This window comes from Saccopteryx leptura, chromosome 13 (genome assembly GCF_036850995.1).
Source record: "Saccopteryx leptura isolate mSacLep1 chromosome 13, mSacLep1_pri_phased_curated, whole genome shotgun sequence".
NCBI lineage: Eukaryota > Metazoa > Chordata > Mammalia > Chiroptera > Emballonuridae > Saccopteryx > Saccopteryx leptura.
In genome coordinates this window covers 39156233-39272422 of record NC_089515.1, presented here as the reverse complement: position 1 = coordinate 39272422, position 116190 = coordinate 39156233, and the positions used below count along the sequence as shown (strand labels likewise).

The 116190-nt window shown below is 49.1% G+C and overlaps 3 protein-coding genes, 1 long non-coding RNA gene and 1 other non-coding gene across 11 annotated transcripts; 2 read left to right on the top strand and 3 right to left on the bottom strand.

Moving 5' to 3' along the window:
• Positions 1 to 4139: 4139 nt before the first annotated feature.
• WHAMM (WASP homolog associated with actin, golgi membranes and microtubules) lies at positions 4140 to 28666 on the bottom strand. Its single transcript, XM_066355746.1, has 10 exons — positions 28105 to 28666; positions 26146 to 26319; positions 21794 to 21944; positions 20241 to 20410; positions 17647 to 17812; positions 14761 to 14948; positions 14040 to 14126; positions 13465 to 13560; positions 7785 to 8451; positions 4140 to 4972 (listed from the first exon to the last, which is right to left on the bottom strand). Exons 1-10 carry the CDS (start codon positions 28663 to 28665, stop codon positions 4662 to 4664), a joined length of 2571 nt encoding a protein of 856 aa, XP_066211843.1. The 5' UTR covers position 28666; the 3' UTR covers positions 4140 to 4661.
• Positions 28667 to 29210: 544 nt separating this feature from the next.
• FSD2 (fibronectin type III and SPRY domain containing 2) lies at positions 29211 to 59654 on the top strand. 3 transcript variants are annotated; one of them, XM_066355748.1, is made up of 14 exons: positions 29211 to 29260; positions 29669 to 30103; positions 32575 to 32775; positions 37627 to 38325; positions 38464 to 38559; positions 40444 to 40678; positions 44270 to 44410; positions 46170 to 46325; positions 48477 to 48611; positions 49317 to 49467; positions 50227 to 50360; positions 53481 to 53613; positions 55904 to 56080; positions 58727 to 59654. In XM_066355748.1, the coding sequence occupies exons 4-14, from the start codon at positions 37705 to 37707 to the stop codon at positions 58977 to 58979; spliced, it is 2232 nt and encodes a 743-aa protein (XP_066211845.1). In that variant the 5' UTR covers positions 29211 to 29260; positions 29669 to 30103; positions 32575 to 32775; positions 37627 to 37704; the 3' UTR covers positions 58980 to 59654. The 3 variants fall into 3 exon arrangements, with proteins under 3 accessions (XP_066211845.1, XP_066211847.1, XP_066211844.1); XM_066355750.1 differs by lacking the exons at positions 29211 to 29260; positions 29669 to 30103; positions 32575 to 32775 and adding exons at positions 33869 to 34014; positions 42490 to 42512 and having other exon boundaries at positions 40444 to 40674; positions 44289 to 44410; XM_066355747.1 differs by lacking the exons at positions 29211 to 29260; positions 29669 to 30103; positions 32575 to 32775 and adding an exon at positions 33869 to 34014.
• Positions 59655 to 60650: 996 nt separating this feature from the next.
• On the top strand, positions 60651 to 104656 carry AP3B2 (adaptor related protein complex 3 subunit beta 2). Of its 4 annotated transcripts, none has more exons than XM_066355764.1 (30): positions 60651 to 60732; positions 65116 to 65336; positions 69976 to 70032; positions 71321 to 71476; positions 72676 to 73597; positions 82979 to 83054; positions 83474 to 83548; positions 83853 to 83948; positions 86495 to 86655; positions 86918 to 86984; positions 87084 to 87266; positions 87378 to 87661; positions 87888 to 87942; positions 88251 to 88322; positions 90871 to 90933; positions 91267 to 91399; positions 91683 to 91792; positions 92565 to 92741; positions 96858 to 97044; positions 98201 to 98319; positions 98785 to 98893; positions 99230 to 99353; positions 99671 to 99854; positions 99978 to 100038; positions 100350 to 100456; positions 100647 to 100875; positions 101626 to 101710; positions 101939 to 102036; positions 103982 to 104120; positions 104219 to 104656. In XM_066355764.1, exons 5-30 carry the CDS (start codon positions 73485 to 73487, stop codon positions 104367 to 104369), a joined length of 3258 nt encoding a protein of 1085 aa, XP_066211861.1. In that variant the 5' UTR covers positions 60651 to 60732; positions 65116 to 65336; positions 69976 to 70032; positions 71321 to 71476; positions 72676 to 73484; the 3' UTR covers positions 104370 to 104656. The 4 variants fall into 4 exon arrangements, with proteins under 4 accessions (XP_066211861.1, XP_066211860.1, XP_066211859.1 ...); XM_066355763.1 differs by lacking the exons at positions 60651 to 60732; positions 65116 to 65336 and adding an exon at positions 65966 to 66054 and having other exon boundaries at positions 72676 to 72782; positions 72873 to 73597; XM_066355762.1 differs by lacking the exons at positions 60651 to 60732; positions 65116 to 65336 and adding an exon at positions 65966 to 66054 and having other exon boundaries at positions 72676 to 72937; positions 73385 to 73597.
• Positions 60922 to 65025, bottom strand: LOC136385023 (uncharacterized). Of its 2 annotated transcripts, XR_010747682.1 has the most exons (3): positions 63446 to 63550; positions 63177 to 63328; positions 60922 to 61227 (listed from the first exon to the last, which is right to left on the bottom strand). It is a non-coding gene; the product is annotated as an uncharacterized lncRNA (long non-coding RNA). The 2 variants fall into 2 exon arrangements; XR_010747681.1 differs by having other exon boundaries at positions 63177 to 65025.
• Positions 62082 to 62208, bottom strand: LOC136385182 (small Cajal body-specific RNA 15). The gene has a single exon (XR_010747783.1). It is a non-coding gene; the product is annotated as a small Cajal body-specific RNA 15 (non-coding RNA).
• Positions 104657 to 116190: the final 11534 nt, after the last annotated feature.

Sequence of the window (116190 nt, the reverse complement as noted above, 5' to 3'; positions counted from 1 at the left end):
TTCTGAGGACCTAACAAATTGTTAATTGTAATAAATACTCCCAGGAAACTCCAAATGAAGATATATTCTCTAAAGGGAACAAAATTCAATCTATATATACTAATTTGATCTTATTAATTACAATATTATGGACATTGAATTTTTACTTGAGTCATTAAAGACTAAGGAAAGTATGTTCACCTCCCACTACTATTGTATTTCTGTTTATTCCTTTTGTGTTTCTGCAGTCTTTACTTTATGTGTTTCAGTATGATGTTACTTGGCAAATTCTCTTTTTATATTTAAGAGAAAGTGTTTTTTTTTTCCTTTAAAGACTTGCATATCTTTACCTGCTTTTGTTGTTTGTCAAAATACATAGTTCAAATGTTTGTGTCTCTTTTTAAGTCAACAAAAATCTTTCAGAAGCCATTCTGTCTTAAGAAGATATTTTGAAAGCTCTCAGTCTCCCCAAGGATAGGTTGACATTCTTCAGGGCCATGAGCAAAGACGGCACTGTGGGTGGAGTCACACACACATGCCTTGGGAAGAGAAAGAAGGGTTTTGAGTATGTCACATTCCCGACTCCTGCTTTGGGCCTGCCCCATGCTCAGGTAAGCTTAGGGTTCACCTGCCCTTCAGCTGGTCACATTCTGCCTCCTTAGGGCTGATACAAAGACTCTTCTCAACCCAAGAGCCATTGTTCTAATGTGGGCTCGTCTTCCAAGCAGAGAGCAGCAGAGAGTGTATGCTCGTGTTCCTGGCTCTTGAGGGAAAAGCTAATCTCAGAGACTCCTTCTACCAGAATAGAGTTTTCCAGAGATGTCTGAACGAATAATTCACATGGTAGAGTCTGTGCTGGGCAGAAGACCAACTTTTCCCAAACACATGTAGGAGGTGTGACTCATCCCACCGCTCAGGGGTGAAAGAAATATGGTCTTCTCTGTTTTTCCTTCATTCAAGTTCATAGTTCATATCTATTTTGAGCCTCCATTCTACCAGGCTTATGCCTGATAGATTTAAATTTCAGTCAATTTTGGAACCCCCTTTTCTCCAGATATAAGTCTTCAAAGGTTCTTGGGAGCTTATATATTCCCAAGGTGTCAGGGGGAAGAGGGGTTGTGTCTGCTGAGATGGCTCCTGCCCCGCCTCCGCCTGCTGTAACTCTCCACAAGCATGCTCACATGCTTGGGGTACAAGAATCACTCGGGTGTGTGCAACTCTCAGGAGGCTGTCGTGGGCCCCCTCGGCAGCCACCCGATTGACAGCAAGGGGTTGGATAGAGGGTGATTTAACTTGCTTCTTGCATAGTGTCTTGTGCGTCTCCTCTCTCCAGCACTGCCCCTGCCTCTTCTCACTCCAGGATCTCCTCGGCTCCTGGTTCCTCTTACGTAAAGCGCCAGAGGCCTCTTCCTGAAGCTTGGGCCAGATCGGGTTGCGGCCCTATCTCTCCATCTCTCCCGTCCTTCAGCCCCACCTCCGCGAGGCCAGACCAGTTGCCTCCCCAGACCTGCCCTTGCCTGGCAGTCTCATTTCTCTGTGCTCTTCCTGCTCCTGCCTTTGCCACGACCTGAAATCCTTTCCCTGCTCCAGTCTCATTCCTCTTCTTAGGCCTAAATTGAAGGCCTTGCCTTCAGGATTAAAATCAGTGACACCCAGGGGACCTCTCTCGTGCTTCCAACATAGCTCTTTTCACACTCACAGCATTAACCTGTGGGTTCATCTCACAAATATTTCTTGAGCACCTTTATGCCCAGGCCCTGGGAACACAAAAGTGCAAAGACACAGATGTCCACAAATCTATTACCTTCCGGTGGAGAGGCGAGACGGTATGTTGCAGGTGCGAATGGGACTCAGCTGATGGGCCTTTATTTGTCCCCTTAAGCAGGGTCTTTACAGGTGGCCAGTAACAGGGGCCTGAGCTCACCCCAGGTCCCTCTGAAGACCTGTGAGATCTCAGGCTTCAGGACTCATGGCCTTGGGAGGAACCCGCAGTGATTCTAAGTACCCCCGCCTTGCTCCTCCTGTAATGCAGCCCTCCACTGCCTGTCTGACTGTGTGTGATGTTTTTCGAAGGATGGTCTGCGTGCCAGCTGTCTGGGGCTGCCAGCCGCCTCAGAGAAACCTCCTGGATTCGGGCCAGGAGTCTAGGCCAGTATGCAGTCTAATAGCCTCCTTTTGCTTGACAGGATGATGGCTCCTCAAAGATGTCTACCCCCTTATCCCTGAAATCTGTGAATATGTTCCCTTACATAGCAAACGGGCCCTTGGCTATGTGATTAAGGTTACGGACCTTCAGATGGGGAGACTATCCTGGGTTATCTGGGGGCCCAATCTAATGACATGAGTTCTTAAAAGTACTGAACCTTTCCTGGCCGGGGTCAGAAAGCGATACAATGGAATAGTCAGAGAGATGTCATGTTGCTGGCTTTGAGGATAGAGAAAGGGGCCACAAGCCAAGGCAATCAGGCAGGCTCTACAAACTGGAAAAGGCAAGAAAATAGTTTCTCCCCTAGATCCTTCAGAAAGGAATGCAGCCCTGCCGACTCCTTAATATTAGCCCAGTGAGACCCACGTCAACCTCGGACCTATAGAAAGGCAAGATAATAAACTGGTTTGTTAATGTAGCAATAGAAAACCAGTACACTCCTCAGATGAGTTTACATACCTAAGATATGGGAACCTGTGCTGTAAAAATTCACTACACTACATGGTTTATATGACAGGAGGTTAGTAATCTGACACCTGTTGGCTCTAGCTCCTGCTTCTACCTGCTTCTTCCCTAATTCACCTTCTGGAGAGGGAAGGAGTCAGATGGCCCAGCTCCTTGCTTTGTACTTCAGGACGATTGATACAATCGTCAGTATGGATTGGCTATCCTAGTTGTTTTTCCCACAGGGCCAGTCCCAGGGCATAAAACTGGCTATGGTGGCTGTCCCTGTAGCCAAGGCTGGGGGAGCAGCGTGCCTGGGGTCCAAGGGAAAGTGGTCATGTAGGAGAAGGGGACAAGGGAGACTTGGTAGAGGGGGGAGTGAAGGGGCCTCATGAGACTGAGGGGTGGTGTGGATTTGCTGGGACCTGGAGGCAGAGGGCTGAGGGCATCCCGGGCACTTATCTTAAGTCAGCAGGGCTGTCGCTGGTTCAAAACCCTGGGGAAAGGGAAGGGGCCGCTAAGGCCAGCAGCCAGCTCTCGGTGGGTCCGCTGTGCTAGGTGCCACAGGCTGGAGAGCGGGGAAGAACTCTGGGGAGGCGAGTCAATGGGCAGCACCATGGAGGGTGGGTCAGAGCCGGACAACAGGAGACAGACTGTCCCCTCTCCTTGGCTTAGATTCCCTGAGGCTCAAGTCTGGACTGACTTGAAGGAAGCTAGAAAAAGTGGGAAACGGGAAAAACGAGGGAGAAAAAGTTACAGTAAGGGAGAGGGTTTTTTTGTTTTTTGAGAGAGGAGAGACATGAGAAGCATCAACTCATAGTTGTGGCACTTTGTCGATTGCTTCTCATATGTGCCTTGACCGGTGGGGCTCACACTGAGCCAGTGACCTTGGGCTCAAGCCAGCAACAGCAATCATGTTGATCCCATGCTTAAGCTGGTGACCTTGTGCTCAAGCTACTGGCAAAATCGGGGTTACTATCCACTGCACCCCCACTGGTCAGGCAAAAGCAAGAGGTTTTGATGTACATTGACACTACTGGGCCAGGAGGTTTGAGAGAGAGACCTCCCTTTTGAAAAGGGTCCTTTTTCTCGTCTTTAGCAGAGCTTAGGAAGCAAAATCTGAAAAATGTCCATGCCTGAATGAGCTCACCGGTGTCTCAAAATACTGAATTTACAATAATTAAAGTCCAGCCAAGTTCTGATTTTCTATTTTTAAAAATTATCATGTTCGCTCCAGAGAAATATTTTGGGGCTAAGCTTGGCTAGTCTGTGGTGGGGAAGGAGGCTGGTGCACGGCCACCTCAGCTGCCTCTGGGGTTTGGAACTGAAGCCCCACGGAAGCCCCGCCTGGCCGGAGCGAGGGATGTGAGGTTAGTGGGGACACTTTGGGCAACTAGAGCGATGTGTGTTCTGCCTATTGGTCCCTCCCCCTTTCCTAATTTTAACACACAGGGAAGGCTGGGCTTTTCGTAAGAGTTCATATTTCCATTTTCTCGGAGTGACACTGATACACTAGCAACAGTTCTTTATTATGAGTTTATATAGAGTGCTTGATACATAAAATACATTTCATTTAAAATAATTTCTGAATGTAAGCAATTTATTCTAGTTATTGCTAAAATAGTATTCACAGTCAAATTTTAAGTGTGAGGAAACCACTATTGCACACACAGGACACAGTCAGTAGTCTAAGAGTGCTGTTTACCATATGCCATTGCAGTGTAAACGGTTTTCAGAATAAGGGAATGATTCTAGAACATCCATGGTGAAAAATAAATACTATTCTCTCAGGTGAGCAGTACTTACTGGGGTTCTTAGATCCCACATACAGTTAGGTGTCTGCAAGGCACCACCCCTGTACTTCCGTGAAGAGCCACATTAAACAACAGCTCCAGTATCACACACGCCCTGCTGAGCTCCTGGGCGTCCTGTGGCCAGTCTACCCTGTGCACATACTTTTCAAGAACAGGCTTTGGGCTCCCGTGGCTCCATTCCGGCACATTGTGCAGCGTCCTTGGCCTTGCAGAAGAGCTCAGTAGCCCCACTCGCCAGGGCCAGCCTCCTCCTCCTCCTCCTCCTCCTCCTCCTCCGAGTCAGCCGACACTCGCTTGATTCTCTGGAGCGCAGCCCTGATGCTCCTCTCCAGGTCGTTCGTTGGTTTACTGCTAGGGCCCGGGCGCGGGCCCAGGCCGGGGTCAACTTTCTTCAGTTTGACGCCCTGCCGTATGGCAGCCAGAATGTGCTCATTCACCGAGGTGCGGGGCGGTGCCGAAGCAGACACCTCTACCTTCTGGAGCGGGCTTCTGTCCCGTCTCAGGGACGCCAACACTTCATCCATAGACCCTGAAATGGAGTAAACAGAGCAGGTACTACCAAGAAGCCATACTGTCTCCCCCTGAGATGCCAGGATGTTTTTGTATTAAAGGTATTAAGTCACACATCCATTAACGCCGTGACTTAACAAATGACCATCATTCCATTAAACAGATGTTTTGATTATCTGTGAGAAAGGTCAACCTTAAGTTCCCTGTGTGAATCCAGAATGATTCAGTCACTAAAATTCTATCTTGAGCGCTTATATTCCATCACTTCTCTAACCCACAGCAACCCACAGGCAGTCGTGCACACCTTTTGTTCGAAGTGGATGTTGTGATACTCTCGTGTGATCCTCAAGAGTGTCATGGATGACTGGGGTGTAAATATCTGACCCTATGTGCGTGATTAGATACCTCTACAATTACATCCTCTCCATTTCCCTTCCAACTTAAAAAAATCTATTTAAAAATGTATCTTGCTGTATTTCTGTAACTTCAGTCTTGGAGATTAGTCAGTGATGACTGAGTCAGTGTGACAGTGAAGCGAGGAGGTTTCCACACAAGAAAAGGCAGAAAGTAAAACTAATCAGAAGCTCAATGAAGCTGGAGGGGGCGGCACGGGCGCCTCTCTGTACACAGTGCCTTTAATCCACCCACGCTGCCCTGAGCTAGCTCTGTACAGCTCTGTTCCTGAGGGTGTGACGGGCTGTCAAAATACAAATTAGATCAGTTTCGAAGCCTGGGTGAGTAGAAGCTATTTTTTCCTCTGGCACCTTGAGACCTCTGAGCAGAAAAAATCTTTGACTACCAGCTGGAGAGGGGCATGACGTGGCCACTAATTTAGACATCTTCCCGAGAAGGCTTCAAGGTGAACAGTCATTTCCAGCTCAGAACTGAAGGCCATGCGATGGCTACAAAGTACTCCTCTTTGGACTTAAACCTGTAACTTTTTACTACAATACTCTTCTATGAGTAAGAAGACGAGTTTTATAGCCAAGGGCATTTTCCAGTGCTAGTTTTCTTGTGTGTGTGTGTGTGTGTGTGTGTGTGTGAGAGAGAGAGAGAGAGAGACAGAGACAGAGACAGAGACACAGAGAGAGACAAAGAGGATAGGGACAGACAGATAGGAAGGGAAGGAGATGAGAAGCTTTCTCATATGTGCCTCGATGGGGGAGGGTGCAGCACAGCGAGTGACCCCTTGCTCAAGCCAGCAACCATGGGGTCATATCTATGATCCCACGTGCAAGCCGGTGACCTTGAGGTTTCAAAACTGGATCCTGTGTCCCAATCCAATGCTCTATCCACTGCGCCACCGCCTGGTCAGGCAGTTCTCTTATTCTTTTTGGTGCAATGAGGCAGTGTGCGGGAGCTGACTAGGACTTCCCCACACCATGTGCACTGGCCCCAGGCTGGAATGAAGCACCCACGAGGACCTGCCCTCATCCAAACTCCAGGGTTGGCACCAGCACATAGGCTGCCCCTTCCTCCATTTAAACAATGTTGTTGCAAACCCCATGGTGGGGCCATTTAGTCTCCACCTGATAGCATGGACTTTTTCATTTGTACCTGGTTCTAGGTATAGTGACAACCTGAACTCAGAATGATCAGAATATTCAATTATACAGGATCAGGAACTCGAATATTTCTATCATTCATGTCACCTATCACAGTACCTGTGCATGTTCCAGGCAGAGGCGCTCAAGTTGTCTCTTGAAAACAAATGTACACAGCATTTTGCTAGGATTTATCTAATGCACACAGCATTAGGCTGTGAGTCTCAGCAGATTTAAGCCAGTGTCCTCAGTAGTCAATGTCTAAACCTTAATTAGAATTACAGGTTAGAACTGTAGCCCTCAAATGTATTCAGGTGTCCTCTGTTGGCAAATGTAAAAAGGGGTCCACAATTTTTTTTAACAACTTCATTTTAGAAAGATTTCCACAGGACGGTTTCTCAGTCTTGTGGTCAGTCTGCAAGAGCCTTCCATATTCTTACTAATATTCTTTTACAATAATCCCCAACCAATCTTCTACTTTGGATGCAACAAGTGAGTGAGTTCTGTCAAGGACTCTGAGATGCAACAGTAGGTGTAATTCAAAGCAACACTGAATAAGATGGTAGAATTCAAACACATACTGAAATCTTAAGAAACCTGAAATAGGTTGATTCTTTAAGTCTCAGAGATCCCAAGTCATGTGTCCATTAAATGTATAGAAATGGTTTGTTCATGATGAGGTACCATATTTTTCGCTCCATAAGACACACGGGCATTTTCCCCTCCACTTTTGGGGGGGGAAAGTGCATCTTATGGAGCGAAAAATATGGTATTTTATTAAATATTTTAACACACCATTTGGTTCAGAATATTTTTTTTCTTATTTTCCCCCTTAAAACCCTAAGTGTGTCTTATGGTCAGGTGCGTCTTATGGAGTAAAAAATACGGTAACTGTTTTTTTTGTTTTGTTAGGAGAGAGGAAGAGAAAGAGAGACTGAGAGAGAGAAGGGGTGGGAGGAGCGGGAAGCATGAACTCATAGTAGTACTTCTCGCATGAGCCTTGGCTATGCGAGGCAAGCCTGGGTTTCACAGCAGGGACCTCGGCACTCCAGGCCAACACACTACCACTTGCCACCACAGGCCAGGCAAGATGAGGTAACATTTATCAAATGGAATTATGCTGTGATAACTTTGCAAAGACGAAGGAATATTTAAGGCAGCAAGTACTGGAATATTTTAAGATTCCAGAGAATTCTGAAAAAGACTGACTTAAAGATGATGGCTTCTAGAGCTAGAATGCTCAACTCAACAACCCCGACGCACTGGTGCAGAGTTCCTGCAGATTACCTGGGCACTTAAAACTGCCTGAGGAACCACACGGTCTTTCAGCAGGTGATTTACACACTAGAGGAAGTGGCTGATCATCTGGTTCCGAAGTCCTGACGTGTGAATTCCGATGCTTTGCAGATTGAAAAGAAAAAGACGAAGCAGGGGGGAATGGTGAAGCTGGTGGGGGTGGGGGTGGGGGCGGAGGCGGAGGAGGAGGAGGAGGAGGAGGAGGAGGTGGAGGCGGAGGAGGAGGAGGAGGAGGAGGAGGTGGAGGTGGAGGAGGAGGTGGAGGAGAAGAAAGAGGAGGAAGCGGAGGAGGAGGAGGGGGAGGAGGAAGAGAAGAAAGAGGAGGAGGAGGAGAAGGAGGAGGAGGAGGAGGAGGAGCCAGGAGGGGAGGAGGTGGTGGGGGGCGGGGCGGTGACGGCTCTTTGCTGGATTTGGATGTTTGGTCACCACCTTGAGCAAAAGTCTGGACAGGGATGTTTCCAGGACGGTCTTGAAACTCAGGGGTTTGCATGTTACTGACTTCAGATAAGGGAGCACTTCTGGTCTTCCTGGAGGACGGATGGATTACTGCCTTCCTCTGAGCAGTCCGCAAGGAGGTCTGCCGGGGAGGTCCGCCTGGCAGGTTTGGACCATCAGGTTCTGAGCAAGGGGTCCTTGGTGCTGGCCTACCTGGGCATCTCTGAAAGTAGAAAACTGTTGTGAGAAACTTGTCACAAATGCAAACCATCAAAATGCTGGAGTTTTCATAAACAGTGAACACTGAAGAGTTCAGTGCGTGGACTGTCCTGGGTCACAGAGCGGCTCCTTTCCACTTTGTGTGGCCACCCCTGCTACTCAGCCTATTAAAGAATCACATTCATAGCCTTTCATATCATACTTTGTAATGAAACAGATATGGAAGGATACATATAAAAACAGACATAATGGGCCCTGGCCGGTTGGCTCAGCGGTAGAGCGTCGGCCTGGTGTGCGGGGGGACCCGGGTTTGATTCCCGGCCAGGGCACATAGGAGAAGCGCCCATTTGCTTCTCCACCCCCCCCCCCTCCTTCCTCTCTGTCTCTCTCTTCCCCTCCCGCAGCGAAGGCTCCATTGGAGCAAAGATGGCCCGGGCGCTGGGGATGGCTCCTTGGCCTCTGCCCCAGGCGCTAGAGTGGCTCTGGTCGCGGCAGAGCGACCCCCCGGAGGGGCAGAGCATCGCCCCCTGGTGGGCAGAGCGTCGCCCCTGGTGGGCGTGCCGGGTGGATCCCGGTCGGGCGCATGCGGGAGTCTGTCTGACTGTCTCTCCCCGTCTCCAACTTCAGAAAAATACAAACAAAAAACAAAAAAAAAAACCCAGACATAATGTTTTTAGTATGAAAAATCAGAAACAAATTTGAATAGAAAGTTAGCTGAAAAAATTTAATGGTGAATTAATTTAAAACATTAGGCAGACATAAAAAATCATAAGTAGGTCAGTCAGTGAAACATCTTGATAATAAACAATTTCTCCGGGCTCCACAAGTGTCACATATCACATGGTTTCATTTCCGGTCTTTGTGCCCTTCCCTCATTCCAAATGTGCTCAAATTGGCTTTGTCCCCTTCAACAGAGGCACCTCTCAGTACACATGGCATTCTCTCATTCTGCAAAGGATGCTGTTCTTTCTAAACTCAGGAGTTTTTCTGTGCTTCCTTCCTCCCAAGGGATTCGCATTAAACTCAAGGAAACGAAATTCTCAAGGTTCTTTTCCCTATATTTAAATCACACACATACACACTCTACTTCCTACCACCCTCTGTGTAAGTGTATTTTTGAACCAAAAAACCTATAACTTAAACCAATTTGAGGTCAACTTCTTAATTTTTTTTTTTGACATAGACAGAGTCAGAGAGAGGAACAGATAGGGACAGACAGACAAGAAGGGAGAGAGATGAGAAGCATCAATTCTTCGTTACAGCACCTTAGTTGTTCACCAATTGCTTTCTCATATGTGCCTTGACGAGGGTGGGGGTTTGGCTACAGCACAGTGAGTGACTACTTACTCAAGCTCGAGCCAGCAACCTCTGGGCGCAAGCCAGTAACCATGGGGTCATGTCTATGATCCCACGCTCAAACCAGCGACCCTGCGCTCAAACCGGATAAGCTTGTGCTCAAGCCAAATAAGCCCACACTCAAGCCGCAACCTCAGGGTTTTGACCTGGGTCCTCCGCGTCCCAGTCAGATGCTCTATCCACTGTGCCACTGCCTGGTCAGGCTTAATTTTTTTTAAGTCATTCTTCCAGTTTGCTGAGAGCCTGGATGGCCTGAATGTGTCGCCTTACATTTGTCTAACCTCCCACCTTCATAGCCTCTCTACTTGAAAGCTGATCACTGATCTGTCTGATTCAGGGCTAAAGGGCTGAACTTACGTTTCCGGAATCCCTTCCTCCACATGAATGCTGTTCCACTAATCACCCTCTGGTGACAGCCAGCTATGCTCCAGCTCCTCGCTCTACGTTCTGCTGTGTTCATGAAGCTCCAAGTCAGTGCACCTTCCTAATTCCATTCCACACAGGCCCCCATCCAGAATCTCTGCAGGTGGGTCTGGGCATCAGTACCTTTCAGAAGCTCCCGGGTGCCTCTGATATGCTGCCCAGGTTGGAGAGTCCCTGTGGTGGCTCAGGAGTTAGCAGCCCTACCTCGGTATAACCTGGAGCTAAGCCATGGCACCACTCTCTGAGCCCTGGTTACTCATCTGCAAAATGGTGAGGATTGGACCTTACAAGGTCATTTTAAAAACTAAATAAGAATGTAAGCATCTAGCACTGTGCTGGGGATACGGGAGGCACTTGGTAACGGTCCGAGTAGTAAGTGTTTCAGAAAAAGATGAAGTGTCACTCTAGGGGCCCTGCTTTCCTAGAGGGTATCACACAGCACAACTTCAGTACCTTATTCCACAGGCGTCCCTGGGGTAGGCTGTTTCTCTTTGGATACAACAGTAAACTTGGGTCTTTATGAAACTGCATGTGGGGATGTGTGATGAGAAAAGGTTTATGTTTTATATTCAACAAGTTTAATGTTCCTTTTTTTTTTTGGTATTTTTCTGAAGTTATAAGCAGGAAGACCATCAGACAGACTCCCACATGCGCCTGACCAGGATCCACCCGGTATGCCCACCAGGGGGTGATGTTCTGCCCATCTGAAGTGTTGCTCCGTTGAAGATGGAGCCATTCTAGCACCTGATGCGGAGGCCATGGAGCCATCCTCAGCACCTGGGTCAACTTTTGCTCCAATGGAGCCTTGGCTGCAGGAGGGGAAGAGATAGAGAAGAAGGAGAGGGGGAAGGGTGGAGAAGCAGATGGGCGGTTCTCCTGTGTGCCCTGACTGGGAATCAAACCCTGGACTTCCACACACCAGGCCAACGCTCTACTGCTGAGCCAACCAGCTAGGGCGTTTAATGTTACTTTTAAATATTTACTTAAAAAACAAAAAAGCCGCCTGACCAGGTGGTGGCGCAGTGGATAGAGCATCAGACTGGGATGTGGAAGGACCCAGGTTCAAGACCACAAGGTCGCCAGCTTGAGTGCAGGCTCATCTGGTTTGAGCAAAAGCTCACTAGCTTGGACCCAAGGTCGCTGACTCGAGCAAGGGGTTCTCGGTCTGCTGAAGGCCCGCGGTCAAGGCACATATGAGAAAGCAATCAATGAACTAAGGCAGGGGTCCCCAAACTACGGCCCGCAGGCCACATGCGGCCCCCTTAGGCCATTTATCCGGCCCCCGCTGCACTTCTGGAAGGGTACCTCTTTCATTGGTGGTCAGTGAGAGGAGCATAGTTCCCATTGAAATATTGGTCAGTTTGTTGATTTAAATTTACTTGTTCTTTATTTTAAATATTGTATTTGTTCCCGTTTTGGTTTTTTACTTTAAAATAAGATATGATGTGCAGTGTGCATAGGAATTTGTTCATAGTTTTTTTTATAGTCCGGCCCTCCAACGGTCTGAGGGACAGTGAACTGGCCCCCTGTGTAAAAAGTTTGGGGACCCCTGAACTAAGGTGTTGCCATGAAAAACTGATGATTGATGCTTCTCATCTCTCTCCATTCCTATCTGTCTGTCCCTGTCTATCCTTCTGTCTCTGTTAAAATAAATAAATAAATAAATAAATAAATAAATAAATAAATAAAAAATAAAGTAAAATAAAAAAGCCTAGTCACCTTTTGAAAAAATTATTGCCCTGGCCGGTTGGCTCAGCGGTAGAGTGTCGGCCTAGCGTGCGGAGGACCCGGGTTCGATTCCCGGACAGGGCACATAGGAGAAGCGCCCATTTGCTTCTCCACCCCTCCGCCGCGCCTTCCTCTCTGTCTCTCTCATCCCCTCCCGCAGCGAAGGCTCCATTGGAGCAAAGATGGTCCGGGCGCTGGGGATGGCTCCTTGGCCTCTGCCCCAGGGCTAGAGTGGCTCTGGTCGCAACATGGCGACGCCCAGGATGGTCGCAACATGGCGACGCCCAGGATGGGCAGAGCATCGCCCCCTGGTGGGCAAAGCGTCGCCCCCTGGTGGGGGTGCCGGGTGGATCCCGATCGGGCGCATGCGGGAGTCTGTCTGACTGTCTCTCCTCGTTTCCAGCTTCAGAAAAATGCAAAAAAAAAAAAAAATTACTGATTTTAGAGAGAGAAGAAGGAAGAGGGTGGGAGAGAGAAACATCAATCTGTTACTGTATGTGCCTTGACCGAGGATCACACTGGCAACCTTACCCTATCAGGACAATACTCTAACCAATAGAGCTATCTGGCTAGGGCAACCTATTCACTTTTTTTTAGTGAGAGGAGGGGAGGCAGAGACAGACACCTGCATGTGCCCTGACCAGGATCCACCTGGCAACCCCACTAGGAGACGATGCTCTGCCCATTTGGGGCCCTGGCTCCATTGCAACTGGAGCTATTTTTTAGTGCCTAAGGCGGAGGCCATGGAGCCATCCTCAGTGCCCGGGGCCAACTCGCTCTAATTGAGCCATGGCTGCAGGAGGGGAGGAGAAGAAAGAGAAAGAGAAAGAGAGAAAGAGAGAGAAGCGAGAGGGGAGGGGTAGAGCAGATGGATGCTCCTCCTGTGTGCCCTAACCAGGAATTGAACCTGGGGACATCCACACACTAGGCAGACGCTCTACCACTGAGCCAACCAGCCAGGACAGAACCTATTCACTTTTAATAGAGCACTTAACTAGATTTACGTCACAAAGTTTCCTCGATTGCATTTTAAAGAATTATTTATTACAAAGGAGGAAAAAGCCAGCAAAAGTTGAGGGCGATTTAACTATTTTCAGTTTTCCCTGCTGGTGGACACCATGGTAGGCAAAGCTAGCACCATTCAGGAGGGGAGAGCGGTAGCAATGTCAAAACATCTCGATATTCTAATACTTTTGGTGCCCTGGTCAGATGGCTTAGCTGGTTAGAGCATCATCCCAAAGCACAGAGGTTGCTGGTTTGATTCCTTGTGTTGGCACCAACAGGAACAGATCAAAGTTCCTGTCTCTCTTTCTCCCTTCCTCTCTAAAATCAATAAAAAAAACATTAAGGTATTTTTGGCTTTTATCTATATACTAAAAATAATGGCATCTGAAAAACATTTTGTGTTCCAAATTATCTGTGCAGAGTGCTTCACACTTTTCTCCACGACAGGTGATCTTGATTTATTTCTCCAGAAAATGCCGGCAAGGCACTTAGTTCTGGAACTTACCTCTTTAAATGCTCTCAATCGCTGCAGTGTCTTTTGGCGTTCCTGGTTTATCCACTCTTTTCTCTTTTGCTCCTCTTCTTTGATCTTGTCTCTTTTCTACATTTAAACAAATATATATTTGTAAATTCCTTAAAATAAAAGTGTTAAGAGAGAAAGAAGCCAACATTATCACTTTCCCCTGATACCACCATATCTGTGGGCACCCCCCCCCCATATCTGCAGGTGTCCTTACCACCACCACCATGTCTGTGGGCCTCCCCCCACCACCACCACCATGTCTGTGGGCCTCCCCCCCCCCCACCACCATGTCTGTGGGCCTCCCCCCCACCACCACCACCATGTCTGTGGGCCTCCCCCCCCCACCACCACCATGTCTGTGGGCCTCCCCCCCCCCACCACCACCATGTCTGTGGGCCTCCCCCCCAACCACTACCATGCCTGTGGGCCTGGGCTACAGTCTCCCCCAGATCAAGGCTAACAGCTGTAGGTGCAGGGCAGTTGAACTCCAATGTCCACAAAGTTAAACCAGTGTGTCACATTATACAAATCTAAAATATTTTTCTTTAACTACTCACCATCTGAATACTATGGTGCTGATGAAAATATCTTATACTTTCTTCAGCCTGTTGCAAACGGAGCCGATGATTTTCTTTACATTGATCCTGATGAATAATAAAAATCACCTACATGTTTTTTACTATTACCATGGACTATACCATAAAAGGTTAAAAGAAAACAGCATTGCAGCCTGACTAGGCAGTGGCACAGTGGATAGAGTATAAGTCTGGGAAACAGAGGACTCAGGTTCAAAACCCTGAGGTCGGCCCTGGCCGGTTGGCTCGGTGGTGTAGCGTCGGCCTGGTGTTCGGAAGTCCCGGGTTCGATTCCCGGCCAGGGCACACAGCAGAAGCGCCCATCTGCTTCTCCACCCCTCCCTCTCTCTTTCCTCTCTGTCTCTCTCTTCCCCTCCCGCAGCCGAGGCTCCATTGGAGCAAAAGATGGCCCGGGCGCTGGGGATGGCTCTATGGCCTCTGCCCCAGGCGCTAGAGTGGCTCTGGTCGCAACAGAGTGACGCCCCAGATGGGCAGAGCATCACCCCCTGGTGGGCATGCCGGGTGGATTCCAGTCAGGCGCTTGCGGGAGTCTGTTTGACTGCCTCCCCGTTTCCAGCTTCAGAAAAATACAACAATAAAAAAAAAGGTACAAGCCTATTCATGAAACATAAATAAGGTTCTTTATGTTTCATGAAAGCAGAAATGTCTGGAGGGAAAGCAAGCAAGCTGCCTCAGCTCCTACCTTCCGGTTCCTGAGAGAGGCTCTCCTGGCACAGATCCGGCCCCGCTTACACTCCAGCTGCTGACACTGCCGGCTGAGCTCTCTCATTTCCAAATTCTTAGCGTCCTGCAGTCCCATTACGTGATTAATGCCTTTAAGTTCCTCAGGATTTTCACATGGATCATAATAGACAACTTCATCCTGTTTATCTAAAGAAAAATTTACTGATTTTTAAAAGGCATGTTTTATTATAAAAAATAATGCATAAAAATTGTTTTAATGTAAGAAAAGTAAAATCACATGTAAGACCACCTCCTATCTCCCCCCACACAACTTCCATAGCAACACATATCAATAAACAGCTCTAAGAAAACATTTTCCATGTGATGAAAATATGATTTTAATGGCAACACAGTATTCTCTAATTTAAACCTCTGTTGTTAGAAGGTTCCATTATTATCAATTTTACCATGATGAACATCTCTGAATATAGATCTTTGTGTACATTTTTTAGTTCTTCCTTAGCAGATGAATATTTAAGACTCATGATAAGCATAGTCAAATTGCCCTCCAGAAGGGCAACTTACATTCTACCAGCAGTATATTATTAAGATGCCTTAATAATAAATAACTTTGATTACATATTTCTTTAAAAAATGTAACAAATTCAAGCCCTACAAAAGTACATAAAATAGTGAAATTTTCTTTCCTTTTCTGAACCTTTGGAATCCCAACTCGGAAGAAAACATGAACAATTTGGCATGCATCCTTCCCAATTAACTTTTTTTTTAAATAAGATTTTTCCTAAATGTGTAAAATGCTTATAATCTGAAACTATTATAAAGATTTTTAATACCTAGGATTAAATTAAATGTTCAGGATCTGCATGAAAAAAATTATCAAACTTGGAGGAATTTTAGGGAGAAAAAGACTTAAGTAAATGAAGAGACATACCATGGTCTTGGATGGGAAGACTCAAAATTGCAAAGATGACAATTCTTCCCAAATTAATCTCTAGTTTTAAGCACCATCCCAATAAAAATTCTTAGTGTTTTGTTTTGAACTTGTCAAAATGATTCTAAAGTTCATCTGGAAGAATAAAGGAAAATAGTCAGAAAACTTGTGTAACAGTAGAGTAATAGGGAGGTATATGCTTTACCAAAACGTACCTCCAAGATACAACAGGAAGAGTCTGGTCCAGTACCAGAGGCCACTCACAAATCAATGGAAGAAAATAACTAATAAATAGATCAAAATAAACATAATAATTCTGGATATGAGACAGGTAGCAAGTCAAAGCAGTAGGAAAAAATGTTTTCAAAATCAGATTGGGACAGTTAACAACTTGGGGAGAAACATTAGATTCTTACCCCACATCAAAATAAATTTTGTCAGGATTAAAGAACTAAATATCCTTTTAAAAAGAATAAAAACACTAAAAGAAAAAGTGAAGTGAAATATCGACACAAAGGAGGACTTTGCCAGGCATACTACTAAAATCAGAAACCATAGAGTTCTTATCAGGTGTAACACCAAAAGCAGAAAGATGAACACATATCACTTCATAAAAATTAAACAGTCTGCAAGGCAAAAAAAGAGCAAACAAAAGGGAGAATTTATTTGCAACATATGACAAATAATAAGAGTAATATCCATCATATGTAAAGGAAACATTCCAAAGAAAAATGGGCAAAGGCCATGAATAAGCACTTAAAAAATATACAAGTAGCCAGTAAATGTACAAAATTGCATTCAACATCACCTGTAACTGGAATAACTGAAAATTGGAAGATGCCTTTTCTATCAAGTAGCAAGAAATTAAAAGAATGGTGAAAGTAGGAGGAAACATATTTTCATAAGTTGCTGATGGGAGTGTCATTTTGTACAACCTATCTAGAGGGCGATTATATAGTATAAAATTTAGAAATTAGAAAATAACAGAGGTGAGGAAAAATGTATAGCAAATGACTGTTGTATAGTTTTAACACATTTGTCAAATGTAAATTTTACATTGTTCTCGACCCAGTGATTCCCTCTTTAGAAATTTATTCCAAGGAAATAATCTGTCCTATACACAAACATGTTTAAAGGATGGTTCTTCACTACATTGCTGTTCACAACAGTGAAAACTGAAAATCAGTCAGTATATCCATATAATGGAATACTGTGCAGCCATTAAAATTTGAAGATTTTATTACTTACTGAAATGGAATGATGGTTGTTATATATTAAAGAAAAAAGAGGATACTGAACAGTATAGTTTTAGTTTAAAAGTTGCTATTTGCCCTGGCCAATTGGCTCAGTGGTAGAGTGTCAGCCCGGCATATGGATGTCTCGTGTTCAGTTCCCGGTCAGGGCACACAGGAGAAGTGACCATCTGCTTCTCCATCACTCCCCTTCCCCCTTTATCTCTCCCTCTCTCTTCTCCTCCTGCAGCCATGGCTTGGTTGGTTCAAGTGCATCGGCCCCAAGCACTGAGGATAGCTTGGTGGAGCCTCAGCCTCAGGCACTAAAAATAGCTCAGTTGTGAGCATGGTCCCAGATAGGGGTTGCCAACTGGATCCCGGTCAGGGTGCATATGGAAATCTGTCTCTCTAGCTCCCCCTCTCACTTGGAAAAAAAGAAAAAAAAAGTTGATATTTATATACATCAGGCTACAAAACTAATCAGCAAATTGTTATCACTAAGTATCTCTAGCTGATGGAACTGGGGTAATAAAAGTTTATCTTTCTTTACTTTGCTATGTTTCATAGTAATATATTATTTGAATCATAAAAATACTGAAGGGAAACTTTAGAAAATTTCAGTAGATATTTTAGACGATTTATAAAAAGAAATTGATTATATAATCTGTATTTCCTTGAATGTATAAACATTTTAATGTAAATAACTAAATATAAATTTTACCTTTTATAAGTCTTTTAATAGAGTCCAACTGTGTAGTAAGTAGTAATTCTTCATATTTTAATATCTCGAATTTAACCTCATATAGTTCTAACTGAACTTCATAGTACTGTATTTCTAGTTCATCTACAACGGCTATATTTTTTTCTTGTTCTGGAAGATCTTCCATCTGGTTTTCATGAAAAAAAAAAGAGTAAATTAAAATATTTACTATATTGAAAGCAAACTTTAGAAGCAGTTGAGCTATATTCTATTCTTTGCCGAGTACCAAATATAAAAAAGCAAATTGAGAGGAAACATTCTTCCATTTCATTTAATAAAACAAAAATGCCCCACTGAACATTATTTTTCTTTCTCTTCCAAGTGAAAGGAAGGGAGATAGAGAGCCAGACTTCCATAAGCGCCCAGACCGGCTTCCACCTGGCAACCCCTTTTGGGGCCAATACTCTGCCCATCTGGGGCCATGCTCACAAACGAGCTATTTCTGGTGCCTTAGGTGGAGGCTCCACAGAGCCGTCCTCAGCGCCTGGGGCCAATGCACTCAAACCAATCGAGCCATGGCTGTGAGAAGAGAAGACAGAGAGAAAGAGAGAGAGAGAGAGAGAGAAAGAGAGAGAGAGGGAAAGAGAGAAAAGGGAAGAGGAGAAGCAGATGGTTGCTTCTCCTGTGTGCCCTGACTAGGGACTGAAACCAGGACATCCACACACTGGGCTGATGCTCTACCACTGAACCAGCTGGCCAAGGCCCCATTCAACATTTTTACAAATACTTTATCTCATCCTTTAAACATATGAAAACATTTAGGTTTTGAGAAAAATAAATAGCAATAAGGTCTTTACAGAGTTTTCTGCTTTAAAGTCATAGCACTACAGGGAGAAATTCAGTGACTGTGGTCCTAGAATGAAGCACCTCTGTATTCTAAGGTTGTACTGAAAATATTGCTCGGTTGACTTTAAATTATTTTACCTACTTCAGCACTGAGCTCAATGTTATTGTCAAGTGAATCCTAAAATATAATATTTCATTGGTTGATTATTGTATGTGCCCTGACCAGGGATCAAACCCACACCCTTGGCCCTGGCCGGTTGGCTCAGCGGTAGAGCGTCGGCCTGGCGTGCGGGGGACCCGGGTTCGATTCCCGGCCAGGGCACATAGGAGAGGCGCCCAATTGCTTCTCCACCCCCACCCCCTCCTTCCTCTCTGTCTCTCTCTTCCCCTCCCGCAGCCAAGGCTCCATTGGAGCAAAGATGGCCCGGGCGCTGGGGATGGCTCCTTGGCCTCTGCCCCAAGCGCTAGAGTGGCTCTGGTCGCGGCAGAGCGACGCCCCGGAGGGGCAGAGCATCGCCCCCTGGTGGGCAGAGCGTCTCCCCTGGTGGGCGTGCCGGGTGGATCCTGGTCGGGCGCATGCGGGAGTCTGTCTGACTGTCTCTCCCCGTTTCCAGCTTCAGAAAAATACAAAAAAAAACCAAAAACCCCATACCCTTGGTGTATCAAGTCAACACTCTAACAAACTGAGCTACCTAGGCAAGGATAAAATATATTTCAAAACCATCTTGAGCAAAGGGAAACTTTATGGCTAACCTTCCCTAATCTTGAAATTCTCATTTACTAGAAGATGGTGTTGAAATAAGAAAGGAAGCTCTTTAACAATGGCTGGAGGCCTGGCCCATTGGCTCAGTGATAGAGCGTCAACCCAGCATGTGGAAGTCCCAGGTTCGATTCCCAGTCAGGACACACAGCAGAAGTGACCATCTGCTTCTCCATCCCTCCCCTTCCCCTTTCTCTCTTTCTCTCTCTCTCTCTCTCTCACTCTCTTCCTGCCTCATACCCATGGCTCCATTGGTTCGAGTGCACTGGTCCCAGGTGTTGAGGATGGCTCTATGGAGCCTCCACCTCAGGCACTAAAAATAGCTTGGTTGCGAGCATGGCCTCAGGTGGGTAGAGCATCAGCCCCAGATGGGAGTTGCTGGATGGATTCTGGTGGGTGTGCATGTGAGAGCCTGTTTCTCTATCTCCCCGCCTCTCACTTAACCCTTTGAGTAATGAGTTTTTTTCATGCTTGCTGACCTCCGGGAGTTTTTTTTTCAAAAAAATGAAATTAGGCCTGACCTGTGGTGATGCAGTGGATAAAGTGACAACCTGGAAATGCTGAGGTTGCCGGTTCAAAACCCTGGGCTTGCCTGGTCAAGGCACATATGGGAGTTGATGCTTCCAGCTCCTCCCCCCTTCTCTCTCTCTCTCTATAATGAATAAAATCTTTAAAAAAAAAATTAAAAATTAAAAAAAAGAAATAAAAATAAATTATTTTTTTAAATGAAATTAGTTCCAGTTACAGTTTTATTAACTTAAAATCATGTTTGATAACCAATATATGGAAACAAAAAGAACATACATTGCCTTTTTTTAATGTTGCCTTATACATGAACAGTCATACTCTGGATGGTCAGGAGACACGAGGACATACATGAACGTTTGTACGACTCAAAGGGTTAAAATAAAAAGAATAAGTAAATAAAATTAAAAAACAATGGCTGGAAGGAAAGATATCTAAAATCAAAGTCTATTTCTAAACCTAAGGCACCTTAATCTTGTCTTACCTTTCCCTGGACTTCAGCTCTTCTGTGATTTAAACACAACTCTTTGGCTCTCATGAGCTGCAGGGTCTCTCGGGCTAACATCAGCTTGAGTCTTTCTAACCTGGGAGCTGCTGTGGCCCAGGCAGCCTGGCCAAACCTCTTCCCATCCTGATCCATTTGTTTCTGCATCCCTGTCAGATTACAGTGAATAAAATAAAACTTAATTACAGTTCATTAGAGTGAAAAATTTAACCTGAGCTAATTCTTTGTTTATTGCCTCCCATATTGCTTGCAAAACATTCTTTTAAAAAGAAAATTTATTTTAATGACTTTTTTGTTACCACACAATATGTGATCCTTGGTATAAAATGATACTTGATTTTTAAGAAAAGAGAAAATGATCATGAATCTCCCCTACTTAAAACTGTTTCTTACATTTCAGTGCATATACTTTTAGACCGTTTCTACATCTAGCTAGACAGACAAGGTTATATAGATAGTTTGACCAAAAAAACAAACAAACACACCCACAAGATCATCAGTCTTCTTTACAGAGTGGACAAAAGTAGGTTTACAGTTCTTCATATGAAAAATAATACAATAGTCTATAAATAATAATACAAGAATAAACTGTTTTATGTACTCATAACTGTAAACCTACTTTGCCCCTGTATATCTTGTTTATTCCACTCACTTTCTCATGGAACTCTTGCCATGCATTAAAACCAGAAACTCATGCTTAGTAGCTGTATGGTATTCTGGCCCATGAATGTACTGTGATTTAACAAACTGATTAACAGACAGTAAGTTTTTTCCTCTTTGGAACTACCATCAACAATGATTTAAGTTGAGACAAACGTCCTTTACCTAGCCCACAAGGCCCCTCATGGTGTCTCCTGTGGCCTTGCCCACACTCTCTCATCCCACGCTCTCCACACTGTTCAGCCCTGGAACAGGTCAAGGTTCCTCACACTTGCCAAGCTTCCTCAAGCCAGAGGGCCTTTGTCAATGCAATTCCTTCACCTGAAACAATGTTCTCTCATGGTTTTGCTCTCTCAAATTCCACTTACCCTTCAGATATCAGGAAAACTGCCACTTCTCAGATGCCCTCACTGACCACTCTAAACGAGCCTAATTTTTTTCTCAGGGTCTCAAAGGCCCGTGTTTATCTTCTTCGGGTAGCTTGTTGACACTGCCATATCCCCATGAATCTGGATGAACGTGGAATTAGAAGACTTTTCTCCCCCCAGCAGGCTGGGCAGGGTCTATTTATGCTTTTCCTTATACTGAATCCTAAGGACCTAGTACCTGGCACTAAAGAGACACTCAAATGTGTGTTTTTTTTAAGACTGTTTTTTTAATGTTTATTTATTAACTTTAGAGAGAGAAAGGAAGAAAGCAGGAGAGGGACAGGAACATTTGTTCCTGTATGCGCCCTAACCAGGGATCAAACTGGTAACCACTGCACTTTCACAAGATGCTGTAACCAACTGAGCTATCCAGCCAGGGCTCAAATGTATTTTGAATAAAAATGAAAATTACATGTATCTTAGTGCAGCATTTTAATTTATTACCTGCTAATGCTTTTACTGTTTCTTTAAAATAATTCACTGTAATATCTTGAATAGAGACTATAGCTTCTTCAGCCTGTCTGGTCCAGTCTTGGGCTTCCTTCTGCAGGGCCACTATCCGTTTAGGACCCAGATCATCCTCAGCCAAGGATTTCTATAAAAAGAGCAGAAAGTGGCACAAGTAAGAAAGAATAGTAATGTACAACGAATAAGAAGTTGAAAGAAAATTGGTCACATGGATTATGTTTTTTCTTTCTTTTTATTTAATGTTTATTTTATTGATTTTAGAGAGAGAGGAAGGGAGAGAGAGAGACAGGGACATCAAAATCTGCGCCTGTATGTGCCCTAACTGGGGATCGTACTGGCAACCTGTGTGCTTTGGGACGATGCTCTAACCAATTGAGCTATTCAGCCAGGGCTACATGGACTATTTCAACCATTTTTTAAAAAAATATATTTTTAGCCTGACTGGGTGGTGGCACAGTGAATAGAGCGTCGAACTGCGACATGGAGGATCCAGGTTCGAAACCCCAAGGTTGCTGGCTTGAGCACAGGCTCATCAGCCTTGAGAAAAGGCCCATCAACTTGAGCACAGGATCATAGGCATGACCCCATGGTCACTGGCTTGAGCCCAAAGGTTGCTGGCTTGAGCAAGGGGTCACTCACTCTGCTCTAGCCCCCCACCCCTGTCAAGGCACATTTAAGAAAGCAATCATTGGGCCCTAGCCGATTGGCTCAGCGGTAGAGCGTTGGCCTGGCGTGCGGGAGACCCGGGTTCGATTCCCGGCCAGGGCACATAGGGGAAGCGCCCATTTGCTTCTCCACCCCCTCCCCTCCTTCCTCTCTGTCTCTCTCTTCCCCTCCCGCAGCCAAGGCTCCATTGGAGCAAAGATGGCCCGGGCGCTGGGGATGGCTCCTTGGCCTCTGCCCCAGGCGCTAGAGTGGCTCTGGTCACGGCAGAGCGACCCCCCGGAGGGGCAGAGCGTCGCCCCCTGGTGGGCGTGCCGGGTGGATCCCGGTCAGGTGCATGAGGGAGTCTGTCTGACTGTCTCCCCGTTTCCAGCTTCCGAAAAATACAAAAAAAAAAAAAAAAGAAAGAAAGAAAGCAATCATTGAACAACTAAGGCGCCGCAACAAAGAATTGATGCTTTTTATTTCTCTCCTTTCTTGTCTGTCTGTCCCTATCTGTCCCTCTCTCTGTCTCTGTAAAAAAATATTTATATATATATTATTAATACATACATATATTTATATATATTGAATTTATTGATCTTAGACATGAAGGGAGAGAAACAGAAACATCAATCTGTTCCTGTAAGTGCCCTGACCAGGGATTGAACCCGCAACCTTTATATAACCAACTGAGCTATCCCGCCAGGGCTCAACCACTTTTATTGTTATTACTTAGTCAATAACGTTTCATGAACTCAGCAATTCCTTACTGAGAATGAATAAGGCTCTAAGTTGGGTACCACCTGGAAGACAAAGGGTACTCTAGGGCAGTGGTCCCCAACCTTTTTTGGGCCACGGACCGGTTTAATGTCAGAAAATATTTTCACGGACAGGCCTTTAGGGTGTTAGGGTGAGATGGATAAATGTATCACGTGACCGAGACAAGTGTCAAGAGTGAGTCTTAGACGGATGTAACAGAGGGAATCTGGTCATTTAAAAAAAATAAAACATTGTTCAGACTTAAATATAAATAAAATGGAAATAATGTAAGTTATTTATTCTTTCTCTGCGGACCGGTACCAAATGGCCCACGGACGGCTACCGGTCCGTGGCCCAGGGATTGGGGACCACTGCTCTAGGCCATAAAGGAAAAAAAGCCCAACAAACCCTACTTTTACTTTGCATTACTAGGGTGACTTTTTCTAGAAAAAAATGCTGTCAAGCTATGTTTCTCTATTAATAATACACAATTGTTTAAATGAGATCTGTGTTGTTAAGCCTTCAACATGGGGCCTTATACACAGCACTCAAGTGTTAGCTGTTGCTATGGTTTCTTTTAGGGACATGAAGCTTTTCAATATGATGATTCTTTTCTGAAAGGAAAAAATAATACAATAACCCAAAAGATAAAATCTACACATTTATGATTATGACCTGTACTGTGTCATCCAGTATCCAGTTCTTCTGCAAAGCTCGTAATAGAAGAAATATATTCAGATAAGCCATCAGAGAAATGTAAATCAAAACTACAATGCCCTTCATATGCACTCAGATGGCTATAATCAAAAAGACAATAACAAGTATTGGCAATGATGTAGACAAATTGGAACCCTCATTTACTGCTGTTGGGAATGTAAAATGGGGCTTTTCCCTGTGGTAAACAGTCTGGCAGGTCATTTCCAAGGTTAAGTATAGAGTTACCATATGACCTAGCAATTCCACTCCTAGGTAAATGAAAACACGTGTCCACATAGAAACTTATACACAAACATTCGTAACAGCATTGTTCAGAATAGCCAAAAAGTGGAAACAACCCAAAAGTTCATCAACTGCTAAAAGGATTAAGTAAAATGTGCTATGTCTTTATAGTGAATATTATTTGACAGTACAAAGAAATGAAGTTCAGATATATACTACAACATGGATGGACCTTGATAACATTATGCTACGTGAAAGGGGCCAGACACAAAGGACCACATATTGTATGGTTCCATAGAATGAAATGTCCAGAGCAGGGAAATCTAGAGGCAGAAAGTAGCCAGGTAGTTGCCTAGGGTTGGGGGAAACTGGGGAGTGACTGCTAATGGGTTCGGAGTTTCTTTTTGGAGTGATGAAAATGTCCTGGAATTTGATAGTGGTGACAGCTGCACAACTCTGAATATACTAAAACCCACTGGATTGTGCACTTCAGATGAACTGTACGGTCTGTGAATTATATCTCAATAAAGCTGTTATTTAAAGAAAGAAAAAATATATATACAGGAAATAAAGATTATACAAATAGACTTGAAATAATGAACAGACAACTTTCTCCACATGTTAGAGTGACATGAATTTCATCAAAACATGGTGTCATTTTTACAGTACAGTAGCTTGGTACAGGTCGCAAGTGCAAGTATGGAAGGATGACCAAGTGCAGGAGACAGAGATCAAGAGATCACTCTGATAATAAGCCCTGGCAGGTTGGCTCAGTGGTAGTGTTGGCCCGGTGTGTGGATGTCCAGGTTCAATTCCCGGTCAAGGCACACAGGAGAAGCACCTATCTGCTTCTGTACCCCTCCCCTTCTCGCCTCTTTCTCTCTCTCTCTCTCTCTCTCTCTCTCTCCCTCCCTCTCTCTCCCCCTCCCGCAGCTATGGCTCTATTGGAGTGAGCTGGCCTCTAGCACTGAGGATGGCTCCATGGCCTCTGCCTCAAGTGCTAAGAAGAGCTCGGTTGCTGAGCTACAGAACAACACCCCAGATGGGCAGAGCATCGCCCCCTAGTGGGCTTGCCAATGGAGGATCCCAGTAGGGGAGTATGCGGGAGCCTGTCTCTCCTGTCTCCCCTCCTTTCAATGAATAAAGAAAGAAAAAAAGAAAGAAAAGGATGGGAAGGGAAGAGAACAAACAAACAAGAGTAATGACAGCATTTACTAAAGGTTAAATTACTGAATTAAAATCCAGGGCCTTGCTACTTAGTTTCATGTTATTTCTGAGAACTTTGCATGTGTCCTTAGAGGTGGAAAATGAGCTATTAAATAAGCAGCACATCAAAAACAAGTCATCAGCAAAGAAAATGTTTAACATGTGAAAATCTCCAGATATCTGAATGAATTAAGATGACCTATGTAAAATGTCTTCATTTATTATTATTTTTTTTCTTTCTTTCTGAAGCTGAAAACGGGGAGAGACAGTCAGACAGACTCCTGCATGTGCCCAACTGGGATCCACCCGGCACATCCACCAGGGGCAACGCTCTGCCCACCAGGGGGCGATGCTCTGCCCCTCCGGGGCGTCGCTCTGCCATGACCAGAGCCACTCTAGTGCCTAGGGCAGAGGCCAAGGAGCCATCCCCAGCGCCCGGGCCATCTTTGCTCCAATGGAGCCTTGGCTGCGGGAGGGGAAGAGAGAGACAGAGAGGAAGGAGGGGGGGGGTGAGGGGTGGAGAAGCAAATGGGCGCTTCTCCTATGTGCCCTGGCCGGGAATCGAACCCGGGTCCCCCGCACACCAGGCCAACGCTTTACTGCTGAGCCAACCGGCCAGGGCCTTTACATCATTTTTAAAAAATAACTTATCAACAGTCTCATCTAAATAAGGGTGAACCTAACACACCAACCAAGATTGAGTCTTAAATGTGACTAAAGAAATAGTAATATGTGACAGATAGTAAATCAGATAAAGTAAAAACATAAAGAAAACATACCAAAATATCAAGCTTACATGAAGTTGCAATTTCTCGCATATCTCTAAATGGCTGCAGTAAATACTGGAAGAACTTGGTTGCCACGGTAATAAATTCCTGGTAGGCTTCATCTTCTTTGCCATAAACTTCCATTAATGCTACCATAGTGTTGGCTTTTTCGTGCCCTTGAAGAATCTGGAAGGCAAAAAGTAAATAAAGCTCAAGTATGGACATTATTTGTAAGATCACACTAGTCCTGGCCAGTTTGATCAGTGGATTGGGGGGGGGGGGGGGAGTGCCACCCTGCAAACATCACCAGTTCAATCCCTGATCAGGGGACACATGAGAAGCCACCATATGCCTCTCCTCCTGTACCCCTTTTCTCTCTCCCCTTCTCACAGCCAGAAGCTCCACTGGTTCCAGCTTAGGCCCCAGTCGACCGTTGGCCTCAGGCGCTGAGGATAGCTTGGTTGAATCGAGCATCGGCCGCAGATGGGGCTTGCCAGGTGGATCCCTTTCTGGGAGCTCATGGGAGTCCCTCTCAGTGTCTCCCCACCTCTCTTTTTTTTTTAAAAAAAAATCACACCGGCCCTGGCCGGTTGGCTCAGCGGTAGAGCGTCGGCCTGGCGAGCGGGGGACCCGGGTTCGATTCCCGGCCAGGGCACATAGGAGAAGCGCCCATTTTGCTTCTCCACCCCCCCCTTCCTCTCTGTCTCTCTCTTCCCCACCCGCAGCCAAGGCGCCATTGGAGCAAAGATGGCCCGGGCGCTGGGGATGGCTCCTTGGCCTCTGCCCCAGGCGCTAGAGTGGCTCTGGTCGCGGCAGAGCGACACCCCGAAGGGGCAGAGCATCGCCCCCTGGTGGGCAGAGCGTCGCCCCTGGTGGGCGTTCCCGGTGGATCCCGGTCGGGCGCATGCGGGAGTCTGTCTGACTGTCTCTCCCTGTTTCTAGCTTCAGAAAAATACAAAAAAAAAAAAAAAAATCACACCAAAAAAACAAAACTAAACCAGGAGAAAGTTCAAAATATTATCTCGCCCTGGCCGGTTGGCTCAGCGGTAGAGCGTCGGCCTAGCGTGCGGAGGACCCGGGTTCGATTCCCGGCCAGGGCACACAGGAGAAGCGCCCATTTGCTTCTCCACCCCTCCGCCGCACTTTCCTCTCTGTCTCTCTCTTCCCCTCCCGCAGCCAAGGCTCCATTGGAGCAAAGATGGCCCGGGCGCTGGGGATGGCTCTGTGGCTTCTGCCTCAGGCGCTAGAGTGGCTCTGGTCGCAACATGGCGACGCCCAGGATGGGCAGATTATCGCCCCCTGGTGGGCAGAGCGTAGCCCCTGGTGGGCGTGCCGGGTGGATCCCGGTCAGGCGCATGCGGGAGTCTGTCTGACTGTCTCTCCCCGTTTCTAGCTTCAGAAAAATGAAAAAAAAAAAAAAAAAAAAAATCAAAATATTATCTCAACTGTGTACAAAGTACTCAGAGGAAAGGACTAAAAGACTCATCAAATATTAGATAGTGGATGTTTCTTCATCAGTTTTCTGAGATAAAGGTTTGTGATGCTGTACTCCTTTTTAAATTCTCATGAAAACATTACAGAGGTACCTCCAAATACTTCTCCAGTGTGCAGACTCTCAGCTCCCAGGTTAATAGTGCCACCAAGCCCCCAGCAGAGCAGACTCGTTTTAGAGTCACAATGGCGGCTCTAGTCTCTTCAGAGCGCTTCTTCTCACACAGGGTGTAAAATAAACGGCGGTCTGATTTAACTTAACACGTCGTCTCTCTGCGCCTCCCGCACGCCCTCCGCAGCATCCCCCTGGCTGCTCCCGGCAGGCGAAGGGCACCTGTGACCCTGCGTCCCCTTCTCCACGTCAGCCCCTGAACTTGCTTCTCCGCGGCCGGGGTCGCGTGGAAGACTTCCCCCCTCCCCCCTTTCGCCCTTGTCCCTTCTGATGGCCCAGGGACACTAAACGGGGTCGAGAAGGAGTACCTGGCACAACCGCGCGGCGGCTTCGTCCCTCCGCGCGCGCAGGGCGCGCTCCCGGAAGGCGCGCGGGCTCTCGCAGTCGGGCGCGCCGCCGTCGGCCGGAAGCAGCGCATCACGCACGGCCGCGCCGCCGCAGCCGTCGGCCGCCAAGCCCAGGTAGCGCTCCAGCCGCGAGCAAAGTTCCTGCATCGCCGACTCCCCCGGGTCCGGGCGCGCCGGCCACACGAACGCCCACAGGCCCCAGGAGCCCCTGCCCGCCTCCAGCTCCGGTGGCAGCGGCGGGAAGCAGCGCTCCAGCGGCGGCCACAGCGCCGCCAGCTGTCGGTGCGCGCCACGGAGCTCGGCGGCCGAGAGCAGACCGGCCCAACTGGGCGGAGACCCCGGCCGGCTGCCCTCGCGCCGCCGCCGCCGCTGCGCCGTGCGGTCGTGACAGGTCACCGCGAATTTGCCCTCCGCGTCGTTCCAGGCCACGAGAAACCGTAGCTGGTGCCGTTCGGCCTCGGCGAACAAGTCTTCGCGGACCGGCACCCAGCCTTCCAGGCTGTCGGGCTGCTCGTCCTCCATGGTGCCAGCGGTCAGCGGCCCGGCTTCCTCACAGATTCGGCCTCAGAACCGCGGCCCCGCGACATATTTCGCTGGACGGTCAGCGCGTCGGCGTCCCAGCCCCTCCTGCACTTCCGATTGGCTATGTGAGGGGAGGTTTCCAGCGGCGTCTGGGATTGGTCGGATGTCAGAGGAGGGTCCGCGACAACCAATGAAAAGGCCGGAGTTGTGCCTGGGACCCGGCCTTCGGAGTCAATCGGTGTTGCAAAACGTCTGGAGCCCGGAAATCCCCAATCGTGCCTCACCTTTATCCCTTTTTTCGACCTGAAAAGGGTATTTGTCACATGAATGAGTTACTGTGAACCCATAAGAACCAGGCCGCCAGCTGATTCCGTCTTTTGCGTTAGGGTTCCAGTAAATTCATGGTTCCTGCTCCCAAGGAAGGTACAGACTTCCTGGAGAGACAAAACATTCAATTAAACGTAAGAGTTATTATTTATTGAGCGCCAAAGCACTGGGTACGAGCCACAAATTTATTGTTACCAATTCAACAGAAGTTTATAAACGGTCTGCTGTGTGCATGTTTGGGGGTGGGGCAGAAAGGGCATCCAAAAAGGTACCTCTGTCTTTTTTTTTTTTTTTTCTTTTTTTCTGAAGCTGGAAACAGGGAGAGACAGTCAGACAGACTCCCGCAGGCGCCCGACCGGGATCCACCCGGCACGCCTACCATGGGGCGACGCTCTGCCCACCAGGGGGCGATGCTCTGCCCATCCTGGGCGTCGCTATATTGCGACCAGAGCCACTCTAGCGCCTGAGGCAGAGGCCACAGAGCCATCCCCAGCGCCCGGGCCATCTTTGCTCCAATGGAGCCTTGGCTGCGGGAGGGGAAGAGAGAGACAGAGAGGAAAGCGCAGCAGAGGGGTGGAGAAGCAGATGGGCGCTTCTCCTGTGTGCCCTGGCCGGGAATCGAACCCGGGTCCTCCACACGCTAGGCTGACGCACTACCGCTGAGCCAACCGGCCAGGGCCCTCTGTCTTTAAAGCATTATTTAAATAAACCTATGTGCTGGCCTCATCACTTTGGAAACAAGGAAACTGAGACCCAGAAAAGAAACTTCTGGCAAGATGCATAGACATTCCAACTAAAGACTACTGAAGACCTGTTTCAGAAGTCGAGAAATGTAGTTTGTGTGTGAAGATGGAGTGTGGGGTGGAGCTGGCCTGTTCATGCAACATGGAACAGGAAGCCCTGGCCTCTGCTCAGTCTGTACCTGTCAGCTCCCACCCTGTGCGTGCACCGAGAGAGGTATAGGGGTGGGGAGGTCCTAGGGAGCCATGTTTGGAAGCCTTCACCGAAACAAGGCTTGGGAGGGCTTCATTCAGGAACCAGTGAAGCAGCACGTGAAGGTTTTGAGCTGGGACAGCCTGGAATCAGATTTGCACTTGCTGTTATGCCCAAGGTAAACCACATCAAAAACAAAGCAGGATCAGGCTGACGCTATGGTTAGGACATGTCTTCCTCCTGAAGATGATCCCAAGACCTCTAGGTCTGAATTTACCTCTGTCTGAAGATTCTCCCCGCTCCCTTTATGCTTGTGTGGAACTATGGACCTTGAACTCAGAATTGCTGCTCTTGCTGTCATCCAGTCCTCCTGGAGAAAGAACCTTTTAGCTGAAGTGGTTTATTTTCCCTCAGACTATTTTTTAATATATTACTTTAGCTAATTCTTTGTTTAAATATTCTTATAGTATATCCTTTTACTTATATATATATATTATTTTTTTCTTCTAGTAATTTTTCTAATTTATTTGCTTTTTCAAAATGAAACTAGCAGGCTTTGTACTTATAAAATTTATATTTTGTGTGTGAGAGAGGGAGATGTTTGTATATTCTTAGAAAAAAATTTGGGAAAATATACAACTCTAATAATTGTTGTTACCAGGACACACGACTGGTTTATACTCACTTTATGATTCTTTTGTAGTATTCGCTTATTTCTAGGCCAAAGACCATAGGTTATTTTATAATAAAAAAGATTTTTAAAACTTAATAAAAGGTACATATAATTTTTTTTTGGTACATATAATTATTATGAAAATGATACTGTCAAAGCTATAAAGAAGCAAAATAATTCAAAAGAAATAAACCCAGCTCTCACACACACATACATGATTATTTTGTAATGATATTTTGCATACTCTTTTTTTACTTAGAAATATATTGTGGAGGCCCTGGCCAGTTGGCTCAGTGGTAGAGCGTCGGCCTGGTGTGCAGAAGTCCCGGGTTTGATTCCCGGCCAGGGCACACAGGAGAGGCGCCCATCTGCTTCTCCACCCCTCCCCCTCTCCTACCTCTCTGTCTCTCTCTTCCCCTCCCGCAGCCGAGGCTCCATTGGAGCAAAGATGGCCCGGGCGCTGGGGATGGCTCCTTGGCCTCTGCCCCAGGCACTAGAGTGGCTCTGGTCGCAACAGAGTGACGCCCCAGAGGGGCAGAGCATCGCCCCCTGGTGGGCGTGCCGGGTGGATCCCAGTCGGGCACATGCGGGAGTCTGTCTGACTGCCTCCCCGTTTCCAGCTTCAGAAAAATACAAAAAAAAAGAAAGAAAAGAAATATATTGTGGGCGTTTTCCACATTTAAAAAAATTGGCACCTACATTATTGTTCTTAATACTTGCCAATATTGAATTGACTATTGTGATTTTTTTAGGAATGCCCCATGATATACATAGATTTATTTTAGTTTTCTGCCAGTATAAACAATACTGTGACGAACATTCTTATACAGACACCTTTGCGTGGTTTTTGTTTAATTTTCTTTTTTTTTGGCTTTTGATATTTTATTTTGCTTCTGAATTTTTATTTCATAGATGACTTGCAGTAATGCCATTATTATTATTATCTTTATTCAGTGAGATGAAAGGAGGCAGAGACAGACTACCCCAAGAGCCCTGACCGGGATCCACCTGACAAGCCCACTAGGGCACAATGCTCTGCCCATCTGGGGTGTTGCTCCCTTGCTCAGCAACTGAGCTCTTCTTAGTGCCTGAGACAGAGGCCATCCTCATTACCCAGGGCCAACCAGCTCCAATCAAGCCATGGCTGCAGGAGGAGAAGAGAGAGAGAGGAGCGAGAGGGGGAGGGGAGGAGAAGCAGATGGGCACTTTCCCTTTGTGCCCTGATTGGGAATCAAACCCAGGACATCCACATGCTGGGCCAACACTACTACTGAGCCGACCAGCCAGGGCCATAATGGTATTTTTTATATTTTATTTTTTTAATTTTTCTGAAGTGAGAAGCAGAGATGCAACGAAACAGACTCCCGCATGTGCCCAACTGGGATCCCCGCCAAGCCCGCTAGAGGGTGATGCTCTGCCCATCAGGGGCATTGCTCCGTTGTAACTGGAGCCATTCTAGCACCTGAGGCTGAGGTCATGGAGCCATCCTCAGCGCGCAGGCCAACTTTGCTCTAATGGAGCCTTGGCTGCGGGAGGGGAAGAAAGTGATAGAGAGAAAGGAGAGGGGGAAGGGTGGAGAAGCAGGTGGGTGCTTCTCCTGTGTGTCCTGGTTGGGAATTGAACCCGGGATTTCCATACACTGGGCTGACGCTCTACCACTGAGCCAACCAGTCACGGCCTGTAATGGTATTTTTTAAATGAGATTTTGGCTGAGGCCCCAAAAAACAATAGATGTAAAATTCTGAGATCGAATCACTACATGCATACTTTTAAAGGAAATGGTCCAGAACCTGATTCTTGCTCTCAGCTAATTGAAGAAAATAAAAAGGGATCAGAATCAAGAGACTGGTGGAGGTATTCTCTGGAGAGAGCTGTTGTTGGGCGGGGGGAAGGGCTGGAAGTGCCACTCTCTACCTGTAAGCTCATTGAGGACCCTTCAAAGAGATTTTTCTGAGAGCTTGCTGTTTTTCCTGCAGGTGGGTCAATGGTAGCCTGTGGCTGGAGGACTGGCTGTTTCAGGAGCAGAGCTAAGGAAAGGCTGCACTGGGACGTCTGCATCCCAAAGGTTTCCTGGACCAAGGATGGGGCCTGCTTCCCAAGATCCAGATGTGGAGCAGCAGGAAGCCAGAGCCAGCAAGGAGTCATGTAGATTCTGCCCGAGAAAGCCAGCTGCATGGGTGAGGAGACCTCATTTGAGGTGCAGTCCATGAGGGCTTAAGGGAGGTGTGCAAGGGAGCCCTGGAACAAAGGGTTTCTCAGCCTGGTTGTGGGAACTTGAGGGAAAGGGTCTGCATAATGGGAAACTCCAGAGAAGTACAGAGGCTCCTAGGGAGAAGCAGAGATTGAGGGCTCAAGCATCTGCCAGCCCCTGAGAGCCTGCAGCTGCACCAACTGTGATACCAGCTCAGACAGGAGCCGTCTTACCATCTTAGCACCTCTGCCCTGGCCTCCACACCAGCCGCGCAGGGAGGAGGTGTGGCGAGAAGAGGCCACCTCCTTCCTCTTTCCTGGGGCTAATTTCCAGCTAAAAAAGGCCCAAGCTGTGGAGGGGAGAAGATTTTGATGCTAGCTAAACTCAGTGTGACCTTTTGATTAATATATTGAATTGTACATTTAATTACTAAACTGACACTAGGTCTTCAAGTATCCCTAGGACTGAGTGTGACCTAAGAGGAAGCAGAAAATCATGTGTCTGCTTGATTTTTATCTAGAGTAGGGAATAAGTCCCACTGTGAGTAGACATTAAAGGAATAGTGGGAAGAAAAATTAAATTTCTTTTTTTTTAAGAGAGACAGATAGATTTTGTTGTTTGACTCATTCATGCCGTCATTGGTTGATTCCTGTTTGAGCCCTGACCAGGGATTGAGTCGCAACCTCTGCATGTTGGGACAATGCTTCAATGAACTGAGCTATCCTTTGGATTGCCTTTAGAGTTGTGCTTGTTCAAAACACTGGCTAAAAGACCCTCAGCTGAGATGGAAGGTGCACAACATGAGGGCCCTCAGAAGTGCTCTTTCTCCGCATGGCTTCCCTCCTCCTCCAGGCCTCTATATATGAACAGCCGTCTTAGTCCCTCAGTGGAACAGGTATCAAATCTCCATAGTAAGATGTAACTCAGGGGACAGTATGTGACCTCTCCTGGTGACACTTGAGCAGAAGTGTCAGGACAGCCTGGGCAAGTCTATATTTGGGCTTTCACTCATAGCAGGCCTGTTGCTATTTGCAGCCCGGGCCCAGCTCGGGTTTCCATCGCCTGTGCTGCCCTGTTGCAGAACTCTGTGTAACACAGGCAGGGGAAGCCCGCAAGCACGCAGAGGTCACCGGGCAGGAAAGCCTGCCGAACCAGGGTGCAGTTTTCTAGCACTTACCACGGCCTCACCGTTAACTGAAGAGTTCATGGACCCTTAAATTAGCAGGCAAGTTTTTGGATAGTAATATTGTAACGCTAATTGTATTATTGAAATCCATTAACTCAATGCCGCAGTGTTAAAACAGTATCTTTATGTGGAAAGAGATAGCATCATAAACTGCAGATATTGTAAGTGACAGTAAACAGTGTGAATGTTTTCTGTTCCTTCTTGTAGCAGGGATTCCCTTCACTGAATGTGGTATTGGTATAGGCTGTGAAAGCCTCTGATACTGGTGATTCTTTTTCATTTTAGAGAGGAGAGAGAAAGGGAGAGAGGGAGACAGAGGGCGAGAGAGAGGAGAGAGAGACAGAGAGAGAAGGTGGGGAGGAGCTGGAAGCATCAACTCCCATATGTGCCTTGACCAGGCAAGCCCAGGGTTTCGAACCGGCGACCTCAGCATTTCCAGGTCTACACTTTGTCCACTGCGCCACCACAGGTCAGGCCGGTACTGGTGATTCTTGACATTTATCTTAAGGTATTTTTAGTGCAGGGACGCATTTGCTAGAACAGTTTGGAACCCTAAATGCAATTGCTGACAAAGCATAATTCCATGCTTTGGTTCAAATACTAAAAACCAGAATTGTCATCATTTTCCACTTGTTATGCATGCCCCCTACTCCTGTAGAAAGTTGTCAGACTTGGACAGTACCTGTAAAGCTGATTTGGACCATTCTGTGTAACAGTACAGCTAACATTTTCAAGCAGATTTCTTTGTGGCTGGGGAATTGCTCAGGTGTACATGGCTGAGCTTCTAAAATGATGTGCAAAACTGTGCCCTTATGGGCTCACTTTTCAGGAGAGAATTCACAGCTTTCAGTGGATTCTTAGGGGCATCCCTAATGCAAAAAAGGTTAAAAAACATTTGGGAGAACTTTCCTCTTTTTTTTCCATTTTAATTTTTTTTTAAGTTAGTGGAGGGGAAATAGAGAGACAGACTCCCACATGTGCCTTGACTGGGAACCTCCACCTGGCAACCATGTCTGGGGCCAATACTCGACTCAACCAAGCTATCCTCAGCTCCTGAGGCCAATGCCTGAGGTCCCCCCCAGGTCAAGGCACATATGAGAGAGCAATCAATGAACAACTAAAGTGCTGCAACTATGAGTTGATGCTTCTCATCTCTCTCCCTGTCTTTTCCTGTCTGTCCTTGCTTCTCTTTTTAAGTTAGTGGAAGGGAGATAGAGAGACAGACTCCAACATGTGCCTTGACTGGCAACCTCCACCTGGCAACCATGTCTGGGGCCAATACTCAACTCAACCAAGCTATCCTCAGTGCCTGAGGCCAATGCTCAGACCAACTGAGTTATCCTCAGCACCCAGAGCTGACAATTGAACCAATTGAGCCACTGGCTGTGGGAGGGGAAGAGGGAGAGAAAGGGAAAAGGGAGGGGAAGAAAAGTAGATGGTCACTTCTCACGTGTGCCCTGACCAGGGATCAAACCTGGGATGTCTTCACACCAAGCCAACACTCCCTCCACTGAGCCAACCAGCCAGAAAAGAACTTTTCTAATTAAAGCACAGGGACACATTTTCCATATAAAACTTGCAAGTCTTTTTATTTTATTTCTTTTTTTTTAGAAAGAGAGAGGCAAACAGGAAGGAAGAGAGAAGCATCAACTCATAGTTACAGCATTTTTAGTTGGGAATAGTTTAATAATACTAGTTTATTATTTTTAAGAATTAGGTTTACCACAACTTTTTTTTTTTTAAGTAAGAGAAAGTAGGAAAGAGAAGCGGGGGCAGACAGGAACAGATAGGGAGAGAGATGAGAAGCATCAACTCATAGTTGCAGCATCTTAGTTGTTCATTGATTGCTTTATCATATGTGCCTTGACCTGGGGGGACCTCCAGCAGAGCCAGTGACCCCTTGCTCAAGCCAGAAACCTTGGGCTTCATGCAAGTGACCTTTGAGCTCAAGCCAGCAACCATGGGGTCATCTCTATGATCCCATGCTCAAGCTGGCAAACCCGTACTCAAGCTAGTGAGCCTGTGCTCAAACCGGTGACCTCAGGGTTTCAAACCTGGGTCCTCAGCGTCCCAGGCCGATGCTCTACCCACTGTACCACTACCTGGCAGGCTTTACCACAACTTTTTAAAAAGGGGCCTTAGAAACTTGATTATGATAATGGTTGTGTAACTTGGGGTATTTAGTAAAAATTATTGAATTGTGTACTTAAAACAGGTGACTTGTATGGAATGTAAGTTACATTTCAGTAAAGTTATTTTAAAAACATATTAGGGAATAAGATAAGCCTCTCACATAATTGCTAGTTTTATGTAGGATTATGTTGTTGATAAAGTATTTGTGCAGGTTAATTACCATGGTACAACAATTGTGGTAGATGAAAATTTAGGTCATTATCTGGATATATACTGTACCTGTTTGTGACTTATGCAGTTAAATGGAAAAGAAAAAGTCTGCTTCTCTAAACAAAAAAAGGTCATTCTTTTTATGTGGAAGAATCAGTGATCTTAAAATTTTTTTGCTTGTGACTTAGAACATTTATGTGATCTAAAAATTCTCTAAGCCTTGGCTGTATAACTCAGTCAGTTCACTGTCCCGATAAGCAAAGGCTGTCAGTTCGATTCCCTGTCAGGGCACATACAGAAACAGGTTGATGTTTCTGTCTGTCACTCTCTCTCCTTTCCTCACTCTCTAAAATTCAATCAATATATTTTAAAAAGTAAAATAAAATAAAAATTCTCCGGTAGAAAGCAAACCTTTCTTTACATGAGGTTCATAGTGAAACCACATCTGAGCTGCTCAGATTATTTTTAAAAATTGTGAATGAGCCCTGGCCAGTAGGCTCAGCAGATAGAACATCTGCCCAGCGTGCTGACATCTTGGGGTTTTTTTTTTTGTTTTTTTTTTTATTTTTTTTGTTTTTTTTTGTATTTTTCTGAAGCTGGAAACGGGGAGAGACAGTCAGACAGACTCCCGCATGCGCCCGACCGGGATCCACCCGGCACGCCCACCAGGGGCGACGCTCTGCCCCTCTGGGGGGGGTGCTCTGCCCCTCTGGGGTGTCGCTCTGCCGCGACCAGAGCCACTCTAGCGCCTGGGGCAGAGGCCAAGGAGCCATCCCCAGCGCCCGGGCCATCTTTGCTCCGATGGAGCCTTGGCTGCGGGAGGGGAAGAGAGAGACAGAGAGGAAGGAGGGGGGAGGGGTGGAGAAGCAGATGGGTGCTTCTCCTGTGTGCCCTGGCCGGGAATCGAACCCGGGTCCCCCGCACGCCAGGCCGACGCTCTACCGCTGAGCCAACCGGCCAGGGCCGACATCTTGGGTTTGATCCCTGGTCAGAGCACAGATAAGAAGCAACCATCTGTTTGTCTCCTCCTCCCTCTTCCTCTTCTCTCTCTCTTCCCCTCCCACAGCCAGTGGCTTAATTGGTCTGAGCATTGGCCCCAGGCACTGAGAATAGCTTGGTTGATTCAAGCATTGGCCCAAGACAGGGTTTACCAGGTGGATCCTGGTTGTGGCGCATGTGGAAATCTATCTCTCTTTCTCCCCTCTTCTCGTTTTAAAAAAATTGTGTATGAGTTGAGCCCAATCTAACGACCATCTCTTGCAATGACCTTATAAGAAACAGAGTTTTTTTCCTCTTTCTCTGTTCTAGGTCCCAGAATATTCACTATTAACTGTCCAGGAAGGATCCTTCTAGTGCAAACATGCTGCCAAGGCTTCCAGAGTGACAATGGAGGAGGAAACTGGGGAGGGGCCAGTGCTGGACAGGACTACTGCCCCCAAAGACTTCCACTTTTATCCCCTGGACCTGTATGACTCTGCAGACAGACTGCAGATCTTCCCGAAAGAAAGCAGTCGGATGAGAAGAGAAGGTGTCCAAACTGAAATGACCAGTGAGCCAAGAGGGGCAGCAAAAGGTAAGCCTCCAAGAGACCTGGAAGAAGAAGTGGATGAACTTGTCCATTTATATGGACTGGAAGATGATGACGAATTAGGGGATGAGTTCATTAATGAAAACACACCCAGAATAGAGGTTTCAGAATATCCCCCTTACATGGAGCAGAGAGACTGGCAACTTCGTGGAGAGGTAGCTGAGGCTGAAGACCTGGACTTTGGAGGGTGGGGCTCAGCAGGCCAGTGCCAGGACCTGCGGGAGGCCTACAGGTACACACATGGTCGTGCCAGTGAGGAGTATGAGTGCTATGTTATCCCAGAAGAGGAGGACGAGGAAGAAGCTGCTGATGTCTTCTGTGTCACTTGCAAAACTCCAATAAGAGCAGTGCAGAATGTTTTGGATGAACACAAAGAGCATGAGGTGACCCCACTCAATAAAGCTCTGGAAAGTGCCAGGGTAAGTAGGCATCCTTAGTTCTTCTTTCTCTTCATACTGCATCTGCATCTCAAGTAATTAGGCAGGAAATAAATCTCAAATGCTTCTGCAAAAAGAGACAAAGGATATATCATTAATGTCTTGCGATCTCTTTGCTAGGATGAAATTCACAAAAACATGTACAAATTGGAAAAGCAGATTATTGACATGGAAAACTTTGCCAGTCACTTAGAGGAGGTCTTCATTACTGTGGAGGTAAGAGCACGCAGATGAGTCCATCAGACACTTGTGCTTCTCGATCAGTGTCTAGGGCAGCAGTTCTGTCCTATATAAGTTAGGGAATTTATTTTCTTAGAACGTGTGGTATCACTATTGCCTCCCATCCCTCCCCCTGCCTTCCCACAGCACCCTGGGCATCCCCCACAGAAGTATAAGCTCTCGGCGGGGACATTGTGTCTTCTGCATCTTTCTATCCCCAGTCCAACTACAGGGCAGGACTCTTTCATGGGTCAACCTTGACAAGGCTTTGTGAGACCCCCCTCCTGTCATTGACTAGTGTTCCTTTCCTCAGTTGTTATCTATTTCTCATAAAATTAGTAAGTTTCTGCCTGACCAGTGGTGGTGCAGTGGATAGAGCATCGACCTAAGACGCTGAGGTCCCAGGTTCAAAACCCCAAGGTCACCAGCTTAAGGACATGGCTGCTGGCTTGAGTCCAAGATTGCCGGCTTAAGCAAGCGGTCGTGGCTCGGCTGGAAGTCCCCCCCACCCCGGTCAAGGCCATATGAGAAGCAATCAGTGGACAACTAAAGTGCCGCAACTATAAGTTGATGCTTCTCACCTCTCTCCCTTCCTGTCTGTCTGCCTGTCCCCTGCCCTCTCTCTCTCTCTTACAAAAAAAAAAAAAGTTAGTAAGTTTCTGTGTCTGTCCCCACACACATCACAGATCCCTGGGTGTGCCCAGTAGGTATGCAGTAGACCACTGTAATGCCATGCAGACGAATAGACCACGACTGAAGACCTGGGGAGTTCCTTTCTTTCCTCCTTTCATATAGATGTTCTACTTCTGTTAATGTCACCTTAAACTGAACCAGCAGGAGCATCTTATGGGAATTAACTAAATTCCCGGTTCCTTTCCTTGAAGCTAGACCTTCTTCACCCCTAATCTTAAAAGGAAGGAGAGCTACTGTGCTAATCCCCTAGGGAAGGTACAGAGAAGGGACAAGCCCTTCCCCTTAAAAGCACAAGATGGTGGTAGGAGGGGTAAGAGATTAATAGGAGGACAAAACTCCCTATACTCTGAACAGCCAGCTCGCTGTCAGGTCAAAATACCTTCACCTCAGAGGGGACTCTGAGCTCCTTCCTTTATATTCATCACTGGGGAGGCACTAGCACTTTTCCCTCTCTTCTGCCATTCAGAGCAAGTCTCCACATAGTAGGTGCTCAATACTCTCTTATTTGGAAATGTCACTGTTATCTGATGAGGATGACATTAGTCAGGACCTGCAGAGCTCTCCTGGGGACCAGCAGTTGATATGCTCCAGTCAATATTTCTCAGCCATTGTGCTCCAGGATCAGCACTGTCATAACCCTCCCTCTGCCTTCCTGCCTTTTCTCATCTGTTGGCACTATCTGGCCACAAACCTTATTCTCTTTGTTCTTCATCTTTCTCTTAGTTGCCAGGAAGATCTGTGTGGTCCTAGTATTTGTGTAACCCAAGCACCAGGGAGTAGAGGTGAGGATCATGAGATGTTGAGAGCTCAGGTGGGAATCTCCCAGGGCAAACATCTCCATGTTAAGGTCCAAGTTTCCAGTGGCAGACTGACTTATCACTGATGATCACTTTGGCTGTTTGTCATGGTGATGAGAGGTGCCAAACGGAGGTGATCTGAGAGTGAAAAGAAGGATGGCAAAATGGTGCCAGGGAGAGAGCAGTGCTTTTTGTTAGGGTTATCCCTGGGTTCTAGCTGGAGACTCTGGGTCCCAGCTCCCCTGCGTACACCCCAGCATCCTGGAAAAAGATGAGAAGACGATGGGAGGAACTGAAACATTTCTGGTAAGTACATTTCCATGCCCCAAATGACTCTGTAGTTGACACACCACATGCACTGAAATGATGGCCAAGGTCCACTTTCTTGCAGGAGAATTTTGGAAGACAAGAACAAAACTTTGAGTCCCATTACAATGACATCTTGGAAACACTCGCTCAAAAATATGAAGAAAAAATACAAGCCTTAGGGGAGAAAAAGAAAGAGAAGCTGGAAGCCTTGTATGGACAACTCGTCAGCTGTGGCGAGAACCTGGATGCCTGTAAAGAACTAATGGAAACAGTAGAAGAGATCTGTCATGAAGAAAAGGTTGACTTCCTAAAGGTCAGTCAGGAAGTGAAATAATGAATGGAAGTGACAGTTAGGGCCGGAGTAGGTTAGATTGTCCCCTCTCTGCCTGGAGGTGTTGGAATTGACTTGTATAGTCGCACCCATTTGATTCCACGGATGTTCATGACAGTGGGGTTACGGCCCACTAGTGGCCAGGCAGGCTCACACATAGCTGGCCCTTTCCCTCCACCATCGCTCAGGTAACACCAGAGTCTGTTTCTCTCTCCTGGTTGCCAGAAATGTGTCTCCTATTTCCTCTTCCTGGAGCTGAACGAAAAGGGCTCTGAGTTTTCTTGCCATCTAGGATGGCCTCTTGGAACTCTGGGAGAAGGCTGTCTGGGTTAAAAAGTCACATCCAGTTTCCTGGTTACAAATCTTACCTCGTAAACTGAGACATGCAAAAAAATCCATTTCTGGCCCTGGCCAGTTGGCTCAGTGGCAGAGCACCAGCCCAGCATGTAGAAGTCCCAGGTTCAATTCCTGTCCAGGGCACACAGGAGAAGCACCCATCTGCTTCTCCACCCTTCCCCCTCTCCTTTCTCTTTATCTCTCTCTTCCCCTCCTGCAGCCAAGGCTCCATTGGAGCAAAGTTGGCCCAGGCACTAAGGATGGCTCCATGGCCTCTGCCTCAGGTGCTAGAATGGCTCTGGTTGCAACAGAGCAATGCCCCAGATAGGCAGAGTATTGCCCCCTAGTGGGCTTGCTGGGTGGATACTGGTCTGGTGCATGTAGGAGTCTGTCTCTCTGCCTCCCCACTTCTCACTTCAGAAAAAATACAAAAAAAAAAAATCAATTTCTAGGCCCTGGCTGGTTTGCGCAGTGGATAGAACCTCGGGCTAACTTGTGGACGTCCCGGGCTTGATCCCTGGTCAGGACACACATGAGAAGTGACCATCTGCTTCTCTTTCCCTCCCTCCCCCCCCCCCTTTCTCTCTCTCTCCTCCTCTTGCAGCCAGTAGCTCAGTTGGTTCAAGCATCTGCCCCAGGTGCTGAGGATGGCTTAGTTGATTCAAGCATCGGTCCTAGACAGGGTTGCCAGATGGATCCCGGTAGGGGTGCACGCAGGAGTTTGTCTTACTATCTTCCATCCTCTCACTTAAAAAAAAAAATCTATTTCTGAACTTCCTTGAAATCTAATTAAATCTGAGCCAAGTCTCCTTTTTTTACAAGGCCCCACTGGAATATGGGGCAGTGTGGTGTACAGAATGTGAGGGAGGGTCCTTCAGCCTCTGGAGCTCCTTCCTGATTGTCACATGTGGCCTCCACACTGACCAGGCTCATCATGGTCCCTCAAAGCCCACAGTGCCTCCTTCCAGCCATGCTTGGGGCAAGGGACCAGTGACTGAAGCTGGTAGCAAGTTGGCAGACCCTTCTAGAGGCCTCTGTGTTAGAACTAGTGGCCCCTCGTCCCACCATCCTGCTGTGTCTGGAGACATAATCCACAAGGTAGAGAGAGTGATAAACATAATGGTGAGAAATTGGAGACGCTCAAACTGTCCAGTGATAGAATAACAGTTGGGTGATCGATGGAGTTCAGTTCCCATTCAATGACCTGTTCTGCAGTCTTTAAAATTGATGGTCCAAACACCATCTGTAAGGTGGAAACTGCTTTTGTAGTGCTAATGAGAGAAAGTCTATGGAAGAAACTGCACAGGCTACATTACAGTGGTTTGGTTAGAGTGTGCGATATGGTTGACTTGTTTCTTTTTACTAATTTCCAAGTGTTTGAATATGTTTATATTGTTAATGTAGTTCAAAAAATTATTTCCAAAATCAATTGAATGCTGTCTCCTTTTCTCCTCCTTTCAGGATGCTGTGACAATGGCTGACAGGTAACACTTCTGTTCTCATGTGTATTTTCTTCTGTTCCCTCACCTCTAGAAGTCCAAGGAGGCTCAGTTCCACTTGGTTGTGTACTCTGAGTTTCAGCTTTTGTGTGCCCCTAAGATTAGCAGTGGCTTCAGAACAACAGTGGGGGGTCACAAGGATCCTCTGGACTGAATCTCAGAATCCCAGGGCTGGAAGGGGGCATGTGGTGAGGCCCAGCCAGGGATCCGTAGTCCAATCTCCTGCACAAGCCCCTCACTTCACAAAGAAGGGCTGAGATCCAGAGAGAGTCCCCAGTGTTCCCACCGGTGCCAGGACCCAGACTATGCACTGCAGAAGCACACACGTCATGGTCAGACAGGAGGTCAAGTCCTGCTACCCCCATGACTTTTGATGTCCAACAAGTCTAGGACCCACCTTTCTTTTTTTGCTTGTTTTTGTTTGTTTGCTTGTTATAGCAGGAGACAGGAGAGAGAGAGAGAGAGAGAGAGAGAGAGAGAGAGACAGAAAGGGACAGACAGACAGGAAGGGGAGAGATGAGAAGCATCAACTCATAGTTACAGCACCTTAGTTGTTCATTGATTGCTTTCTTATTGCCTTGACTGGGGGGACTCCAGCTGAGCCAGTGACCTCTTGCTTAAGCCAGCAACCTTGGGCTCAAACCAGCAACCTTGGGGTCATGTCTGTGATCCCATGCTCAAGCCAGCAACCCTGTACTCAAGCTGCTGAGCTCATGTTCAAGCCAGATGAGCCCGCACTAAAGCCGGCGACCTTGGGGTTTCGAACCTGGGTTCTCAGTGTCCCAGGCTGACGCTCTATCCACTGCACCACTGCCTGGTTAGGCCTTCTTTGTCTACAAACAGAGATTGTTTTGTGGGAGTTAACTAAAAGTATCTGTAAAGCAACATGAACACTGAAGCTTAATAATGGAAGAGTTAAAAACATGGGTGCTGGCGCCCTGGCCGGTTGGCTCAGCGGTAGAGCGTCGGCCTAGCGTGCAGAGGACCCGGGTTCGATTCCCGGCCAGGGCACATAGGAGAAATGCCCATTGCTTCTCCACCCCTCTGCCGCGCCTTCCTCTCTGTCTCTCTCTTCCCCTCCCGCAGCCAAGGCTCCATTGGAGCAAAGATGGCCCGGGCGCTGGGGATGGCTCTGTGGCCTCTGCCCCAGGCGCTAGAGTGGCTCTGGTCACAACATGGCCACGCCCAGGATGGGCAGAGCATCGCCCCCTGGTGGGCAGAGTATAGCCCCATGGTGGGCGTGCCGGGTGGATCCCGGTCGGGCGCATGCGGGAGTCTGTCTGACTGTCTCTCCCTGTTTCCAGCTTCAGAAAAATGCAAAAAAAAAACAACAAAAAAACCATGGGTGCTGGCAAAAGACAGACCTGGTTTCAAATTCTACCCCTGCCACTTACAAAGCCTGTGACTGCCAGGAGCAGGCCCAGAGCCTGGGTCCACAGTCAGTAAGCGGAGGGCATTTTGCCCTGTGGGGAAGAATCCCCAGGGAGTCTGCACATCTTGGTCTGGGGTAGGGGGGCAGGGAAGGGGTCTTCCAGAAGGTGTAGATCTAGAGCCTGTTGGTGCATGCCTCCCCACTCCAGCTCTTGACCTGACCCCACCCTCCCTCTTGCCTCTAACGCACAGACCAGCCCAGCCATCCCCACTGGTGACTTCCTGGGTTAGAGCAAAGCCGTCTTCATGTGTTACTAGTGACCCACCACAGTAAAGAGACCCTAAAGAGGATGCCTCTCCATTCTTATTAGTGTCTCTTTATACCATCAGACTCCGAAAATTCCTGGAAACAAAAACAGACGTGGAAATCTCTGCACAGCCTGCCCTGGAAGACCAGACCTTGGACTTCTCTGATGTGGAGCAGCTGCTGGGCTCCATCAACACCATCCCAGGTGCCCACCTCCCCCGGTGCCGATGTCATAGCACAGTCCGGTTTTCCTGAGCAGATGGCTAGAGAAATCATAAAGATTTAGAAATGTATTTTCCCTCGTCACTTCATGTTTTTGTCTTTATGGCTTGTAAGGGTGGGAACAGAGGTTGACCTCCCTGGGTAAGTCCCACCCTCACTCTCCAGCATGCCAACACCTGGCTCAGGGAAGCCTTGAAATATTTTCTGTTTGTAGCTTGCCCTGCTGCATAAACACCTGCTCTCTCGTGTAATTTACACCAAACAAGAAGCCCGAATTTTATTTCCTTAATCAGCATAGTGCTTAAGAGATGAGCTTTGGAATCCTATGGAGTTGGCAAGAATCCCACATTTGCTACTTCCTTGCTGTGTGACCTGGCCATCTTACCTAACCTCCCTGAGCCTTGGTTAACTTGTTTATAAAATGGATGTGATAATGACTCATGGGGACAGAGTGAGAATTAAATAAGGTACTTTATGTGCATGTCACATAGTGCCAGGGAGTTCTCAAAAATATAACTGTGATTACATGTGTGTGTGTGTGTGTGATATTACTTATTTCTGAGAATAATGCTGAATTCAGCTTTTATGATGGTTCACCTTCCCTTCCTTACCAACACCCAGCAACATTGTGAACAATGTTGTATATATCTTTCTAGGCCTTTCTTTTATGTAGAATTTTTTTTTTAAGCAAGGGAGATAGAGGCAGACAAACAGGAAGGGACATAGATAGGAAGCATCAATTCACAATTCGTAGTTGTGGCACTGTAGTTGTTCATTGATTGCTTCTCTTACATGCCTTGACTGGAGGCTCCAACCGAGTCAGTGACCCCTTGCTCAAGCCAATGACCTTGGGCTCAAGCTAGTGACCATGGGATCATGTTAATGATCCCACGATCAGTCTGGCAACCCTGTGCTCAAGCTGGTGACGCCATGCTTAAGCCAGTGACCTCAGGGTTTCGAACCTGGGATCTTAGTGTCCCAGATCGATGTTCTATCTACTGTGCTACCACCAGTCAGGCTATACAGGTTTTTTTAAAGATAAACAATGGAATCATTCTTCTTTGTAGTCTACTTCTTTTTTTTAAGGAAAATGTTTTATTATTTTTTTAATTGAACTTATTAGGGTGATACTGGTTAACAAAATTATACAGGCTTTAGGTGCACAATTCTACAACACATCTTCTGTACATTGTATTGTGTGTTCACCCCCCATGTAATCTAATTTTCTTAGCAAAGCGATTATGATGCATATTTTTTCACAGTGATCAATTTTTCTACAACATGGTTTTTAAAAGTCCATGTTTATTTAATTCTCAGTTGTTGGATGTCCCTAGGTTTTTTCATCACCATAAACTGTACCAGAATGAATCTTGGGGGCCATTCTTAGACTCCCTGGAGGCACCAGTACTGGGGTCCTGGCTGTCCTGCCCCTTCAGATGGTATGAAAGGGTCAGAGGACCCATTCCTAGGACAGGACACGCAAACCACATGTCAGCCTAAGTGTCTGTCACCAGCCCCTCCTCCCGAAGCTTGTGTGGATTTGTCAGGCCTATTGGCCATGGCCTGCAGGTTTCTGGTCGGGAGGTTTGTCCTCCCATCCTTATCCACTCTGGGCTGCCTCATCCGTTTCCTTGGCCCATGGGTGTACTAGGGGATCGGTGGTCCTATGCAAGGGCCGCCCCCTCCCATTACCTCTACTTAAGACCCCTCGTTGGTGTTTGTATTCCTCCCTTCTTTTCTAGCTCCTTCTGCCCCAGTGATAAACCCACAGGCCCCCAACTCAGCCACGGGTTCCTCGGTCCGCGTGTGCTGGAGCTTATACTCTGATGACACTGTGGAGAGCTACCAGCTTTCCTGTCGGCCGGTGCAGGACGGCACACCTGGGAAGAACCAAGCAGGTGAGTCTCTGCTGGGAACACAGCCACGCCCCAGAGTGGCGGAAGCCCCTCTGAGACTGGGCCTGCCTTCCTGGCAGTTGGGAAAGTGGGGATGTGATGAATTTACACACCCCACTCCTCAGAGCTGTTGTCATCTGGGGAACTACCCAGAGGATGTGATGTTGGCAGTTGAGCAAGGGAGAAAGGGCTGGAAAGGCAGGTTGAGACCTTACTAGGGGGGACCGTGAGACCAGGCTGAAGTGTCTAGAGTGTATCTGCACTGTCAGGTCAGTGTTGTCCTTGGGACGAGTCTGGCTGCGCTACATGCAGGATGGGGGGTGATGCTCCTCCGTGAGGAGGCCCAGCTGAGCTGGTGCGTTCTGGCAGGTCCTGGCATGGGAGGGCAGGCTGGCCCTCAGAGCAGCCCTGCATTGGGAGAAATTGCATAGTTTGCAGACCCCCAAGAGGGGGAGGACAGCTGCTGATCTGATTCACATTCTAGACTGAGCCAGCCCCTGGGCGTGATCTCCACCGTGGGGACTCTTGACCCAGCCTCTTCCCAAGGAAGTGGGACTGACTGGTGTGAGGTGAGGGTTGGAGAAGCTGCCTCCCCTGTAACCTCTCCCCCCTGTAATAGACAAGCCTTTTTCCTGCTGAGAGCGGAGGGTCAGGCAACAGAGGAGCCCCAGCTGAGCATGTGAAGGAATTGGATCAGGGCCAACCTGGCAGGAACTGTCCTGCGTGCACGGGGTCAGAGTAAGAATGCTGGAAAGGGACTTAGAGATTTCCATTTTATGGGTAAGGAAACTGAGACACAGAGAGAAATGAACTGTCATGGAGACATGAGTTATGGCAGTACCAGGGTGAGAGTCAAGTCTCCAGGCTCCCTGCCCAGAGTTCTGGTCATTGTACCAGATCATGCAGGTGGGAGGTTTTGAGTGCTGAGGGGAGGATGTTTTTTCTGCTCAGGGACCAGGAAAGGAGTGGAATCCTTGAGAAAAGTCTGAGTGAGTCTGAGCAATGATGAGGTAAATGTGGTCAGAATAAGGACTAAAAAGGTTATGCAGGGGAAAAGTGAGATTTAAAAAGGTAGATTGGGGGCCCTGGCCATTTGGCTCAGTGGTAGAACATTGGCCTGGCATGTGGAAATCCCAGGTTTGATTCCTGGTCAGGTCACAGAGGAGAAGCGGCCATCTGCTTCTCCACCCCTCCTCTTCCCCTTCTCTCTCTTTCTTTTCTCCTCCCGCAGCCATGGCTCAAATGGTTTGAGCAAGTTTGCCCTGGGTGCTGAGGTGGCTCCATGGTCTCGCCTCAGGCACTGAAATACCTTGGTTGCTGAGCAATGGAGCAGCGGCCCCAGATGGGCAGAGCATTGCCCTATAGGGGGCTTGCCGGTGGATCCTGGTGGGGGCACATGCGGGAGTCTGTCTCTCAGCTTCCCCACCTCTCACTTAATTTAAATAAAATAAATACATAGAAAAGGGAGGTTGGGGACCAAGTCAGATCTGATTAACCACAGTTGATGTCATGAATGAACCCCCTGTTAGCACCCTCTGCAGACAAACAGAAGCCATTGTGTTAGGGCTGTGTCATGACAATCTAAGATCTTTTAAGTGGACCACTTTGTTGTAAAGGAACTGATATGATGGGTTAATAAGTTCTTACTACCTTGCAGGAGTCTGGGGAGGTCTAGGTGTGGCAGTTAGCTTTTGCTGCATAGCAACACCTCTCATACACTGATATACCACTTTGGCTTAAAATGACAAACATTGATTACTTCTCACAATTCTGTATATTAACTGGACAGCTCTTCTGGTCTGGGCCAGCTTGGATAGAGCTGGATGGTCTAGGACATCTTCGCTTCTGTATCTCGGGGCCCAGCTATGATGGCTGGGTTGACTTAGGTGGCTGGGGCCTCTGTCCATGTGGCCTCATCCTCCAGGAAGTGGGTCCGGGTTTGTTCACATGGAACATGCTATGAACCAGCACTTCCCAAGCCTCTGCCGGTATCATGTTTGTTATTGTCCCATTGGCCAAAGCAAGTCACACAGCAAAGGGTATGTGTACAGGGATGGGAGGAATTGGTAGCCTCTCTTGTAATTTACTTGTAATCTACAATGGAGATTCAGCACAATGAATGAGGAACTACTTGGCCTATTTCTTTTTTTCCAGAGTTTACAATGACTGTCAAAGAAACATACTGCTCAGTGAGAAACCTTGTGCCAAATACCCAGTATGAATTTTGGGTCACAGCTCAGAACAGGACTGGTGTCAGCCCCGCCAGTGAGTGTGCCGTGTACATGACAGGTAATGGAGCCACTCATTCTGCAGCAGACAGGAGTCACGGCTTCTTGATGCGGCCGGGATCTTGATTTCATGTGGATAGACAGGAATAGCTGTATTTTTTTTTCTTTTATTTAACACACCAAATCTACATGCCTGATATATCAGGGACATTTTCTCATAGCTGATCTCAAAATGTCAAAAAGAACTGCTTCTCAGTCACAGGACAACTGTCCTCTAGTCCAGGGACACCTGAAAGGGATTCCCAGGTGTCTTTGTCCAATCAGCCAGCCACTGTAACAGCAAACTGCAGACCAGGCAGCTTCCAGACAGCAGACACTTCTCTCTCACAGTCGGGAGGGCGGGACGTCCAAGGTGCCTGCAGATGAGTGTCCAGTGAGCGCCCTTCCTGGTCCACGGGCAGCAGTCTTTTTGCTGTGTCCCGCATGGAGGCAGGGGGTACAGGAGCTCTGGGTTCTCTGCTATAAATCACCTCCCCCCTCATGACCCAGTCACCCCCTGCAAAGTCTCCAGGTGCCATCACATTGGGGACGAGGTTTCAACATATGAATTTGGGGGACAACGCATCAAATCTGTGGCACCTGGTTTGCTTTTTATTGCCCTGAATGTGTTTTGTGGAAAGAGTGATTGTGATATTGTCCACGCTCTGAGTGAAATGGCTGAATATGAACAGATGGTTTTCCACCTCTCACTTTCCCCTGTGTTTAGCACCTTCTCCTCCCGTTATAAAGAGCAAAGAGGTCAGGAGCTGCGAGGAGGCAGTGCTGATTTGCTGGGAGTCTGGGAACCTGAACCCTGTGGACTCGTACACGGTGGAGCTGACCCAGGCAGAAACGCCGGGGGCCTCAGGCCTGACTGAGTGAGTCATGAGGGGCATTCGCTGGGCGTGAAAGGCCTTACCCCTGGCATGGGCGGCTCAGGAAATGCATGGTATCTGCAAAGGGGGTCCGAATTTGTGACCCACAGAAACCTAAATTTTAGGTTGCTTAGTTTTTGTGAGAAGTAGCAGGAATGCTATTACTGGTGGTGAATGATGAGTGAACAGTAAGTGAATAAACGGTTAAACCTCAAGTTTGCTTTTTTAGCCCAAAAGTTTACCCCTCAGTTATTCAACAAGTATTGAGGGCTCAGATGGTACCAGGGCCTGTGCCTGGGCTTGGATGAATGAGACAGACAAATTTCCTGTCCTAAAGGAGCTGACAGCCAAGTGGGGAGAACAGATAAGATACAAGAAAACAAGCAAATACATAAGATGTACTCTGAAGGAAAAGGAAATGGTGTAAAACAGGAGTAGCGGGGGGGGGGGGGGGGGGGGGCTGCTCTGGATAGAGCGGGTATTTAAACTGAGACCTGAACAGGTAAGAAGGATTGAATTCTGAGAACAGTGGGTGCAGGGGTGCTCCTGGGGGGGGGGGCAGCTGCATGGCTGACATGCAGGAGGAACTGAAAACCCACCCCTGGCTGGAGTGGGGAGGAGAGAGGGAGAACAGCATGAGGCAGTGTACAGAAAACAGTGTCCGTGCTAGAAGGCAATGTGGGAAACACGGACGCCCCCTGGTTGGAAAGGGAGGCCTGGTGCTTGGGCCCGCAGTGACTGCGGCTCTGCTTCCTTGCCCAGGTCTGTGGTGGGCATCCCCACCTGCGAGTCCCTGGTGCAGCTGCAGCCCCGGCAGACCTACTCGATCTACGTACGTGCCCTCAACGTGGGGGGCCCCAGCGCAAGAAGTGAGCCCACCACAGTCCACACCACAGGTCTGTGCCCCAGGCCACACACCCTCTGAGACCCACAGTGGCCACTGTGTGGCAGAGCCAGTGCTGCTAGGACTTCATTGGAAAGTACATGTTCATAGACAAACACATGGAAAGGCAGGCTGGGAAGTCGCCCAGAGGAGATCCAAGCCCCGTACCCTCATTTTACAGATAGGGAGATTGAAGGCCTGAGTCACACAGCAGCTTTTGCCTAAGAAATCATTAGAACTCCTAGTTTTTCTCCACACCCGTCAGGTGGACTAGGGGCTTGTCACACTGAACCTGGGTGACCAGACACCGCCTATCTCACAGCCTGAACACCAGCCCTGGGGCCTGGTCTGTGAAATTCCACGAAGATCCATTTGCTATAGCACATATGCCTGTTCCTGCCATCAGCCCAAGTGTCTCCCACCCACAGGCCCAACTCAGACCTGGCCACCCGCCTGCTCCCAGGCCCTCTCTGGCCCTGGTGGATGCCCGCATCCCCAAGTCCAGCTTCTCCCCACTTCTCACTTGCCATCATCATGTCATGGAATTGTCACATCTCATGTCCAAGTCTTGAGTCAGCAGGGACATTACTGGAAACATTTTGTCCATCTCCTGCTCTGCACAGTGCTGCTGTGGCTCTGTGCTCTAATATTTGCCGAGATGCACTGAAGCCAGGTGGCTCTTCCCAGCCATCCCAGGGCAAGTCCGGCTTGGGCTGGCTGGGAGGGTCATGTGCAGGTAGGAAGCAGAAGTAAGGAGCTGGGCCCAGGGCTCAGAGCACAGTGTTTGCTCGACAGGATCCATCACTGACAGACCCTGTGTCATTATGACTTTATTTTCAGTGTCAGGAAGGGAGGTCTGTGATTAGTCTCCACTTATATTTCTTCCATACAGATAGGAAATCAAATTAAGTGGCCACCTAAGGTGAGAGGTGTTAGTGCTGGGATCAGGGCTCAGTATTTTCATTTGTGCTGGGGTCCACCTTTGCTCAGCTGGCACTTGTGCTTGTGCCGAGTTGGTGTTTTGTAATGTCAAATTCTGGGTGTTTCAGTAAAAGAGAACAGTGTGAACGATACAGCCAGCTCTTGATCACACAGTTGTCTTTGAATTTGTTTGTTCACATAATTTTCTAAGACTACCTTTGTGAAAAACTCAAAAAGAACATGAATCAGCAAAAAACATATATTCAAAAATGGTCCCTGTTTTAGACTAGGCAGCAGGCAGTAAGGACACATGTGTGAGTTGCAAGTTGGGAAGCTGCCTGCTTCTCTACAGTCAGCTCAGATGGCAAATGACATTTCCGGCAGCATCGAATTGTAAAAATAACTGCGAACATCTTTGTAGTGATGCTTGAACTAGAATTTGAGAGAATGGGAAGTGGTAGAATGAGAACTTAAGAATCTGGCTAGGCCATGAACAGTTGGCTCAGTGGTAGAACATTGGCCCAGCGTATGGGAGTCTTGGGTTTGATTCCTGGCCAGGGCACACAGGAGAATTGACCATCTGCTTCTCCACCCCCCCCTTCCTCTCCCACAGACAAGGCTCCATTTGAGCAAGTTGGCCCTGGGTACTGAGGATGGTTCCATAGCCTTGCCTCAGGCACTGAAATAGCTTGGTTGCTGAGCAACAGAGCAGTGGCCCCAAATGGGTTGAGCATCACCCTGTAGGGAGCTTGCTGGGTGGATCCTGGTTGGGGTGCATGCAGAAATCTGTCTTTCTGCCTCCTGCCTCTAAGTAAAAGAAATAAAAGTCTGGCTAAGAGATAGTAGTGGAGAATAAGTGTGACTTGCCCTGGAAGGGATGGGAGTAGCCACCTGGCTTCAGTGCACCCTGCAAAGCTCAGAACCCAGAGCCACAGCAGAGCTGGGACAGCAGGTGGTATATATACTGCTCACAAAAATTAGGGGATATTTCAAAATGAATATGAACTGATAAAAAAAGAAGCATTTGTTTTTTCTATTAAACAAGAACATCAGAAAAGTAAATGACAAGTCAAAGAAAGTTGTTCAGTTATGCAGATGAGATACAAAACCAACTTTTATTTCATTGGTGAAATGCACTATACAAAAGGCTGAAAGTACTGAAATATCTGCACGTTCCCTGATCCCCTAATTTTTGTAATGTTCCTAAATAGTGTATTTTTTTTACTAAGTAATTTTTTTTATTAAATCTATTCTGTACCACTTTTTGATGAGCTTTGTTTTAACCATAACTTGGTGATGACTGTACATAATCTCTCTCCTTCCTTCAATCCAACTGTTCTAATTGAAAGTTGGATGTTGAATTTTGTTAACCTTTGTCAAATTGACCATTAATAGTTCCCCCACTTTCTGTTAGAAAGCCTGCCCACATGCTATATTTGCAGCCTCCCAGTGAAATGCACAGCCTTTCGAATCAGAGGGGCTTGGGGTGCAAATGTGAGTTCTAGCATTTGCCAGCTGATTTCTTTTTTTTTTTTTTTTTTTTGTATTTTTCTGAAGCTGGAAACAGGGAGAGATAGTCAGACAGACTCCCACATGCGCCCAACCAGGATCCACCCGGCACGCCCACCAGGGGGGGCGAGGCTCTGCCCACCAGGGGGCGATGCTCTGCCCCTCCGGGCGTCACTCTGCCCCGACCAGAGCCACTCTAGCGCCTGGGGCAGAGGCCAAGGAGCCATCCCCAGCGCCCAGGCCATCTTTGCTCCAATGGAGCCTTGGCTGTGGGAGGGGAAGAGAGAGACAGAGAGGGAGGAGAGGGGGAGGGGTGGAGAAGCAGATGGGCGCTTCTCCTGTGTGCCCTGGCCGGGAATCGAACCCGGGACTTCTGCATGCCAGGCCTACGCTCTACCGCTGAGCCAACCGGCCAGGGCATGCCAGCTGATTTCTTAACCACCCTTCCCTCAGTTTTCACATCTGTGAATGGAAATAATAACACGTGTTTCCAGGGGTACTTGTGAGGACTGAATGGGATAAGACCAGTACCCACACACTGCCATCCCCCGTAGCATGAGGGTTATCTCGTGTGGTCCAGGCTGACAGTAATATTCAGGAAGCTAAGTCGGCGACGTGCGGTGCTCCCTGTGCCCACGTGGCGGTGACGCTGAGAAAGGAGTGACTGGCTGCTGATCGCCTCCCTGGGTTTGCTCTCCTACAGGCAGCTACTTCCGCCTGAATGAGCACACCAGCCACCCCTGGCTGACCATTTCTGAAGATGGGCTGACAGCTGTGCGAAGTGAGAGGAGAACCCCGGCAAGGGAGCCACTCCCCAGCAACACCCGCTTTACCAGGTAGGTACTTGACCCATCTCACTAGAGCATTCTGTGAATCTCCCTAATGTACACTGTTATTCAGGTAAAATTGAATGACAGAGGCGGCGTTGAAGGGGGGAAACATTCCAGAAATAAATGAGGGGATAGGGGCCTGGTGGTGAGGAGAGGCTGGTGTGGGCAGAAGAGGCCTGTTGTGCCCTCTGAGGTCCAGCTGTGGGACCGGAGGAGTCAGACCACCAAGCTATGGCGTGAGGGTCATGTTGTCAGGCCGTGGGAGAAAGAAACGGGACCCCTGATACTTAGCCCAGTGCTCTTCCTCCCACACTCTGAAACCTTATTTAAATACTCCCAATGAAGAGCTAGCCGTGCAGTGAGCCCACGCAGAGTTGCTGGGGGACATGGTGACTGTGCGAACGTGTGATGTGAGGGAGGGGCGGTCCACCCGAGATGGCTCTGTCTAGACCTGGAGCTATTTCTAGAGCTTGTACTCAGCTAATGTTGAAATGATTGATTTGTTTATACCTTACTTCTTTCCAAAGACTTAAAGTAAGGGGCAAATACAACTACCGAATAGAAAAATCAAAGCATAGAAGAAAATGAAGGCCTGACCAGGCAGTGGTACAGTGGATAGAGCATCGGACTGGGATGCTGAAGTCCCAGGTTCAAAGCCCCGAGGTCGCCGGCTTGAGTGCAGACTTATCCACTTGTGCATGGACTCACCAGCTTGAGCATGGGGTTGCTGGCTTGAGCGTGGGATCATAGACATGACCCCATGGTCACCGGCTTCAGCCCAAAGGTCACTGGCTTGAAGCCCAAGGTCGCTGGCTTGAGCAAGGGGTCTCTGCTCGACTATAGCCCATACCCCCCCCCATCCTTGATCAAGGCACATATGAGAAAGCAATCAATGAACAACTAAGGTGCCGCAACAAAGAATTGATGTTTCTCATCTCTCTCCCTTCCTGTCTGTCACTGTCTGTCCCTCTCTCTTTTCTCTCACTAAAAAAAAAAAAAGAAAGAAAGAAAGAAAGAAAGAAAAGAAAAGAAAGAAAATGAAGGACATGGTTTAATTTAAGGGCTAATTTCATTTTTTCTTTTTATTAAGTGGGAGGCAGGAAGACAGAAAGACAGACTCCTGTGTGTGCCCTGACTGGGATCCACCCGGCAAGCCCATTAAGAGGCGATGCTCTGCCCATCTGGGGCCACTGCTTTATTGCTTAGCAACCAAGCTATTTTAGTGCCTGAGGCGAGGCCATGGAGCCATCCTCAGCACCCTGGGCCAACTTGCTCGATCATTCAAGCCATGCTGCAGGAGGGGGAGAGAGAGAGAGAGGAAAGGGGGAGAGATAGGGGTGGAGAAGCAGATGGGCACTTCTGTGTGCCCTGACTGGGAATTGAACCTGGAACATCTAGATGCCAGGCCACTCTACCACTGAGCCAACCAGCCAGGGCCCTAATTTCATTTTCATGATTAAACATTAAATGTGGCTTAGCTTCCCAGTAGTCATGACAAAAATAGGTCTTGGTGGGTGATTTTGGGAGCCAGGAGAATCTTCTAAGGAAGAAAAGTAGCTCCCCTATGGGGGCTGGAATGTCCATGGATGGAAACCGCATCCAGCCTGGGTCCTAGACTGTCCCGACAGCGTTCTTCCTCTGACACTGACTCCCTGCGGGCCTTTTTACTGCACATGTGTTAAGCATTGGCTATATGTGTTAGCGTGGAATAGAACTGCACATGGCACAGTGGAAATCGACCTCAGCTTTCTCCGCCTCTGCCTGTTTAACCTAGGGTTGGGGGGCATGGAGAGGAGTAGGAGCAACGAAGGTCTTGCCTGTGTTTAAAAACAAGAGTTCAACTGAATAAATGTTAAAGATCTTACTGGCTTTCTTCAACAATTCCTGAACTGGGCAGCATCCCATCCAGCAGATAGAAAGGAGTCCTGAGGAGCTATGCAAAATGAGACTGTGGTTCCCTTGACTCTTAGGTTCTGTGAGGTTTCAGTCCCTTTTTTTTAATGAACAAGTGAACTGAACCTTTAGTTTTGTAACCAAAAAGCCCAATCATTAAAAAAAAAAAAAAAAGGCGAACAGCCTTTTCTGTTGGTTTCTCCTCTCCCATCACCAGCAATGTAATAACCTAATCTCTAGCATCAGTCAGGTGAGCTTGGGGAATTCAAGGTGTACAGGTGAGGTGTTCACAACAACCTCCACTTGTGTAGACTCACCTACTGAATGACCCCAAGTTGCCGTCACACCTGCACTGTCAGGTGTGCGTCACCCCAAGTCACCTGTTTCCCCTTTCTCAAACCAGGTGTGTTGCTGTCATGGGAAACCTCATTCCAGTCCGAGGGCGCCACTACTGGGAGGTGGAAGTGGATGAGCGTTTGGACTACACGGTGGGTGTGGCCTTTGAAGATGTCCCTAAACAGGAAGACCTGGGAGCAAACTGCTGGTCCTGGTGCATGAGGCACATGTGGGTGTCCCCAAGGTAAAGTACAGTTTGGAGACCCAAGAGTAACATTTGCTTTTGAAAGAACAGAGGGAGAGGTTTTCACTAGCAATAATGAAGGCCTACACTGTGTGTTAGAAAATATTCTAAGATATCTCAGGACTTGTTTCCAGGCCCTCCCCCTGGTGTCCAGCTGAGAAGGGAAAGAGCAGCTTTGGGTACTTTTCTTCCACATAGAAACAGTTGACATGCACGGAGAGCTTACTATGTGCCAAGCACTGCTCTACACTTTTACAAGAACTCTTGTTTACTTCTCACAAGCGTATCATCCCCTTTTATTTTTATTTTTTTTATTTTTTTTTATTTTTTTTCATTTTTCTGAAGCTGGAAACAGGGAGAGACAGTCAGACAGACTCCTGCATGCGCCCGACCGGGATCCACCCGGCACGCCCACCATGGGGCGACGCTCTGCCCACCAGGGGGCGATGCTCTGCCCATCCTGGGCGTCGCCATATTGCGACCAGAGCCACTCTAGCGCCTGAGGCAGAGGCCACAGAGCCATCCCCAGCGCCCGGGCCATCTTTGCTCCAATGGAGCCTTGGCTGCGGGAGGGTAAGAGAGAGACAGAGAGGAAAGCGCGGCGGAGGGGTGGAGAAGCAAATGGGCGCTTCTCCTATGTGCCCTGGCCGGGAATCGAACCCGGGTCCTCCGCACGCTAGGCCGACGCTCTACCGCTGAGCCAACCGGCCAGGGCCTCATCCCCTTTTAAATAAGAAAGCTAAGCCTCACAGCAGTTAGATGTCCCACCCAATACAGATTCAGAGCTTGGACTCAAACTCAGGCGATCTGGCTCCAGAGATGGCATTCTTCACCACTGAACAACTGGTTTTCATTTCTGCTTAGCTTCAGTGTTATGAAATGAATACAGTTTGATTTCAAGTCCCAAGTCCATCTTTTTAAGTAAATGTGGTCAGAGGCTTAACGGATATGGCTCACTGGTTTGCTTCTGCAGCTAAGCACTGTCCTTGATATGGGGTAGCTCCATAAAGCTGGGAAATTCCCAGAAGGCCCAGGGCAAGGGACATTTTCAGACTTAGAAGGCCATGGTTGCAACCTCCCTTCATCTCAAAAATTGCCCCAAAATTTCACTATACCACTTTCCCAGCACCCTGGTACTGTGGCTCCTCTGGCCCTCGCTGGCCTGCTGAATCCTATTAATGCTTCATCCAGTGTTCTGTGCCCATGAGCCGCCATCGTAGTTAAGCATTACTTGTCATGCTCCACTGTAAGTGGGAAGACCAGCGTTCCCTGTAGATATTTATAGACTATAGTGAACTCTATTGAACTTCAGAGCCAGGAGAACACAGGAAAATACTTTGCACTGAGTCAAATACTTATTAGGAGATTCTGCCTGAATTAAGACTAGACATCAGTTTTCTCTCCTAGAGAGGTAAGGACAAAGGGCAGAGAAAAAAGAGGGATGTATAAAGGAAGAGTAGGCATCTGTGTGTAGAGGGCAAGGAGGTTAGAAGACAGAGCAGGGTAGGAACATAAGATTAAAATCCTTTATTACAAAGGATTTTGAACCTCAAAATCCAAAATTTTAAAACACATGCTGGCCCTGGCAGTGGTTCAGTGGATAAAGTGTCGGCCTGGCATATGGACATACAGGGTTCAATTCCCAGTCCGGGCACACAGGAGAAGCAACCATTTGCTTCTCCCACCTCCCTCTTCTCTTTCTCTCCAATAGCCAGTGGCTCGATTGGCTCAACCGTGGCCTCGGGCGCTGAGGATAGCTTGGTTGGTCTGAGCTCGACAGCTTCAGGCACTAAAAATAACTCAGTACTCAAACGCTGGCCCCAGGTCAGGGTTGCCAGGTAGATCCCGGTCTAGATCCCAGTCGGGGCACATGCAGGGGTCTACCTTGCTATCTCCCCTCCTCTCACCTAAAACAAAACAAAACAAAAACGTGCCATATCTGTACAAATTTGGATGCAATATGGGTTTATAATACTGTACCTAAGTTTCTTAGGTTAAAAGCAAGTTTAAAAGTATACTTTTCTTGGCCCTGGCCGGTTGGCTCAGTTGTAGAGCGTCGGCCTGGCGTGCAGAAGTCCCGGGTTCAATTCCCGGCCAGGGCACACAGGAGATGCGCCCATCTGCTTCTCCACCCCTCCCCCTCTCCTTCCTCTCTGTCTCTCTCTTCCCCTCCTGCAGCCCAGCCGAGGCTCCATTGGAGCAAGGATGGCCCGGGTGCTGGGGATGGCTCTGTGGCCTCTGCCTCAGGCGCTGGAGTGGCTCTGGTCGCAACAGAGCGACGCCCCGGAGGGGCAGAGCATCGCCCCCTGGTGGGCAGAGTGTCGCCCCCTGGTGGACGTGCCGGGTGGATCCCAGTCGGGCGCATGCAGGAGTCAGTCTGACTGTCTCTACCCGTTTCCAGCTTCAGAAAAATACAAAAAAAAAAAAAAAAAAAAAAAAGATATTAAAAAAAAAAAGTATACTTTTCTTAGGACAAATTTTAGGAAAGACATAAAGAGAATAGTTATAGAAATGGCCTGTTACTTTGCTAGTCAATAACAAAAAAATAACAATCACAGTAATATGTGAATAAAACGACAAAATTTTCTGTAAATAGTCCATCTACAAAATTTCTGAAAATCTGTTATGTCAACATTTAATTTTCAGGCATAAGTACGAATTTCTACATAACAAGATGACTCCAGATATAAGAATAACAGTTCCCCCTAAGAAGATTGGCATTCTGTTAGACTATGAAAATTCAAACCTGTCATTTTTCAACGTGGACATTTCTCAGCATCTATACACATTTAGCTGTCAGCTTCACCAATTTGTGCATCCCTGTTTTTCTTTGGAAAAGCCTGGGTGTCTAAAGATACACAATGGCATCTCAATGCCAAAGCACGTCACTTTCTACTAGACATTCTGACGCCCAGCTGTTTTCTGTACCTGCCCCTCCCTCCTCTCAGCCACTCATGCATTGGCATCCAAGCACCATGCAGCCAGCACAACTATGGCTCAAGTTATCATGTGGCACACTGGTGTGCTGGCACTCACTTCACCTACTCTGGGTTTTGTCTTGGGCACTGCTACCTATGCGATGCTTTTAGCCATTTCCAGGCCTGGCTGTAAAACAAGGGCCCAGACTAAAGGAATTCAGAGATTCCTCAGCTTGTCAATTGTGCTGGTCTCTGTGTACATGCAAAGTAGGATCTCCGAGGTCTAGAGCTTGGGGAAGGGGGCAGACGCATGCATGTCAGTGGCTACAGCAGCCCCAGCACACTCAGGACATTTCTTTAGTCAGCCGAGAAGGCAGGAGTCTGTCCATAGAGAACCGGAAGCCACGTGTCCTCCCCTCCTGTTTTTCCAGTAGTTAGTGACACTCTGATGAGGTTTCTCCCAGTACATACTCTTTATGACACCCTGTTGCTCCTTCATAGTACTCACCCCATTCTAATTTTGAAACAACCTCTGTGCCGGATTCCATGAAGGCAGGGACAGTGTGTCTTGTTCATCCCTCAGTCCCCAAGCGTTAACACAGAAGGGCGTACACCAAATCTGTTGAATAAACGAGTATTTTGCTCATCCAACCACTGCTCTTTGGTCTCTCTCTGCTCTCCATGTGAGGGATAGCAGGGCTCTTTCAAAACTTAGCCAAGGACCTGCATGCAGGTGAAGCTGGATGGGAGGCAGTGAAGGAGCGGGCGGGCACCTGTGGCTCGAGGGCAAGATTGGAGAAGATGGAACACTACATACACTACACACTTCCCGTGTCACATGCCTGCACAGGAATGCGGTACTTTCACTGTGTGTGTGTGTTGGGGGGTGGAGGGGAGATAGATGAGGGAAAAATAGGAAACATTAGTTGTAACTGATTCTAGCAATGTCCTGTAATATAAAGAGAACCAAACTTGAAATCAAACCTGGGATTGATTGCTACTTTGTAGCTACTTCGCCTCCTAACCCTAGAAAAGTCACCTTACCTTCCAGAGCTTCCATTTCTTATTCAACAAAGAGGAAAATAATGCGTTCTTGTCTCAGGATTGGGAGGTTCCATGACAAATGTGAGTGCATAGCAGTGTTTGGCATATAGCAAATGTACCACGATTTCTTAAAAGAGTATCAGCCCACCGAAGTGCAAAGCTGAGCCCAGTGGCAGGGGTGGTCTGCAGCCAGCGGCTTTGGGGCATCCTGCCTCACTGCTCTCACGCCATTCTATGGCCTCGGTCTCCAGCCCCACTGACTGCGTTTCTGGGTCTCCATACAGTTCAAGTTTCCAGTCACACAGCATTTTAAAGCTTATGAGTCAAGATGCAGAGTAAATGACTCCATTTGTGAGTCTCAAAGGCAATTTAGTTTTGTGCCACACCGGATGCTCTCCGAACAGTCCCTCCTCTCATCGCTTAAGGTTTTATTACCTGAACAATCTTTCACTTTAAAACTTTCATGTTTTCCAGTACATTCAAAGTCTGATACAATAAACACCTCTCATCTCCTGTCTCAAAACTCTGCCTCTTGTTATAAACCGAAGCTCAGACTCCTGAATTAACAACTCTCCTTAACAACCTTACAGCATGTTGCACACACGTGTGCACGTGCGCCTGTCCTGCTAAGCTGGATCACTACCCTGAACGTGGAAGGTACAGCCCATGAAAGCACAGAGATGCTTCAAGGTCAGAACAATTACAGTACATGTATGTGTATACTGAAACATGGTCTCAGCTACTGCAGTGGAAACAATGGAGTAGAAAGTCGGGTATCACAGATAAGGCAGGTTTCAATTCAGTGTTCTCATAGGCTTTATGGCGTACTTACATACAGTATGAACATGAACAAAATGGATAAAAACTTGATGCCTAAAAGGTTTTAGAAAAGTTTTATTTGACCAAGAAAAAAGCCATCTAGAAGTGGCTTTGACATTTAAAATCCACTTACCATTAATTTAAAGAAGGCAAATGACCAATTTCAAGCATCACAATTATTTACCATAAAGAATTTTTGTTTAAACTGTTTCTCATCTTCTACAAGAAGAAAAGTCTAGAACAGAAGCAAACAAAACTTTTGTTTTTTGTAAAATATTGTGATTCCTTAAAATACCATAATCTGCTGGAACTAAATAAACTTGAACAAGGGACAGGATTTACCTCAAGGCCATGTTCACCTGCAATCTGTTAAAAAAACAAAACAAAAAAAGCTTTTTAAAGCCAGACCACTGTAGCCACAATCTCTGACACTGAGCAGTTAAGACATCAAAATCTGTTCTTGTCTTGGCTTCATAACTCCTGAGCAGTTATTAACATAAGCGTTGGCTTCCGTCAACAAAAGGGAAAGAGAATATGTGATTTAAAAAAAGCACAAAATCTTAGTATAAACTAAAACTGATTTAGTAATTCAGAATACCCAGAATTTTTTTTTCCCTAAAGTTGATAAACAGTGGCTAGACAATCAGTAAGCCTCTTCTAGAATACCCAGAATTTAAGGCACGCTTATTATATGGGATTGGATGGACTTGTTATATAAAATGACACTGGTTTCTGGTATAATTAATTTGCCTTTTATTTGGAAAATATGTTTAATAATGATTTCCTGCTGGTTCAAACAATGATACGAAATTACTTGTCCACATCCCATTAAATATTTCTGAAGCACATGTTTGGTAATCATAGAAGCAGAGCAACTGCATGGGCAATGAGGTTTTTAGTACTGCTCATCCTCCAAAATTTGTTAAAATCCTAACATGGCTCACACACTGACAGGTACCCCCAGCACAGTCCTCCACAATGTGGCCTCAAGTGAGACTATGTGGGTCTCTGATTAGGGAGGTTTAACTACCTGGACTCACTGAAGACTGCACCAGAAAGTCCTCTCCTCTCTCTTAAACAACGTCTCTGATTTCTGGTTACCTTCCTGTCAGCACACACAGTAAGATTCTTATTGGTTCATCCTGTCTTTCTTTACTCTTTCTAATCTATAAATTTACCACTGCTAATCTCTATAGTTAAGACAATGGAAAGTGCCTAATTCTTGTTGGTAGATAAGTAGATCTTGAATTTATTTTTCAAACAAGACCTGTTCTATCTACCTTTTAATTTAGGAGGCTAAAAACAGAGTCAGCTTGACTTCAAGGACTCTATTTTCTTAGTCTCCAGAAGAACATGACCAAATCCTAGGGTGTTAAGATATTAAGGGAATGATAATTTATTATTTTCAAGCTTTAAAAGATCTGAACTCTTACATATGCTTGCTTCACTGCAATCAATGTGTAATGAATCAAAATGCAAGGTAAGAGTTTAGGATTTGAAGATTCCAGCCAGTCAGCATGTTTCCTTTTTTTTTTTTTTATTTATTTATTCATTTTAGAGAGGAGAGAGAGAGACAGAGAGAGACAGAGAGGAGAGAGAGACAGGGGGGAGGAGCTGGAAGCATCAACTCCCATATATGCCTTGACCAGGCAAGCCCAGGGTTTCGAACCGGCGACCTCAGCATTTCCAGGTCGACGCTTTATCCACTGTGTCACCACAGGTCAGTCAGCATGTTTTCTTAATAGTATAAACTTGGATTCTAATCTTGCTGTGTCTCATGTTCAGTCCTAAGCCTAGGTGTGGGTCTTTCCTTTGAAAGGAGCTTAGAATATGCCTTTAAATTCAGATAGACTGGACTGGAGGTAAGAATGGAATCTATTCACTGGGAAAGCACCCACTGAACAAAACTGAGGTTTCCCTGGTGTGCTTTTTAACAAAGTAGGAAGTTAATTTTTAGAGATGGATTTACTGAGCATATATACATTACTTCTTGGTAAACCTGTCCTACCATTCTGCCATGAGAAAGAGTCCTACCTTCGGACTTCCTTTCATATCCCATCCCGTTAAGGGAGAGAGACAGGGAGAGAGAAGGAAAATAAGAGAAGCACTATCCAAAAGTTAAGAGCAGAACTCTGGAGAAAGGTGTCCCCACTTTCTTGTGTACAATGTACTGTTTAGAAACCAGCTACAGATCCCTAGGCACCTAGAACGGACTTCCTTCCTTGTCTACTTAATTCCTATAGACCTCAACATCACTTCTTGGAAGAACTGCCTAATTCCTCCCTCTCCCAGGTAAGTTAAGTGCACATACTCACCTCTTTTAGTATACTTAAGTGGCTACACTGCAGCCATTGACCTGTGTCAACTTCACTTGACTGTAAGCAAATCACAGACAGGAATTGTGCCTTCATAATCTCTGATCAGAATGTGGAAACAACAGTGATCTGTTTTCAAAGAGTTCATATACCTGAAAAAAGATATCAAATTGTCTTTCAAAATTTAAAAAGCCTCTTCATTAGAAAGCAAAGCAGCTTTCAGATTTGTTTGGGAACAGGAGGTTAAAAATATGGTTGAATGGCCTGACCTGTGGTGGTGCAGTGGATCAAGCGTCGACCTGGAATGCTGAGGTCGCTGGTTCGAAACCCTGCACTTGTCTAGTCAAGGCACATATGGGAGTTGATGCTTCCTGATCCCCCTCCCTTTCTCTCTCTCTCTCTCTCTCTCTCTCTCTCTTTCACTCTCTCTCCTCTCTAAAATAAATATATATATAAAAAATTTTTAATTAAAACAATATATGGTTGAATGATTCTCAACCTTTCTTCCATTCAAGTACAAGTGAGAGATAGCTGTCTGTGTCCTTTGTGCCTGGAATGATACAGGAAAATAGAAGACTGTGTTTGTTATTGCATTTTTAAGGTAATACTTCTGCTCATGCCACAATCACTTGCAACAGCAATCATCTATCTACATCACCTAAAATTTCTTTGAAATATTTGCATACAGTAGTTGTTCAAATATGGTCCTTGTGAGGGGCCCTGAGATCCCTCAAAGGCTTAGTCAGGTCAAAACTATTTTCATAATAATACAAAGACATTATTTTCCCCTTTCACAATTATTCCATGAAGGTACAGCACTGTTCAACCAAAGGCTACATGACATGCAAGGACATTCATCACTGACAACTAATAGTGCATTGCTTGTATTTAAAACATTTCTCAATTTTTACTTCCATCACAAAAATATTGATATGTATTTATATAGCCCATATAAACAAATTCTTTGAAATCCTGAGTCATTTTAAGGGAGGTCCTGAGACCAAAACATTTGAAAAATAGTTTATACAGGGCAGTGGTCCCCAACCTTTTTTGGGCTACGGACCGGTTTAATGTCAGAAAATATTTTCATGGACCAGCCTTTAGGGTGGGGCGGATAAATGTATCACGTGACCGAGACAAGCGTCAAGAGTGAGTCTTAGACGGATGTAACAGAGAATCTGGTCATTTTTAAAAAATAAAACATCGTTCAGACTTAAATATAAATAAAACAGAAATAATGTAAGTTATTTATTCTTTCTCTGCCGGCCGGTACCAAATGGCCCACGGACCGGTACAGGTCCGCGGCCCGGGGGTTGGGGACCACTGATATAGGGTATTCATGACTCTTTTACAATGAAAATCCAGTTGAATGAGTACTTCAATAGTAAGATTTCCTCTATATGATGCTAAGTTTTTCAAAATTTGCTAACGTATGGTAACTTTCTAGACCTCTAGGCTAGCTCACGTCCTACAAGACATTTCCATTTAATGTGAGAAAGATGACAGAGGTAATGCACAATACATTTAAACGCATAAGCACCAAATGCAGCATTACTTAAGACAGGCAAGAACTGCAGTGTATTCTACAGCAGCCTAACTGGGCTTGGGAGGAATTTACAAGCTCTTGATAGGTGGTTTCTGATTCAGATGGTGTTTCTGGGTAACTGTTTCTACAGGTTGTTACAGCAAATATTCACAGTAAGTGCTCAGATAATAAAGAGCTCGTCTTCCAGGATAAGCACATACCTATGAACCCCAGGTTCTTCTGTGTAAAGGTATGTAACAGTTAATCAAAGTTCCATCTTCACATTCTGTTACTCCACATATGTTGCTGGATAGAGAAGGAGAGAAGTGACATCACTTGTTTCCATCCAGAGTATCTAAAATGTAAACAAATAACATTCTAACTCCTCACATATGCTGACTTTGCCTTTGACAGAGTCACGTGAGCTGCATTGGTAAATCACCATCGTCTTCACTCCTCAATCCTCGCAAAGGGTGAATTGTTGAGCAATCCAAAGTAACAGTATGCTGTGGAAAAAAGAATTCTAGGCAGGAAGTGGAGACATCACGCTTCTAGTTCCGGCTCTCACTAACAAGCTGTGTGACTTCCAGCCTGTCGACTCGCACGTTTCAGTTTAAACTGAACCAAGGCGGACGGTAAGTGGCTCTTCATGCCTCTGACACCAAATAACTTTCTTTGCTGAAAGATTCAAGAAGCTTCAACATAAACAACAGTGTGTGTTTCCAAACTAATGCAACAGACGCTGATGCCTCGAGGAGTCACCGATTCAGAATATCTGGGTTCTTGGGTTCCCTCACGTTACATCCCTTACCCGACATAGGATATTACCGATATAAAGCTCATCTATTGAACTTTTAAAATTAAACTTTACTCTGTGTATTTTTCCCTTCTACATCTATCCCCACCACTGCTCCGTGCTCGTTTTCCAGACAAAGTCGAGAAAGCTTAGCACGAGTTAGGATGAGACCTAAATCGCTGGTGGCGCCGACTCTTCGACAGATACTCAGGCCCCTCCCCTAAACCCGACCCCATCCCCTAAAACCCGACCCGCCAGCCTGCCTGTCTAGTAGGACGCTGCTGTCACCCGCCCCACCAAATGGCTAGAGATCGGCCTTACTCTACACCACAGTCACAGTAAGCACTCCAGTGTCTGATCTCCACTGCAAGTACTCATTCCGGCGAAAAAGAGCCCTTTCCGATTTCCAGGGCGTGGGAGGAAGTCCCGCCTCCGCAAACAGCGTGACGTAAGGGACTGCGTCACGCGCCGGCTCAGAACCGGTGACGCGACCGCGCTCCCTCTGAGGCGATCCAGTGGACCCATGGGGTTCGAGTGTAGGGACCAGTGGACAGGAGGTAATTGCTGCTGGATGTGAGGACTGAAGAGAGAGCCGCGATCCTTTCAGCGGGTCAAGGAGAGCGGCTTGGAGACTCCATCGCCTCAAAAGCTCCCTCCTCTCGGGCGACCTCCCCTCCACTGCCCTTGTTTCTTTGCTCCGCCTGCCACTTGTATTTCGATTCTCTCCGCCTATTATTTATCTCTGTAGCCCCACATCTTGCGGTAAGAGTGGCTACCACTTACTGACATTGGCTGCGCATCCTATCAGCAGGCGCCCCTGAGCACCGGGCTGTTCTGGACTCCTGCTGGCGGCTCACTCATTTGTTTACCGAGGAAGGGACCGAGTGCCTGCATAGCCCTCCGCTCCATGTGGGTCTAGGAACGCACATTAGAAATTAGACTCCATGTTTTAGTTCCCTAAAGCTGCCATAACGAACTCCCACAAGCCGGGTGGCATATTTGTCCTCTCACAGGTCTTGAGGCTAGAAATTCGAAAAGAAAGTGTGAGCAGGGTCGTGCTTCCTTTGAAACTGGGTAAATCCCTTCCTTGCCTCTTCCTATCTTCCAGTGGTTTCCAGCAATCGTTGGCGTTCTTTGGCTTGCAGCTACTTCCCCAAGTCTCAACTCTGTTCTATCACTCTGTGTTTCCGTCCTTAAAAAGGACACTGGTCCTCTTGGATCACGGGCCCATTCGACTCCAGTATTACCTGGTCTTAACTAATTACATCTGTAGTGACCCTATTTCCAGGTAAAGTCACATTCTGTCCTTCGGAGAAGGACAGGAATTTGGGGTGGGGTGACACTGCCCCACCCAGTACAGCTGTTAAGAGCTTAAGAAATAAGCAAGACAACAACCGACAAATAATTGTAGTGTAAAGTGAATTGAAATGTGTTGTGGACCGTAAATGGCAAAAAGCCATTGTTAGATTCCAAGCTTAGCAAAAGGCTAAGTTCTCCCCCCTTCACCTCCATATTGGCTATGATGCTGAGTATTTGCACCCACTCCACTTGCTTCCTTGGGTTGCTGGAAGCAATATACATGCCCTTTCTCTGACTCTTTGTTTTCCGATGTTGGTAGATTTCACTAATGCATCCTATTTTATGCCTTGGGAATGTTCCTGTTTTATTTATGCCTTGGGAGAGTTCCTGTCTTAGCCTTGGATATGCAACTTTGTATCAGGGTCTTTGATTTGCATAAGGCTATATAATAAAGCGAACTGGGGCTATGGGGCACTCGGATACTACCAGGCATGTTGAAGAGTCCTCCGTCCTGTCCCGGTTTTTTTGTTTTTTTTTGTATTTTTCTGAAGCTGGAAATGGGGAGAGACAGTCAGACAGACTCCCGCATGCGCCCGACCGGGATCCACCCGGCATGCCCACCAGGGGGCGACGCTCTGCCCACCAGGGGGCAATGCTCTGCCCCTCCCGGGCGTCTCTCTGTTGCGACCAGAGCCACTCTAGCGCCTGGGGCAGAGGCCAAGGAGCCATCCCCAGCGCCCGGGCCATCTTTGCTCCAATGGAGCCTCACTGCAGGAGGGGAAGAGAGACAGAGAGGAAGGAGAGGGGGAGGGGTGGAGAAGCAGGTGGGCGCTTCTCCTGTGTGTCCTGGCTGGGAATCGAACCCGGGACTTCTGCACGCCAGGCCGACGCCCTACCACTGAGCCAACCGGCCAGGGCCCCGTCCCGTTTTGATAAGTGTGTTTCCTTAATTCCGCACCATTATTAGGAGCCGCGCTGGTCCGCGGCAGAAACGTAATTCAATTGGATCTAAGAAGTTCTCATGGACATTTGGAATATTCCCTTGATAGGCAGGTAGGCAGACAAACATCAAAGACAAAGAAGCATAGGTTGAAAGTAGTTAAAGCAGGAAAGATCTAAAGTGTTATGGAGTCTAGGCTCCATAAAATGAGGAGAAAATCATTAAGCAGTGAAGTTGTGCTTTAAAGATTAATTAGAAGCTTGAGCCAAACCTACCTTCTGTTATGTATTCCAGTTTAAGAAATCTTAAGTCCTATGGTGTCTCTGCTCATGCTGTCCTGTCCTTTATTCCTAGAATTTGGCCATCAAGCCACATGATTTTGACATCAATTTTTCTGTCATGGAAGCTGTACCATATATATTGATAGCGTGGGGTGGAGGGATGAGTCCAACTTGTTTTATAACGTTAACATCCCCTTAATACCAAAATCTAACAAAAATAGCACAAGAGAAGAACTAGACACAAAACTCCCATAGATACAAAGCTCTAAAATAAAAGATTAAATTCAACCATGCATTCTAGCTGGAACAAGAAAGCATTGATCCCAGCAATGATTTAACATTAGAACATCTGTTCATGTTAATCATTGTATTAGTAGTTTAGAGATTTTAAAACTAGATGGTCATTTCAACTGATAAAATATTTTCTGAAGAAGTTCAGTATCTAATTTAAAAGAAAAACAGCAAAATGGGATTAGATAAATAGCAACTTGATAAAAGGCAGAAATGAATATACTGAACAAAAGATGTACAGTACTTTTATGGGAAATATGAAATATTATCAAGACATCAAAAACTCAAGTAAATGTAGATTTCTGTCCCAGGATGGGAAAATCCAGTGTTTTAAAGATAGCACTTTATCACAGATTAATAAAAAGTTTTGATATGGTGCCTATTAAAACACTGATAGCATTTACTAATAACTATTGGGTCATAGTATTATTATTCTTTTGATACACTCGAGTGCCATTTATTGATATTTTATTTAGAATGTTTGTGTTATTCCTGGCCAGGGCACACAAGAGAAGCACCCATCTGCTTCTCCACCCCTCCCCCTCTCCTTCCTCTCTGTCTCTCTCTTCCCCTCTGCAGTCGAGGCTCCATTGGAGCAAAAGATGGCCCGGGCGCTGGGGATGGCTCCTTGGCCTCTGCCCCAGGCGCTAGAGTGGCTCTGGTCTCAACTGTGATGCCCCGGATGGGCAGAGCATCGCCCCCTGGTGGGCGTGCTGGGTGGATCCCGGTTGGGCGCATGCGAGAGTCTAACTGCCTCCCCGTTTCCAGCTTCAGAAAAATACAAAAAAAATAAAAGAGAATGTTTGTGTTTATTATATATAAGTGAGATTGGTATGTAGGGATTTTTTTGAATTATGTAAATCAGATGTTGGTATTTAAAATTATACTAAATTCCTTAAATTAGGGAGTATGTCATAGTTTTCAAAGGGAGAGCCAGGGGCTTTTCCAGCTGGGTGATTCCCCAAGAGTTCTGGGGCAGGGGTCACAGGGCGGCAGCCAGCCTCTGAGGGCCCATTGTTCTTCTCCTCTGATCTGAGAAAGATGCCTTCACTCCATCCTTCCCCCCACGCCAATGCCCAATTCTGCACATTCAGAATCAAACCGAAAATAAACAAACCTCCCCGCTTTCCCTGTCCAGCTCACAAAGAGCTTTGGGTGCCTCCCAATGGTCCTGTGGTGCGCAGCCTTTCAACTTGGTTGTTCCCAGTTCCCACATGAGGAAGTTGAGGCCCAGAGAGAACAAGTGGCCTACTTGATGTCCTATATAGAAAAGTGGGCCCTGGCTGGGGAACTCAGTTGCTTAGAGGGTCATCTGATATGCCAAGGTTTTAGGTTCAATCCCCAGTCAGGGCACATACAGAAGTCAACCAGTGAATGCATAGGTGAGTGTAGCAGCAGATTGGTGTTTCTCTGTCTCTCCCCGCCCCTGTCTATAAAAATCAATAAATGGAATTTTTTTTTAATGGCTCAGCCGAGACTAGGTCTGCTAGTCCCGTGTCCAATATAGCGGCACAGACTCATGGGCGCACAACCTGCACACCCTGCATCTCACACAGATAGTCCCACAGCAGAGTACACAGCCTGAGGGGGGAGGCAGGAGGGTGGCAGCCTGGACCCTCATTCCTGAGCAGCTAGGTGGTGACAGCTGTTTTTTATTTCTTCCCTAGATGAGTTCCATATCCCAGGTAACTGGAGCAGAAGTCCTCAGCTTGGCTTCTCCCCAGGTAGGGCACCTGCTACCCACACAGGGGCTGGGACAGCTCATCCTCTTCCACAGCTCTGACTGTGACCCCTTGCGGGAGAGGGAAGCAGAAAGCAGGAACCAAGGTGCCCTTCCTTCCGGGTGGGTTGCAGAAGAGCATGGCCAAAGGACTGCATATGACTGCGTCCTCCCTGTGGTCTCCTGAGGTCAAGGGAGATGGAAGTGGGGAAACCCGACCCCAGGGTGACCTACCTCCAGGTTTTCCTGGGTTCCCAGGATGTAGGACTTTCTATTTTAAAACCTAGAAAGTCCCCCTGGCCGGTTGGCTCAGCGGTAGAGCGTCGGCCTAGCGTGCGGAGGACCCGGGTTCGATTCCCGGCCAGGGCAGACAGGAGAAGCACCCATTTGCTTCTCCACCCCTCCGCCGCGCCTTCCTCTCTGTCTCTCTCTTCCCCTCCCGCAGCCAAGGCTCCATTGGAGCAAAGATGGCCCGGGCGCTGGGGATGGCTCTGTGGCCTCTGCCTCAGGCGCTAGAGTGGCTCTCGTCGCAACATGGCGACACCCAGGATGGGCAGAGCATCGCCCCCTGGTGGGAAGAGCGTCGCCCCATGGTGGGCGTGCCGGGTGGATCCCGGTTGGGCGCATGCGGGAGTCTGTCTGACTGTCTCTCCCTGTTTCCAGCTTCAGAAAAATGCAAAAAAAAAAACAAACCTAGAAAGTCCCGGGCAAGCTAGGGTGAGTTGGTCACCTGAGTCTTCCAGAGTCTCAGTCTGGGAAAATTAGATGTTTGTTGCTGAGATTGTTGGATGGGTCTTTGTCTACTCACATCTGGGAGGAGAGTCTGTCCTGGGTCCAGATCTCACTGTGGTTTCTGTTTCTTCAGGATTCTGCTCAACCTAGGTCCCAGCTAACACTGTCTGTGGTGTCGCCTTCAGGGAGTAGCAAGATGGGAGATGGTTGGGGAACAACGTCTTAGAGAAAGGGAGGGGAAGAGAATGGAGTAGCTGGAATTTGATATGAAAAGAAAACTTGGATGAGGAGGAGGTCCCAGTTGCTGGAAACGGGTTCTCGGGTGGCTCAGGGCAGGATTTATCTGTGATGTCTTGGTCTCTACAGTTCCTCAGCACTGGGAGGCAGGTGTGGGGTAGTGAAGTCATTGACCTTGGGCCTATCCCCAAGCCAGGTCACCCTGAGCCCTGGGAAGACCATCTGACCCAATGCCCAGTGTAAGGAGCTGGCTCCTCCATCTGGTCCCTTTCTCACAGGCAGTGACTGAGTCAATCACAACCGTTCATCTCTTCTTCTCTGAGGCTTTCCTGAGTCAGCACATGGAGGCTGTGGAATTGGAAGGCAGTGAGCCTGAGCCTGGCAACCTCTTCCTGTTCAGGCTGATGTTTCCCACCAGAAGCTGGTGCAGGGCCCATGTGGGTGTGTGCTGCCACCACGGAGAGACATCCTCTTGGAGGGTAAGCGTTTCTGGCTAAAATAGAAGCTCTAGTCTGCAAAGAAGCTGCCCATCCAAGTCCTGCTCCACTAGTGGGTGGACCACAGGGAAGGAGACTGTGGACCTGAGCTGGGGCCACAAGTCTCAGAAGATAGGTGCTTAGGTACCAGGTTCTGGAGCTCAGGACCTCTGGGTCCTGGGAGGAGGGAGTGCAAGATCATGGGACTGGGGTCACAGGACCTAAGCCAGGCTGAGATCCATACCCATCTGGCGATCCCCTCAGGCAGAAATCTTGGTGGTCACTGGCTGCACATCCTGGGGTCCTGCACAGGCATTTTACTCAAAAGGGCAGTGTCCTTTGCTGCCATTCCTGTTAGCTGTGGCATTTGCTACAGAGACATAACAGTGTGGACTGTGCCATATTGAAGTGCTGCATTCGCGAAACCATGGATGCAGACTCGCCTCCCTGTCACCCTCCATGCAGCAACTGTGTGCGTTTCATGCGGTACCTTCCCAGCCTGGGTCCAGCCTGGACCCCCTGCAAATAGATCCCATTAGCTTGGTGAGCCCTTCCTAGCTTCCCACACAGGAACTCACCTGCCCCTGGAGCCCATTAACTGCAGCTTGCCATGTGTTCTTGCAAATTCACACCCTTGTACCTATGCAGCCTACTTGCCTAAATCTCAAGGCCAGCTTTATTCTGTCAGAGCCAAAGCCTCCAGAAGCAAAGTAGGCCTGCCTACTCATAGCAGTTCCACTCTGAAACCCACTGGGCCCACTCCACAAGAGCCCCTGCTCATAGGTCCTGGCCACATCTCTGCTTCAGCCTGCCAGCCATTCACTGGTCCTGGTCAATCCCACTGCTGTTCCCCTGAGGGAACTTACCTATGGAGCCCAGCTCCACCTGTCTGGGTCTGCCCATTTCCACCCAGGCCCACCAGTTCTGGCCCTGGAGACAGAGCATCCTAATCTATAGGTTATGACTTAGCCCCGTTCTCCAAGCCCAGCCCTCCTGAGCTCCTCCCCCAAGCCCAGCCAAGAGACCCTAGCTATAGAACCCGATGCCACAAACTTAGGCCCACCCAGGTCCCATCCCTCCCGCTCCCTTGGTCACTTTCTAGATCTAGCTCATCTTTCCTTGAGGTGCCTTGGACCTTGGGAACTGAGCTGGGGGCTTCCTTTGATCACACCGGACTCTCTCTTCTTTCCTTTCCTTCCTAGGTGTCAGTGGACATGGAGTTGACCATGAACTAGGCTGAACTTGGGCCCTCCTTCAGGGTGTGCACGGAGGCCTTAGAAATGGTCATGAAACTAGATATTTTCCAAAGGTGAAGTCGGGATTCACTGCCCCTCTATTTGTCCCCGTCTCTGCCCGTGGCCCTCTTGGACCAGCCTTCATTAAATTCCCTAACTTCCAGGAGGTTCCTTGGCTTCCTAGTGAAAAACCAGAACTAGTCAGTGGGATCCAGATCTTGTAGGAAAGGTGAGTGGGGGAGAGGAAACGTCTTTGGTCTCCGGGGTCAGTCTCCGGAGCAGTGATCTATGACTCCTCCTTCGGGCTCAGTTTCTCTTCAGTCCTCTTTCCTTGCACTAAGTGGGTGACTGTCGCACTTGTGTCTGGGATCAGCGCAGCCCCTAAGGGCAGTTTCCCGGTGTCAGGTCGGGGAGGAGTGTAGAGGGCAGGGGAAGGCATCCTGCATCCCCCAGGAAAGCTGTCCCATCCTCAATTCATTAGTCTCCACCCAACCGCAGACCTGGAGGTACATCCCCCTAGGGCAGGCACCATCCTCACCCGGTGGGTGGACTTGCAAGAGGTTAGGGCGGGGCAGACCCGCCATGACACGCCCCCCGCGACTGGGCACCGGTGCCTTTAAGAACCTCGGCGCGCAGCCCGGATTGATAAATCTGCGCGCTGCCTGCGCCTCCGCAGACCCGGGCCTCTGCAGAACGCTGCGCCCCGTGCCCCGCGCAGCCGATCTCCCTGCCGCTGGCGCTCCTTTCCTCGGCCGCCGCCGCACCACAGCCGTCCCATGTCGACCGCCCCTGCCTACAGTGAGGACAAGAGTGGCTCCGCGGGCCCTGGGGAGCCCGAGTATGGCCACGACCCGGCCAGCGGCGGCATCTTCTCCTCCGACTACAAGCGGTGAGGAAGAGGACCACAGAGCTGGCAGGGGTTGGGGCCTCCCTGGGTCCCGCGCCTGCGCTCAGCCTTGCAGACGTGCGCCGGCACCATGGACAGTGCCCGGCCCGCCAGCCAGGCCGGGTCGCCACAGCAGCTCCCCACCCGAGGGCGGGCCTGGGGCCCTAGAAGGGGGTTGGAGGCTGTGGATGATGGGCCATCCCCTCTGTTCTAGGAGGACCGACCCTCTCACCCCAGGGATTTCTTTGTTTGTTATTTGGATTACAGGTTCCCCGCCTTTTTCCCTCTTGGAGCATTGATTCCAAAAGAACATGGGGAAGGCTCAGAGTTGGCGAGAAAAGCCAACCTGGGATGTTGATTCTGAGCCGCCCTGGCCTGGCTCCTCCTGCAGATCCATTTTCCCTCATTCTGGTCCCTACTTCTCATCCCCATCTGTCAGCTGATACATTGTTCCTGTAGTTCAACCCCACCTTAACTTCCCCCTGCCCCTCCCTACCTTATTTCTTCGTTCATTCATTTATTCGTAATTTCTGAAACAAGGATACTTAGGGACCTAAGTATGGGCCTAAGCTGTGTAGAGTCTTGTTCTAGTCACTGAATACAGCCATGAACATGAGACAGCCCTTGTCCTCAAGTTGCTGAGGGAAGCACAGAAGAATCTGCCGGTGACATTTCAGTGTAGTGGGGACAGTGGGAAGGGTGAGAGAAGCTGGTCCCTGGCCCTGGGTGGGGGGGGCGGGTGAGGGATGTGCCAAGCAGATGGAAAAACTTGTAAGAAGGTGGGGAGGTGAATGAGAACTAGGTCACAGGTTTTATAGGTGCAGGAACAGTGTGACCAGAATCGCTGTACAGACCACTGGAGTGACTGGAAATGAGGATGGGGAGATGCCAAGGTTTGGGGGGCTACTGATATCAGATTTGCAGTTTAGGAGGATGCCAGGGTGGATTGTGGAGATTGGAACTTGTGCTGGATTGAAGTTGGGGGGAGGATATGGTGATGGCCTGGGGGGGGAGGGGCAGAGGGTTTGAGGGCTCGAGGAGATAGCAGCCTCAGATGTGATGACTAATTGGGAAAGGGGTGGGAGGAAGGGCCTGGGAGAAAACAAGGATGATGCTCAGAGTACTAGTGACTGCTGCTGGATGGGCAGCGTGATCAGAAATAAACATGTTCCAAGCAAATTTGTGGAAAACAGTGTTGAGCCCAGCTTTGGACACACTGAGATGATAAACTCAGAACACTCAATTCTAGTTGGTAGCTGGATATTAGTATTATATTTGGACTCCAAGAGGAGTGTGTGTGTGTGTGTGTGTGTGTGTGTGTGTGTGTGTGTGTAGGCCCAGAAGGAAGTGAAGATTAACGCGGGGGGTGTATACGTTCAGCCAGGGCACAGGTATTAAAGCGGAAAGACACCAGAATTAGGGGTGACCAGAAAGCAGTGGGAAAGTGTTTTAAGGTAACAGAAAGTAAACTAAAAAGCAGGAGGGAAAGAAAACGTGGATTCAAGAGGAAAGAAGTCATCAGTAGTGTCAGTGCCCATGGAGGCCAAGCAAGGAAAGAGATGTATGACCATTGGTTGACAGAGAGCAGGTCAGCCCCTCCTCTCCCTATTCCCCGCCTCCTGCTCTGGGAGACCAGTTCTGGCAGAGTCAGAGAGGCAGCTAGATTATTTCTCCCTAATATCCTGTTATGAATTTTACACATATAGAAAAGTTGAATGAGTAATACAATAATATGTCCACACTTCACCTAGATTCAACCGTTGTTGGCATTGTGCCATATTTGCTTTATCTAACCATCTAGTCATACATATTTTTGGCTGAATTATGTAAGTTGTAGACATCATCACCTCTCAGCCCTAAATTCCAATCAGCATCTAAAGCCACAAAAAGTGATAAAACACAGTGAGTGGGAATTTTGCTTTCAAGAAGTTGGGCTGTGAAGGGAAAAGAGGGAAAGTGTTGCTGGAGAAGAACACAGGTTCAAGGAGGTTCATCTGTTTTTTATTTTTGTTTGGTTTTTAGGCTAGGATAGTGGTTGGCAAACTGCGGCTCTTTGGCCCCATGGGTGTGGCTCTTTCACAAAATACCACACGTGGGCACGATGGCCAGCTTAGGGTACCCTAATTAAGTTAATAACAATGTACCTAGCTATATAGTTTAAGTTTAAAAAATTTGGCTCTCAAAAGAAATATCAATCGTTGTACTGTTGATATTTGGCTCTGTTGACTAATGAGCTTGCCGACCACTGGGCTAGGAGGACCCAGAGAAAATTGAACAATAGAGTGGGAGAGTCTGAAGGGAATGGAAGGAAGCACAGACCCCTGAGTGATGGGCAGTGGGGCGTTGGGACTTACAGAGCTGAGTGGGAGGATTGCTCTGGTTTTGAGAAGGAACAGCTCTGCCCAGAGGGAGGGGAGGAGAGCAGAAATATTTGGGAGCTGCAAGGGATTTAATCTAAGGCAAGGCCCAGGATGGGGACTTGTGGAGGGTTGAGGGGATTAGAAATATAGCGAATAAAGTCAACCCCTACTGGCAGGGTAGGGGCTATGAGGACCAGAGGGCTCAGGATGTGAGTGAGCAGTTAGAGGGATGACCTAGGTGTGTGTGTGTGGGGTGGGGTGGGGGGGGGGGGCTAGGCCAGGTAGGGAGGAAGGTGAGGTAAGAGGCAAGAGGGTTAAGGTCAGAGTAAGAAGTGTACAGCAGTGGTCCCAACATTTTTTGGGCCACAGACTGGTTTAATGTCAGGAAATATTTTTCATGGACCGGCCTTTAGGGTGGGAGGGATAAATGTATCATGTGACCGAGACAAGCATCAAGAATGAGTCTTAGATGGATGTAACAGAGGGAATCTGGTCATTTAAAAAAAATAAAACATCGTTCAGACTTAAATATAAATAAAACGGAAATAATGTAAGTTATTTATTCTTTCTCTGCGGACTGGTACCAAATGGCCCATGCACCGGTACCCGTCCACGGCCCGGGGGTTGGGGACCACTGGTGTACAGGGTTTCTGAAGAGCAGTTCTGGGAGGCAGAGGTCCAGTTGTGGATGAGTGGAGGTGAGGAGGGCACCTCCCCTGGCTCCCTAGTCTGCTCAGAGATTGAGGTTGGCTTAGTGCCCAGTCTCCTCCCCTCCCAAGTCCCTGTCCCAGCTGTGAGGAGGAAACCAGAGCCTCTCTCCCTGCCAGTGTCTGGTTTCTGAGTTTCAGGGGCAGGCATTTGGGTGACAGTGACAGGCAGGCATCCCCAGCTCCCTGGCCAGCTCGGTCCCATCCCAGAGCAGGACCCGGTGCCCAATGCAGCGATTCCTGCAGCTCCCGGGGGCGGTGGTGAGGCCAGGGGCCAGAGGATCCGATGGGGCTGATCAGGAGGCTGCCAGCCCTGTTCTGGCCTCCGAGGGCGGGCCCACAGCCTGGTACCAGGCCCTGCAGCCTGACGAGCTTCGGGGTCTGCAGGCCCCAGAGGAAGACACAACCCCAGAAGAATCCCTGGAAGGACCTTGCCCAGAGCCTGGCCAAGGCCAGAGTCAGAGCCAGCCGCTACGGTATAAAGAAACCCCAGGGATCCCCCAACCCAGACCGCTGGGAAGGCCAGGGATGGGCGGCTGCCACTCAGGCCAGACTCTGAGTCCCACCACCTCAGGAGGAGGAGGTCTGGGCTGGCATTCAGGGGCCAGGTGTGCCCCCTGGGGGAATAGTATGGGGACTGAGAGTATGAATGATGAGCAGAACTCCCAGAACTCTGAGGGGAGGAGGATCGTAAAGTGTTTGAGGGTGGAGGTCCCACACTGACCTCTTCCCTCCGACTCTGGCCAGAATGGGCTCTAGGTGAGGTGTAGCTACAGGACAGAGCTCAGGTAGAGTTTGGCCAGCTCCTCCTGGCTTGTGATTGGAACGTGTGGTGGTGGTGGCGGTGGTGGTGGAGATGAGCAGGGCTGGCCTCCAGTGCCATGTTTACCCCCTGGTTGGCCCCAGCCCATCCCCAGTGAGTCCCTCGGACCAGGTGTGGGCTCAGGTCAGATGTAAGGGGATCTGACTGCCGAGAGTAATGTTTCATGGCCTCGGGGTTGCTATGTATCTTTCCTTTCTCCCTCTGGGGAGCATAAGCTGGTGGGAGTGAGGATGAGGGGTTCCAGGTGGTCTCATGCCGGAAGGGAGCTGCTGTCTGTGTCAGTGGGCATCTGACAACCCTGCCTGTATTGTCTGCCATGCACCAGTGCTTCCTCCCCTACCGGCCCTCAGTTCTCCTTGGCCCAGGTCCTGGGGCCTTCAGGGGCCTGGAATGTGTGTGCCAGGCTGGTGGATGGCAGTGGTATGGGTGGCCCAGTGCGGGCCCTGGGGTGTATGCATTTGACAAGTGCCTGTGGCATCTGTGGGTGTGGTGAGCACACCTGGGTGTGAGGAACTTCTTTAGGGAACACCCAGAGTTAAGAGACCACTAACATCCCTACTCCCAGGGTGACAGGCAAGGACACCCACCTGACCCCTCAGAGGAGGGCACAGGATCCCTGAGGATGGATGTATTTGGTCTTAGAAACCTAAATATCTCATCAGGAATCTCAAATAGGAGGCCCTGGCTGGATGGCTCGGTTGGTTAGAGCTTCATCCCAAAGAGCAGAGGTTCCCAGTTCCGCCCCTGGTCAGGGCATGTACAGGAACAGGTCAATGTATCTGTCTCTCCTCCGCCCCACCCTTCCTCTCTTTCTAAAATAAAATTTTTTTTAAATGAATTTTAAATAGAAGGCTGGTGGCCATTTTGGTGAATGAGCCTGGAGTGACTAAATCCTGTCAAAAAAGTATTTGCTTGTGTAGTGGGTGTGTATCTGTGTGGGATCCATATGAGGGTGTGGGGGGAGCATGGAGAGGTCCTGTGGTAGGTATGTGTCTATAGGGATGTATGTGTGGGTTTGTGGAGGTGAGGTGTGTGTGTGTGTGTGTGTGTGTGTGTGTGTATGTATCTCTAGGTGTGGGGGTTTTATGTGTGGAGGGCATGTTTCTATGGAAAGTGCCTGTGTGGTCTACGTGCCCATGACTCTGAGTTTCTGTGGGGGTACTGGGTGTGTGGGGGTGTCTGCATGGACTGTGTGTGTGTCTGGGGGGTGTAGATGTATCTGGGGACATACAGGAGTACCTGTAGTACATGTAGGTGGTGCTGGCATTTGGTGGGAGGGTTGGGGTCTGCAGGTGTCTGGGGTGTGAGCTGACTGTGGGGCGTCTGTGGAAGACCCTGAGGGCACAGTGGGTTGTGGTTGTGTATTGGAGAAAGGGGTACACAGCTCCTCAGTGCTGCCCGGGCCTGACTGAATGGTCTGTACCTCTGTCTATACCTCTGGTGTCCTGAGCTCAGCCCTCCTGGGAAGTGTGTTTGGGAGACTGTCAAGGTCTTCTGCACCTGGCTAGGCCATGGGACTGGAGAGGTATCTTCTGGTTTGGGGAGCATCCCCCCCAAGTAGTAGAGTTTTAGGTCAGCATGACTGGAGCTGGGAATCTTCTGTCTTCGTCTGACAGCTAGCAAGGTCTCTGTTCTGGAAGGCCTCCTCTTTCTATTTTTCTTTCCATCAAAAACCTCTTCAGGAGAGGCACTTTCTAAGATCCTCGGAACATAAATTGCTTTAGCACCCTTCTGTCTTCCCTGCTTTTATCTGTTAAGCACTCGCGCATGTCTACACAATGTAGTCCGATGCCTGAGTGTGTGTGATGTCGGGTTCTTCTCTTCCTCTTAGCATTCGTCACTTACTCATTTGTCGGCATTAGCAACAATCACATTGGCCTCTTTGTGACTGCTATCCCGTGGTTCCTTTTCCTGATATTGCTACCCCCGGTATTGGAGTTTCTATTCCGAGTGTTTCGCTTCTGTGACTAACTTTGCACACACTGCTTTTTAATGTCTACCACAGCTGCTAGTTCTCCAGGCTGGGTTCTGAGGCCTGGTCAAGAGCTGCAGGTTATCAGAGTGTCATCTGGGAGATTAGAGAACCTGCAGGTCCCCATGCACAGCTGCTTACCACATTTTGGAATGGTCTTGGCAAGTTGTCCCACAACTCTCTCAGCTCTTGGTAGACACATCTTCCCATGGGTTTTTTCACAATTCTCTGTTCACTTCTCTGAACATCACCAGTGCCAGGACCTCGGAGTATGGTCGGACGGGACATGAGCCCTGTAAATTTATATCAGTACTCTACTTATTTTGAATATTAAACTTTAATTCACCCAATCTCAAATATTTTTCTTTGAGATATATTATGGACTGTTATGGGTTGAATTGTGTCCCTCAGATTCCTATGTTGAAGCCCTAACCCCCAGTAACTCATAATGTGACTATTTGGAGACAGGGTTTTAAAGGAGGTAATTAAGTTAAAATGAGGTCATTAGGGCGGGCCCTAATCTTATATGATTAAAGTCCTTATAAGAGGAGGAGATTAGGACACAGGGAACACCATGTGAGGACCCAGGGAGAAGCTTTCTACAAGCCAAAGAGAGAGGCCTCAGGAGGAACCAGCCCGCTGACATCTTGATCTCAGACTTTTAGCTTCCAAAATTCTAAGAAAATGAGTTTATGCCTGACCTGTGGTGGCGCAGTGGCTAGAGTGCCAACCTAGAACGCAGAGGTTGCTGGTTCGCGAAACCCTGGGCTTGCCCAATCAAGGCACATACGAGAAACAATGAACAACTAAAGCGAGTTGATGCTTCTCTCTCTCTCTCTCCTCTCTCTCCTCTCTCTTCTCCCTCCTCTCTCTCAAAATTAATGAATAAAATCTTTAAAAAAAAGAAAGAAAGGAAATAAGTTTACGTTGTTTAAGCTCCCAGTCTGTGGTCATTTGTTATGGCATCCGTAGCAAATGAATATAGTTGTCTTATTTTTTTTCTTAAATTTAGTTTTTGTATACCAAGTTAAAAAATTAAACCGAGCTATCTTATTACAGATAATTTTATGACCTTTAAGATAAAAAATTGGCCCTGGCTGGTTGGCTCAGTGGTAGAGTGTCGGCCTGGCATGCAGGAGTCCCAGGTTCGATTCCCGGCCAGGGCACACAGGAGAGGTGCCCATCTGCTTCTCCACCCCTCCCCCTCTCCTTCCTCTCTGTCTCTCTCTTCACCTCCCGCAGCCAGGGCTCCACTGGAGCAAAGTTGGCCCGGGCACTGAGGATGGCTCTGTGGCCTCTGCCTCAGGTGCTAGAGTGGCTCTGGTTGCAACAGAGCGACGAGGCCCCAGATGGGCAGAGCATCGCCCCCTGGTGGGCGTGCCGGGTGAATCCCGGTCGGGTGGATGCGGGTGTCTGTCTGACTGCCTCCCCGTTTCCAACTTCAAAAAAAATAATAAAAAGATAAAAAATTCTCTTTCCTCTTCCATATTTAAGAATAATTTAACTATTAAAAAAATGTGGAATTTATTTTGGTGTGAGATGTGTTTATAAGTTAAATTCTTTGCTGCATACCTGTTGTCTCAACAGCATTTATTTGGAGGAGGGGGAGGTTCTCTCTCCCACCAGTGAGTTGTTTCTAATATATCTATTTAGATCCGTTTATGAAGTGTACCCCTGTGACTTTGGGCTTTCTGTTATTAACCTGGTACCATAGTTTTTCTTGTCAAGTTGTTTTGTGTTTTGACTTCCAGGAGAGTGAGTTGTCTGTCATTGTTCCATTGTTCTCTTCTGTTCCTTAAAATATTCTTTGGAGTTATTACCTATCTTTTTTTCCGGATGAAATTTGCTGTCACTTCACGAAGTGTGACAAGATGCCTCTGTTGAAATTTCAGTGGATATTGCATGAAATCTATGCATTGGCTTGGGGTCTACCTCTCAGCCAAGTGCAAGGGGTTATTTATTAAAAACTTCATTGATAGCCTGACCAGGCAGGGGCGCAGTGAATACAGTGTCGGACTGGGACTCGGAGGATCCAGGTTTGTAAACCCTGAAGTCGCCGGCTTGAGCACAGGCTCATCTGGTTTGAGCAAGGCTCACCAGCTTGAGCAAGGGGTCACTTGATCTGCTGTAGCCCCCCTGTCAAGGCACATATGAGAAAGCAATCAATGAACTAAGGTGCCGCAACAAAGAACTGATGCTTCTCATCTCTTTCCCTTCCTGTCTGTCTGTCCCTATATGTCCCTCTCTCTTTGTGTGTGACACACACACCCACACTTCATTGATATTTCCCATTCTTCTTTTTTTCTTCTTTTCCAAGCAAGAGGAGGAGAGGTAGAGAGACAAACTCCCACATGTGCCCCGGCTGGGTTCCACCCAGCAACCCCTGTCTAGGGCCATGCTTGCACCTGAGCTATTTTTAGCACCTGAGGTGGAGCCATCCTCAGCACCCAGTGCCCTCAAACCAATCAAGCCATGGCTGCAGGAGGAAGAGAGAGATTGAGAAAGAGAAGGCAGAGAGGGAGGTGTATAGAAGCAGATGATAGCTTCTCCTATGTGCCCTGACCAGGAATCGAACTTGGGACATTCACATGCCAGGCCGATGCTCTACCACGGACCCAATTGGCCAGGGCCTAAAACTTCTTTGAGTGACTGCTGAATATTGAGTGACAGGTCTGGCCTTTGTTGTGAGGCCATCACAAACAGACTGGAGTGTCTGGGACCAGTCCGGTCATTGGCGTCAGCTCAGTCTGTGGGGTCTGCCTGGGAACACACTCAGGGTGAGGCAATGATGCCTTGCTCTTTGTTTTGATACCCACCTCTTTTCCACAGGCTCCAGGTCCTTCACATCTATCCAACTGGCCGTTTCCTGGGCAGGGTCTATGCCTTTCCTACCACAAACCCTTCCTCTTGTCTCTTGGCTCCATGTCCTTGGCTGTGTTCGTTTCTCAGGGCTGCTGTAACAAAGCATTTCAAACTGAGCTGCTTAGAACAACAGAAATTTATTGTCTTGCAGTTCAGGAGGCTAGAAGTCCAAAAGCAAGGTGTTGTCGGGGCCACTCTGCCTTTTCCTGGATTCTAATAGTTTCCTGGCAATTCTTTGGTATTCTTTGACTTGTAGATGGAGCTCTCCAACCCTCTGTCTTCACATGGTGGTCTCCTGCACCTCTGGCTCTCCACAAGGCCATCTTGTTAGAAGGACACTGGACATATTTGATTAGGGACCTGCCCTACTCCAGTATGACCTCATCCTAACTAATTGCAACTGCAGATAGAGTCACCTTCTGGGGCACTAGGGGTTAGGACTTCAACATATATTTTTTGAGGGGGGATACAATTCAACCTATAACACTGTCTGACCCACGGGTCTCTCCCGACCTGTTTCCTGACCTGTACTTTACTTCCTTCCCCTCTGATATCCTGCCTCATCCTTCCCTACCCTCGTACCTTCTTTTCCTGGATCCCCCACTTGATAGCCCCACCCCAACCCTGTGCCCTCAGCTGACCTCTCGTGCCTCCCACCAGGCATGATGACCTGAAGGAAATGCTGGACACCAACAAAGACTCCCTCAAGCTGGAGGCCATGAAGAGGATTGTGGCGGTAGGTGGGGAAGGATGGGGCTTTCCTTGGGGAAGGGGCTGTGGGTCAAACAACAGCTCTCCCTGGTCCCTGGTTGACCATCCCCTATTAAGTAATGGCCTTCTCCCATCTCCTCCCCCCGACTTTGATCTCTTGTGGACCATCATCCCCTATTAAGCGCTGGCCTTCTCCCCTCCCCCAACCTTGACCTCCTTACCTAGACCCCTGGTCGGCGAACAGGCTCGCGAGCCACATGCAGCTCTTTGGCCCCTTGAGTGTGGCTCTTCCTCAAAATACCATGTGCGGGCGCTACCTCGATAAGGAATGTACCTACCTATATAGTTTAAGCTTAAAAAATTTGGCTCTCAAAAGAAATTTCAATCACTGTACTGTTGATATTTGGCTCTGTTGACTAATGAGCTTGCTGACCACTGTCCTAGATGATCGCCCGGGGAAAAAACGCCTCAGACCTGTTTCCTGCTGTGGTGAAGAATGTAGCCTGTAAGAACATAGAGGTGAGCACACCCCAGTGAGGGGTCTCTCATGCCCACCTTTACCAGAAATAAACTCAAGCTGGTCAGAGGGGAGGAAGGGAATCATCCAGCGACTGAGGCCTGACCTGCCCAGAAATGTCCCCGATCCAGTAAGAGACACTGTCCACATGTCCCTGAGCTAGATGTGAATCAGAGTAAAGGGGGTACACTAGGGATGCTCTTCCCCACTGGAGATATTTGTCCCCACAGACTGCAGCCGGCTGGGGTAGTGACATCTCATGGGGTGGGGGCACCAGTCTCTGCTGGTAAACCTGCTTTCCCCCAGGTGAAGAAGCTTGTCTACGTGTACCTGGTACGCTATGCTGAGGAGCAGCAAGACCTGGCTCTGCTGTCCATCTCCACCTTCCAGCGTGGCCTCAAGGTCAGTGGTCTCAGGAGGCCTCATGGGTGCTCTATCAGAGGAGTGGGCCCAGGGACAGGCCTGGGCTCCAGAGGCCTTTTCCTGAGCTTGGGAGGGTCAGAGTCAGAGGAAAGGTGAAGTGGGTTTCCAAAGAACGTGTCTCTTCTCTGAGAAGCCCGCGTTAATGGCTGTCTCAAATATGAACCCCTGGAGCCCCTGACAATGGACCGCACTGGCCCTCACCCCTGTTAGTGTGAAGAAACTATGGCCCACAGCCCTGCAGACAGACGTCATGCTCTTTTAGACAATTGTGTGCGGGGAGCTGCTGACCTGGTTCCTTACCTGTGGGTGTCAGAGCCTTGGCACAGGCAGGCTCACCTCGCCTAGATGTCTGCAGAGAACAATGACTTTGGACTCTTTTCACCTAGAACTGGGTAAGGAAGACAAAAAAGGTTTACTGAAAACAAATGAGCCCCATTGAGAGGAAAACAACAAGGTTGGCCGCACAGGAAGACTGGGGGAGGGGGGGCTGTATCAGACATAGAGGTTGGATTCAAAGGTGAGTGCAGAGGACTTAACACACGACCTAACATTTTCTGTAAGTTCAGCACAGCCAATTATTTCTCTAGAGCTGGAACAAATTCCTTGCTCTGTTTAGCCTTGTTTCAGAAGCCCAGTATATGCTAACCAGCCATCTTTAAGGAACTGGATCGCACCCACTGTGGGGAAATGCTCTCTGAGGCAGGTGGGAACTGAAATCAACTAAGGGAGGGGGCGTGGGACAGTCATGCCCTTCAGACTAGAGTGGAGGCGGAATGCCCCACAGTATTTAAACTGAATGTTCTCACCTTTTGTTTTGTATCTGAAATTCATTCACGATTGTCTCCACTGAGTGCTTCTCTGGTTAGTAGAGGGTATCACTGCCATTCTGCTCTCTCTCCATGTCCCAATCATTAACCCCCCTAGTCTCTCCATACATTTGGCTCAAGTTCCTGTGTGAGGGACTCGGAAAGGCCCAGCACATCTTTTCACATCCCACTGATTCTGTCGGTTGCTAAGCAGACTGAAAACGGATCATCCAAATCCTGCCCAGTTCAACCTGCTGCGGCCGGCAGGAGGGCTGGTGGCCTACTTCTTTGATGGGGTGCAAAGCCGGGCACTTGCATATTAATTAATTAATTAATTAATTCATTCACTCACTTATCAAGGACTTGGGTCTCGCTGTCGCTGTCACACACTGTGCTAGGTTATTTTTAAAAATCAAAACCAAGGCATCTATCTCAGATTGGCAAGTAATCTTTTGACACAGGAGAGGGGACCATCTGTTTCTCCAACCCTCACCCCCTTCTCTCTTTCTCTCTCTTCCTCTCCCGCAGCCATGACTCAACTGGTTTGTGCCCATAGGGCCTGGGTGCTGATGATGGCTCTGTGGGGCCTCTGCCTCAGGTGCTAGAAATGACTAGGTAGTGAGCATCAGCCCCAGATGGGGGTTGCCAGGTGGATCCCAGTTAGGGCACATGCGGGAGTCTATCTCTCCTCCTCTCACTTGGAAAAAGAAAGAAAGAAAAAAAAGAAAATAGGTATTAGTGGTGAATGTGATATGATTTGACTCTAAGAAAATACAGACTCCTGGTTTTTTTTTTGTTTGTTTTTTTGTTTTTTGGTTTTTTTTTTTAATTTTTTTTTTTTTTAGATTTTATTTATTCATTTTAGAGAGGGGAGAGAGAGAGAGAGAGAGAGAGAGAGAGAGAAAGGGGGGAGGAGCAGGAAGCATCAACTCCCACATGTGCCTTGACCAGGGAAACCAGGGTTTTGAATCGGCGACCTCAGAATTCCAAGTCGAGGCTTTATCCACTGCGCCACCACAGGTCAGGCCAGACTCCTGGTTTTTAAAGAAGTACTTTTACAACATCTGTTTAAAACTCAGTACCAGAATTTTGACAAGGCATATCATAATTTTCATCTAATTTTATGGATCTTCTCTTTCTCCATTTTAGAAAATCAGGGTAGCACCTATCTTTGAGTGTCCCTCATCCTCCTGGATGAGCTGTCTGTCATTCACAGCTGCCCCTGTTGCCAACCCATGACTGCAACATGCTGTCTGAGGTCCTTGTCAGGTGTAGGCAGCTGTAGGAGCAAAGAGGAGTGGCCCACACATTATTCTCTTTTAAACACTCTGGGAGAAAAAGAAGAACAGCAGTGTGGGAGAGAAAATTTAGGGTGAGGAATGTACAGACGAGCTCTTGGGAAGGGAGACCAACTTGAGTTTGCTGGTAGTTGCCTCTGGCCTAAACACAAAGTAACTAAGGAACAGAGGGTGTTTCAGAAACATTACCTGTTCTGAAAGTTTCCCACTCTTCCTGAAAGTGAAGTAGCCTGTTGCTACACCTGGTCAGGTGTCAGATTTCTGCAGCCAGGGCCAAGAGTCTGTGCCATCAAGCAGTGCCCCCAGGCACCCAACACTGGCCCATCTTCCAGGGTCAGGACAGGAGGCAGGGACACAAGAGCTGGTGGCAGATAGGGACAGAGTTCCATAGGTGTGGCTCTGCCTCCACCTCTGCCCTTAGGACCCCAACCAGCTGATTCGAGCCAGTGCCCTCCGCGTCCTCTCCAGCATCCGTGTGCCCATCATAGTGCCCATCATGATGCTGGCCATCAAAGAAGCCGCCTCAGACATGTCCCCCTACGTGCGGAAAACAGCTGCCCACGCCATCCCTAAACTCTACAGGTGCGCCCCTGCCCTGCCCTTCTCAGGGGAGTGAGTCCCAAGTCCCCAGCCCACCCTGGCCTGTCGCACATCTTGTAGGCTGCCTTGCTTTTTTTTTACTCTTCACGTGGTTTAAGAGACAACTTTGGGAACTGACAGAAGGAGGACCATGGAGGTGGTGGCTCACACCTCTTGGGGTGAGGGAGGTAGCACAGCTTGGGCGGATCCTGGGGAGGGGGGAGATGACGAGGGGCCAGGCCTTCTCAACAACTTTCTTCCTCAGTTTGGATTCAGACCAGAAGGACCAGCTGATAGAGGTTATTGAGAAGCTTCTGGCCGACAAGACCACCGTGCGTAGAGGGGTACACAGGATGGGTGGTGGGACGGTGCCCGACAGAGGCCCTTCAGCCCTCCCACTTGACCCTCGCTTGCCTCTGCCCCTTCCCCAGCTAGTGGCGGGCAGCGTGGTGATGGCCTTCGAGGAGGTGTGCCCGGAGCGCATCGACCTGATTCACAAGAACTACCGGAAGCTCTGTAACCTGCTCATCGATGTGGAGGAGTGGGGCCAGGTGGTCATCATCAGCATGCTCACCCGCTACGCGCGCACGCAGTTCCTGAGCCCGACCCAGAACGTGAGCGCGCTGGGCGGGGCCCCGGCCCTGCCCTCCAGCCCGGGACCCCGCCTGTAGGGTGGGTGGGGGGCCGCGGGAGGAGGCGCCGCTGCCCCACTGTCTGCCCAACAGGAGTCGCTACTGGAGGAGAACCCTGAGAAAGCTTTCTACGGCTCGGAAGAGGATGAGGCCAAGGGCCCTGGGTCGGAGGAAGCGGCCACCGCCGCACTGCCGGCCAGGAAGCCCTATGTCATGGACCCGGACCACCGGCTGCTGCTGCGCAACACGAAGCCACTGTTGCAGAGCCGCAGCGCCGCGGTGGTCATGGCGGTGGCGCAGCTCTACTTCCACCTGGCGCCCAAGGCCGAGGTGGGCGTCATCGCCAAGGCCCTAGTGCGCTTGCTGCGCAGCCACAGGTGTGTGCCCGCCCCGCCCCCACCCTGCCTGGCCCCGCCCCTCTCCTCCTGGGTCCTGGGCCCATCATCCCGCCTGCCCACCCACTTACTCTGGCCCAGCCCTCCTGCCGCTGGTGCCTTGGCCACACCAGGCCTCTCCTCCCAACTACTTGGTCAGCTTTTCTTAACCCCACCGGCTGCCCCTTGCCCATGGAGCCCGTATAACCTCTGGTTGTCCTCTCTGCAGTGAGGTGCAGTACGTGGTGCTCCAGAACGTGGCCACCATGTCTATCAAGCGCCGGGTGAGCCAGGGACCAAGGCCTGCCCTCCCAGTTTCAGGGGTGGCTCTGGGGAAAGGCAGACTGGGGGAGTGCCTTGAGGGTGCTATGTGGCAGAGGGGGGCTCCAAAGGCAAGCCCTACCTCATGGACCTGAGGGCCACAATGGAAGGGAAGCTCCGTGAAGAAATACGGCCTCAGATTTAGGAGGGGGAAGCTGAGGAATGGAGGAGAGTGACGTGGCAGAGAGAACGCTGGGCCCCAGGTCAGAAGTAGGGGTAGCCCTGGAAGAGAGGGCTGTGGTGGAACTTCCGGCTGCCTTTCTTGTGCCAGGGTATGTTCGAGCCCTACCTGAAGAGCTTCTATATCAGGTCCACTGACCCCACCCAAATCAAGGTCCTAAAGGTGAGTGATGGACAGAAGTGATGTGACCTTTCTGTCCCCATCCTGCATATTCACAGACCCACTCAAATATTTGCAGTGGCCACCTGGGTGCCTGCCTGTTTTGGGGGCTCCTGGCTGTGCCAGCTGAAGTGTATGCTCAGAAAGCCAGACTAAAGAGAGTGGGGGATGAGGGGCAGGGAAGGGAACTGCCTTTTGCCTAGACCAGTAGTTTTTTAAATTTTTTTTTTTAGTGAGAGGGAGAGAGACAGGGACAGACAGGAAGGCAGAGAGATGAGTAGCAGCAATTCTTCGTTGTGGCACCTTAGTTGTTCATTGATTGCTTTCTCATATGTGCCTTGACCAAGCAAGCCCAGGGTTTTGAACCAGAGACCTCAGTGTTCCAGATCGACACTTTATCTATTGTGCCACCACACAGGCATCCTTGGGGTTTTGAACCTGGGTCCTCTGAGGCCAAGGCTGACACTCTATCCAGCGTACCACTGCCTGGTCAGGATAGACCCCTGGTCGGCAAACTGCAGCTTGCGAACCACATGCAGCTCTTTGGCCCCTTGAGTGTGGCTCTTCCACAAAATACCAGGTGTGGGTGCTACCTCGATAAGGAATGTACCTACCTATATATAGTGTGTCCGTAAAGTCATGGTGCATTTTTGACCGGTCACAGGAAAGCAACAAAAGACGATAGAAATGTGAAATCTGCACCAAATAAAAGGAAAACTCTCCCAGTTTCATACCTATTCAGTGCAGTTCGATGTGGGCTCACGCACAGATTTTTTAGGGCTCCTTAGGTAGCTATCCCGTATAGCCTCTACAGACTCATCACTGACTGATGGCCTACCAGAACGGGGTTTCTCCACCAAACTGCCGGTTTCCTTCAATTGCTTATCCCACCGAGTAATGTTATTCCTATGTGGTGGCGCTTCGTTATAAACACGTCGTTATTCACATTGCACTTTGGTCACAGATTCGAATTTAGCGAGCCACAGAACACACTGAACTTTCCTCTGTACTGCCCACATCTCGACTGGCATGGCTGTGGGCTGCTCCACTGTATACACGGTGTTACATCATCATCTGCGCATGCGCATATGCTGCCACATCATCCTACAGAAACTGGGAGGGTTTTTCTTTTATTTGGTGCAGATTTCACATTTCTATCATCTTTTGTTGCTTTCCTGTGACCGGTCAAAAGTGCACCATGATTTTACGGACACACTGTAGTTTAAGTTTAAAAAATTTGGCTCTCAGAAGAAATTTCAATCATTGTACTGTTGATATTTGGCTCTTTTGATTAATGAGTTTGCCGACCCTTAGGCTAGACTATTGGTTTTCAACTGCCAGTCTGCTTGAAATCTCATGCTGGTCCACGAAAGAATTAACCACCCTGATGATTGTATGAAGACTATAGAACTATAAACCCAGTGATTATAGACTACAGTCTTCATACAATGGTGGTTAACTCTTCAACAGACCAGCACTGGTCCACGAACCAGTGGTTGAAAAACACTGGTCAAGACCTGTTATATACCTGCCACTTGCTACACATGAAGCACCTTGATTTTCATAATGACATCAGGAAAACACATTTTCTCCATTTTATTAAAATGTGGATCCAGGGAGGTGAGGTAACTATACCCCAAAGTCAGTTCCGCTGATGAGAATTCCTACTTTCCCAGGGCAGTCTTCTGTCTTCCACCTGCGGTCCTATCACTCCCAGACACCCCACCCCACCCCACCCCTTCAGGCTGTCATGCAAACATACTCCCACAGAATAAGTGGCAGCAGCCTGTACCCATTCCATTCCTGCTCTGCTTCTCACAGAGTAACTTACACCGTTCATCCTAGCCCTTCTGAACATATGCTATAAAGGGAGGAGAGAGAGCGCAAAGTAATCAGACTCCTGCCCCGGGAGAGCTTACAGTCTAGTTGGGGTGAGGAGGAGGCATTTAGCAGTTAATCACAAAACAAATGTAAAATCTACTTGTGAAATATGGTATGAAAGAACAGTACAGAAATCTCTTAAGAGGATAAAGTAGCAGGACCTGATCTAGTCTGGTGTCAGGGAAGTTTTCCTTTAGGAGAAGACTTGAGCTGGAGCCCTGAGAAATGAACATGAGTTATCTAGGTAAAGACAGGGACAGGAATGGGAAGCATTACTCCACATTGCAGAAACGGTGCATGCAAAGGCCCTGAAGCAGGTGAGAGTCTGACAATGGGCCTGTGTGATCAAGGCATAGAGGATCTTGAAAGTGGTAGGAGATCGGAGGTAGACAGACAGTGGTCAGATCATTCAGGGACTAGATCAAGGGAAAGACTTTAGCCTTTATCTTAAAAGCAGTAGGAGGCTTTACATTTTTAATGGAGGTGGAGAGGTGACACAATCATGCTGTAAGTGCACTCTGTCAAATCCTCCTGCGTTTTGGACAAGTTTTGTGGCGTGTCAGTCTAAGGAGACCGCAGGGCTTCCCTGAGGATGTGTGCTGGTATGTGGGATGTGTTTAGAATGACGGTTTGGGAAAGCACAGGAAGCCCACTTTCTATCTCCTTGCAGCTGGAAGTGTTGACGAATCTGGCCAATGAGACCAACATCCCTACGGTCCTGCGGGAATTCCAGGTACGGGCCAGGGGCAGCTCACATCCAGAGGGGCTTGGGAGAGCTGCCTGCAGCTCCTTGTACTTGAGCAGAATTGTCCTGTGGGTCAGACCTTCCCGTGAGGTTCCAAAGTGGAGAAACGGTTATTTTGGGTCCTTTCCCAATGCTATCTGGTGGCTTTGGGCCAGGGACACGCTGGGCGACGGGTGAGGGTGTGACTCCCTCTCCCAGAATTTAATCTCTGGCATGATGAGTCATTGAGTGAGGGATGACAGCTTTCCAGAAGGTCACCCGCAAGCCTGCAGCCACCGAGGGCTCACTGCCTGTAGGGGCTACTCTGTTGTGGTCCCACAGACCTACATCCGCAGCATGGACAAGGACTTTGTGGCAGCCACAATCCAGGCAATCGGACGCTGTGCAACCAACATAGGCCGAGTCCGTGACACCTGCCTCAACGGCCTGGTGCAGCTGCTGTCCAACCGTGATGGTCAGTGTTTGTCGAGTGTCCAACTTTGGTGACCAATGGGTGTCTGCCTGCATGTGTGACTCTGATGGCCAGTGGGTATCCACCTGTCTGTCCAGGCACAATGTGTGTCCATCAGTCTGTCTGCCTTAATTAGTGTCCAGGTGTCCCTGAATCCCTGAGGGCCACTGGAGAAGTACAGGGGGGTGAGGAAGAGAGCCAAGGGTCTGGGGGCATTGCAGTGTGTCTGTCCACCTGTGTGTAGCCATCTGACTACCTGGGGTCCTCACACTGTTCTGTCTCACAGAGCTAGTGGTCGCCGAGTCAGTGGTTGTCATCAAGAAGCTACTGCAGATGCAGCCGGCTCAGCACGGAGAGATCATCAAGCACCTGGCAAAGCTCACAGACAACATTCAGGTGGGGGAGGGGCCCCTCCACACCGTAGAGTCCTCCCTGTGATCTTAAGACCCTATAATTGGCCTGGCCTCTGGTGACGCAGCAGATAAAGTGTCCACGTAAAACGCTGAAGTCGCTGATTCGAAACCCCGGGCTTGCCTGGTCAAGGCACATGTGGGAGTTGATGCTTCCTGCTGCCCTCCTCCCCCTTCTGTCTCTCTCTCCTTTCTCTCTCTAGAAGAAAACAAGACCCTATAATTAACAAAATCAACCTCCAGTTGTCCCATACTGGCTCTGAAAGGTCTTCAGGTAGAGGGAAGGGAAAGATGGGACTGTGTGACCCTGACCTTGTTGCCCAAGGTCCACCTTCCCGTTGGGGATCCCTCACTGAGCTGTCCACTTACGTTTCTTCAAAGCTCTGGCTGAAGGTGGCTGATTGACAAATCCTGTGTTTTTCTGCCAAGTTGAAACTGTCAAAGAAGGTGTCCTGAAGATTCAGGAAGACTAACATGAAGCGAAGTGTCAAGGGTACAGTGGATCTAGAAGGCCCAGTCTTTTAAACCATGACTGACTATTCAGCTTGAAGAAGCCAGTAAAACCCCAGGGAGAAGGCAGATGCTGCCTAGGAAATGCCCACCTTGAACCTTTCTCCCACCGCCCCCACTCCCGTTTCTGGAGGACCCCATCATCCAGGAGGCCAGCGCAGACAGGAGAAGTGCCCTTTCCCTGGAGGGCCATGTGCCCACCCACATTCCAGGTTCATCCCAGTCCTGGCATTCTCCCACACCCACAGGTCCCCATGGCCCGTGCTAGCATCCTGTGGCTCATCGGTGAGTACTGTGAGCACGTCCCCAAGATTGCACCCGACGTTCTGAGGAAAATGGCCAAGTCCTTCACAGCAGAAGAAGACATTGTCAAGCTACAGGTCATCAACCTGGCGGCCAAGCTCTACCTGACCAACTCTAAGCAGGTAAAGATTAGGAGATGCTCCTAAAACACTCTGGTCCCCAGAAACAGCCCAGGCAGTACCCGTGGACCCACACAGGGAGGCATGAACTCCAGCACCTCTTTCTGAAGAGGTGCTAGGGCTGGTCTGCCCAAGCAGCCACTGTTCCCCCAGGCCCACAGTTACTCTGGGGGCCCCAGGGCCTGGTAAGCTTGCAAGTGACCTCTCTGGCATCCCGTGGGAGTCTTTTTTTTTTTTTTTTTCTTTTGTATTTTTCTGAAGCTGGAAACGGGGAGAGACAGTCAGACAGACTCCCGCATGCGCCGGACCAGGATCCACCCGGCACGCCCACCAGGGGTGACGTTCTGCCCACCAGGGGGCGATGCTCTGCCCCTCCGGGGCATCGCTCTGCTGCGACCAGAGCCACTCTAGCGCCTGGGGCAGAGACCAAGGAGCCATCCCCCAGCGCCGGGGCCATCTTTGCTCCAATGGAGCCTTGGCTGCGGGAGGGGAAGAGAGAGACAGAGAGGAAGGAGGGGGGGGGTGGAGAAGCAAATGGGCGCTTCTCCTATGTGCCCTGGCCGGGAATCGAACCCGGGTCCCCCGCACGCCAGGCCAACGTTCTACCGCTGAGCCAACCGGCCAGGGCCCCGTGGGAGTCTTTGGGTGGTGGCATTGTGCTTCTCCAGTGGGTTCTTTGGCCCATGGTGGCTAGAGGGGGCCCAGGGACTCCAGCTGGGGAGGCGAGGCCATCAATATGCTGGGACTTGTGTCAGGAGCTGGAAAGGACAGCAGTCACGTGCAAAAGCCATGGAGCCCTGGGTCTGTGGGTGTCAGGATGTGGGAGAAGAAGACTGGAAAGGAGAGGGTAGAGGGAGCACCATGGGGACCTCCAGTCCTTGCACAAATATTTCTCGGCGTCCTCTCTTCAGATGGCAGCAAGGAGCAGGTGGGAAGAGCGTTTGAAAAGGTGAAGCAGCATAGGTGGGCAGCCACACAGGTGGTCCGACGGGCTCAGAACTGAGCCAGTGCTGAGCCCCACGACAGTGATGCCGCCATGGTTCATAAGCCTGGGCGTGTCCACGTGGCATTTCCCCAGGTTGTCACAGTTTTCCCCAGGTTGGCTGTGTGTGTTAGCTATGTGTGCATTTGTTGATTTATTGGTCTAAAGCACACTCCCTGAATGCCTACTGTGCCTGGCCCTGAGCTATGTCCTGAGGTGATGACAGAGAGATGTGTCGGCTGGCCTCCAGTCAGGCAGGTAAACAGTGCAAAACACGGAGCATAAGAGCCGTGGTCAAGATTGGCAGAGAGAGCTGTGGGTATGTGTAGGTGAACCCCTCTCCTGGGAGGGACACACGGGGTCCCAACCCCCATCAGGATGCTCAGAGTAGGCTGTTCGGTCAAATGATACTGGCCTCGGCACCCTCCCCCTGAAGATGGGCCTTCAGGCACCTCAGAATGGCTGTGACTCAGTAAATATTGAGAACTTGTCTCCTGTCTCCCGCCCTCCTTCCGTTCTCCCTTCTTCCTTCCCACCCTGCTCTTTGACTGGTGGAGAAAGGGGCATCTGTGTACTGGAGGGAGGCAGTTTGGATGTGCGCATGACTGTCCTTGCAAAACAGCAGTGATGTGGTGCCGAGACCAGCTCGGCAGTGGGGGTGCAGGGAAAGAAGGTGCTGCAGGACTTAAGAAAAAACACACACAAGACACAACATAGAGAAAAGATGGAGATAGGGGAGTCCCAGCCTCTAGGATTGAGAGCCCAGATCTCTGCAGCCTCATTGTATTTATTGGTCTCTTTGCTCATTAAGCAAATTAGCAGAACCTGGGTCAAATTAGTCTACAATGGATTCAGGTGCAGAGGAAGATGACCAACCGATGCCCCCCCAGGCATGTAGGAAAATGGCCATGGGGATCAGCTGCTTCCTATAAACAGTCACAGTCGGGCTTGCCAGGGCAGTGTTCTGCCCCCGCAGGACTTGGCATTCCGAAGTCCACGTCTCAAGGCTGCAGTTTAATCTCTCAGCCATTTTCCTACAATGTGGCCCCCTTTCAGTGACATTCTGAGAATGGCACAAGGTCACACTAGTGCTAGCCACCCCTCCACCTCCCAATTCACTGACCCTGCACTCGGCCAGGGGATCACACAACGACTCAAGCACCACAAGGCAGGAGTGGGGGAGGACCAGATGCTCTATCGATCTCGAGCTGATTTTATGTACTGTGTGAGGGGATGATGTATATACTTACATTTTTTTCAATAGCTAGTTTTTCTAGCATGATTGGAAAAGTGGTTGTAGGTAGCAGGTATGTTGGCCCTGGTTGTCATAAAGGTGTTGGTGTTCCCACTGACAATTCTCTTTGGTACCTGGAGCCCAGTGGTCAGTGGAGGCTTGTTCTGTTCTTGGTGCACGGATGTGTGTCTCGTGGGCAGCCTGTAATTCCTGCACACACGTCCTGGCTGGGCGAGGTGGGGGTCCTGGTGGTGCAGACTGGGTGCCATGGTCCTGGGAAAAGGGTCCCTGGGATAGAGAGGGGTAATGGAGTATTAGCAGCAAACCCTGTGGGGTAGAGGCAAGCAGACCAGGCTGTTCTTATGCTGATTGTTGACGTGCAGTTGAGGCTGTGGACAGATGGATGCAAATCCTGAATACTTCTTTCCAGAACTAAGCAAAGCCTTGGTGGGGGAATGTCTGTGATCAGTCAGACAGGAAGTCTGTGGAGGGAGACACTGTCCAACCAAAAGGGGGATCAGCAAAATGTTGAAAATGGACTGTGTTGATAAGGACGTCACTAGCCTTGGCTGAAAAGGTGGTGTGTGGCCAAGGGAGTGGCAGGTCTGTGGTGAAGACCATCGTGATGGCATCCGAGGGGAGTATGGGGTTCGGAGGACTTATCTGTGATGGGAACTGTGTCGTAGGTGGCACGATGCTGGAAGGGGCTGAGCTGACACGAGGCCCTGAAGTCCCCCGAGTTTCACGGGCCATGTCAGAGGAGTCACAGTGGCTCTCTAGTTTTGCTGCAGCAGCAGCTCTGCTTCGGGGCCAGTGTTGTGGGGCTCTATCCCCACAGCCACCTGCCGCCCCTCCGCATTATCTGAGTCAGCTGAGTCCAAGGCTGGACGTAACTCTGTGTAACCACAAGTGTCAAGAAGACCAGAGTCAGTTCCAGGCTGTCTCTGCTGGTCCATGCTGCCCTGGTGGTCACTCTGGCTGTGGTGACATAGGACATGTGTACTTGGTGGTTTGGATGGTCTTGGTCATGAGAGACGGAGACCTGGACGAGGGCAGACCCCTTAGGTTAGCGGGTAGGTGGTGAGGAGTGCCCATGGAGTGCCGGCTTTGGCGGGTGCAGGCCGGATACTGCTTCTCCTCTGTGAACGGGGGAGAGTCACTGCCTCTCAGAGGGCTGTGGGGTGACACGGGACATTGGGAAGCACGTGGCACAGTGCTTAGTGCTGGAAGGCACATAAAAGATGGCTGCCACTGTCGTTTTGTAAAGATGGTTAGACTAGGCTGGGATCGGGGCAGAAGTCGAGAGGTTTTGGGTCCTGGGATACAGGGGCCGTGACTACAGAGTGTGAACCCCTTGTGAGCTCACCAGGCGCGGGCACTGCGGTTTGCTCTCGTCTCAGTAGAGCCTTTCAGGGGGGAGTGGTGGCCGCTAGACTCCTGGGCTGTTCAGAATCTATGAGGTCCATGAAGGCAGCCCTGGCCAGAGTTTTGTCATCCAGCTTCCCCCTGGGTTGTGGCACCTGGAAACTGTGAGGTCTAGCAGAATGTCACAACTCCAGTCACCTGGGCACCTTAGAGGAAAGAGGTTGGCCCAGCCTGGACTAGGTGGGGTAGGAGCTGGGCTGGGGCCATGGGGACCACAAACCTTGGACGAATGGAGTCCAGGGCAAGAGGAGGAGAGCCCAGAAGGACAGCCTCTTTTGCTGACCTCAGGCAGCTGTCAAGGTTGGGGGTCAGGTATCAGGGAAACGAAGTCTGCAGGGACGGGGTGGGAGGGACAGGTGGAGGCAGCGGGTCTGAGGGGAGGGAAGCACTGTGCAGGGCTCTCATCTCAGAGTCTGGTTCTGAGACCCCTTGGGTCCTCACCCTCCCTGACTGCTGCGGACCCCTTCTGGTCCCTTAGACCAAGCTATTGACCCAGTACGTGCTGAGTCTGGCCAAGTACGACCAGAACTATGACATCCGCGACCGTGCACGCTTCACACGGCAGCTCATCGTCCCTTCAGAGCAGGGCGGGGTCCTCAGCCGCCACGCCAAGAAGCTCTTCCTGGCACCCAAACCAGCCCCCGTCCTGGAGTCATCCTTCAAAGGTGGGAGCTGAAGTCAGGTGTTTCTTACAGGGGCAGGGGAGGGATTGGCCTGGGCCCAGGGCTTCCCCCGAGGTCTCTGTCTCAGCCAGGCACCAGGCTTTGTGGGCAGGATTTCCAGAAAAAAGACAGTCCCCTGCTGGGCCAAACCTAGGCCAATCCTGCAGCCTCCAGGGCTACTCTCTACCCATCCATGACTCCCACCAGCACCCTCACAGCCTGCTGTCTGCCCTCCTGGCCCGGTGGGCTCCTGCCTCGCCTGTCGGCTCTCCTTTCCGGCTCCCTCCCTGAATGTGCTCGATGTAGCAAGATTTCAAGCTGCAAGGGCCCAGGAAGGCAGGAAGTGCACACCATGCAGGGAGCGGTGTGTGGTGGTGAGGGTTCTAACACAGCAGCTGCCAGCACTCGGGCTGCCCCTGGAGTCAGACCCAGGGCACAGACCCTCAGCCTGGCCTCCATCACAGTTCATCTTGGGGGCAAGGGTTCTGAGAGGGGTTCAGAGGGGAGGGTCCTCCCACTGGCGTTCTGGACCCAGGAACCCACACAGGAGGGAGCCTCCTTCACAAAGCTTAGTTCTCATGGTATCTTCTACTTTTTCTCCTCCCTGGAGATGAAAAAATCTCTTGGGAAGAAGAGAATTGTTCCTTTTCTCTCCCAACCATGTCCCCACTTGCAGGGGTGTCTGTCGTCCCCTCCTCTGACCCTGACTTCCCCCCACTCCTATGGAGACTGTCCACCCCGCGGGGCCCCCTGACCCAGCCTGGCCAGCCTGTCATTCCTGTTGGACTCCTTTGTAAGCCAGGCTGTGTAGCACAGCCCCTGTTGCCCTGGGAGAGAAGCCACACCACGTTCCTGCCGCCCTAGCGGGTAGACCGAGCAGACAGGCTGCCAGCAGCTGTGGGCCCAGAGTCCCCTCCTGTCCTCTTGTGCCATCCCGCCAGCCACCACACCTCAGGCATTCTCTGGTCAGGCCAGACAGCCTTTTCTTCCGGCATATGGGCCTGAAGGTGCAGGCAGGGTGAAAGAGCCACTGAGGGACACATCCACCCCTTTGTCTACCTGGCTAGGGCATCACCACCAGAAGGACCACTGGTCTCCCTAGAAAACAACTCCCAGAGTCTCACTGCCACCCTGGCCTGACCTCTAACCCTGTCCCTAGATCGGGACCACTTCCAGCTGGGCTCACTGTCCCACCTGCTGAATGCTAAGGCCACAGGCTACCAGGAGCTCCCAGATTGGCCAGAGGAAGCCCCAGACCCATCTGTGCGCAACGTGGAGGTCAGCAGCGGTGGAGGGTTGAATAGCACAGGTGGAGGGGTAGGCAGCAGAGAGCCCTGGAGCCACAGGCACGGTCCTCCTGACACCCTCCCCACACACAGGAAGAAGATCTCTCCCTTATTGAGACCCACGTGGGCCTGTTGGGCGATTACACTGAGGTCCCCACGCCCCGTGTGCCGTGTGCCTCTGCTGGTGTGCAGTGCTGCCTTTCACCACCCCTCCCCCACTGCTGCACCCCGTGCCTCCCTCTCCTGTTCTTCCTGGGCTTGGCAGTGCCCCTCTGTGAGCAGCAACCCCCCCCTAAGGACAGAGCCCCTTCCCTCCCCCTTCTCTTCCTTCCTGGGACAGGACCAGGGAGGACCCCAGAAGAGGTGGGGTGAAGGGTAAGAACGCCCTCTGCTTTCATTCCCCTTCCCAACCACGATGTAATAACCCTCCCATCCCCACTCCACCCCCCATTTCCAGGTACCTGAATGGACCAAGTGCTCAAATCGGGAGAAGAGGAAGGAGAAGGAGAAACCCTTCTACTCCGACTCTGAGGGGGAGTCGGGCCCCACGGAGTCTGCAGACAGCGGTGAGGAGGTTGGGGGCTGGGCCCTGTGTGGCTGCCCTGTGTGCGCCTTGTGGTCGGCCGTCTCAGGGCTGTGTGTGTGTGTGACACGGTCGTGTAGCCAAGGGAGTGTGTATCTGCTGTGCGCCTGTAGGTGTGTGCTCACCTGAGGGATTGCAGGTCCCAGGTGTGTGTGTGCCCGTGCAGTTCTCTGTCATGTGGGTCCGTCTGGAACCAGGTGGGTCCGTCTGGAACCAGGGTCAGGTTGGGGGAAGGGTTGCCACTTCAGTGCTGAGCCGGAAGCTGGGAGCCCAGGGAGGCCTGTCCGTAGGGCGGGAGCCTGAAACGGTTCCTCCACAGACCCCGAGTCCGAGAGTGAATCTGACAGTAAGAGCAGCAGCGAGAGCGGCTCCGGGGAGTCCAGCAGTGAGTCCGACAATGAAGACCAGGATGAGGATGAGGAGAAGGGGAGGAGCAGTGAGAGGTGAGAGACGGGTGGGCCCGCGGTCCCCCTGGAAAAGAAGGGCTGGCACTCAGCTCGAGTACTCTCGGTGGCCCTGAGCCCCACATGCTGCTGAGGCCTGCAGGCCCCTTGTCAGCTCACACTATGGCTGCATCCAGGGGCCGTAGGAGGTCTCATGTTGCAGCGTAGAGAAGCAATCAGAGACCATAGCGGCACGGGACCCCACGGGCCTGGGCTCCCCGCCCTCATCCCCACATTTTGGAGCGTCCCCGCTTTTCTGTATGTTAAGGAGTTGGAGTCCAGTTTGGGCCCGAATGCCATTTTTCCCCGTCCTTCAGTGAACAGAGTGAGGAAGAAGGTGAGAAGAGCAAGGCAAAGAAGAGGAAGAAGATGACAAAGGAACAAGGGGAGGGCTCGTCCTCGGAGCAGGGCAGCGATTCCAGCGGGAGCTCATCAGAGTCTGAGCAGTCGTCAGAGACTGAGGAGGAGCCGGCAGAACCTGCTTCCTGGAAGAAAAAGACAGTGAGAGTTTTGGGGCAGAGAGGGTTGGGCTCAAGGACAGGGCCTACCCGCCATCCAGAACACACCATGGTGTCTTGTACCTGAGCACTCCCTCGCACACCCACACCACGCGTTCTCTTTCAGCCCCCCAGCAGCAAAAGCGCCCCTGCAGCCAAGGAGGTCTCCCTGCTGGACCTAGAGGACTGTGAGTTTGGGCGGTAGAGGCCACAAGGAAGGAGGCCTGGGGAGTGTGACCTAGGAAGGTCCTTGAGAGTTCTGGGTTAGGTTCCTCAGGGCTTGGGGTGGGGGAGCAGGCAGAACACGTCTTCAGACCTGAGAGGGAGAGGGTACCAGGTGTGGAGTTGGTGTCACGGGTGGGTACCCAGTTAGAGCCACCAGGCTGCCCCATGCCCTGCTGTCCTTAGTACTGAACTGTCTGCACCCTGAACCCCGCTCAATTCAGGCCAATTCCACTTTGCCTCTCCCCATCACAGTCTTCCTCATCTACTCCCACAGTCACCCCTCCCAGTGTCCAGCCTGTGTCTCCCCCTCTGGCTGTGTCCACCAGTCTGGCTGCAGACCTGGAGGGCCTGACGCTCACAGACTCCCCGCTGGTGCCCTCAGTGAGTGCGACGGGACAGGGACACAGCTCTGTGCTGCATCTCACTGTGTGGATCTGTGGGTAGGGGGTGTGATGGAAGGGAGAGCTTTGAGGCTCCATTGCTGGGTGACCCTCAGTGGGGACAGGGCTGGGGCAGGCTTCTTCTCGCTCATTTCCATTTTTGTGCTCCCCCTCGTCTTCCTCCTCTGTAGCTGCTGAGCCCGGTGTCGGGTGTTGGGAGACAGACGCTCCTGCACCGTGTCGCGGGCGAGGGGCTGGCTGTGGACTACACCTTCAGCCGCCAGCCTTTTGCTGGGGACCCCCACATGGTGTCTCTGCACATCCACTTCTCCAACAGCTCTGAGACCCCCATCAAGGGCCTGCGTGTGGGCACTCCCAAACTGCCTGCTGGCATCAGCATCCAGGAATTCCCTGAAATTGGTGCGGCCCCATGGAAGAGTCAGTCTTTCTGTGGCTGCTGATGTTGTCTCTGTGCCAGGCCAGGGGCCAGGCTCTAGGGCACAGTGAGGCCATCTAGCATGATCCACACCCTGGTGGACAAGACTGTCTAGGAGGTGTGCGAGTCCTGATCAGGGCAGGGGGTGCTTGAAGCTTGTTTCAAGACTGACTTGGCCCTAGCCGGTTGGCTCAGTGGTAGAGCATCAGCCCAGTGTGTGGAAGTCCCAGGTTTGATTCTTGGTCAGGGTACACAGGAGAGGCAGCCATCTGCTTCTCTACCCCTCCCCCCTGCCCTTTCTCTCTTTCTCTCTCTCTCCTCCTCCTCCTCCCACAGCCATGGCTCTAATGGTTTGAGCAAGTTGGCCCCAGGCACTAAGGATGGCACCATGGCCTCACCTCAGACGCTAAAATAGCTGTTGCTGAGCAGTGGAGCAGCAGCTCCAGATGGGCAGAGCATTGCCCACTAGGGGGCTTACCAGGTGGATCCCAGTTGGGGCGCATGCAGGAGTCTATCTTTGCCTCCCCGCCTCTCACTTAATGAGAAAAAAAGGGGTGACTTAAATGGGTGAGGGTGGGGGGACAGGTGTTTAGATTTCAGGAGAAAACCAGCAACAGTCTCCAGGGACCCAGGAAGCTCAGAGTGGTCAGCTCCGGCAGTGGAGGGGAGAATGGGTCAGGGATCCAGACCTGCCAGGTGATGGTGTCTCTCCTCCCTGCCTTACCCCACTGCAGAGTCCTTGGCACCTGGAGAGTCTGCCACTGCAATCATGGGCATTAATTTCTGTGACTCAACCCAGGCGGCCAACTTCCAGCTCTGGTAGGTTTCCATCTCATGGTAGGGTGGGCGGTTGTCTAGGAGAGGGAGTCACACTGGAGGCGGTGGCAGATGAGGGGATGTCATGATGTGGAGGGCCTGGAAGCTTCCCCAGGCCCTCAGGTCTTCCCTCGCTCTCCCGCTGCCCCCAGGTCCTGCCCCAAAATGGGAGGCGAGGGGAGAGATGCAGGCCTCACTGTCTCCTCCTCTGTCTTCTCCCCCAAACCCCAGCACCCAAACTCGACAGTTCTACGTCTCCATTCAGCCACCTGTTGGGGAGCTGATGGCCCCCGTGTTCATGAGTGAGAATGAGTTCAAGAAGGAACAGGGTGAGTGCTCCCTGCGGGTGACAGGGAGGGACTCGGCACCGTCCCCTGGACTCAGTAAGCTCCACCACAGCTGTGCCGAAGGGCCCCCCGCCGTCAGACAGGGAGGCATCGCAGCTGGGGCTGCACCAGAGGTTTCACAGAGGCCAGGGCATCTCAGGGAGGCTTCGGGGAGAGTTGGGGCTCAGCCAGGCTGGGGCACGAGGCCAGCGTTCCAGCCAGGGGACTGTCACGAGCAAGTGTAGGGGGAAGTTTACAGGATGGGGAGAGGGGAGCTGTTTGGTTTGGGACCTGGGAGTCCCTCACACGGGAGTAGTAAGGGCAAAGCTGGAAGGATATTTGGTCCAGTTTCTGGAAGCCTTGAATGCTGTGCTAAATTAAGGGTTTCAGTCTCAGAATTTCAGAGCTGGAACGGGTGGCAAAGGTTGGCGGATCCAACTCCATTGTTAAAGAGATTCCGTTTTCCATATTCCTAGCAGTGGAGGAGTCATTGGCAGTGTTTGAGTGAGGAAGGGGCCAGGCTCAGACCTCTGCTGCAGAAAGAGGAATCTGGCAGCACTCTCAGCTAGGGCTGCAGCAGGAGGAGGAGGCAGGACCACCTATGTGGGAGGAACGTGGCACTTCATGAGCCCTGGTTTTAGGTTCTGAACCTGCACTCACTGGGTGCGTGACCTTGGACCAAGTTCTGTGATCAGTTATAAAGCTGATGCAACAGATCTGATGGGAGACGGTGAGGACCAGGTTTAGAGCCTTGAAGGAGGAAACGAAGGCCTGGGGCGGAGGAGGTGCTGGGAAGAGGGAAGCCGTAGGCATTTCCCCTAAGGAGGAGGAAAGGGTGGCATAGAAGCCATTCGAGAAGTTTGGGTTTGGAGTGCCGGGGTCGGCATGCTTTTTGTGCAGTGTGCCATAAAAATCAATACTTTAGGCTTTGTGTGCCATGTGGTCTCTGCTGTAGTAACTCAACCCCACCATTGTAACAATGACAGTCGCAGATGACAATTAAATGACTGTTGCGGTGTTCCTATGAAATTCTATTCACGGACACTTTAATTGGAATTTGATATGATTTTCATGTGTCATGAAATATTAACCTTTTGATCCCCCCCCTCAACATTTAAAAATATAAAAACCATCTTGGGCCTCCTCGGAGGTGGGCTGGATTTGGCCTGCAGGCTGTAACTGGCCAAACCCTGGATCCAGGAGGAGGAATGGTGGGGTGAGGAGGGAAGGTCATGGCTGGTTTTGGATAAGCTGATTTTGCAATGCATTTGGGAAATTCAGGAGGAAGTGTTGAGTATGCAACTACCAATGTGGGTCTGTACCCAGGGAATGTGTCAGTTCTCAGAGGGAGGAGAGAGAGGCTAACAGGAGAAGGTGGGCAGGAGGGCAGACAGGGAGCTTGCACGGCTGGCCGGAAGCATGAGGGGGAGGAGAGGTCAGTCCGGTAGAGTGAGGTGTCCCCAGGGTGCTGCGAGCGCCTGGCCGGGTCTGGAGCTGCTGCCCCAGGTGGTTAGGGCCTTGGCCAGGAACGCAGCCGCCCACAGTCCTCTCTGTAACAGCCCAGCCTCAGGAGCTGGGAGGGATCTGAACTTGGTTGAGGGATGCCAACCAAGAAAGACCTAAGGATGTAGAGCCCAGTGTGGAGGAAACTTGTAAGAAGTGACTGGCCACCAAGTCCAACCCCAAGGGGCTGGTGGCCCAGATATATGACAGTAGGAAAGTGTCAAATAGTCTTTGCTCAGCAACATGGATGGAGCCTGGGGTGGGTTGGGGAGATTGACAAAGGCTTCCTGAGGGAGGGCCAGGCCCAAGAGGGACATACCCCCTTTTCACGACTGTTGAGGGAGATTCAGACCAGACCAGCTTGAGAACTTGGTGAGGAAGCTCAGTGGGCAGACCCAGGTGAACCCACCACAGCCTCTGCCCTCATCATGACCTCTGCCCCCAGGAAAGCTTATGGGCATGAATGAGATCACAGAGAGGCTCATGCTGTCAGACACTTGTCGGAGTGACCACATTGTGGTACAGAAAGTGACCGCCACAGCCAACCTGGGTCGTGTACCTTGTGGGACGTCTGATGAATACAGGTACTGGGCCATGGCAGAGAGGAAGAGGGGCTGTTGGGCCTAGTTAGAAGGAGGGGCCCCTGCCTCAGGGCTGGGCCCCTCGCTCTGTGCCGCCACAGGTTTGCAGGGAGGACGCTGACCAGTGGGAGCCTGGTCCTGCTGACCCTGGATGCTCGGCCCCCTGGACCTGCCCAACTGACAGTCAACAGTGAAAAGATGGTGATCGGCACCATGCTGGTGAAGGGTGTGGTGCAGGCGCTGACCCAGTGACTCCTGGGGATGCAGCTTCTCTGACCCCCACTTGTTTCTCCCTTGTGACATCTGGGCTGTTAGCCCCCCTTCTTTCTCCCTCGTAATGATTCCTCAGGCCAGTGGCATCCAGGGATCCTCTCTCCCTCTGGTCAGTACAGGTTCTCTCCAAGTTGCCCTTCCCACAGGTTCCTTAGTGACCTTAGTGTGCAGAGGAAGACAGCAGCTGCTCCCTCACCCCCCCCCCCCCCCCGCTGGCTTTCTGTAGCTATTTATGTAGCAAATTATCAATAAACGTGTCCTTCCCAGATGCGGGCTCACTTTCCATTCTTCTGGGTTCTGAGTGGGGGCAAAGAGGTGCTAGGGGTTCTGTGTTTGACCCTTGTGAGTGATCACTGCTGACCTTCTAGTGCGATCTGACTCTTAGACGTGACCCTGTTGGACACCCCAAGATGACTGTTTCTGATTCCCCGGCATCTCTGTGGAAGAGACATCTGAGCAGGGGTGAAAGGCCAAGCTGGAAGAAGCCCCTGGTCCTTCCTAGGCGCCTCTGTAAAAGAAAGGTCTCTTGGATGGCTGGCGGTCCCCCTCAGGGGCCCTTGGGAAGGAGGATTCATGATGCGGGGAATTCCCCAAACAGGTGCGATGTTCAAAATAAGCCAACTACATCTGGATACGGGGCCTAGAGCCCCCACCTGGCTGGGGAGGTGACCCAACTAGCCATCCTGGAGGAGGAAGAACAGCAGGTGTAGGACAGGGCTTCTCACACTGTGCATCGGATTACCTGGCGATTGTATTAACCTGCAGACTTGGAGCAGGAGGCCTGGGGTGGGGCCTGAGGTCCTGCATTTCTAATGAGGTCCTAGCCAATGATACTGTTGCCCTGTGGACACCGAGTAGGGAGGACATGGAGCCCTCCAAATCTAGGACATCCTGGTAGTGGCAGTGAGGGTCAGGGCCTGCCTGATGCCTTTCTGGGTGAGTGAAGGGGCTGAGTGAACAGTTTTTCCACAATGTGTAAAGGTCTTCCATGTTCTTAAAGTCTGATCAAGTAAGTTTAGGAATCATGGGTTAAATAAGTTTATTTCCTACAGGCCCTCTCAGGGCCTTTACTATGTTCACGTGCATTGTGACATCCTCCACCCCCACCACAGGAACTAGAGCTCACAGTATTACGAAAAGATTTGACCTTGCAACGCTTTTGTCCCAGGACATCTTAAAAATTTTTTTTTTACTTACTGATTTTAGAAGAGAGAGAGGAAGATAGAAGTGGGGGGGGGGGGGGAGAGCATGGACTTAATAGTAGTTGCTTCTGGTTTGTGCCTTGATCAGGCAAGCCCACGGTTTCAAACTGGTGATCCGAGCATTCCGTTTGCTGCTTTATCCACTGTGCCACCACAGGTCAGGTGGCCCCAGAGCAGCTTGATGAACTGGGTTACAAGGAACACACCTGCCTGATAGTTGGAGATGTGGGCCTCAGTTGCTAATCCTCCATGACCAGGTAGGTCTCTAGTTCTTTGGCCACAGCCCTGCCACTGAAGCACCCTAAGCAAGTGTGTTCAGGGTGAAACAGGCGTGAAATAGGCACGGAGGCAGTGCCAGGGGACACCCCTGCTCTGGCTCTGGTAACTCGCTGTGCTCTGTGGCACTGGAGAACAGCTGGAGCCATTGCTGGTTTGGGAGTCTGGGGGTCCCAGAGTCTCACGGGGGTCACAGTTGTCACTGCAAGTTTTGAGGTAAAACTGACCCACCACCAAGGGCTCCTGCAGAATAGAATCCACTTTTGTCTCTGAGTCAGTACTGCCTAAGCGTGAGAAAGATGGTGGGGGCAACTTTCTAAGAAATATGATTGCACAGGGCAGGTTGGGGGATGGGTGGCAGTGGATAGCCACACAGGGACTGGCACAGAGTCATAAAGTTCCTCCAGCAAGGGTGGGGTGGATCCAGGAAGTCAGAGCCTGGTCTGAGCCTGACCACAGGCCTCAACAGGTCAAGGGCAATGTAAGGCCAGTGGCCGCCACTGTGGCCACACAGGTTCTCATTGGATTCAGGCAGATGGTAAAGGAACTGTGGAGCCAGAAAATGGTGGGCCATTTCAATTATTAAAGTCTTTTAATGGCAGCAAACAGAGAAGACCTCTTCCCTCCAACTCTCTGGGCTCACTCTGACTCACAGGCCCCCACCAGCATCAGCACTCCTTAGCCCAGGGGTTGGGAACCAATGGCTCGTGAGCCAGATGCGGCTCTTTTGATGGCTGCATCTGGCTCACAGACAAATCTTTAATAAAAAAAATAATGTTAAAAATATAAAACATTCTCATGTATTACAATCCATTCATTTCCTACTGCTCATGTTCATGGTTGCGGGTGGCTGGAGCCAATCACAGCTGTCCTCCGGGACAACACCAGATTTTTATTGGATAATGCCTAAGTTACACGGGTCGTTGTATGGCTCTCACGGAATTACATTTTAAAATATGTGGCGTTCATGGCTCTCTCAGCCAAAAAAGGTTCCCAACCCCTGCCATAGCCAAGAGGCTGGGGGAAAAAACCTTTTCTCCAGCAAACAATAGCAAACAATCATCCCTCCCCACAGCTGGCAGGCAGTGAGCAATTTGCAATCTGCCACCCTGAGGGGAAGTACCCACGGCCTTCGTTGACTATACACACATGACACTGCCCCAATACAAGTGAGCAAACCTAGAAAACACTTGTTTATCCAACAGGCAATGAACTCAGGGGCTGAGAACAGGAGCCTAGTCCAGGACAGGTTCATAGTGGTGTCCTGGCCAATGGGTAAGAGAAATGGCTTCTGTCCCTGACCAGGCTGTGACAGTTGGCTATCTGCAGTGGTTGGGCTATGAGGACCCCTGGGGTGAGGTTAGCTGTGCCCACAGCTGAACCCCATCCAGTCACTGTGCCAGTTCAGCATCTTACACTGGGCATTCCGACAGTCACCTCATAGCATAGACTGCAGATTGGAGGTTGGATGCTGGGAGTGTAACAGGACTTCGCTGAGCCTGTCTGGACCAGAAAAGGAAAACAGGAAAAGTCTGACCCAGCAGAGGACGTGGGCTCTGGGATCCTTACCACCAATTTCTTCCCTGACTCCCCAGCCATGTTCCCATCCCTCTCAGTCACTCCGTTTCTGTGATGGCTCCACATGACGGGGGAAGGGAGGGGGCTGCCTTAGGTCCTCCCATCCTCATCCAGCATTGAGCAGCCAGTGTGTGCTGGGCATTGTGGTGACAAAGCCTGGTCAGTTTTGTCTTCAGGGTCAAGAGGAGGACTGCGAATAGTGCCCGGGAGGGTGAGCCCAGGAAGAGGTAAGGAGAATGGGGTAAAGCAGGGCATGCCTGAAGGAAGAGAAGCCGGGCGCACCTGCCTGGATCACCCACTTGATGGTGCTGGTCTGATCCTCTTGTCTCTTTGTCCCCATCCTGCTGACCCGTCTGCCAAGAGTAAGCACTTAGGGCCACGCTGTTTGATCCTGACCATGAGAACCTCCGTCCTTATGGTCCCGTAGTGCCGAGTGTGCTTGAGGGTCTCCAAGGCCTCACAGCTGGGCCTGGGACAGTGCTGAGCAGGGTGAGCAGTGCTGGGGGTGTCCGCACCCCCTGACCATCTCACTGGTCACTTCTTATCCTGGTGCCAAGAACCCTCCAATTTGAGCCTCTTTCAAATCTTCCAGCCCAGGGTTCAGCCTGAATTAAGCTGCCCCACAGCTTGCCTGGGGTACCTGGAGGACACAGGTGGGCAACAGCTCAGAACAAATGCTTCTTATCTGCCTGCGATCTTCCTAGATGCATATGTTCCCATCTTTGAAGCTATTTAAATAAAAAAAAAAGCTTTTAAGTATTTCTAATATTCATGTAGAAAATTGTACAAATCACAATTGTGCAATTTGATGCATTTTCATAGGGTGAATAACTCATGTAAACAGCATGACATATACCTGCTTTGTGCCTCCTTCCAATGCAGGGCAGTGATTTATTTTGCTTAGAGATCACAGAGCTCTGAAAAGCTACACCAGGCTGCAAACGGCAGTGGGATTCCTGATGCCAGCATGGTCACCTGACTTGTGGATATGGTGGCATAGGCTGTTTTCTGGGGCTATAGGAGACATGTTCCCAACAACCCGGGGAGAGGCAGGGTGTGGAAATAAGTGGGTTGTCTTCTTGTTTTGACTGAGGGAGAATGTTAAGGAAGACGGAACTCGTATGGGCTTCGGCAAGGTGACCTTGATCTAGGCCTTGCTTTGCCAGGAAGCGGCATCTGCACCTGCAGAGAGAAGATGGGGAGAGGTGAGACCGGAGAAGTAAGGAATGGTTTTTCTCACCAGCAACAGGGCAAGACCGATAAGCCTTTAGATTCCTAAAGTCCTTAGTGTCTTCATCGCAAACAAAGGGTTGGCCCCTCAGGTTCCCACCTCTGTCCTCGTACTGAGACTCGATGCATCCACCAGCCCATTTACAAGCACCTTGGGACAGCCGGTGTTCATTTTCAACTGTGATCTGTGTGGGAGCTAACCTCCACAATGGCACCCGTGATCCCTGCTTCCCACTGTTCTGTCATCCCCTCCTACACTGATTGTATCAGGGGTGGTGTGTGTGAACAACAGGGTCCTGCAAAAGGGCCATTTCTGAGATTAGATTGTAAAAGTCACACCCTTCCACCTCAGTGTCTCTGTCTCTCACTTTCTCGTCATTTGCTGGGGAGAAAGCCAGCAGTACTATGGAAAGAACCACGGAGGAGGAGCTGAACGAGCCCCTTGCCAGCAGCCACTTGAGCAAGCCAGGAAACAGATCCTCCAGCTCTGGGCAGAGCTTCCTATGCCTGCAGCTCTGGCTGACAGCTCGAATGCCGCCTCGGGAGAGAAACTGGGCCAGAGCCACCCAGCCAAGTCATCCCTGGATTCCTGACTCTCGGAAACTGTGTGAGATAACAAATATTTAGTGTGTTTTAGCCTGCTTAGTTTGGGGTAATTTATCAGCAATAAGTTAATACAGTCCAGCCCTCCACCCATCTCTGAGGGTGTTGGAAAGCCCTCAGAGGGAGCCTGGACCCCGGCTCTGGCCTTCCTAGCATGTAGCCGGCACCTTCAGTGACAGTGGTGTGCTCGTGCGGGCTCATGAGTGCTGTTACGTTTTGGAATTCTTTTCAGAATTTCAATTCAGCCCGTTATTGTCAGAGTGGCAGTTTGAAATCAGTCATGGTGGGAATATTTATGCCACAGAAATAGGTGAATACTACAATCACTCCCCTCCCCACAGCTAATTGTCAAACACGGACCAGAATACCACTTCCCTTAGCTATCACCATCCCTTTATCTCTATAAAAATTGTGATATATGTCAAGATTAAGAATAAAATACCAACCACTTGTGTACTGATCACTTGGTGGAAGAAGTAATGCACTTATGAATTCAGTTGAGGAAATCACTATTCTCAATTTTCTGTTTATCAGTGCCCTACATTTTTTTTCTTTTTATTCTTTCTCAAGTGAGAGGAGGGGAGATAGAGAGACAGACTCCTACACGTGCCGCAACTGGGATCTACCCGGCAACTGTTCAGCCTATGCTCTGCCCATCTGGGGCCATGCTCTCAACTGAGCTATTTTTAGTACCTGAGGCAGAAGCTCCATGGACCCATCCTCAGTGGCCAGAGCTAATGTGCTAGAACCAATTGAACCATGGCTGCAGAAGAGAGAGAGAGAGAAAGAGAGAGAGAAGGAGAAGGAGAAGGGGTGGAGAAGTAGATGGTTGCTTCTCCTGTGTACCCTGACTGGGAATTGAACCCAGGATATCCACGTGCCAAGCCAACACTCTATTGCTGAGCCAACCGGCCAGGGCCAATGCCTTGTATTTTTTGTATTTTTATTACATACAGATGTATTCCTAGCCAACATATAGCATCGGACTGAATGATAGTAGTGTATTGTATGTTTTAAAATTGTATGCAAAAAGATTCTCCTTTTAAAATTTATTTTATTTTTTACAGGGACAGAGAGAGTCAGAGAGAGGAATAGACAGGGACAGACAGACAGGAACGAAGAGAGACGAGAAGCATCAATCATCAGTTTTTCATTGCGACACCTTAGTTGTTCATCGATTGCTCCCCCACACATACCTTTTTTTTTTAAAGATTTTATTTATTCATTATAGGGGGGGAGAGAGAGAGAGAGAGAGAGAGAGAGAGAGAGAGAGAGAGAGAGAGAAGGGGGGAGGAGCATAAAGCATCAACTCCCATATGTGCCTTGACCAGGCAAGCCCAGGGTTTTGAACCGGCAACCTCAGCGTTTCCAGGTTGACGCTTTATCCACTGCGCCACCACAGGTCAGGCCATCCGGTATGTACCTTGACCGCGGGCCTTCAGCAGACTGAGCAACCCCTTGCTTGAGCCAGTGACCCTGGGTCCAAGCTGGTCAGCTTTTTGCTCAAGCCAGATAAACCCGCGCTCAAGCTGGTGACCTTGGGGGTCTTGAACCTGGGTCCTCCGCATCCCAGTCCAACGCTCCATCCACTGCGCCACCGCCTGGTCAGGCGATCCTGCTTTTTTTATAAAATATTGTTTCTGAGTCATCCACATTGATTTGATTAGTTTATGTCATTTACTTATATGTAGTATTCCATTGTATGAAATACCATAATTTACTGACCCACTCTCCTGTTGGTGGGCATTTCAGGTTAGTTTATGTTTCTGATTATGACTAATACAGCTGTCAGCATTTTTTTTTTTCTGAAGTAAGAAGCAGGGAGGCAAAGAGACAGACTCCTGCATGTGCCCAACTGGATCCACCTGGCAAGGCCCCTAGGGGGCGATGCTCTGCCCATCTGGGGAGTTGCTTGGTTGCAACTGGAGCCATTCTAGCACCTGAGGCAGAGACCATGGAGCCATCCTCAACTCCCGGGCCAACTCCACTCCAATGGAGCCTTGGCTGTGGGATGGCGAGAGAGATAGAGAGAAAGGAGAGGGGGAAGGGTGGAGAAGCAGATGGGCGCTTCTCTTGTGTGCCCTGGCCGGGAATCGAACCTGGGAGCCAAAGCTCTACTGCTGAGCCAACTGGCCAGGGCCTGTTAGCATTTTTTTTAAATATTTTTAATTTATTGATTTTAGAGGGAGAGAGAGAGAGCACAACAGAAACATCCATCTGTTCCTGTATGTGCCCTGACCGGGGATTGAACCGGCAACCTTTACATATCAGTATAACACTCTAACCAACAGAGTTATCTGGCCAGGGCTACCAGCATTTTTACTTATGCCTCTTTTTACACACGTGAAAGCTTCTTTTAATGTGTTATCCCAGGAGTGGAGTTGCTGGCCGTGGAGTCTATACATCTGCAACTTGACAATATTGCCAAATTGCTCACTAGAGTAGCTAAGAATGTTCATAGCACCTTTATTCATAATAATCTCCCAACTGGTAACAATTCAAATCCAAATTAGGAGACTGGAGAAGGAAATGATGGTATATTCATCTGATGGAATACTATTTAGCCAAAAGAAAAAAGAAGGGACCGAAATGCTACATGGGAGAACATGGATGAATCTCATGAATCTCACAGATAACATGTTGAACGAGAGAAACCAAGTGCTTATATGAAGTTCTAGACCAGACAGAAGGAATCTGCAAGGAAAGCAGTAAGAATAATAGTTAACTCAAGGAGAAGGCATAAAGTGGGAGGAGGCATGATGGAATCCTTTGGGCGGTGGTTACCTTGGGTATATAGGTAGCTAAAAAAATCAAGCCGTACACCTAGATTTGTGCACTCTGTTGAATGTGTATTATCCCTCAATTTAAAAAAATGTAGATAATAAAATCATAAACCAAAGTGGCTGAACCAGTCTACACCCCCACTGGCAGTGACTCTGCCATGGTGAAATTTAATTGTCTGAGCCAGGTGGAATGGATCCCACTGTGGTTTCACCAGCATTTCCTGGTTAGTGGTGAGCACAGACAGCTAATGGTATATTTGCTGGCTATTTGGGTTTCCACTCCTGGGAACTGCCTGTCCCTATCTTTTGCCCATTTTTCTACAGAGTTTTCTTCTTTCCTCATTGCAAAAGTTCTTATATTTCCTGGAAACTAGACCTTTGTAGACCATGTATTGCAAATATCACTTTCCTGTCTATGGCTTGTCTTTTCAAGTTGTAAATATCTTATTTTCCTTTAATATTTATTTATTTATTTTGTTGATTTTATAGAGAGAGAGAGGAAGGGAGAGACAGGCAGACAAGAACATAGATTTGCTCCTGTATGTGCTCTGACTGGGGACCGAATTGGCAACCTGTGTGTTTTGGGATGACACTTTAACCATCCAAGCTATCTGGCCAGGGAATAAATTTTTTTTTTTTACAGAGACAGAGAGGGAGTCAGAGAGGGGGATAGATAGAGACAGGAACGGAGAGAGATGAGAAGCATCAATCATTAGTTTTTCATTGTGACACCTTAATTGTTCATTGACTGCTTTCTCATATGTGCCTTGACCGTGGGGCTACAGCAGACTGAGTAACCCCTTGCTCAAGCCAGAGACCTTGGGTCCAAGCTGGTGAGCTTTGCTCAAACCAGATGAGCCCGCACTCAAGCTGGCGACCTCGGGGTCTCGAACCTCTGCATCCCAGTCCGTCGCTCTATTTACTGCGCCACCGCCTGGTCAGGCTAACTATCTTTTGATAAATCAAATTTTTAAAGTCCAACATGGTCAAATTTATCAATTTAGATTTATATCCGGTGCTTATTCCATATTTAAAAAATCTATCCACACTCTGAGGCAATAAAAATATTCTCTTAATATTTTCTTCAAAGAAATGTCCAAGTAGTGCTTAAAAAATTTTTTTTTGACTGATTTTAGTGAGAGAGGGAGAGAGAAACAGGAACATCAATCTCTTCCTATATGTGCCTGGACAGGGGATTGAATTGGCAAATCTCTGTGCTCCAGGATGATGCTCTAACCACTTGAGCTATCTGGGCAGGACATGTCCAAGTAATGCCTTTCACATTTATATCTTTAGTTCACTATAGATTTACATTTCTGTATAATGACTTGTAGGACTGATCCACTTTTTTCATCCCACTTAAAAAGACATAAAAATACAACAATAAAGAACATGGTTTCTTCTGCACAGAGCTTGGCAAAAGTTGAGCAGAGACTGGGAGCTCACTTTACCTTGTGGTCTTGAGTTCCTAAGAGAATACCCTTTCTGATCTTTTTCAGCCAGAAAAAGGATTTCTCTCAGCAGTCTCTTTTCTTTCAGCTCTCTGCCTGCCGCAGGAGCACTGAACCCCGAGCATATAAAAGACTACAGGATCTCTCCCGTTTCCCTCGTACATGCATTTAAAAACTAGTCAAGCCAATTATCAATAGTTAACACTTAAAACCTGTACTGTAAATCTGGGGCTTGCCTGCAGAGATGGTGCCAGGCATAGCTGAGCTCAAAGGCTGTTTGTTGACTGGGAGAATGGATAATGCTGCCTGTTTGTTCCTGCTACTTCTGCCAGTGACCAGCTGTGGGGACTTGACCAAGTCACTTAACATTTCCACCTGTGCCACTTTCCACAGCCTGCCCTGTGGATCGTGGAAACCTAGTCAGAGGTACTGTGGTTCCCATATACCCTGTAGGCCTGGCCAATATGGGCAGGGAGCAGGACTCACCCACATATGAGGCCATGACTGTGTTTGAACTCAGCCACCCCTCCCTTCAACACGTACAGGCAGCTCTGGGGTCAGGTGGTACAAAGTGTATACATAAGGGTACTACGAGTTTTGTCTTATATGGTTAAGACTTCAGTTTCTGAAGCCAGAAACCTGCCTGGGTTTGAGTCCTCACTTTTCTACTTCTAGCAGGGAGTCTTTTGGGCTAGTTACTTAACTTCTTTGAGCTTCCATTTCCTCACCTGCAAAATGGGTTAACTCAGGTAAAACACAGAAGTAAATAAGTGGTCAGCAAAGGCCAGCTATTATTCTATTATTACCTACAACAGAAAGTTTAGGAAGAGGGGTTTAAGCATCAGAAATTTGTCCCAAGTCAACTGAAAGATGCCTTCCTTTTATAGCTGGGAGTTTTAAAATATGAAAGAGCTCCCAGATACCTGTTCCCTTGGGCACTGTTCCAGGTTTCAGATTCTTATCTCCAGCTTTGGGTAAGGCAGGAGGAAGGGATGGAAAGGATCACAGGTTGGCAGCCAGTGAGGTCCCTGGACTTGTTGTTGGGCTTGGCTCTTAACCTGAGTTAGTGATCACATTAAAAATCAGGAAGATTTCACTTTTTTTTTTTTTTTGTATTTTTCTGAAGCTAGAAACGGGGAGAGACAGACTCCCGCATGCGCCCGACCAGGATCCACCCGGCACGCCCACCAGGGGGCGATGCTCTGCCCCTCCGGGGCATCGCTCTGTCGGGACCAGAGCCACTCTAGCGCCTGGGGCAGATGCCAAGGAGCCATCCCCAGTGCCCGGGCCATCTTTGCTCCAATGGAGCCTCGGCTGCGGGAGGGGAAGAGAGAGAGAGAGAGGAAGGAGAGGGGGAGGGGTGGAGAAGCAGATGGACGCTTCTCCTGTGTGCCCTGGCCAGGAATCGAACCCGGGACTTCTGCATGCCAGGCCGTCACTCTACCACTGAGCCAATCGGCCAGGGCCAGATTTCACATTTTATAAAAATTTTTTTTCAGCTTGTCTTGAAAGAGTTGGCTGGGTGGGGACCTCGTTCCTGCAAGGTATCCATTGGCCCATTCCTCTTTTGGATGCACCTTCTAGGTCAGGCATGGCCAACAGTTTTGCCCCTGGGCCAGATTAGAAAGAAAACGTTTTTCACGGGCAGGACGAAATATTAAAATTAAAAAATGTTAAATACAAAAATGATTTATTTAAGTAAACAAAATTTTATTATGTAATTTGTTTATAAATAAATGTAAGTAATTTAGTACAACAAATTAACAAAAAAACTAATGTGACATGTTAAGGTGCTTTGCATCGCCTATTACTTTTTAATATCTGGCTCTATACTTGTAGTAGCTATTCTTAACACAGCCTCCAAATGTAAATCATTCAATCTTGATCTTGTTGTACTTTTATTTAGATTCATTAAAGAAAAAGTTTGTTCACAAATATAAGTTGAACTGAAGATTACTGACGATATTGTAGTTTATGTATAACGATTTAAAAGTTCCACTTACTTCATTTTCACAGTGCGTCGTGCGGAAAATATTAAAAATTTAATCGCGCGCCGCATAAACTCATTACACAGGCTGGATCCAGCCTGCGGCTGTATGGTGGCCGTGCCTGTTCTAGGTGCTCTTGTCCACCCCCTCACTGGATCCTTTGCTGTATCTGTGTGTGGCACCGAGAGGACAAGCAAGATACACGGCCTGTATCTTGTGCTGTTTGTGGGCCAGGGTGAGACTTGGGTGCGGGCTCCTCTTAGAGAAGGAAGGGCCCTAGTGATGCTGAACCAGAGGTGTGGGTTCCTTGGCAGCTGGAATAGGCCCCTCTGAGGAAGGGCAGATGGCTAAGCAGATGAAGACCCGGTGGAGCAGACCATGGCTAGGGCGTGCCAGGACCTCTTACCTTGCCCCTGTGGACATGACCCTCTCTGCCCATGACCTCAGCAACCCAAGCAGGTCCTGTATGGGGATATTCTGTGGATGGAGACAGGCCAGCTCTCACTGTCACTCTGAGTCCTCCTAGGGGCTTTTCCAGTGTTGTTCTTACCCTGGCCACCTTCTCCCATTCATACTCCTGAAACACTAGGCAAACCACTGACTTCCTCTCCTTCCACTGCCCAGAGACAGCACTCAGCCCCCTCCCCTTAGCCATTAGAGCCAGGCAAGCAGCAGCCTTTCTTACTGCC

Coding starts and splice junctions, on each gene's coding strand:
- WHAMM (XM_066355746.1), bottom strand. CDS start 28,665: ATGGAGGACGAGCAGCCCGACAGCCTGGAAGGCTGGGTGCCGGTCCGC. Junction 21,945..26,145: donor CATGTAAGCTTGATATTTTG/GTATGTTTTCTT, acceptor CTCTTTTTATAG/AAATCCTTGGCTGAGGATGA. Junction 8,452..13,464: donor GATTGAGAGCATTTAAAGAG/GTAAGTTCCAGA, acceptor TTCTACTTTCAG/AGATGCCCAGGTAGGCCAGC.
- AP3B2 (XM_066355765.1), top strand. CDS start 76,890: ATGCAGCGATTCCTGCAGCTCCCGGGGGCGGTGGTGAGGCCAGGGGCC. Junction 98,320..98,784: donor CATCTGTGCGCAACGTGGAG/GTCAGCAGCGGT, acceptor CCCCATTTCCAG/GTACCTGAATGGACCAAGTG. Junction 99,855..99,977: donor CTTCCTGGAAGAAAAAGACA/GTGAGAGTTTTG, acceptor GTTCTCTTTCAG/CCCCCCAGCAGCAAAAGCGC.
- FSD2 (XM_066355748.1), top strand. CDS start 37,705: ATGGAGGAGGAAACTGGGGAGGGGCCAGTGCTGGACAGGACTACTGCC. Junction 38,326..38,463: donor AAGCTCTGGAAAGTGCCAGG/GTAAGTAGGCAT, acceptor TCTCTTTGCTAG/GATGAAATTCACAAAAACAT. Junction 44,411..46,169: donor CTCCATCAACACCATCCCAG/GTGCCCACCTCC, acceptor CTTCTTTTCTAG/CTCCTTCTGCCCCAGTGATA.